At 49.9% G+C, this 138,210-nt stretch overlaps 8 protein-coding genes, 1 long non-coding RNA gene, 1 other non-coding gene and 1 pseudogene across 17 annotated transcripts in view; 4 read left to right on the top strand and 7 right to left on the bottom strand.

Moving 5' to 3' along the window:
* Positions 1-1,693, bottom strand: part of LOC122493772 (sialic acid-binding Ig-like lectin 10) — an 8,542-nt gene extending 6,849 nt beyond the window's left edge. For 5 of the 7 annotated variants that reach the window (XR_006300039.1, XR_006300038.1, XM_043598362.1 and 2 more), the window contains exons 1-5: positions 1,566-1,693; positions 1,105-1,485; positions 665-949; positions 331-378; positions 1-200 (exon numbers count right to left, since the gene is read on the bottom strand). The exon at positions 1-200 is cut by the window's left edge and continues 64 nt beyond it. Coding sequence is in view for 5 of the 7 variants with exons in the window: in XM_043598362.1 (XP_043454297.1) it covers positions 1-200; positions 331-378; positions 665-949; positions 1,105-1,485; positions 1,566-1,602 (951 nt within the window). In the remaining 2 variants the exon portion in view is untranslated. The remainder of the gene's footprint in view (positions 201-330; positions 379-664; positions 950-1,104; positions 1,486-1,565) is intronic. The other 2 variants (XM_043598364.1, XM_043598367.1) reach the window with 1 other exon arrangement.
* Positions 1,694-17,122: 15,429 nt separating this feature from the next.
* LOC122493771 (sialic acid-binding Ig-like lectin 14) lies at positions 17,123-21,307 on the bottom strand. Its single transcript, XM_043598361.1, has 7 exons — positions 20,433-21,307; positions 19,984-20,367; positions 19,532-19,810; positions 19,287-19,334; positions 17,888-18,145; positions 17,657-17,792; positions 17,123-17,528 (listed from the first exon to the last, which is right to left on the bottom strand). The coding sequence occupies exons 1-7, from the start codon at positions 20,467-20,469 to the stop codon at positions 17,486-17,488; spliced, it is 1,185 nt and encodes a 394-aa protein (XP_043454296.1). The 5' UTR covers positions 20,470-21,307; the 3' UTR covers positions 17,123-17,485.
* Positions 21,308-24,201: 2,894 nt separating this feature from the next.
* Positions 24,202-28,775, bottom strand: LOC122495267 (sialic acid-binding Ig-like lectin 12). The gene is given in 4 exon segments (XM_043601004.1): positions 24,202-24,335; positions 26,763-26,867; positions 27,093-27,956; positions 27,959-28,775. Coding segments are annotated over 4 exon segments (1,140 nt in total). The 5' UTR covers positions 27,996-28,775.
* A 2,308-nt stretch (positions 28,776-31,083) lies between these two features.
* On the bottom strand, positions 31,084-39,411 carry LOC122493770 (sialic acid-binding Ig-like lectin 5). Its single transcript, XM_043598360.1, has 9 exons — positions 38,406-39,411; positions 37,966-38,325; positions 37,519-37,797; positions 37,274-37,321; positions 36,603-36,860; positions 36,220-36,510; positions 35,364-35,460; positions 34,947-35,025; positions 31,084-31,364 (listed from the first exon to the last, which is right to left on the bottom strand). The coding sequence occupies exons 1-9, from the start codon at positions 38,434-38,436 to the stop codon at positions 31,185-31,187; spliced, it is 1,623 nt and encodes a 540-aa protein (XP_043454295.1). The 5' UTR covers positions 38,437-39,411; the 3' UTR covers positions 31,084-31,184.
* Positions 39,412-49,760: 10,349 nt separating this feature from the next.
* Positions 49,761-84,360, top strand: ZNF175 (zinc finger protein 175). The gene is made up of 5 exons (XM_043600190.1): positions 49,761-49,916; positions 53,312-53,572; positions 75,360-75,486; positions 75,767-75,862; positions 81,707-84,360. The coding sequence occupies exons 2-5, from the start codon at positions 53,423-53,425 to the stop codon at positions 83,554-83,556; spliced, it is 2,223 nt and encodes a 740-aa protein (XP_043456125.1). The 5' UTR covers positions 49,761-49,916; positions 53,312-53,422; the 3' UTR covers positions 83,557-84,360.
* LOC122495292 lies at positions 64,053-64,178 on the top strand. The gene has a single exon (XR_006300370.1). It is a non-coding gene; the product is annotated as a small nucleolar RNA SNORA28 (small nucleolar RNA).
* A 12,693-nt stretch (positions 84,361-97,053) lies between the features above and the next one.
* On the top strand, positions 97,054-101,235 carry LOC122494787 (cytoplasmic tRNA 2-thiolation protein 1). Of its 2 annotated transcripts, none has more exons than XM_043600236.1 (3): positions 97,054-97,161; positions 98,520-99,064; positions 100,645-101,235. In XM_043600236.1, the coding sequence occupies exons 2-3, from the start codon at positions 98,557-98,559 to the stop codon at positions 101,217-101,219; spliced, it is 1,083 nt and encodes a 360-aa protein (XP_043456171.1). In that variant the 5' UTR covers positions 97,054-97,161; positions 98,520-98,556; the 3' UTR covers positions 101,220-101,235. The 2 variants fall into 2 exon arrangements, with proteins under 2 accessions (XP_043456171.1, XP_043456170.1); XM_043600235.1 differs by having other exon boundaries at positions 97,131-97,255.
* On the bottom strand, positions 100,032-100,733 carry LOC122494810. The gene is made up of 2 exons (XR_006300277.1): positions 100,621-100,733; positions 100,032-100,224 (listed from the first exon to the last, which is right to left on the bottom strand). It is a non-coding gene; the product is annotated as an uncharacterized LOC122494810 (long non-coding RNA).
* Positions 101,236-107,767: 6,532 nt separating the features above from the next.
* Positions 107,768-118,895, bottom strand: LOC122494807 (sialic acid-binding Ig-like lectin 5). The gene is made up of 9 exons (XM_043600254.1): positions 118,507-118,895; positions 118,054-118,428; positions 117,552-117,830; positions 117,168-117,212; positions 116,376-116,633; positions 115,999-116,289; positions 115,659-115,758; positions 114,972-115,053; positions 107,768-109,048 (listed from the first exon to the last, which is right to left on the bottom strand). The coding sequence occupies exons 1-9, from the start codon at positions 118,541-118,543 to the stop codon at positions 108,857-108,859; spliced, it is 1,659 nt and encodes a 552-aa protein (XP_043456189.1). The 5' UTR covers positions 118,544-118,895; the 3' UTR covers positions 107,768-108,856.
* On the top strand, positions 118,542-120,348 carry LOC122495266 (annotated as a pseudogene).
* Positions 120,349-129,593: 9,245 nt separating this feature from the next.
* On the bottom strand, positions 129,594-135,600 carry LOC122494785 (sialic acid-binding Ig-like lectin 14). The gene is made up of 7 exons (XM_043600233.1): positions 135,456-135,600; positions 135,004-135,378; positions 134,502-134,780; positions 134,108-134,152; positions 131,243-131,500; positions 130,998-131,133; positions 129,594-130,853 (listed from the first exon to the last, which is right to left on the bottom strand). The coding sequence occupies exons 1-7, from the start codon at positions 135,490-135,492 to the stop codon at positions 130,784-130,786; spliced, it is 1,200 nt and encodes a 399-aa protein (XP_043456168.1). The 5' UTR covers positions 135,493-135,600; the 3' UTR covers positions 129,594-130,783.
* Positions 135,601-138,210: the final 2,610 nt, after the last annotated feature.

Genomic DNA, 138,210 nt, shown 5'->3' with positions numbered 1-138,210 from the left:
GCAGCCTGAATCCCCAGGCATCACCCGGGTCAGCACCAGAGCCAGGGGGCCGGGGGTCCAGGGGTGAGACCAAGAGAGGATTCTGTCCTCCAGGGCCCAGCTCAGGGTGGCAGGGGACTGGCTCTCGGAAGCACAGACCAGCTGCAGGAACTGGCCTTTCTGGACTTCCAGATGTGGGCTGTCTCCCTGGGGCTCCGGGGCTGCAGAGACAGAAGCCGGGAGAGAGAGAGAGAAGCTGAAGGAGGAACAGAGTCTCCCTCGCCCTCTGTCTCCCTCACCTCCACCCTCCGCAGAGGACCAGCCCCACCCTCCCAGGCCCTCAATACGTACCTGATGCCTTGGCTCTGGAAACGCTGATAACTAGGTCTTTGGGGACATCTGCAACAAGATTGAGACCTGGCTTGAGGGAGGACCGTGGGGCTCCTGGCAGTAAGAGGGAACCCCCTCGGGGGAAAAGGGGGAAAAGAAAGCGTGATATCCTCCGGGAGGCGAGTGACAAACTGGTGTCAAAGATGCTTGTGGCTGGGGAGCGGATGGCGTCCCCAAGCCCCTCCCAGGGCCGAGGCAGCATGATGCGACTCCCCACCGACCTGTCTGGATCCCCCGCCGGCCACATCCCGCCGTGCCTGTCTGCACACCCTGATGCCCTGGCCACCAGACTCACGGGTGACGTTAAGTTGAACGGTTGTCTCTGTGCTCACGCCCTTTCTGGAGAAGTCTACCCGGCACGTGAGGTGGGTGCCGTGGTCCTGGGGTCTCGGTGTGAGAGAAAGCACTGAGAAGTAGGAGGATTTGCGTCCGGGCCCTGGGGTGGTGACGGCGGCCCCCATCCAGGAGAAAGTAGGGGCTGGACATTCCTCAAAGGCCCAGTTAAACACACAGATGAGTGTCGCCCGGCGCCCTGCTTCCAGGGTCTCTGGGACGTAGACATCGGGCTTCTGTGTCAGGGCTGGGGCAAAGAGAGGGCACAATCCTAGCCCTGGGAGGGGGTGCTACAGGGGTGACCCCTGATCTGCTCCCCACAGTGTGTGTGTGGGGGGGAGGTGGGGAACGGCAGGGAGGAGGAGAGTTTCCCGCCCAGTCCTGCTGGAGCCCGGTCCATACCTGTCACTTCCAGATAGAGCGGGCTTTCCACGAAATTATACCGCACGTAACTGCCTCTCTCCACCCGAAAGAAGTACTGTGCCGAGTCCTCCGCCTGGGCGTCTCTGATCAGCAAGGAGCAGCTGCGGTTCCGGGGATCCCCAGTGAGCTGGAACCGGCCCCCGGAGCCACCTTGCTCTTGATCCTGCTTGTTTGTGGCCACCGGTCTTCCCTTGTTCGTGTCTGTCCCCACCACGAACCAGGAGCCGAGGGCGGGGGTGTCCTCCGTCCAGCCTATCCGGGGGTAGGAGAGGGTGCAGGGCACGTGCACACACAGGCCCTCCTGCACCATCACCACGCTCTGCACTTGCAGGGAGAATCCTGGGGCCTGAGCCTGAGACCCTGAAGGAGACAGAGGGCTCAAGCTGCAAGCCCAGCCCGCGCCCCCACCCAGGCCCCTTCTGGCCCCGTGGCCCACTCACCGCCCCACAGCAGGGCCAACAGCAGTGACAGGGCCATCTCTGCACGAGGGTGCACTTGGACCTGCCCTCACACAGGCTCGTCCCCCGGACGCCTCCACTGACGAAGGGGAACCGCCAGTTGCGAAAGCTGTACCCGGGGCCAGGTGACCGGTCCTGAGCCCCACCCCCACTCGCTCCCGCCCCCCTCCCCCCCTCCCCCCCCCCCCCGCCCCATCTTGTCACTCTCCAGCCCCACCTCACCCGCTAGGACTCTGAATCTTTTCTGGGGGGTGGGGCGGGGCGGGGGGGAGGCTGCCTGGTGCTCCGGATGGCAGAGCTGGTCCTGGTCCTTCTGGGGGTCCCCTGGGGTGGGGGAGGGAGTGGAAGGTGGGTGAGGCCATGGGGGCTGGGTGGGTGAGGGTCGGGGCTCTCCCGCTGGGTCTTAGGTGGCTGAGGAAGCAGAAGTGAAAGTGTACAATGAGCCTTTCTTCAGACGGGGGGCCCCTGGGGAAGGAGGGCAGTGGGGAACAGCAAGAGTGGATGCAGGAAGGGGGTTGTGGGGGGTGGGGGGCTGACGGGTCTTGCCAGTTAAAATTCAGAATCTCCAGTTAAAGTTGACTTTAGAGAGCAGGGGAGGGCCAGAGAGAGAGGGGGACAAAGGATCTGGAGCGGGCTCTGTGCTGACAGCAGAAAGCCCCATCAGGGGCTCCAACTCACGAACCGTGCGATCATGACCCTAGTTGAAGCCAGACACTTAACCGACTGGGCCACCCAGGTGCCCCAGTTAAAGCTGACTTTCAGTTAAACGATGAATGATTTTTTTTTTTAGAAGTATGTCTCGCAACAGGACATTGTTATACTAAAATTATTCGGCGTTCGTATCCGAAATGCAAATTTAACTGGGCGCCTTTGTGTTTTTATTTGCCAAATCTGGTACCCCTAGGCTGGTGTCAGTCCCACCCCTTCCTCCTCACTGGGAGGGCTCGCTGATTTCCGCCCCCAGGTCCACCTGAAGCACCCATGCCAAGACCTCAGTCCACCTCTCAAGCTCCCCTTCTTCTTCTGCCCTAAGGTTGGATGCACCTGCTGGTAATACCTGTTGTGATGGGAGCACCTGCCCCCACAGTCAACCTCCGTGCCTGGGACCTGGTGTGTGCAGGTGCCACGCGGCCTCCTGAGGACACAGGCAAATCAGTCACGGTGTCTGCCCTCAAGGGGACCCAGTTTGGTAAATGAAGCTTCTGAGAAATGGAAAAGCATTGAAATGCTCGTAACTGCTCCCCCTCGCTGCCACCCCCAGCCGATGCTGGGACAGATGTTCACGACAAAGGCGTGGTCACTTCTTCCTGGGGAACCAGAAGAGGCCTCCTGGAGGAGGTGACCTGTGGCCACCTCTGTCCTTGCTCTCGTGTCACGTGCTTGGGCTGCCGTAACAAAGCACCACCGACAGAACAGCTCAAATGACAGAAAACATCTTGCCCGCAGTTCGGAGGCTGGAGTCCAAGATGAAGGTGTCAGTAAGGCTGGAAGAACAGGTTGGTTGCTTCCCAGGCCTCTCTCCCCGGGGTGTAGACATCATCTTCCCACTGAGCTCTCACATGGCCATCTCTCTTTGTGTGCCTGTGTCCTGATCTCTTCGTAGAAGGACACCAGTCCTGGGGCGCCTGGGTGGCTCAGTCGGCCAACTCTTGATCTCAGCTCAGGTCATGATTTCACAGTTTGTGAGATGGAGCCCCAAGTCAGGCTCTGGGCTGGCAGCACGGAGCCTGCTTGGGATGCTTTCTCTCTCCCTCTCTCTCTGCCTCCTCCCTGCTTGCACTCTCTCTCAAAATAGATAAACATAAAAAAAAAAAAAAAAAGGACACCAGCCTACTGGATTTGAGCTTGCTCTATGACCTTGCTTTAACTGAATTACCCATTTAAAGGCCCTATCTCCACATACAGTCACATTCGCAGGTACTGGAGTTAAGGCTTCAACATATGAACGGGACAAAGGGGGCACAACCCAGCCCTAATACCCACCTCCTTCTGCACTCTGATCCGGGTCCCCACTGCCCAACCTGGGCTCTATCGGGGGAGAGCCAGGGTCCCTTTTCCCAGGGGAGGCTCTTGTCTAGAGATATCACAGCATGAAGCTCACAGAGGAGGGGCCTCCCAGAGAGGAGGGAGGCCTGGGTCTTGACATGGGCTTGCCCTGATTGTGTGCAGACAATTCTTTGATTTTCAGATTGTACTTAGTTGTGGAAGATGATAACACGGAGGAGGGGGGAGATTTGAGTCCACGGGATGTCCCTGTACGTTTCTTTGCAACTCCCGTGAGTCTAAAGTTTCTTCAAAATGAAGTTAAACGCCTGGGTGGCTCAGCCAGTTGAGTGTCTGACTCTTTTTTTAAAATGATTATTATTTTAATGTTTTTGTTTATTTTTGAGACAGCGAGAAAGCATGAGCTGGGGGGACGGGTGCAGAGAGAGAGGGAGACAGGAACCAAAGCGGGCTCCATGCTGACCGTAGAGAGCCTGATGCGGGCTCAAACTCAAGAGTGGTGAGATCATGACCTGGGCCGAAGTCAGATGCTTAGCCGACTGAGCCACCCAGGTGCCCCTTTTTTAAATTATTTTTGAGAGAAAGAGACACAGAGAGCATAAGCAGAGAGAGAGGGAGACACAAAATCGGAAGCAGACTCCAGACGCCGAGCTGTCAGCACAGAGCCTGATGCTGGGCTCAAACCCACGAACCATGAAATCATGACCTGAGCTAAAGTCAGACACTTAAATGACTGAGCCACCCAGGCACCCAGGTCTGACTCTTGATTTCAGCTCAGGTCATGATCTCACGATCATGGGATTGAGCTCTGTGTTGGGCTCCATGCTGAGCATGGAAACTGCCTGGGATTCTCTCTCTCTCCTTCCCTCTGTTCCTCTCCCCAGCTCACTCTCTTTATCTCTCTCTTTCAAAAATAAAAATAAAAAGCAAGCCAAAATAGATAACCACAAAACACAACAACAATAAAAGAGCTGATAAATGTAAATTGTATCTCAGCCCTGACCCTTTCCTGTCTATTAGACACCTACTCAGGAATCTGCAGTGTGCATTTCAAGCTTAGCATGCATCATGCAGCACTATTTCTCACCACAAGCCTGCTTTTCATCTCTCTAAATATCATGCGGCACCAAGCCCTGCCCACACCTGAGCATTGGCCTGACGGCGTCCTTTACTTTCTTTACTCCCATGTACAATTACCCACAAGACCCATCAGCTCAACTTCTTAGGTATTAAAAAAATTCCATCCACTTATCCCCACCCCACTACCATTCATTACTCTCATCCAAGATGTCTCAATCTTAGCACCATTGACACTTTTTTTTTTTTTTTCCAATTTGGGGCAGTTGCCTGGGTGGCTCAGTTGGCTAAGCATCTGACACTTCATTTGGGCTCAGGTCATGATTTCACAATTTGTGGGATGAGCCCTGTGTTGGACTCCACACTGACAGCACGGGAGCCTGCTTAGGATCCTCTCTCTCCCTCTGTCTCTGCCCCTCCCTTGCTTCTCTCTCTCTCTCTCTCAAAAATTAAAAAAAAATTTTTTTTTAGAGAGAGAGCGAGCACAGGGGAAAGGCAAAGGGAAACGGAGAGAGAATCTCAAGCAGCCCCCACTTGGAGCTCAATCTCATGACTATGAGATCATGACCTGAGCCGAAATCAAGAGTTGGATGCTCAACAGACTGAGCCACCCAGGCTGACCAGCACTACTGACATTTTGAGTCAAATATTTCCTGAGGGGTGGGGTCCCTGGCAGGATGTTCATCAGTAGCCCTGGCCTCCAGCCTTCAGATGCCAGTAGCACCCCGTCCACCCTAGCTGTGACAACTAAAAACACTCCAGACATTGCCACCTGTCCCCTGGATGGCAGAATCACCCTCAATGGAGAGTCACTTCCTGGGTCCAAGCCATCACCCTCGCTCATCTGTAGGACAGCAGTGACTGATTGATTATTCCTGCTTCTAGTTTGCTCTCTCCATGGTGCCTTGTCAACACAGCAGCCAGAGTTACTTTTCAATTAGGGACACCTGGGTGACTCAGTCAGTTACCCATCTGACTTCAACTCAGGTCATGATCTCGTGGTTCGTGAGTTCGAGCCCTGAATTAAGCTCTGTGCTGACAGCTCGAAGCCTGGAGCCTGCTTCCAATTCTGTGTCTCCCTCTCTCTCTCTCTGCCCCTCCCCTGCTGCCGTGCTCTCTCTTTCTCTCTCTCAGAAATAAATAAATATTAAAAAATGTTTTCAAATATAAATCAGACCGAATCCCTCTCTTACTTAAAAGTTGCAGTGGTGTCCTGTTATATTTAGGAGAAAATCCAAACTGCTCACCCTGTCTCCCGATGACCTCCCCAAACTCACTTTGAACCCTCTTTTGCTTTGCTTTTGCATTCCACCAGTGATCCCAGCTCTGTTTCTCACATTTACTAAGTTTGTTCCCACTTGGGGGGCAGTGATGTGTGACACTTGGGGTTGTCACTTCCAGGAATGCTCTTCCCATGGCTGCCCCTCCCACTGTTCTCAGTTCAGAGTTGTTCCCAACATTTCCCCACCCCCACACCCTTCTGAATTTCCTGTGGCTTCTTGGGCCCCCCTCAGAATTCTCCACCCTTCCTCAGTGTGACCAGATCACCTCTGCCCATCCCCCAGCCTTGGCCAGACAAGGGCCAAGCAGCTAGCTGAGGCCACGAGAATCTTTTTTGGGCCAAAGAATGTTCAGATTTTTTCTGAAAGTATTCCTTTATTTAAAAAAAAAATGTTTAGGGGCGCCTGGGTGGCGCAGTCGGTTAAGCGTCCGACTTCAGCCAGGTCACGATCTCGCGGTCGTGAGTTCGAGCCCCGCGTCAGGCTCTGGGCTGATGGCTCGGAGCCTGGAGCCTGTTTCCGATTCTGTGTCTCCCTCTCTCTCTGCCCCTCCCCCGTTCATGCTCTGTCTCTCTCTGTCCCAAAAATAAATAAACGTTGAAAAAAAAATTAAAAAAAAAATGTTTAGGGGTGCCTGGGTGGCTCAGTCAGTTGAGCTTCCGACTTCCGCTCAGGGCCTGATGATCTCACAGTCTGTGAGTTCGAGCCCCCCATCGGGCTCTGTGCTGACAGCTCAGAGCCTGGAGCCTGCTTCAGATTCTGTGTCTCCCTCTCTCTCTGACCCTCCCCCATTCATGCTCTGTCTCTCTCTGTCTCAGAAATAAATAAACATTAAAAAAATTAAAAAAAAATAAATTAAAAAAATGTTTGTTTATTTTAGGGGCACCTGGGTGGCTCCTTCTGTTGAGCATCTGACTTCAGCTGAGGTCACAATCTCCCAGTTTGTGAGTTTGACCTGGCACCAAGCTCTGTGCTGACAGCTTGGAGCTTGGACCCTGCGTCGGATTCTGGGTCTCCCTCCTTCTCTCTCTGCCCCATCCCTTCTTGTACTCTGTCTATCTCTCTCTCTCAAAAATAAATAAACGTTAAAAAAAGAAAATGTTTATTTTTGGGAGAAGGAGAGCCAGTGAGGGGCAGAGAGGGAGGGAGAGAGAGAATCCCAAGCAGGCTCCGGGCTGTCAGCACAGAGCCTCACCTAGGTCTTGAACTCATCTTGACCACAGCAGAAATCAACTGACTGAGCCCCCCAAGGCACCCCTGAACGGATTCCTTTAGAACAAACACCCAGCCCTGCAAGCCTCCCCTCTCGTTTCATTAATAGATGTTGAGCATGGGCTCAAGCTCCCTCCGCCCCTGAACTCACAATGGGGTCAAAGGTAGATAGGTGGATGGGTGGGGGTGGGGGGTAGGTAAAGGGGCGGGAGAGGTTGGGGAGGGGAGAGAGAGAGAGGTAATTAGTTCAGGATTCTGCCCCAGGAGGGTGCAGGGATGTGGACCTGAGGACCAGAGCCATGCGGGGCGGGGTCCCAGTGCAGGATGAAGAGTCCGGGTCTGGCTGTAGTGGAGGCCCTGAGGGTGGTGAGGAGCCTTTATCTGGGGAAGGGGGCATCTTAGACAAACCCACCCCCAACACGCACACACACCAGCCTCTTCCTGCCGCTTGTCCCGCACGCGGCTTCAGTTGCCTCTACTGCAGCTCCGCACGTAGCCCCCAGGAGGCGCTCTGTCCCCGCAGCTCCGACCGACCCGTCTGGAGCCCCAGGCACCAGGGTCTGTGCGGTCTTGGCCTGGAGAACTCGGGGAATATTTCTCCGGTGCCGCACACATTTGCAAACGGGGCTCTTCCCAAAAGGCTGCATTCGTTCTCACTGCACCTAGAAATTATGACTGCTCCTTTCACTGCACCTCAATAAACAGTCTCTGCCAGGGAGAGCCTACTAAAGCAGTCACGGGAACCACTCTTCTTCCTTCCCCTGCCACAAAATAATTTTATTTTATTTTTTTAATTTAACGTTTATTTATTTTTGACAGAGAAAGGGAGAGCGGGGGAGGGGCGGAGAGAAAGAGAGAGAGAGAGAGAGAGAGAGGAAGAAAGCTTCCTGCCTGTCAGCCCAAAGCCCAACATGGGCCTCAAACCCGTGAACCATGAGATCACGACTTGAGCTGAAGCCAGACACTCAGCTGACTGAGCCACACAGGTGCCCCTAACCCCTCCAATTTTTTTTTTAAGTTTATTTTTATTTATTTTCAGAGGGAGAGATAGAGAGCAAGTGGAGGAGGGGCAGAGACAGAGGCAGGGAGAGAGAATCCCAACCAGGCTCTACGTTGTCAACGCAGAGCCCGACTCAGGGCTCGAACTCACGAGCCAAACTCACCTGAGCCAAAGTCAGGAGTCAGAGGCCCAACCAACTGAGCGGCCCAGGGGCCCCTACCCTCCCCCAAATTTAAAACACTTCAGTACTGCCCCTGCTCACACAGTGTTCTCAAATGGAGTCCCACCCAGGCACACTCACCATGTGATGGCCGCATAAGAAAACACATTCCTGTGTTATCTTCATCCATCCAGCCGCTATAACAGAATTACCACAGACGGGGTGGTTTAAGGAAGGAACACTCACTTCTCTCAGTCCTGGAGTCTGGAAATCCAAAATCTAGGCGCTGGCAGATTCCATGTCTGGTGAGAGCCCACTTTCTAGTTCACAGATGACCATTTTCTAAAACGCCACACCCTCATGTGGTGGAAAGGGCAAGGGAGTCTCTGGGGCCTCTTTTACACAAGGGCGCTAATCCCATTCATGAGGGCGCCACCCTCATGACCTAATCACATCCTAAAGGTACCACCTCTTACTATCATCACATTGGTGGGTAGGTTTGAACATACAGCTTTTGGGGGGACCCAGTCTATAGCATGTGGTCTTACTCAGGTCCCACTGTCTAGGTTGGGGTCGTGTAATATCACACACAGGCAGCCTCAGCTGGGCCTTCCCTTTTCTCTTCAAGTCAAGATGGCATATTAAAAAGCAAGATGCTGAGAGAAATACTGATCTAGGATACATTTGGATTCGCTAATTTCTAGTAAAGGGAAAATTCTGCAGGTTCAGTATTTTATTATCAGATGTGATTGCTACTCACTGGTGTGTGTTTTGACACTCAGTGTGAAGTATCCATTTTCCAAAGTGAAATGCCAGCTCTTTACATGAAGAACCAAGACTATCGGTGATGTGATCCCCATTTACTTCTCAACTTCCTATCTTTTTACTCTATTATTTTCATTTTTTCCCCTTTAATAAAGAGTAAAGCAGACCCTGCTGGCATTCACAGCCATGCCCCGGTGTTCTCCTATTAAATATAAATGATCATCAGTAAAACTAAAAAGCAACCGACAGAATAGGAGAAGATATTTGCAAATGACGTATCAGATAAAGGGTCAGTATTCAAAGTCTATAAAGAACTTATCAAACTCGACACCCAAAAAACAAATAATCCAGTGAAGCAATGGGCAAAAGACATGAATAGACACTTCTCCAAGAAAGACATCCTGATGGTCAACCGACACATGAAAGAATGCTCAACATCACTCATCATCAGGGAAATACAAGTTAAAACCACAATGAGATACCACCTCACATCAGTCAGAATGGCTAACATTAACAACTCAGGCAACAACAGATGTTGGCGAGGATGCGGAGAAAGAGGATCTCTTTTGCACTGCTGGTGGGAATGCAAACTGGTGCAGCCACTCTGGAAAACAGTATGGAGGTTACTCAAAAGACTAAAAATAGACGACCCTATGACCCAGCAATTGCAGTACTAGGTGTTTATCCAAAGGATACTGGTATGCTGTTTCGAAGGGACACATGCACCCCCATGTTTATAGCAGCACTATCAACAATAGCCAAAGTATGGAAAGAGCCCAAAAGCCCATCAATGGATGAATGGATAAAGAGGATGTGGTATATACATACAATGAGGTATTACTCGGCAATCAAAAAGAATGAAATCTTGCCATTTGCAACTACGTGGATGGAACTGGAGGGTATTATGCTAAGCAAAATTAGTGAAAGACATATATTGGGGCGCCTGGGTGGCGCAGTCGGTTAAGCGTCCGACTTCAGCCAGGTCACGATCTCGCGGTCCGTGGGTTCGAGCCCCGCGTCAGGCTCTGGGCTGATGGCTCAGAGCCTGGAGCCTGTTTCCGATTCTGTGTCTCCCTCTCTCTCTGCCCCTCCCCCCTTCATGCTCTGTTTCTCTCTGTCCCCAAAATAAATAAACGTTGAAAAAAAAATTAAAAAAAAAAAAGACATATCATATGACTTCACTCATATGAGGAATTTAAGACACAGAACAGATGAACACAAGGGAAAGGAAGCAAAAATAATATAAAAACAGGGAGGGGGACAAAACATAAGAGACTCTTAATTATGGAGAACAAACAGAGGGTTACTGGAGGGGTTGTGGGAGAAGGGGATGGGCTAAATAGGTAAGGGGCATTAAGGAATCTACTCCTGAAATCATTGTTGCACTGTATGCTAACTAATTTGGATATAAATTTAAAAACATAATAAAATAAAATAAAATAAAATAAAATAAAATAAAATAAAATAAATATAAATGATCATGGGACACTTGGGTGGCTCAGTGGGTTAAGCATCCGACCTTGGCTCAGGTCATGATCTCGAGGTTCACGAGTTCAAGCCACACATCGGGCTCTGTGCTGACAGCTCAGAGCCTGGAGCCTGCTTCAGATTCTATGTCTCCCCCTCTCTCTGCCCCTCCCCGCTCGTGCTCTGTCTCTTTCTCTCTCTCTCAAAAATAAAAAACCTAAAAAAAAAATTTTTTTTTTAATGATCTCACAGGATATCACACCAGACGAGTCCACTCTGTGACTGAGATGGAACAAGCTAAGGATGAGAATTCTCCATAGTCCTGTCTTAACACAGACATAAACAAGAACACTGTCTAAGCTACAAAATGACCACACAGCAGCCCCCCCCCCCCGCCCCTAATCCAGAGTAACATGAATGCGCGAATATTTACCAAATGTGGCTTTAGCCTTTGCTATGGACTGAATGCTGTATCTTCCCCCCAACATTCGAGTGCTGAGGCCCGAATCCCCGGTGCCGTGGTATTTGGAGGTGCGGCCTTTAGGAGGTGATTAGGTTAGGAGGGTAGAGTTTCCTGAATGAGATTTGTGTGCCCTTATAAAAGAGACCCTAGACAGCACCCTTACCCCTCCTGCCACATGAGGACAAGTGAAAAGCCCTCCGTGAGCCAGGACGTGTGTTCTCACAAGACACCGGATATGTTGGTGTTTTGGTCTTGAACTTCTCAGCCTTCAGAACTGTGAGAAATAAATTTCTGTTGTCCATAAGCTACCCAGTGTGTGGTGCTTTGTTATAGCGGCCTGAACTGACTAAAACAGATACCCCTGGGAGCTCAGAGACATCACTTGGTGAGCTGGCATTTATTCATGTAACTAAAACCCTTGTCAAGCTATTAAACATTTCTGTCATTCTAGAAAATACTATCCATCATGCTCTTCCCTACCAGTACCAGTATTCAGAGTTAGAGCCTCTGCCCTGTGGATATGGGGCAGCTTGAAGAACAGAGCCTCTAACTTCTCAGCTGTGTTCATCTGGAATTTAGGGTCTTCAACACGTAGCTGGCAGGGGATGAGAAGTGGGGTAGCCGCCTGCCCTTTCATAGGAGGGTGCCGTGGCCCTCAACTTCAGACTTGGAGGAGAGGGTGCCTGTATTCTTGCTTCATCCCACTGGAATGGAGTTTCTATAATCCTGAACCAGAATAGGAATGGGAGTGGAATCAGCAACATTATTCTTAAAAGCCAAAACTGGGAATGATTGAAATGTCCCTCGGCTGGTGAATGCATAAATGAAATGTGGTGTATATTCATAGAATGTGATAACATTGAGAATAAAATGCCACTAACTAATGGCATGTGCTCTAACATGTTTGGACCTCAAAAACCTAATGTCTGGTGAAAGATATCAGGCACAACAGACTTTATATTATGTGATTCGATGTATATGAAATATTCATAAAATAGTTCATTAGAGACTGAAAGCAGATCAATGAGTTCCTGGAGCTGTGAAAGGACTGGTATTGATTACAAATGGGCACAAGGGTCCTCTTTAGGCTAATAAAAATGTGTGACAATGACTACACAACTCTATAAATTTACTAAAAAAGCCATTGAACTGTACACTTACAATGAATTAATTTTGTGTTGTATAATTTGTATCTTAATAAAACAGTTATTAAAACTTCAAGGGGGTGGGGAGCACCTGGCTGGCTCAGTCAGTAGATTCTGTAGCTCTTAATCTTGGGGTTGAGAGTTGGGTGTAGAGATTACTTACAAAAATTAAAATCTTTAAAATAAATAAATAAAAAACATAAAAGACCTAGGAATAAACTTAACCAAAGGGGTGAAAAGTCTATACACTGAAAACTATAGAAAGCTTATGAAAGAAATTGAAGAAGACACACCAAAAAATGGAAAAATATTCCAAGCTCTTGGATTGGAAGAACAAATATTGTTAAACTGTCAATACTACCCAAAGCAGTCTACATATTCAATGCAATCCCTATCAAAATAACACCAGCATTCTTCACAGAGCTAGAAAAAACACTCCTAAAATTTGTATGGAACCAGAAAAGACCCCAAATAGCCAAAGCAATCCCGAAAAAGAAAACCAAAGCTGGAGGCATCACAATCCTGGATGTCAAGCTGTATTACAAAGCTATAAGTATCAAGACAGTATGGTACTGGCACAAAAACAGACACTCAGGATCAATGGAACAGAAGAGAGAACTCAGAAATGGACCCACAAACACATAGCCAACTAATCTTTGACAAAGCAGGAAAGAATACCCAATGGAATAAAGACAGTCTCTTCAGCAAGTGGTGCTGGGAAAACTGGACAGCGGCATGCAGAAGAATGAACCTGGACCACTTTCTTACACCAGACACAAAAAGAAACTCGAAATGGATGAAAGACCTAAACAGAAGACAGGAAGCCTTCAAAATCCTAGAGGAGAAAGCTGGCAAAAACCTGTTTGATCATGGCCGCAGCAACTTCTTACTCAACACATCTCCAGAGGCAAGGGAAACAAAAGCAAAAATGAACTATTGGGACCTCATCAAAACAAAAAGATTCTGCACAGAGAAGGAAACAGTCAGTAAAACTAAAAGGCAACCAACGGAATGGGAGAAGATATTTGCAAGTGACATATCAGATAAAGGGTTAGTATCCAAAATCTATAAAGAACTTATCAAACTCGACATCCAAAAGACAAATAATCCAGTGAAGCAATGGGCAAAAAGACATGAATAGACACTTCTCCAAAGACGTCCAGATGGCCAACCGACACATGAAAAAATGCTCAACATCACTCATCATCAGGGAAATACAAGTTAAAACCACAATGAGATACCCCCTCACATCAGTCAGAATGGCTAACATTAACAACTCAGGCAACAACAGATGTTGGCAAGGATGTGGAGAAAGAGGAACCCTTTTGCACTGCTGGTGGGAATGCAAACTGGTGCAGCCACTCTGGAAAACAGTATGGAGGTTACTCAAAAAATTAAAAATATAGATCTACCCTACGACCCAGCAATTGAACTAGTAGGTCTCTATCCAAAGGATACAGGTGTAGTGTTTGAAAGAGACACACACACCCCAATGTTAATAGCAGCACTATCAACAATAGCCAGAGTATGGAAAGAACCCAAGTGTCCATCAATGGGTGGATGGATAAAGAGGATGTGGTATACACATACAATGGAGTATTACTCGGCAATCAAAAAGAATGAAATCTTGCCATTTGCAACTATGTGGATGAAACTAGGGGTATTATGTTAAGCAAAATTAGTCAGAAAAAGACAAATATCATATGACTTCACTCATATGAGGAATTTAAGACACAGAACAGACGATCACAGGGAAAGGAAGCAAAAATAATATAAAAACAGGGAGGGGGACAAAACATAAGAGACTCTTAATTATGAAGAACAAACAGAGGTTTACTGGAGAGGTTGTGGGAGGGAGGATGGCTAAATGTATAAGGGGCATTAAGGAAGACACTTGTTGGGATGAACACTGGATGTTATACATAGGGGATGAATCACTGGAATCTACTCCTGAAATCATTGTTGCACTATATGCTAACTAACATGGATGTAAATTTAAAAATTGATTGATTAATTAATTTAAAAAAGAAATAAAGATATTTTTAAAATTAAATAAATAAATAAACAAACAAACAGTCTGCTGGAGACTTCTGCTTCTGAGCATGAGAGAGTCATAGGGTCCAGAATTATCCTCCTGTAAACAACTAGAATATCAAACAAAATACAAGAAACTTCTCTTTTCATACATGGAAGAATGGTGATCCTTGAGAGAAGGACAAAAATGAGGTGAACCATATAATCACTGAGGTTTTCTGTGAGGAGTTTGTTTGTAGATAGCAGAGTAAGAAAAAGGGTAAGGGCACCATAAAAGGGACTGAAATTTCACTGAGTTGAGCAGCCAGACTTTGAAGGTTAGGAAGCTGATGTGGCTAAAATATGTAGGTCAGAGTTTCAGACAGGAGTATTGTGGAGAAAGGGTTCAGAGTCTCCATGAAAGGTCCTGGAGTCGTTGGATCTGCACAAGCATAGGGTGAAACCCCATGAACCCAAATGAGAACAATTTCTAAGGAGAGAGCAATTACCAGAGAGTTATTAGTTGGAAGATTCCCAGAGCTCACAAAGGGCTTGCACATGTGTATATTCCCTCCAGCCAGAGTAAAGATACCTTCTTGAATCTATGGAGTATTCAGTGAAAGCTCCAAAAGGGTGATGGCATTCAAGTGAAAGAAAATTAGCCCAACACTAGACCTATCTTAGGAGGGGCTAAAATTAAAAAGTCTTAAAAATATTGGCCCAACATGCTAGTAACCTAACTGCCTTTAAAAAAAAAAAAGACCAATGTTTTTAAAGAAATACAACAAAAGCATGCAGTCAGCCACATAAAACTGACAGTGTCCAGCACTCAGTGAAAACTTACCAGACATACAAAGATTTATGAACATGTGACACTCAACAGAAAAATTCATCCAATGGGATCAGGGTCAGACATGACACAGGAGGCAGATCTAGGAGACAAAGACATTAAAAAACTTATTATAAGTATGTGCCATATATACTCAAGGATGTAAAGGAAAACGTCACCATTATATGGAGAAGGAGTGTAAGATTAAAAAGAAAGGAAATGTAACTTAAAAACATTTTTTTAAGTTCATTTACTTATTTTGAGAGAGTGAGAGAGAACAAATGGGGAGGGGCAGACTGAAGGAGAGACAGAATCCCAAGCAGGGTCTGCACCACGAGTGCAGAGCCCAATGCAGGGCTTGAATTCACGAACCGTGAGATCAAGACCTGAGCTGAGACCAAGAGTCAGATGCCTAACCGACTGAGTCACCCAGGCGCCCCAAAGGAAATGCAACTTTTAAAGAAGAAAATAAAAAAAGAAAGAAAGAAAGAAGAAAATCTATTATCTGAGATGAGAGTTCCACTGAATAAGATCAACAGCAGATTCAACATTGTAGAATGATCGGTGAACTTGGAGATGTATCGGTAGATCCTGTTCAAACAGCAGAATATAGAGGGGAAAAAGGCTGGAAAATGGCAAACAGATGTTCAGGGCCCTAAGAGATATTATCAGGCCACATAACCATATGTAAAAGGACAGACCCAGAGAATATGAGAGAATAAGAATAGAAAAAAAGAATTGAAATAAATATTGGCTTCAATTTTTACAAGTTTGATCAGTGTTATAAATCCACAGATCCAAGGTACTCAACAAATTCCAAACAGGATAATATTTTCTCTCTTTTTGTTTTCCCCTCTACCACTCCCCCCATCTTCCTGTCTCTTCCTTCACATACACACACACCCCCCCGAAGGCATATATTAACCAAATGATTTAAACCCAGGGAAAAAGAGAAAATATTAAAACCAGCCAGAGAAAAAGACAAACTACAAACAAAGAAAGATAAGAATTACAGAATGCTCACAAGAAACTATGAAAACCAAAAGAATTTGAAGAACTGAAAGGGAAGACAATGTTATCCTAAAATTCTTTACCCAATAAAAAATATCTTTCCAAGCTAATGTAAACAGAAGCTTTTAGACAAAAAAGAGCTGAGAGAATTCATCACCAGCATACCTATGCCACAAGAAATATAAGAAAATATTTCAGGCACAAGGAAAGTGATGCTGTGGAGAAATCTTAATGTATACAAAGAAATTAAGAGCAATCGAGTGGTTAACATGTGGATAAACATGAAATGGTTTCTTTTTCTAATAAAAGAGATCTCTTTAAAACAACTCAGGAAACAACAGATGTTGGTGAGGATGTGGAGAAAGAAGAACCCTCTTGCACTGCTGTGGAGAATGCAAACTGGTGCAGCTGCTCTGGAAAACAGTATGGAGGTTTCTCAAAAAATTAAAAATATAGAACTACCCTATGACCCAGCAATTGCACTACTAGGTATTTATCCAAAGGATACAGGTGTGCTGTTTCGAAGGGGCACGTACACCCCAGTGTTAATAGCAGCACTATCAACAATAGCCGAAGTATGGAAAGAGCCCAAATGTCCATCAATGGATGAACGGATAAAGAAGATGTGGTATATATATACAACGGAGTATTACTCGGCAATCAAAAGGAATGAAATCTTGCCATTTGTAACTACGTGGATGGAACTGGAGGATATTATGCTAAGCAAAATTAGTCAGTCATAGAAAGACAAATATCCTATGACTTCACTCATAGGAGGACTTTAAGAGACAAAACAGATGAACATAAGGGAAGGGAAGCAAAAATAAGACAAAAGCAGAAAGGGAGACAAATCTTAGGAGACTCTTAAATACAGAGAACAATCTGAGGGTTGCTGGTGAGGGATTGGGTGGGGGTGGGGGTTAAATGGGCAAGGGACATTAAGGAGGGCACCTGTTGGGATGAGCACTGAGTGTTCTATGTAGGCGATGAATCGCTAAATTCTATTCCTGAAATTATTATTATGCTATATGTTAACTAATTTGGATTCAAAAAGAAGGAAGAAAAAAAAAGAAAGGAAACATCAAAAAAGAGAGAAAAAAGATCTCTTTAACATTCGCTGTTTTAAAAATAATAATATTATGAGATTTATAACAATATAGTATGGGGTTGAATTATGGGCTTATCCCAACCACATTAAGGTAGAAGCAAAATGTTACAAAGGGGCTACATAATTCAAATTAATAATAACAAAGATTTATCCATCCCCTCACTTGCCCTCTCCCGCCATTGGTACAGAACCACCAGGAAGCTTCTCGGGCAGCGGAGGTGAAGAGACTTTAGTTCTGGAGAAGAGGCAGGGCCACGCCATCCAGCACCGCCTTGCTCCACAAGAGCTGTGCCAGGGTGAGTCTCAGGATGTGACAGTTGGATGGATCTTCAGCCGTCAGGCATCGGCATCATGGCGAGGAAGGGGGCTCACTTACAACCTGCAGCCTTATCCTCTTTGGAGCCTCTGAACCTGGTGGAAAACACAGTTCCGAAATGAGAGACCAGTTCCGTGGAGGGTTTGCTCTGGAGAGGACAAGGAATGTGACGTCACCCAAGGGGTCGCCCAAATCTGGGACGTCTTGAGAAAGGGCTTCTCACCTGGTGTAGTAGATGCAGGTGAGGCCATAGGTGAGAAGGAAGCCAGCCCCCATGAGGGCCCCTCTGAGCAGGGTGAGGACAAGAGGCCAGGTGTTCCACGGCTCCCCAGATATCGGGGGGCAGGAACAGGAGATTCCTGGGGCAAGAGGCTGGGAGTGAGTTTCCTTAAGTCCACACCTTGGTCCTGTCCACAGCCCCAACTCGGAATGCAGGTGTCCTGCGTGCACTCACCCTGCACAATTAGGTTCAGGAAGACGTGGTTGGAGCCCCATGGGTGCTGAGCTCGGCAGGTGAATTCTCCTCCATCCCCCAAGACCAGCCGGGGCAGCACTAGGACCCCGGGATCTGAAGGCTGGGAGGGGCTCAGGGTCAGGCTTCCCCGGGACCAGCTCAGCCTGGCGGGGAAGTGGCTGTCAGTGTCACAGACCAGGCGTAGGGACTGGCCCTCCTCAACTCGCAGAGAGGTGGCATTGCCCAGGGCCTCTGGGACTAGGGGACAGAGAGAGTCAGAAGGGCAGGACTGGGAGCCCCTTCTCTCCCTCTGTCCTTCCACAGACACGGGGGGTGGAATATAGTGTCTCGCAGACAAGTGTCCCAAGCTAAGGCAAGTAAGAGTGAAGACCTATCAGGGGAAGTGAGGACAGGTACCCAGTGATCCCAGGACAGGCAGATGGACCTCTGAGCAAGAGTTGGCCATGTCTAGACCTGGCAGAGAACATCCCAGGACGTGGACTTTGGTGCGTGATGCCGAGGAGGGGTGTGGACACAGGTAGGTCTGACCACTTGCAGGGAAGATTCGGAGGCTCACACACAGGTGATGCTCTCAGCCTTTCCTCTGAGGGCCATGGGGAGCCATGGGAGGGTTTTGAGCAGGGGAAGAACAGGGTCCGATCTAGGGCATGTAGAGACGCATTTGGGCCCAACTGCAGCAGGCAGGACGGGGAGGGGACAGAGACTGAACAGAGAAGGCTGGACCAGGGTGCAGGTGGTCTCACTGTGTCCAGGTAAGAGACACAGAGGCCCGAGGCGGGGCTGCTGCTGTGGGGGTGGAGGAAGAGAGCCACTGTGACATTTTTAGGAAGTCCAGTTTGCAAAACTCACTGAGTCATGGGGAGTGTTGGGCGAGGCACAGAAATGTCTAAAGTGACTTCCAGGATATTGACTCAGGTTGTTCAGGAGGAAGGCCCTCCCACCAGTGGCAGGGGAGTGCACTCGGGACGATCGGGACGGGACAGAGATCTGTGAGGGTCTTCAGGGCAGATGTAGGACTGGAAGCACCAGGGGACGGGCTTACCCACGGGGTCACGCAGGAAGCAGCCAGAGGCCCGGAGCCTGGCAACAGGAAGCTGTCTTTAAGATGCCTTGTGGGACAGTGCAATGTCATGGTCACAGGAGAAGCGGAGAATCAGGAAAAGGGAATGATGGCAAGGAGGGGAGAGAGGTCAGGGGAGAGGAGGCAGCCGTGGTGACAGCAAATGGTGGAATAGGCCTCACAGTGATTCTAGAGAGTCGGGCCAGGGGGCGGGACCAGGGAGGGGATAAGGAGCCATGGGGTTTCATTCCATCAGACCCTTACAACATTCCCTTATCTGACCTCTGAGACATCAGTTGTGCCCCAGGTCTCTCCCACCTGTGCTATTTCCCCTGAAGATGCGGATGATCAGGTTCTGCGGGGCATCTGGAACAGGAACAAATAATTGGTCACCTGCAGTATTGTGAGGTGGTCACAAGTCGGGGTGGGGGGAGCCCAGGTATTCTCTCCATTTGAACCTGTGCTTCCAAGAATACTCCCCAAGTATCCCACCCAAGCCCTGCCTCCCCCACCCCCAGCACCTACTGTCCTCAGGGACCCTGGTGCCCTGGCCTGGCACTCACAGGACACGTTGAGCTGGATGGTCCTCTCTGTGCTAACGTTAGCTCCGGGGAATCTCACTCGACAGGTGAGGTCGGTGCCGTGGTCCTGGGGCCACGGGGTGAGGGTGAGCACCGAGGAGAAGTGTGTCCTGTGGCCCAGGGAGGTGAGGGCATCCCCGATCCAGGAGAAGGTCGGCGGCGTCCCCCTCTTACAGGCCCAGGGCACGCTACAGGTAATCTTCTTGGGCTGGCCAGATTCTAGGGGCCCCTGGATGTGGATGTCAGGTGTCCGTGTGAGAGCTGAGGGAGAAAGAGAGACAGAGACCCAGGCCCTGCGTGTGCCCCCAGAAGCAGCCTCTACACCAGGCCAGCCGTTTCCTCCCAGCCAGGATTGAAATCAGGGGGTCCCCTCCCGGGCCTGCCCTGGGGCCCTCAGGACCCATGCATGTCCTCTCCTTGACCCCACTCCTTACCTGTCACACGCACAGAGAGCCGGTTCTGTAGGAAATTATATCTCACAGAAGGCCCTCTCTCCACCCTAAAGAAGTATGTCCCCGAGTCCCTTCTCCGTGCGTCTCTGATGTCCAGGGAGCAGTCGTAGTCCCGGGGGTTTCCAAGGAGGCGGAATCGACCCTGGGTCTCCTTCTGCACTTTTCGACCTGGGTTGTTTGTGGCCACTGGAGCATCCTGTGCTACATTGGCCCCTTCCCGGAACCAGTAGCCATGCACAGGGTAAGAGTCATTCCAACTATTCAGGGGATAGAGGAAATTGCAGGGCACGGAGACGCACAGACCCTCCTGCACCACCAGTGACTCCAGAACCTGCAGCCAGTATCTCCTCTCCTGAGCCTGGGACCCTGCAGGGAATCGAGGGTCAGTAGCGGCCCCCGCCCGCCTGGCCCTCTCCCCTCCGCCCACTCACCTGCCCACAACAGGGGCAGCAGCAGAGGCAACAACATCTTAGAGACAGATGTCTGGGCTTCCTGTGGGTGAAGAAGGGAAGGCAGAGGGAGGCTGAGGGGGGCCCACGGGAAGCTGGGGAGGAGCACGAGGCCTCACGATTTCGCAAAAGGGGAACTGCCGCTGCGGAGCTCACCTCCCATCTGCAAGGTGCTGGTGACCCCCCGCACTCTCTCCTGGAGACCCCCACAGGAGAGACCAGGAGCAGAACGCTGTGCCCTGCCCCCCATCTCCACTCTTCCCTCCACCAACGGGGCCTGGACCAGGACCTCTGAGAGCATGTGAGGCATGGGACACGGTGAGTCTCCTAAGATCTTCCCATCTGAGGTGCTTGTCTGAGCAGTGTTGTCTACACCAGGGAGCTAGTCAACTGCTGTCTACACCTGGAGGGTCAGAGCCTCATCCAGACCCTCGAGTGGTCGGTCCTGCAAGGTGGAGGACTCTTGAGGTCTGTGAACATCCGGGGCAGAAGGAAAGAAGGGATGCTGGGTGAAGTGAAGGCAGGAACCATTCATTCATTCATCCATTCCCCAAATGCTTAGTGAACATCTGTGTTGGGGGAGCTGGAAACACGACAGATGAGTCTGACCAGGTCAATCCGGTGACAGGGTCCCCACCCATGGTACCACTTCCTCCCTAGACGACGGTGCTGTCCCCGTGGGGTGCAGAGCTGCAGGCATCTGTGACTTTGCTATGTGTCCTGGTGGCCTACTGGTTATTTTCTAAAAATCCAAGTGCAGGATTATTTTGGACTTGCGGTAAACAGGAACAACTCTTTTCAAGTTGCAGAACTTAAAGCGGTTCCCGTTAAGGAACCACCCCCCATTTCCCCCTCCCCCCAGCCCCGGAAACCACTGTTGTAATTCCTGTCTCCAGGAATTTGACTACTTTAGAGACCTCACATAAGTGGAATCATTTCAATCGGCCATAACGTCCTCAGGGTTCATCCGTGTGGCGGCATGTGTCAGAATTTCTGCCCTTTTTAAGGCTGAATAATATTCCATGATGGGTTAGAACACATTTCGTTTATCTGTTCAGCTGTTGAGGGACACTTGGGCTGCTTTTTACCTGGCTATCGTGAATAATACTGCTACGAACATGGGTGTGTAAATATCTCTTGGCCCCTGCTCTCGATCCTGCATATGCACCCAGAGGCGGGGCCACTGGACCATATGGTAATTCTAATACTAATTACACACACACACGCACACACACACAACGCACACAGGGGAGGGGGAGGGGCAGATAGAGAAGGAGAGAGAGAGAGAGAGAGAGAATCCCAGGCAGACTCTGCATTGTCAGCGTGGAGTCTGATGCAGAGCTCGATCCCACAAGGGCGAGATCATGACCTGAGCCAAAATCAAGAGTCAGACACTCGACTGACTGAATGAGCCCACCCCGATGCCCCCGTGTTTAACTCTTGAAGGAAAGTCCAAAGAGTTTTCCACAAGGCTGCACCATTTTTCATTCCTGCAAGCCATGTGCATGGGTTCCGATGTGTCCACATCTTTGCCAACACTGGTTTCCTTCTTTCTTCTTCTTTTAAGTAGAACATCTGTCCTAACAGATGTGGTTTAGACTTGCATCTCGCTAGTGACTAATGATGTTGATTATTTTTTTCATGTGCTCCTTGGGGGTTTGTGTATCTTCTTTACCGAAGTATCTATTCAAGTCCTTTGAAAAATTTTTTAATGTGTATTTATTTTTGAGAGACAGAGACAGAGTGTGAGTGGATGAGGGGCAGAGAAAGAGGGGGAGACACAAAATCAGAAACAGGCTCCAGGCTCTGAGCTGTCAGCACAGAGCCCGAGGTGGGGCTTGAACTGGGGATGAGCAAGAGCATGACCTGAGCTGGAGTCAGATGCTCAACCGACTGAGCCCCCCAGGCGCCCCGACTCAAGTCCTTGGGATGACAGAGATTTCGAAGTTGTGTTCATGGTTGTACCCTGGCACCCATGAAAATGCTGGCACGTAGCAGGTGTTCAACGATACTTCCGGACGAGTCTATGAGTGGGGCTCCTTGGTTAAGCCTCCAACTCTTGATCTTGGCTCGGGTCGTGATCTCACAGTTGGTGAGTTCGAGCCCTGCATCGGGTTCTGCGCTGATGGCGTGGAGCCTGCTTGGGATTCTGTCTTTCCTTCTCTCTGCCCTCCCCTGCTTGTGCTCTCTCCCTCTGTCTCTCAAAATAAATAAGTAAATAAACTTTAAAAGAAAAGAAACAAATATTTTTAAAAAATAAGTCTATGAGTAAATGACTGGCTATCACTCTTCCACTCAAAACCATACAACCACACATATGCACACAGGTGCGCACATATGCACACACACACACACACACACACAGGTGAGTGGCATTTAAGACTGATCCTGAAGGTAATTAGGACTTGGAGAGGCAGGAATGGGGAGGGAATGGCATTTCAGGAGAAGTAACAGCATAGGCAAAGTCTCAGAGTCAGGAAAACCCTAACCCGGCTGGGTGTGGAGACGTTGTAAGATGCAGGGAGAGGTAGGGACCTGGGTGGAGAGTTCAGTGGGAAAGAGACCACATCAGGTCTTCAAATCTAGCCTGTTTGCCCCTCAGTTTGGACTGTGGAGAGGAATCCTAGGTCTTCATACTGTGGAGAAAGTGGATGATAATGGTGTCCCGAGACTCAGTGTTGAGGACGGAGGGGGAGGCAAGAGACAGGTGTGTTAGAGGCCCGGGGAAAAGAGGAGGCCACAGGAACAAGCAGGGTCAGGATGGGGAGGAGACGGGAGCTAGGATGAGCTTAGAGGAAGGATGGACAAGACCAGGTGATGTAGTGGACCAGGCAGAACAGAGGGAGGTCACGGTGGAGAACCACACCCCCGGTTCTGGCCTTAGAGATGAGACCATGCCAGCCATGTGAGGGAATCCCAGCAGAGAAGAAGGTTCAAGAGGAACGTGGCAGCTCAACCTCGGCCGTGCTGAGTGAAGCAATCCTGGGGCCATCCTGGAGGAGGTGATGGTGGGATGTTGGGTGGTGAGCTGCCCACGTCACTCACCTGAGGGATTAACTGGGGGTGGTGTTGGCCTCCTCCACGCCCCCTGCAGGCCTGGCTTCTCCTTCCTGAAGAATCTCAGTCTGAGAGAAGACACCGGGACCTTTCAGTCTGGTCCTGGGAATGCAGGGCCAACTGATTCACTCCAGTTCCCAGTTAAGGGGCTGGAGGACTGGAGGTGGGAGAGTGCAGGTCTGGCCCTGTAGACGGCTATGAGCACAGCAGGCGCAGCCCGTCCTGTCCTGGACACTGTGGAATCCTCACACCTGGTCAGCCTCCCCTCTGCCCTGCCCTCTGACCTGTTCAGTCCCTCCTGTGCTGGTTCTGGGACTCGGCCGCAACCCCCACCCTCCTCAGGCCTCCCCTCCCCCTGGGGCAGTGCTCACACGATGATGATGAGGCGAAGGACGATGGATTTGTGGATTCATGAGCTTGACTGCTACACCGTGTCCTCTGCTCCTGGCTGGTCTCTGGACATCGGTCCCCCAGGCCCCCCTGCGTCACCGCTGTAGCACCCCACGTTCCTGAGCCGCACGCTACCCCGTGCCCTGGCCTTCCGGCAGCTGGACAGCGGGCTCTGGGGCTGCCTGCTCGGGGACCAGTGAGCCAAATGGCATTGAGGGATTAGGGTCCACTGTGCAGCCCCTGGACACTCACCCTGCAGAGAGAGGCTCAGGGAGGCGTGCTGGGAGCCCACCGCACTCCGAGCTCAGCAGGTGTATTCCTCTTCATCTCTCTCCTGTGCCCGAGGCAGCTCCAGCACCCCAGGGTTCCAGGGCTTTGAGGAGCACAGGGTCAGCTCCCCGGGGCCCAGCTCAGCCTGACTGGGGCGGGGGGGGTTTGCTGTTGACACAGACCAGGTGCAGGGACTGGTCCTCCAGGACTGAAAGAGATGAGCCATTCTCCAAGGGCTCTGGTGGTGGAGGAAAAGAGACTGAGGTTCAGAATTACAAAGAAATTGATACAGGTGGACACCAGCAGAGAGGGGCAGACTCAGACACACAGACATGGACTGAGATCGAGACTCTGGGCGCCTCCCTTTGGGAGAGGGATCCAGGGAGAGGCACTGAGCATAAGCCCAGAGGCTGCTCAGGCCCCTTCTTTCTCTGCACTTTACCTCTGACATAGCTTTATCTCTGCCTGGATGGACTCTGTCTGGCCGGATTCAGGCCCCAGGAAGCACAGACAGAGGGTCCTGGGCCTTCAGGACACCCGTGCTGTGGTCATTCCTGCCCTAAATGCCGCGTCCTTCCATCAGGACCCACACTGACCCAGCAAACTCTGTCCTTTCTTCGGATTTCCACTTGATACCTGTTTACTGACTTAACAAGTCATCTCCAAGGGGACTTAGTCTTACTTTTTTTTTTTTACATTTATTTAGTTTTGAGAGACAGAGAGAGACAGAGCACGAGGCGGGGGGAGGGGCAGTGAGAGAGAGGGAGACACAGAATCTGAAGCGGGCTCCAGGCTCTGAGCTGTCAGCACCGAGCCCGACGCGAGGCTTGAACTCACGAACCGTACCCCAAGGGGTACCCCAAGGGGTCTTACTCGTAGAAACTCATGGTCTGGTGGGGAACAAGGACCCAGGAACAGGAGCTCCCAACACCACCTGACTCATGTTGAGGTGGTGGGGACACTGGGCTGGGCAGCCTTGGAGCTGGCAATGTAAATGAGACTGGCAGATCCAGGAGGGCCTCCTGGAGGAGGCAGCTTCTGAAGTCAAGTGTGAGAGGCAAGCAGGGGCGGCAAAATGATGACAGGGCTGGGAAGGGCACGGCAAGAAGGAGGAACAGAGAGTGCAAAGACAACCAAGGACAGAACACGTCCAAAGAACATCTAAGAGGACCTACCGAATCGGCGCTAAGGAGTGTGGGATAGAGGAGGGCCTCCAGAGAGGACACCACAGGAGGAAAGGCAGACAGTTTATTTTTACAAACTCAAAGTGGTGTGTGTGGGGGGGTGGCACCTGGGTGGCTCAGTTGGTTAAGCCACTGACTTGGGTTCAGGTCATGATCTCGAAGTTTGTGCGTTCGAGCCCCACATCTGGCTCTGAGCTGACAGCTTGGAGCCTGCTTGGGATTCTCTCCCTCTCCCTCTCTGTCTGCCCCCCCCCCCAGTAAATAAATAAACATTTTAAAAAGGTACAAACTGGGGTGCCTGGGTGGCTCAGTCGGTTAAGCGTCCGACTTCGGCTCGGGTCATGATCTCACAGCTTGTGAGTTCGAGCCCGGCATCAGGCTCTGTGCCGACAGCTCACAGCCCGGAGCCTGCTTCGGATTCCGTGTCTCCCTCTCTCTCGGCCCCTCCACTACGTGCATTCTGTCTCTCTTTTTCTGTCAAAAATAAATAACTATTAAACGTTTTTTAAAAAATAACATAAAATAAACGTTAAAGGTTTTTTATAAAGGTAAAAACTTCCAGTTATAAAATAAGCAAGTCCTGGGGATGTAATGTACAACAAGATGATTATAGTTAACAATACCGCGTCGTGCATATTAGAAAGTTGCCGAGAGAATAGATCTTGAAGCCCTCAAAACTAGAAAAAAAAAATTGTAACTACGTACGACGATGTTCCCAGTTTTACCGAGGCGATCATTTTGCAACATATATAAATAGCCAATGGTGACCTTACACACCTGAAACTAATAAGTTGTTATATGTCAAGTTGTTATGCCTCGGTAAGAAAAAAATTGAACACGTGACCCAGCTACTTAACTTTCAGGAATTTATCCCAAAGGCACAGACACACCCCTGAGAAAGTGGGTACAAGCACAAGATTACCGATTGCAGCGTTTCGGTCAATAGAATGAAAGGAACGCCGTGATGTTCCGTGAGTGGAAGGCGCACGCAGAAGCAGAACCCGCCCACGTGAGGGAACACTGCGCAGTCACCGAGCAGGAGGAGGACAGTCTGTGCTACTGACGGCGAAGGGCCCCTTAGATCCTTAGCAAACACACTGAGGCTCAGAGCAGCCTCTGGACACGAGACACTTTCCGGGAGGGAACTGGACATCTGAGGCCGACTTTGCTGGGCGTTATGAATACGTGTCCGTGTGAATAGATTAGCTGTTCAAAAGCACTCAGATAAACGGTTGGCAGGAAGATAAAAGGTGAGGGCGTCCGGAGGTGCATGGTAAGGGGCAGTGTCGCCCTGTGCTTGCTCTCCTGATAACAGGGGGGAGGGCAGAAGTGGGGGAGGGAGGGGCCGAAGGGGACAGCTGCTCACAGGGCCATGGGGGCCGGGGAGGGGGAGGGCCCCTGGGGGACCCACAAGAGGGACCTGGCCCTGCCCTTGCTCCCTGCACCCTAGCAGGAGCCCCTATCCTACCTGTGCCGTTTTCTTGGAAGACAGTGACGGTCAAGTTCCACGGAGAATCTGGGACAGAAAGACATGGCAGATCGGCGTCAACGGAGAGGGCTGGTGGACATTGGCCCTCAGTCCCCACGGGAGCTGCAGAAATGGGAAGAGGGTGGAGATCCTCCTGACCCCCTCCCAGCCCACATGCCAGGACCCGACACCCAAGGTCCCAGGCCCTGACCCCCCAGCCAACTGCCCTCAGGACCCCATCAGGGATCTGGGTGGCCCTGGCCCGGTTCTCACAGGACACGTTGAGGTGAATGGTCCTCATTGTGGTCACTCCGGTCCCAGGCAAGGTCACCTGACAGGTGAGGTCGGTGCCGTGGTCTTGCAGCCGTGGGGTGAGGGTGAGCACAGAGGAGAGGTGGGTCTTGGGGCCCAGGGAGGCGAGGGCCGCTGATGTCCAGGAGAAGATGGGGGGCGTGCCCCACGCACAGGCCCAGGGCACAGAGCAGGTCAGATTACTGGGGTGTCCAGACTCCAGGGTCCCCGAGATAAGGATGTCAGGTGTCTGGGTCAGGGCTAGGGGGAGATGGGGAGACACGGGGATCAGGAGGAGGGTCCGAGGTGCAGCCTTGAGAGAAGCCTCAAGCTTTGGTCCAGCCCCTGCCTCTGAGCCCCAACATGCATTACCCCCAGCCCCTCCCGGGTTGTCCTGGGACCCCCAACCTTCCCCTGTGGCCTCTCCCACAATCTGCTCCTTACCTGTCACACGCACGGAGAGCTGGTCCCGTGTGTAAGTATATCTCACAGAAGGCCCTCTCTCCACCCTAAAGACATATGTCCCCGAGTCCCCTCTCCGTACATCTCTGATGTCCAGGGAGCAGTCGTAGTCCTGGGGGTTTCCGAGGAGGCGGAATCGGCCCTGGGACTCCTGCCGCACTTTTCCATCTGGCTTGTTTGTGGCCACTAGAACATCCTGTTGTACACCGGCCCCTTTCCGGAACCAGTAGCCGAGAGCTGGGGTAGACTCAGACCAGCCTTCCCGGGGATAGAAGCATCTGCAGGACACTCGCACACACAGGCCCTCCTGCCCCTTTTCGTCCTGCACTTGCAGCCAATAATCCCCCTGTGGCCCCCTCCCGGCCCCCCTCTGGCCCTCGGCCCCTCCCTTCCCCAGAGCAGGGCCAACAGCAGCAGAAGCATGTCTGGGCTTGGAGGCGCCAGGTCCCCGGGAGCCTGTTTCTCCGGGTTTGTCTCTCAGAAGCTAAGAGCTGCAAGACTGAAAGGAGGCCCCGACAGGAAGGTGACAGTGATGTCAGAACAGTGGCCCTCCTCAGAGAAGGAACCTCGCACGCAGACGCTGTCAGGGCCGGGACAGCCCTTGGGAATCAGCCATCCACCACCACATCTCCACTGCTGGGGACCCTGGGCCTAGAGGCCAGAGAGGGTGAGAGCCTCGCCCAAATTCACACCCTTTGCAGGGCTCGAGCCCCATCTCCTGCCTTCCTGCCAATGCCCCTCCCTTCTGGGGTCATTTTTTTGCAAAGTGAAAAAGGGTTCCTTCCTTTGGGCCAGACCACCTGAATCACAGGCCGTACATGTCTGTGGAAGTCAGTGCTGCCGGTGGGGCAGGTGGGGGGGCATCAGGACCTGGGAGATGGGGGAGGCTAGAAGGGGGTGTGAGGAGGCCCACTGTCCTCCCTCCCTCGGAATCCACGTGGCGGCCATCCCTTCCCTGCTCACGAGGTCACACACTAGCCCTGGGCACAGCCTCAAGAGTCACTGTAAAACAGTAAGAGTCCAGCACCTGTGACAAGTAACTGTAATTCTGTGATTATATGTGCTTTGTGTGTTTCAAAATTCCATTTGTAGATGCCTACATATTACACTTGTATATTTGGGGTGTGTGTGAATTAAGCCTTTGATCTTTATGAAGTGCCCATTGTTTTTAATGTTATTTATTTATTTATTTATTTATTTAATGTTTATTTTTTTTTTATTTTTTTATTTTTAAATTTTTTTTTTCAACGTTTTTTATTTATTTTTGGGACAGAGAGAGACAGAGCATGAACGGGGGAGGGGCAGAGAGAGAGGGAGACACAGAATCAGAAACAGGCTCCAGGCTCTGAGCCATCAGCCCAGAGCCTGACGCGGGGCTCGAACTCACGGACCGCGAGATCGTGACCTGGCTGAAGTCGGACGCTTAACCGACTGCGCCACCCAGGCGCCCCTAATGTTTATTTTTGAGACAGAGAGAGACAGAGCATGAACAGGGGAGGGCCAGAGAGAGAGGGAGACACAGAATCTGAAGCAGGCTCCAGGCTCTGAGCTGTCAGCACAGAGCCCGACGCGGGGCTCGAACTCACGGACCGCGAGATCATGACCTGAGCTGAAGTCGGACGCTCAACCAACTGAGCCACCCAGGTGCCCCGAATGTTTATTTATTTTTGAGAGAGAGGGTGCCCACACGAGAGGGGGAGGGGCAGAGGGGGGGGGCAGAGGATCTGAAGCAGGCTGGAACTCACGAACCTTGAGATCATGACCTGAGCACAAGTAAGACGCTAAACTGACTGAGCCACGCAGGCGCCCTACAAAATGCCCATTCTTAATGGCTTTTGCCTCAAAGACTCATTCATCTGAATTTAGGACACCAACACCAGCTTTCTTTTGTTTAGTGCTTGCATGGTGCATGGTATCTCTTTCGACATCTTGTCATTTCAACCTTTCTGAATCTTTCCATTTTATTTTTTTAAGCTTATATATTTGAGAGGAAGAGAGAGAGAGAGAGAGATACCATGCAGGGCGGGGCAGGGAGAGAGGGAGAGAGAATCCCAAGCAGGCTCTGCTCTGTCAGCACAGAGCCTGATACGGGGCTTGAATTCATGAACCGTGAGATCACAACCTAAGTCGATTTTGGAAGCTTAACCAACTGGGCCATCTAGGTACCCCTACATTTTATTTTATTTTATTTTATTTTATTTTATTTTAATTTTATTTATTTTTATAATTTTTTTAACATTTATTCATTTTTGAGAGACAGAGAGAGATAGACCATGAGCAGGGGAGGGGCAGAGAGAGAGGGAGACACAGAATCCAAAGCAGGCTCCAGGCTCCGAGCTGTCAGCACAGAACCTGATGTGGGACTTGAACTCACAGACTGCGAGATCATGACCTGAGCTGAAGTCAGATGCCCAACTGACTGAGCCACCCAGGCGCCCCTACATTTTTTTTTTAATTAATTTTTATTTTATTTCAGAGAGAGGGGATGCACAAGCAGGGGAGAGGGGCAGAGAGAGACAGAGAGAGAGAGAGAGAAAATCCCAAGCAGACTCCAGTGCAGAGCCTGACATGGGGCTCGAACTGATGAAACTGTGAGATCATGACCTGAACTGAAATAAGAGTTGGACACTCAACTGACCGAGCCACTCAGGCGCCCCTGAATCCTTACATTTTAGTTGTGTTTCTCTAAACATGGGGAGGCAGTCTTTCATTAACTTATGTTGCCTTGCATTCTCCAAACACATAGGGAGAAGTCCATTCTCTTCTGAGAGGAGATGGGGGGGGGGCGGGATTTGACCGGCCAGGACACACCACTTACTGTCCAGTGGGAAGCTGGACAAGACACCAGGACACTAGGAAACTAGAAGGAATTGGCAGAAGGGATACGACCAGGACTCTCAAGGTGACTACAGGAGTAGGGTCTTTAAAGGGACAATTTCAGATACAATGAGGTCGCTAGGGTGGGCCCTAATCCAGTGTATCTGGCATCCTTGTAAGAAGAAGAAATTGGGGCGCCTGGGTGGCTCAGTCGGTTAAGCGTCCGAGTTCGGCTCAGGTCATGATCTCGTGGCTTGTGAGTTCGAGCCCCGCGTCAGTCTCTGTGCTGATGGCTCGGAGCCTGGAGCCTGTTTCGGATTCTGCGTCTCCCTCTCTCTGCCCCTCCCCTGTTCACACTCTGTCTCTGTCTCTCCCCAAAATAAATAAACATTAAAAAAATTTTTTTTTAAGAAGAAGAAATTGAGGGGCACCTGGGTGGCTCAGTTGGTTGAGCCTCCGACTTCAGCTCCGGTCATGATCTCATGGTTCATGAGTTGGAGCCCTGCACTGGCCTCTGTGCTATCAGCAGAACCTGCTTCGAATCCTCTGTCCTTCTCTCTCTCTCTCTCTGCCTCTCCCCTGCTTGCACTCTCTCTCTCAAAAAAAAAAAAAAACCACATTAAAAAATGTTTAAAAAAATAAAAAGAAGAAGAAGAAATTGAGACACGGACACACAGAGGGAAGACCAGGTAAGTTCACAGGGAGAAGACGGCCATCTACAAGCCAAGGAGAGAGACCTCTGCTGACACGTGATCTCAGACTTCCAGGCTCCAGAACTAGGAGACAAACAATTCCTCACTTGTATGTCTTGATCTCTGAGTACTCGGTGTTGACGCCTTCCTGTTCCCGAGGCTTCAGCTTGGGAAATCGGAGGAAAGCATAGTGGAGTTCCTGTTCTTCTCCTGAAACGGGGCTAGTCCCAGCAGGAGCTGGGGGGTCTGCAGGGATGTCTGTCAAGACCCGGTGCTGATGCGCCTGAGTGGAAGGAAGAGGAGGAATTTGGAGCCAGTCAGCAGGGTCTGGGAGAAAGCAGCCAAGGGCCAGAAGGGGATGGGCCCTGATGGAATTTTTATCATTCACCCATTCATTTATTTTTGAATGTTTAATAATTAAGGTTGGCCAGCCCTTAGTCAGTGTTTATCTTAACTGCATTACGTTAAAAAAAATTTTTTTTAATGTATTTATTTTTGAGGGAATGAGAGCAGGGGAGGGGCAGAGACAGAAGGGAACAGTGGGCTCCACACCGACAGCAGAGAGCCCAGTGAGGGGCTTGAACCCATGACCTGTGAGACCACAACCTGAACCAAAGTCAAAGTCAGGTGCTTAACCAACTGGGCCACCCAGGTGCCCCTACTTTTTTTTTTTTAAAGGCTGGGAGAAGATATTATTATCACATTCATCACACAAATAGTAAAACCAAGGCTAAGAGAGATTATATACATACATTGTCCTAAAGACACCTATCTATATAAATGCACCACTGGGGCTCCTGGGTGGCTCAGTCAGTTAAGCATCGGATCTTGATTTGGGCTCAGGTCATGATCTCAGGGTTGTGAGATGGAACCCAGTGTCAGCAGGCTTTGTGCTCAGCACAGAGCCTGCTTAAGATTCTTTCCCTCCCTCTCTCTCTCTGCTCTTCCCCTGATCACTCTCTCAAAACAAAGTAAAATTAAATTAAATTAAATTAAATTAAATTAAATTAAAATTAAATTAAATTAAATTAAATTAAATTAAAATTAAATAAAAATAAAATAAAATAAAATAAAATAAAAATAAAATAAAATAAAATAAAATTAAATTAAAATAAAATAAAATAAAATAAAATAAAGGCACCACTGAGCCAGGACTCAAAACCAATTCTTTCCAATGATAGTACTGTCCTTTTTCCAGCCAGTGTGTGAGGTGCAGTGCGTGGGGTGACAAAGAAAGCAGATAACAGTTCCTGGTACCACACAGCTTATGGTTTCCTAGGAGAGGCAATTACTAAACAAATAGAAAACAAATACGTTCCAAGTTCTACATCTGGGTTAGGAGACATTTAGAAATATGAAGCAAGGCAGGGATGACATATCCCGTTTCTGGACAAGCTCTAGAAAATGGAGCAGAGGTCAGTTCCCGCAGTCAAGATGGCAACCAGACACCCTCGCCCACACCTGCTCCCTGCCCGTGACACCCCCAGGCGACAGCAGCAAGAAACAAGTTCTCACAGGGGCGTCTGGGTTATTCAGTCGGTTGGGCGTCCAGCTCTTGGTTTCGGCTCAGGTCATGATCTCGAAGTTCTTGAGTTCGAGCCTTGCATCTGGCTCCTCGCTGACAGTGCAGAGGCTGCTTGGGATTCACTCTCTCCCTCCCTCTATGCTCTTCCCCCACTTGCAAGCTCTAGCTCTCTTTCTCTCTCAAAAATAAATAAATAAGCTTAAGAAAAAAGAAACAAGCCCTCACACAGGCGCTGAGAGAGGCAAAACGAGAAGTAATTCTCGGATTAAGAGGAAACTGTTGGGCATTTCTCTGGTCTCTGGGGACACAAGCGGGAATAAAACAATAGCTACAAAACAAACCGCTCTTAGGACTTACTCGCTAGAGGAGGTAACGACTCTGACTGTAGTAATGAACGCTGTGCTTACCCCGTGCCAGCTAGTGTTCTAGACACTTCTTGTAACTACCCTCTATACTCTTAACATTCCCATGTCACCAAAAATAAACGGAGGTGTGTGCCACTTGCCCAAGGTCACCCAGTTTGTCCGTAGGGAAAGATGGGATTTGAATGCAGGAGTCCAGCTCCAGAGTCCATGCTTTGAACCACTATACTGTACTGACTACAAGAGACGTTCGCTTAAAGGAAAAAAATTGAGAATTTGAAGGTAAAGAAATGGAAGATATATGTCGCGATTCACGACAAGATGGGGATTTAGCTCATGTTAAGGGTTCCGCTCCCCAAGATCCACCAAGGAGAAACAAGACGGGGAATTACGTAAATTAAACTTTTAAAATGATATGGGGGGGAGGCGCACCTGGGTGGCTCAGTCAGTTAAGCGTCCAACTCTTGGTTTCGGCTCAGGTCAGGATCTCACAGTTCATGGGATCGAGCCCCATGTTGGGCTCTGTGCTGACAGCATGGAGCTTGCTTGGGATTCTCTCTCTCCCTCTCTCTCTCTCTGCTTGTGCTCTCCCTCCCTTTTGAAGTAAATAAATAAACTTAAAAAAACGATTTTGTGTGTATGTGTTCTACCAGTTACGGAGAGAAGAGTTTGAAAAACTCAGCTACGATTGCCAGTATGTCTATTTCTCCTTGCTGTTCTGTCAGTTTTCAAGTATACTTATTTTGATGAATGGTGCTCTGTTATGGAAGGAATACATGTTTAGGATTTTTGTGTCTTTTCATGAAGTGATAGAAACCAGATAAATTAGTAAATATTGCATGATTCCTTTTTTTGTTTTTAGTTTTTTTTTTTAATGTTTATTCACTATTGAGAGACAGAGAGGGAGCATGAGCAGGGGAGGGGCAGAGAGAGGAAGACACAGAATCTGAAGCAGGCTCCAGGTTCCAAGCTGTTAGCACAGAGCCTGACACGAGGCTAGAACTCACAAACTGCAAGATCATGACCTGAGCCGAAGTCGGACACATAACTGACTGAGCCACCCAGGTGCCCCTGCATGATTCCTTTTATATAAAGTCCCAGAAGGGACAAAAGTAATCCACAGTGATAAAAATCAGTGATTTCTGGAAAGGTTGAACTGACTGGGCAGGGGAACAAAGGAATTTAGGGACATGATGAAAATGTTCTACATCTTTTTTTTTTAATGGTTTATTTCTTTTAAGTTTATTTATTTATTTAGAGAGAGAGCTAGAGAGAGAGCAGGGGAGGGGCAGAAAAAGAGAGAGACAGAGAATCCCAAGCAGCTGATAGCACGGGGCTCGGACCCATGGGGCTTGAACCCATAACTGTGAGATCATGCCCTGAGCCAACCCAAGAGTCAGACGCTTAACCACCTGAGCCTCCCAGGTGCCCTGGAAATGTTCCACATCTTGATCGAGAACATGGTTACATATGCTCTTAACATTCACATTTGTCAAAATTCACATTCAAATGGGTGCGTTTTATTATACGTAAAGTGCATATAATAAATGAGGTTGATATTTATCTACCACTGACAGTGGTAGATTTGAAGGATGCAAAATGGGAGTGATGCGCAAAATGTGACTTCGGGGTGCCCCAGTCTCTACCCTAGGGCTCAAGTCACCACTTCCCTACTCAGTGGGTCTGACCCACACTAAGCTAGGGCCCTTACGCTTCTGGGTAACCAACGCCACAAGAAAAAGGCTAATATTCCAGGGGAATACGATACTCTGATATAGGAGGCATAAATACCCACCAACGAGCAACCGGATTATATCCACACTCCATCAGAAGCAGAAGGATTAGAGCAGTTGAATCAATAATTTAAAACTGGAACTGGAGCAAGTGTTAGATGTTAAAAAGGGAAATGCTCGACTATTCGCTGAGGGCGGCTTCCAAAGGGCATAGGCTGGATAGGAGCTCGTGGTCTGTCACTCACCCCAGAGCCTGAGTCACCGGCTGGGTTCAAATCCATGATTTGCACTGGCTGGGCTGCTCTCTTCCTGAGGGTCTTCACTCTAAGGGAACAGCCCCGGGACTTTCAGCCTGGTTATTTGGGGCATGCAGCGGGTAGACCATCCCCTGCATCCCACAAAGAGCATAGAAGGAGGCAGGTGGGTGTGGGTCCTGTCTCCAAGTGCTTCCCCTAATCCAAGAGCTGGACCAGGGGCTGGGAAGAGAACCCAGGCTTGACCCGATTGGCTACGGGATGCTTCACTCCACCACGCAGCCTCCTTCCCTGGATCTTGGAGTTCCCAGCAGCCCGAGTTCCTCTAGCTCGGGCCCTCTAAGATTCCATGACCTCATGCCCTTTCCACTCCAGGCCTCTCCCTCCATCCCTGGAGCCCACTCTCACCTGAAGATGAGACAAAGGCAGAGAGAAAGTAGCAGGGTCATGATGCCCGCTCCCCCGACGGCTCCCAGGACGCCACTGGCCCTGGGTTCTGGCTTATCTGCAGAAAATTTGAGTTCTGTGTAAGCTCCAGTTCCAATACATGACATCCTCCAACCCTCCACTTCTCTCCCTCTGTGTCCCTTTAGTATAACCCGCCACCCATCACATGGCATTCCATTGCCCTGTGGACACTGGACTGGCCCCTTCCCCTGGCCTCAGGACTAAAGATCTTAAGCCTACAGCTGCTCCATTTGGGGCCTTAGGTGCCTCCCCACCCCATTCCCATCTCTCTGAGGCTCTTGGGGGCTGAATTGTGTCCCCTGCCAAATTCCTATGCTGAAGTCCCAGCCCTCTGGTACACCCCTCCACCCTCACAATGTGACTTTCCTTGCAACAGGGTCTTTACAAAGGTAATCAAGTTAAAATGGGATCGCTAGGGTGGGTCCTAACCCAATATGACGAGTGTCCTCATAAAATGGGGATATTTGGACACAGACGCACACCCAAGAGGGTGCCAGGAAAACATGAAGGCAGAGAAGGGGTGATGCTTGCACAAGCTGAGGAGCATCAAAGATTGCCAGCAAACACTAGAATCCAGGGGGAGGCTGGAACAGGTTCTCACAGTCTCAGAAGGAACTGATTTGTGGACACCTTGATTCTATCCAGAACTGGGAGAGAGTAAATCTCCATTGTTTGAACTGCCCAGTGTGAGGGACTTTGTCACAGCTTCCCTAGCAAGGGATGTAGTGCAAGGACCAAGCTCCTAGTCCTCCAGGTAACACCCCCCACCCACCCCACCTCCCCACAGCCCCCAGACCTGGCAGCAACACCAGGACGGCGGCGGTGCTCTGGGCCCCGTGCTCATTCTGGGCCTCGCAGCCGAGTCTGAGGTCGGAGAGCAGCGGCCCCCTGAGGCTCAGGGAGCTGTTGGCCCAGGGCCCCTCGGAGCTGGAGGTGACGGTCAAGGAGGCGTCGCTGTGGTTCCCCTCCAGCAGCCCCTCCCCCAGCCGCCAGCGCAGGGTGGGGGCCGGCCGGGCTCTGGCGGAGCAGGTGCAGCCCAGAGCCTCGCCCTCCCAGGAGCAGGAGGGGCCGAGCAGCCGCGGGGGGCCTGCGGGGGGGTGGGGGGGCAGGGTCAGCGACGCCTCTGCTCCCCAGGCCCCGGGCGTCCCGCCCCCCCCCCCCGGGGGTCCCCACACTCACAGACCACAGAGAGACGCAGGGAGACGTGCTGGGAGCCCAGCGAGTTCTGAGCTCGGCAAGTGAGCGTTCCTTCCTCCGCAGCCCCGACTTGAGGCAGCTCCAGGATGTGGGTCGTGCACATGGGGGTGGCATTCAGGGCAGGGGACCCCCAGAACCAGCTCAGCTCGGCGGGGGGGTTGCCGGCAGCAGCACAGAGCAGCCGCAGGTCCTGGCCCTCCCGGATGAGAAGGGACGAGGTGTTTTGCAGAGTCTCTAGGGCTTTGGGGGAGAGAGATGCAGAGAGGGAGAGAGGAGTTAGGTGAGGCTGGTGACTCTCTCCTCTTGTGATGTCCACACTCGCTCTGAGGAGGGGACTGGCAGAGTCCAGGCAGCAGGCCTACAGTCGAGGCTGGGATGATTTGCCCGGGAGCTGCCCCCACCGTCCAGCAGATGGAGGCCCGAGGGCTGAGACAGGGGATACATATGGTGCACAAACATTAACTTCAGGGAGTCCAAGTTTGTGCAGGCCTCTGGCCAGCCCACTGCTCCCTTTGTCTGAACTCAGTGTCCGGCTTCTTGTATGTGTGTCTCAGGCCTGTTCCTGGCCAGCAGAAGCTTGAGAGCCAAGTAGGGCTGTCCTGGCAGAGCCCGGGTTTCCACCCCAGCCCCGGAGAAAAGAGGTTCTTTCCTACCTATTCTGTTTCCTTGGAAGATCCTGATGGCTGTGTTCTGTGGAGCATCTGGACAGAAGGATGAGGCTGCCTTGGCATTCATGGCAACGGAGGAGTGGGTGGTGGGCCATTCCCCCAGGACCCGGGGCCACAGATAAGGGGATCCCCTTCCCGCTTAGCTACCAAGACCCCATTGTTAAACCACAGCCTAGCTCTGCCCTGGCCCCACCCCTCAGGCACCTGGGTGCTCCTGGCCCTCCACTCACAGGTGACATTGAGCTGGATGGTCCTTTCCACCATCACACCAATTGCAGGGAATTGCACTTGACAGGTGAGGTTGGTGCCGTGGTCCTGGGGCCGTGGGGTGAGGGTGAGCACTGAGGAGAGGCGCGTCCTGGGACCCAGGGAGGTGAAGGCGGCTGACGTCCAGGAGAAGATGGGGGGCATTCCCCGCTCGCAGGCCCAGGGCACAGAGCAGTTCAGGTCCCCGGGGCGGCCGGACTCCAGGGTCCCCGGGGTAAGGATGTGAGGTGTGTGGGTCAGAGCTGGTGAGGACAGACACAATGTTGGGGCCCCTCGGTGTTTTGTCAGCCCACCCCAGTGTCTTGTCATGGCTGTCTCCACTCCACACCACCCCCAAAAGGCACAGAACCTTCATTTTTCCATCTGTGATGCCCCACACCCTGGGGTCTTTCCCTGGGCCCCTCCCATACCTGTCACATTCAGAGAAAGCATATTATATAGATATGAGTGTGTATCGACATGTAAGAAGTAAGTCCCACTGTCCCCCATGTTGACATCTGTGATGTACAGGGAGCAGTCCTCAGTCTGGGGGTCCCCAAGGAGGAAGAACCGGCCCTGGGTCCTCTCATGCAACTTCCTGTCTGGTTTGTTTGTGGCCACTGGAGGATCGTAGTAAACATCTGCCCCTTTCTGGAACCAAGATATGGAGATGAATCCAAAGCTAAACCAGGGCAAAAAAAATTTGCAGCGCACGTGGACACACAAGCCCTCCTGGACAGTCACGGACTCCTGTAGCTCCAGCTGGTAGCCCAGAACCCGAAGCAGGGGCCCTGGAGAGAGAGGGAAAGACTCAGCTCGGAGCTTCGATGCCTCCCCCAAATGGGGTTCCCTCTCCCCTCAGTTCACTCACCTCCACACAGCAGCAGCAGCCACAGCGGCATCCCTCTGTCATGCCCTGGGACAGTTTGCCTTCAGTGGCCCCTCTGACAGAGAAAGGAATCCGTGGGCTGTGGGAGGACAGAGGAAGTTCAGACAGGAAGCCTGTGGTAGGTACAAGAGGCCACAAACCTAGAAAAGAGAACTTCAGACTCACAGTCAGCTGTGATTAATCTTTGAGATAATCTGGTCCCCTTTCTGCGTGGGGCAGGCGGGTCCTGAGACTCAGAGGAGGCAAGGGTCTTGCTCAAGTAAGGCAGTAAGGAAGGACAGGAGCCCCCAAGCCCTGCCTCCTGGGCTCATGACCAGTTGTCTGTAGCTGAGAGCTGTTAACTGGACAGAAAGCTGGTCCTGAAGTCAGGTGCGGCCGCTCACCGCTTGGAAATAAATAATAGTCATGTCAACCAGTATAACTGAAACTAATATAATACTGCGTGTTAACTATACTGGAATTAAAAGAAAAGAAAAAAAAAATCAATACTCGAGAGACGAGTCGATGGTGCTTTATTCAGGAAGCTGGCAACCTGGGAAGACGGCACAGGAAAAGGGAGGGGAGCTGAGTGCAGGAGAAGCAGGTGCCCAAGTGGTTGGCCATGGACCTGAGACATGACCCTGAACAGACTGGCTGGCATCCACGGCAGCTGTCTTCGAATGGAGTCCCGCCTCTCTTCTGGGAAAGTCTGGTCCTTCACTCCTCAAGGTCAGTGAGCTGCAAACCTCAAAGAAAGCAAGCTAGTTCTGGTACAGATAAAGGGTCTGAAGTCAGCAAGCAAGGAGTGCATGAGCTTGAAGCAAGTCCACCCTTCCAGCAGGTCGGAGTGTTGTTACAATCCCACCTGGCCAGCCCCTCCGGAGAGTCAGAGCCTCGGGACCCTCGTGGAGGTGCCCTCCTCGGGATGGGTCTCAGGCTAGCCTACATAGTGTCAGAGGTATGAAAGAGTCCTCATCTGGACAAGTAACACACACCCTCACTTATATCGTTCATTCATTAATTCACTCACAAACTATCATAGAAAAAAAAAAAGGACAGATTTGAATCAGTCCTGACCCTCAACTAGTTCAAGCAGTGGGGGAAGACAGACAAGCTGGAGCTTTATCTGAAGGCAATGGGGAGCCATGGAAGGTTCTTGAGCAGGAAAGGGGCAGGATCATATAGCAATCAACATGATCCCTCTGAGGCCAGTGTAGGGAAGAGCCGGAAGGGAGAGGCTGGAGGCCAAAAGGTCGGAGAGGAAACTGTTGTGACTTTGGGGAAAAGGAAAACCCAAGCCCACGTGGAGACAGCAGCCTTGGTAATGGAAGCAAGAGTGATTTAAGACACTTTCAGGAACTGAAAATGAAAGACAGGTGCGGTGGGTGGGGGAGGGACTACTGGAGTGACTCCCGGAGCCCCACCCCAACTTCACCCTGACTTGGAGGTCTGAGACCCCACCTCTGCCCTGAGCAGCAGAAACTCCACTTGCATCACTGCCCCAGAGCAGAGTCTTTCTTCCCTACCTGCGCCATTTCCTACCAGGGTCCAACAGCGAGATTCTTATCGATATTTGGACCAGAGAATGACAACATGTTCTAATTCAATGGTGGGAAGGGGCTGGTTTTAATCCTTTGTTTGGATCCACAGAGGGGTGGTGAGGGGAGGCTGTCCGTGGGATTTTTTCTCCTTCCTCAAGCCAGGTCTCTGGCCAGGCATCAAGTCACATAGGCCCTCAGGGACCCAGGTGTCCTGACCAGCAACAGTAGTAGGTGCTGAGCCAGGTGGTGGCTGGAGCTTAGCTAAGCGAGATACCTAAGTAGGCAATTGAAGCAACAATGAGTCAAAATGAAAGGTAACAACAAGGCCTTTAATCACACACTGCGATGGTATGTTGTACAAGCAAGAAGCTAAATCAGAGAAAGCACCCCCCCTTTCTGTTTCCTCCCCCCCAGAGAAAGGTGGTTGGGTGCTAAAGGGAAAAAAAATATGATTGTCAAGGACAAAATTATTTGTGACACTTATTAAGGAAAGGTAAAGACTGTATTTGGGGCCACAGGAACCACCACAATGGGGTGTGGCAGGAGGGGAGAGAGGCCAGTACTCCACTCTGAATACAGTAAGGAAAAGTGGGAATTTATCACCAAGGAGTAGGGGGTGGGTCAGTGGGAGGAGAATCACTGAGAGGAAATGACTGCAAGGGATGGGGGTGGGGAGCTAGGGGTGGAAAGTGCAGAGTCTGGGCGGGGAAAGTGTCTTCAAGTTTTCCTCCTCCTTCCCCCATCAGGAGGCCTCAGTAGAGGCACCTGAAGAACCCAGAGAGGTAGGAATGAAGACAGCTGGCCTAGGGTGCAAAGCATATGACCAGCCAGAGATGTCTGAGTCCTTGACGGGAGGAACTCCCTTCTGGGATTTTGATGCACTGGCTGTCACCAAGTCTGGAGTGGGGAGGGCAGCTTCCCAGCCCCCCACCCCCACCTGCAGGGGTCTGCCCTCCAGGGGAAAGCCTTCATATTTGCCTATGATCAGGCCTGGAAAATCACATACATGTTTTAACCATGGGCTGACCTTCTCAGATGGTTATGTCCATCACAGACCTGGGGAGGTCACCTGATGTGTAGTGCTGGGGTTGTGATCTTGGGATCTGAAGACATGAATGAGTACTCAGGGGTGGGGGTCTTGGGGTCTGGGGAGGAGAGAATCATCCTCTTACGCAAGCTCCTGCAAAGTGCTAATTATATTCTAAATTGACTCTGCACTACATGTTAGAAGGGTGTAGACTTGGGGTATCTGGTACAAGCTGGAGAAGAGGAAAAGACTCAGACCCTGGAGTGTGATCCTGGGTACAACCTCTACAGTGTCCTCTCCTTCTATGAGCCTCAGGGCTCTGTACATCTTCTCCACCCTCTAGATAAGGAGATGAGTTCCCATCTCTGGGGTTCTTTCCTGGGGAGTTTTGGCTGTTTGTCATGTTCAGAGACAGTCTCATATATTGAAAGCCATATTTCTCTATCCTTTCCTTTCCTTTCCTTTTTTTTTTTTTTTTTTTTTTTTTTTTTTTTTTTAGTAATCTCTACACAGGGGTGGCTGGGTGGCTCAGTCAGTTAAGCATCTGACTCTTAATTTCCGCTCAGGTCATGATCTCACAGTTCATGAGTTCCAACCCCCTCATTGGGCTCCTCACTAAGAGTGCGGATTAAAGAAGTAATCTCTACACCCAACTTAGGGCTCAAACCCACAATCCCGAGATCAAGAGTTGTATGCTCCACTAACTGAGCCAGCCAGGCACCCCCATATTTCTGTATCGTAAACTATTTCCACTCGTCTGAATTTGGGGAAATCTGATGCTCAGAGACCAACTGGGGGCCCCTCCCAGAGGAGGTTCTCACTTTTTGGTTTTGATAGGGTCTGTGGCCAGAGAAGGATTATGATGTTTTTCGGATCTGAAGGTGGGTGTGGATGGGTCAAAGTCGGTCCAGAATGGGATAGGAGGCACAGGCCTCCTTCACTGTCACTGATGGAAGGATACAAATCATACTTACACCATCCTCCGGGGACCATGGTAGCAAGCAGAGTGTCTGACCACAGCCCCACTCAGACCTCTTCCTCAGACCTCTCTTGCCCTCACAGTTGTGACCACCACAGCAGCATTGGCATCTCTGGGATGCAGAGAATAGTCTAGATAGATTCCCTTAACATTTTATGATTATCCTCTCCCAGCTTGGAGGGGGAGGCATCTGAGGGATGGTAGAAGGGGGGATGCTTTCTGGATTCAGTGGATGGTTTCTGTCCCCAGCTTCTCCCTTCAACAGGGAGACCTCTCTCTCCCTCAGGCCACTGCAGAGGAAGTGGAAGTGGAGCCCTTAACTCTCTGAACCACATTGTGTGTGGGGGAGGGGGCAGGGGGTTTCCTTCCTTCTGTGCCCCAGAACCCTGCCTCTCAACTTCTGAAGACCAGTCCACTTCCTTCAAGAGAGATGTGGAGTTTAAATGTCTGGGAGACCCTCTTTTTTTTTTTTTTAATGTTTAGTTTTGAAAGAGAGAGAGCTTGAACAGGATAGAGAGAGGGAGACAGAGGATCTGAAGCAGGCTCTATGCTGCCAGCAGAGAGCCTGATGTGGGGTTCAAACCCACAGATAATGAGATCATGACCTGAGCTGAAGTCAGATGCTTAACCGACTGAGCCTTCCAGGCGCCCCTCTTGGAGACCCTCTTATGAAGATGGAGGAACAGAACACCAAGATACTCCTGAGAACAAATCCTCTCCATGTCAGACCCACCCTGGAGACCTCAGGAAGTACTGGCTGAACTGTTGAATTCGTCTGCAGGGATAGAGGTTGGGACTGAGCCTGGAGCCCTGACTCCAGCTCCAGACTTGAATCTGTAGCCTGGGTTCAGGGTGAGGTAGAACTTGTGACTGGGTCTTTACCTCTTCTCACATTTCCCTTGAGCTCTGCACATACAGAATCTCTCTCCCCTTTTCCCCCACACTCTTCCAGGTGCCACAATTCCTCTCCTCCATGGAGGCTCACTTAGCCTCCCAGTCTCCCATGGACAGTGCTCCATCTCTGAGGTCACAGAACTCTTCCCAATCTAAGCAAGGTCCCACATGTGCCTAAACACTTTGAATGTCTTCCTTGGCTCCCAAAGACAATGCCTCAGTCAGCTCCTGATATTCCATTCCTTCATTTATCTGACAGACACAGAGGCATATTTTTAAACCATCTTTCAGGATTTGAGACACAGCTAGAATCAGGAAAGGGTGGTGAGTCTTGTTCTCAGTCCTCCAGAGCTCCATTTGGGTATTGGCCAGAGACTGAGTGAGAGAGAGAGAGAGAGAGAGAAGAAGAAGAAGAAGAAGGAGGAGGAGGAGGAGGAGGAGGAAAGGGGGAGGAGGAGGAGGAGGAGGAGGAGGAGGAAAGAGGGACATGTGGAGAGGAAGAGGGAGAGAGATACAGCAGGAGGGGAGGGAAAGAGAAGGGGGAGGGGAAGGGGGAGGAAGAGATCAGCTTATTGGGGAGAGAATCCCTTCCTGCCTGTAAGAGGTGAGGAAGAGAATAAAGGTTTATCCCAGACAAGGAGGGATCTCAGAAGAGATTGGGGGTGGAGTTGGCCCTGAGAGGCAAGAAACCAAGGGCATGTGAGCAGTCCCACACGAAGGGTATGACTGACCCTAAGGCCCTAATTTTCCGGCGGTGTCAAGGAGTCTAGGAAGGGCAAAGCTAGACTGGAGCGGGGGTGGTGGGCACCTATCCCGTTCAAATCCGTCAGCAAGCCTCTCAATTCTCCCAGCACCTGCCCACCGGGGAGCGCGTTCTCCCACCCAGACAAAGCTGGGTGTGGCGCTGTCCGTGGTGCTGAAGCAGGATTCGGTCCCGAGTTCAGGAATATCTGGGCGGTGTGGAAGGGTCTCAGTCCAGGAAAGCTGCTGAGTCAGGACTGGGCCCACCTAGGAGTGAGAAAACCAGGGAGGAGCCGGCCCCTCTCCCTCCTCCTTATTTGCCCCGGAGAATGTCTAGTGGGCTCTGCCAAGCCGCTGAAATCGAAGCTCCTAGCAGCCCATCTCTAGACATCGTGTTCTGTGAGAAAAATAAAGGCCCCTTGGGGCGCCTGGGTGGCTCAGTCGGTTAAGTGGCCAACTTTGGCTCAGGGCATGATCTCAGGATTCATGGGTCCGAGCCCCGCGTCTGGCTCTGTGCTGATAGCTCAGAGCCTGCTTCAGATTCTGTGTCTTTCTCTCTCTCTTCCCCTCCCCTGTTCATCTCCCCCCCCCCCGCCCCCTCAAAAATAAATAAACATAAAAAAAGAAAGAAAGAAAGAAAAATAAAACCTTATTTATTAAGGTTCCTGAAAGTCTGCCTCGTAATTTAGAGCAAAATGCATTCCTCATTGATACATTATGTGGAAAGTGGAGATGATTCTTCCAATTCTATTTGAAGCCAACATAACATGTTCCAATGCATTTAAATCTGCAGACAACCCATAGGAGTGCCTGGTATGATGGACTTTCTTTCACTTTTGCTAATTCAAGGTTAGAAAAGTAGTTTTATATTTATATTTTCTTTATTTTGCATTGGTGTGATTATAACAACTTTTCCCATCCGTTTCTTTTTTTAATTTTTTTATGTTTATTTATTTTTGAGAGAGACAGAGAGAGACAGAGCATGAGCAGAAGAGGGCAGGGAGAGGGAGACACAGCATCTGAAACAGGCTCTGGGCTCTGAGCTGTCAGCACAGAGCCTGACGCAGGGCTCAAACTCACAAACTATGAGACCTGAGCTGAAGTTGGACACTTAACCGACTGAGCCACCCAGGCGCACTGCCCCCCCCCCCCCCAATAGACTATTTTTTAGAACAGTTTTCATTTTACAGAAAATTGAGCAGATGGTACAGAGAGTTCCCATATATACCCACTTCTCATCACGGTCTCCCCTATTATTAACATCTTGCATTAACATAATACATTTATTACAATTAAGGACTCAATATTGATACATCATTATCAACTAAAGTCCATAGTTCAAACTAAGGTTCTGTTAGTGTATTGTACAGTCTAATGGGTTTGGAAAAAAGCATAATATCATGTATCCACCATTACCCGATCTTACATACATGTTATCATATATGCATGACATATACTCATCATATATAACATGCAAATATATTTGTGTATAATAAATACATTTTGTATAGTGTATTTATATATAGTACCCAGGTTTTAATGAGTTTCGATAAATGTATTCACCACCCCCCCCAATCAAGATGTAGAATATTTTCATCTCTACACACATTTCCATCATACTGCTCCCTCCCTGAGGCAGCCTTTACTGATTTCTATTGCCATAGCTTAGTTTGGGTCACACTAGGACTTTATAAGATGGAATCATATTGTAGACTCTTTTACATCTAGCTTCTTGTGATGCCTGCATGCTATCATATACATCAGTGGGTCACTTGTTTTATTGCTGAGTAGTATCTCAGGAGCAGGGAACCCAGAATCTGCTGCTTCCTATGTCTGCCCTCAAGTTTTAGAGAACTGTTCCTGGAGCTTCTGCATACCTTGTACAGTCCATCCTGCTCCTCTGGGGCCTCAGCAGGCATGTCCTTTGGGCTTTATCTCTCAGTCTCTCTTGCTGACAACTCCACTTCCCCCAGGCCGGGTGAGCATCTGATGGCTCCCATCAGAGCTGCTGGGAAGAGTCTGGCTGGGGTGTGAAGAGACCTGCAGCCTCGGTGATGTGGTCTGACCTGGGGGTTCTGCAGAGACACCAAAAAGTCCTGGAGAGGCAACACCCACATGGTCTCCATGTAAAATTTCCGGGCACCCTCAGGTAAAGGTCATTGTGCTAGACAGTGAGAGTAGTCAAGGCTCAAACTCAGAAAAATCAAACTCTACTACTAAGAAAAAGAAAGAAAAAAGAAAGAAAATACCAGGAGATTTGGACTAAGCTTAATGAAATTTATGATGACGACGAGTGTTGTGATGTAGTAACTCAGGCTAAGGAGGCAGCTCAATGAGACAACAATCAAGAGGGGCTTCCTGGAGGAAGAGGGACTTAAGCAGAGTAAGATGGACAAGTAGAAGTGTACATCTGATGATTTTGGAGTAGAAAAGCATGCCAGGAAGAAGGAAGAGCAGAGCAAAGACAGCTGTGGATTGAAATGGCCTTGGATTTTCAGGTTGTGGAAATGAATCCTGTAAGGCAAGAGGGAAGGAGTGTGTGTGGAAATGTGGAGGGCAGAGGTGAAAAGAGGACAACTTGGCAGGATATAAATATAAGCATAAATATAAATATGTGAAATATGTGTGTTTATACACACATACATTGTGTATTATATGTATGTTATATATAATCTCAGAGTTGGGAATGACAGCATTAGAAGTTGACTTATAAACTAAACTACAGGGGTACCTGGGGGGCTCAGTCAGTTAAGCATTCAATTCTTGATTTCAGCTCAGGTCACGATCTCACAGTTAGTGGGTTTGAGCCCCACCTCGGGCTCTGTGCTGACAGCTCAGAGCATGGAACCTGCTTCGGATTCTGTGTCTCCCTCTCTCTCTGCCCCTCGCCTGCTCCCACTCTGTCTCAATCTCTCAAAAATAAATATACATTAAAAAAAATTCAACAAGTCTTTCTTGGAGGCCTCCTGGCTTGCTCAGTTGGTGGAGCGTGCAACTCTTGATCTTGGGGTTGTGAGGTCTAGCACCATGTTGGGTGTAGAGATTACTTAAAAATAAAATCCTTAACTTTTTTTTCCTTGGGCACATCATAGGAACCTAATATTTGTTGAATGAATGAATTAGAATATTTTTCTCCAGTGACAGCTCATTCTTATTATGTAAAATCACTGTTTCAAACATTTTGAATATGATCATTGTAGAGGCTGCTTTTAGGCAACAGCAATGGAATAGAGAAAGGGCCCGCAGAGACCAACAGAGCATCAACTGAAAACAACCAGGCCCATCAGGCTGATGGGGTTTGGCAGTGATGGTGGGGGTCCGGAGCTGATGGCCAAGAAAGAATTCTTGAGATGTCCTTGGTGCAAAAAGGTGACTTATTAAAGGACAGGACCCTTGGGCAGAAAGAGCCACACTGGGATTGTGAAGAGTGACTGATTATATACTATGGAATTGGGGGAGGGAAGACAAAAGGGAGGACTCCAGGACTTTCATGTGCTAAAGAGGACTCCTAAGATAAGGGAGGCCTTGCTATTGTTAAGCTAAGGTTGTTTTCCCTCCTGTAGGACATTAACTTTTGGACAGTAGGGGGTTCCTGGAGAAATGTTCTACTCTGTATTTGCCTCAAGTATTTGTCAATGGGCTGTAGGTTATGAGGAAATCTAATTTTACCTCCCATCTCCTTCTTGCCTTTGTTCCCCACATCACTATGGAGAGGAGGGTGATGTTAGGGCTCCAGGGAACTGAGTCTATGGGTTTCTGGAAGATTGCCTTTTTCTTGTAATTTGCTAAGACATAGGTAAACTGATGGAGACTCCTGTCCTGCATGACTGTGCTCTCTGTCAGTTAACCATTCATTTCCCCCTTTCCTTTATTCTTGGGCAGCCGGGAGTCCCTGAGGGATATCACACATATCCCACCTGGCAGGGTGTTTGTGGGGTGAAGGCTTGCCTTCTGCTCCCACATCAAGGTGACCCACCTCAAAATATCCATAGGCCCTAACTAATCAATGGGTTACTTACAACCAGGCACAGTTACCAAATACCAAAAGGGGTTTCCCCCTTAAAATTCGTTTTTAATGTTTATTATTTTTGAGAGAGAGAGAGAGAGAGACAGAGAGCAAGCAGGGGAGGGGCAGAGAGAGAGAGGGAGACACAGAATCGGAAGCAGGCTCCAGGCTCTGAGCTGCCAGCACAGAGTCCGACGCGGGGCTCGAACTCCCTGACCACGAGATCGTGACCCGGCTGAAGTCGGACGCTTAACCGACTGCGCCACCCAGGCGCCCCTAATGTTTATTATTTTTGAGAGAGAGAGAGACAGAGAGCAAGCAGGGGAGGGGCAGAGAGAGAGAGGGAGACATAGAATTGGAAGCAGGCTCCAGGCTCTGAGCTGCCAGCACAGAGCCTGACGCAGGGCTCCAACTCACAGACTGCTAGATCATGACCTGAGCCTCTCAATCGACTGAGCCACCCAGACGCCCCAAGGGTCTTACACCTTTAAATACAGCCCCCACCCACTACCTCCCTGCAGACAGTGTCTCCCTCACTGTCTTTCCCCAGTCCCCTTCTGGTGTATTCATTAAACTTCTATTTCCTTGTTCTGCCTTGGGTGGATTCTTTCACTACCCATGCCGCCACCGGCTCTCACACAAATCGGGTTAGGTACCCCGCCAAAAGCACAACTTTATGAAACAAGAAACTGAAGAACAGAGGGGTTAACTAACTTGCCCAAATCTGAACAGCTGGCTTCAAACCCAGGGAGTCCAGCTCCAGAACCTTTGTACTGAATTATTATACATACTGCAGTAAATGATGTGGAAATGTTGGAGTTTGGAGCTGATCACCAAGAATTCTTGAGATGTCTTTGGGGCACAAAAGGGTTTTTATATTAAAGCACGGGGACAGGACCCAAGGGCAGAAAGAGCTGCGTTGGGGTTGTGAGGAGTGACTGATTACATACTTGGGAATTGGGAGAAGTAAAGATTGGGGGAAGTTTCCAAAAGGATTTTCATATGCTAAAGAAGATGTGAGGGATCCCGGAAGTCTTAGCTACCCGCAAGCTAAGATTGTTTTTCCCTCTAGCAAAGCAGTAACATTAAAACAGTCGGGAGTTCCTAGAGGAACATCCTACTCACCTGTCTCAAGTATCTGTCAATGGGCTGCAGGTTATAAGGAAATTTAATTTTATCTACTTTTCCTCCTGCCTTTGTTCCCCACAACAGCAAATGCCTACAGAACTTTGTAAATAAATAGACAATGGGGACTGAGAAACAGAAAGAGGAATTACTTCTGAACACTAGGTCTGGCTTTGTCTCTCTTTCTGTCTCTACCATTTTCTTACCACAGCTGCAGCGCACTGGGGAATGGCTCCTCTCTATCAGTCCTGAAGGGCCAGTCCCTGTGTTTGGTCTCTGTGATTGTCAGCAACTCCTGCCAGACTAAGCTGGACCCTTGAGAAGCAAGCCCCCAGCCTACCCAGTCCTCAGAGCCTGGGGTCCCAGCTGCCTCCAGGGGAATCTGGTGATGGATGGAGAGTTTGAGTGCCAGACTCAACACCCTCTGGGATCCCATTTGCCTTTCACCATTAGCATCTGTGTTGCAGGGTGAGTTGTGGTAGGGAAGAGGGAGCAGAACACCTGGATTTTGAGCAGTTATTTATTTTTCATTTTTTAAAGCTTTCTTTAAAATTGTTTATTTCTTAAGATTTTATTTTTAAGTAAAACTCTACACCCATTGTGGGACTCCAACTCACAACCCAGAGATCAAGAGTCGCATGCTCCACCAACTGAGCCAGCCAGGCACCTCCTGAGTGTGGAGTTTTAAATCAGTGTGAAAATACAAAGAAAAAGTATTTTTCGGGATATACAATGCCAGTTTCTCCTAGAAATACATATACAAACAAGTAAGTAATACATCTGCCAAGGTGGGATGGATCCTAAGACTTGGTGAGGTTGCAAACGCCCTCCCTGGCTGTACGGAATGGAAGTCTTTGGAAAATGGCGGCCTCCGGTATCATAATCCTCATGGACGCGGCCATGTCCTTCCCTTGACAACCGCTGTAAGAAGATGGCCCGCCGAATAGACTGTAGTACGCCATGATAACTACTGGCAGGGCGTGGCCTCACGGCTTCTACTAAGCCTGCGCACCATTCAATCGCCGGCGCGCCAAGAAACGCCCACGGGAATCGAACCCAGGCCGGAAGTGGGCCAGCGCGGCCATTTCGCTAAGGTTGTTAACTGGGTCTAACCTGTCCGTCGCCTGCGTGGGACGCTGCGGTGATTTAGGATGTCAGCAGTGGACGTCCTGTGGGGCCAATGAGGGGAACTCGGCTTGCGGTGAGTGTGACGGGCTCGGGGGACGAGTGGCGAGGGTCTGCGAGTGATGGGGTCTTTAGTGACGGGAGCTGTGGGGTAGGCGGCGGCTGCTAATCTGAGTTGGGTGATTGGCTCGGTCATTGTCAGTCTTTGCGTGTTTTCCGTGTGTGTAAGTATTTGGAGGGAACTTAAATTCCAAGTGTGTTTTAATACCAACTTTTATACTGTTGCTCCTTGACAGTCGTTCATTTGAGGACGGCGAACTGGCTTCTTGGACGGGCCTCAGGTGGCACTGGGGACGCTGGGGGAGTGACACCCTGGAGGCAGTGATTGATGCAGGGGCAAGCGGCTTCAGGGGTTGGGGGACTTGGAGGGTCCCATTGTAACATCGGGGACCAGTGTACTTGGGGACCTATAGAAATCAGTAGAGTGGGGCGCTGAGGGTAGCTTATGGGAGCCCATCGACTGGAGGCCTAGGGAATCTGTTATGGGGGGTTCCACGGTCTCTCCTTAGGTCCTTGTGGACGTGATAAGGGTCAGAAATTGGCAGTGGAACAGATGGATGAGGATCTCCTATTGGGATGCATTAATTGGAAGCCGGTGTTGGGGATTATTCCGGGTTCTGTGCAACTCAGTGCCTGGGAGAGAGACCTTTCTTGGCAGCCTGTGGAGCCTGGCTGTGACCGTGTTGTGTCGGGGGAGGCATTAGGCGACCTTCTGGCCATCCTGTGGTTCACTCTTCGGGGATTTCTGGAGGTCCTTGCTGTCATGACTGCATTTGGGTGCAGCGTTGGAAGGCAATTTATTATGTATTGTCAAGACATGGTAGGTGATCGGGGTCCTGATGCATGTCTGCAGGTTTTGGGGTGAAGGTAGGGGTTAAGTGCAGTAAACTTACTTTATTTTGGGAGGGAGAGGTAGAGAGCAAGCAGGGGAGGGGCGGAGAGAGAATCCCAAGCAGGCTCTGCTCGGTCAGTGTGTAGCCGGATGCTGGGCTCGAACGCAAAAACATTGAGATCATGACCTGAACTGAAACCCAAGAGTCAGGCGCTTAACCGCCTGAGCCACGCAGGCGCCCCATAAGTACAGTAAATTTAAGTTTTATCTTTGTTAGAAAAGTCCGGGCTGTCTAGGGTGTTATGGATGGGCACGGAAATGTCCAGAAGCTTAGACACACCAGCGTGGCCGGCTCAAAGCCTCAGCTCTCTGAAGGCAACGGGAGATAGAGATGGATGGTGTTTATGGAAGCTGACCGGGTAGGGGACCACGTGGGATAGAGGCAGCTGTGTGCAATTTGGGAGACACAAGAGAGGGGCACCTGGGGCGCTCAGTCGGTTAAGCATCTGACTTCGGCTCGGGTCATTATCTCACGGTTGGTGAGTTTGGGCCCCGAGTCGGCCTCTGTGCTGACAGCTCGGAGCCTGGAGCCTGCTTCGGATTCTGTGTCTTCCTCTCTCTCTCTCTGCCCCCCTCCCCGCCCACTCTCTGCCTCCCTCTCTCTCTCTCAAATATAAATAAACATTGAAAAATATACGTTAAAAAAAAAAAAAGGAGGCGGAGGAAAGTCTGGTTCTCTTTCCTTCCTTCTGCGGACTGAGTGACCGCAAGGCAAATTGTGTAACGGCACTCAGCTTCAGTTTCCTCATCCACAAAATGGGTATAATCGTGATGGTAATGTTTAGTTGACAGGGTTACGTGCAAATAGAACCAGGTACCTGATAACCTTACTTAACTTGCTGATTTTTATCCAGCGTTCACCGCATGCCGCGCAGGTGCTGGAGGCGTCGTAAGCCTCATCAGCATGTACCAGTTTCCCGTCGCCTGTGATAAAAACTTGCATTTCCATTTTGGAAGCTGCAGTTAAAGTAACATCTTCATATTCTCACAGCTAAAAGGTGGCAGAGCTACAATTCATCCGTCCTCTAGAGCAAACTCTTACTGTGATTAGGATCTTGGGGCGCCTGGGTGGCTCAGTCGGTTAAGCGTCCGACTTCGGCTCAGGTCATGATCTCGCGGTCCGTGAGTTCGAGCCCCGCGTCGGGCTCTGTGCTGACAGCTCAGAGCCTGGAGCCTGCTTCAGATTCTGTGTCTCCCTCTCTCTCTGACCCTCCCCCCATTCATGCTCTGTCTCTCTCTCTCTCAAAAATAAACATTAAAAAAATAACTGGGATCTTCTGAGCTTTTATTCCATAGCAGTGTGGTTTTGGAGTGGTGGTGGGGGTTCAGAGCTGACGGCCAAGAAATCTTCAGGGGTGCCTGTGTGGCTCATTTGGTTGAGCGTCTGACTTCGGCTCGGGTCATGGTCTCGCGGTTTCTGGATTCGAACCCCGCGTCGGGCTCAGTGCTGACAGCTCAGAGCCTGCAGCCTGCTGCGGATTCTGTGTCTCCCTCTTTCTCTGTCTCTGCCCCTCCCCCGCTGGTGCACGCACGCACGTGTTCTCTCTCTCTCTCTTTCTCTCTCAAAAATAAACATTAAAAAAAAAATCTTGAGACAGATGTCTTTGATACACAATAGTGATTTTATTAAAGCATGGGAACAGGACCCGTGGGCAGAAAGAGCCGCACTGGGGCTGTGACAGGTGACTGGTTATATACTATGGAGTTGGGGGATGGAAAGGCAAAAGGGAGGTTTCCAAAAACGATTTTCATGTGCTAAAGAAAAGAAGACTCATAAGATACTAGAAGCCTAGCTGTTTGTTGTTAAGCTAAAGTTGTTTTTTCTCTAGCAAAGCATTAACATTAAGACTGTAGGGAGTTCTGGGAGGAATGTTTCCCTCTGGCCTCCATGCACTGCAGGTTATAAGGAAATTTAATCTTATTTACCGTTTCCTTCTTGCCTTTGTTCCCCACATCTTTATGCAGGGGAGGGTGATGTTAAGGCTCCAGGAGACTGAGTCTGGGTTTCTGGAGGTTAGGCTATTGATAAGATTGTCTTTTTCTTGTAATTTACCAAGACTTATGTAAACCCACGGGATTCCTGTCCTGCTTGACTGTGACCTCGGTCAGTTAACCAGGTCAGTTAACCATTCGTTTTCCCTTTTCCTTTGTTCTTGGGCAGCCATGAGTGCCTGAGGGATATCACATGTATCCCACCTGGTGGGGGTGGGGGTTGCGGATGTCGGCTTGCCTTATGATCCCACATCAATAGTATCTAGCATAGGGGCACCTGGGTGGCTCAGTCAGTTAAGCGTGGCTCAGGTCATGATCCCAGGGTCGTGGGATCGAGCCCCGCATCAGGCTCTGTGCTGACAGCTTGGAGCCTGCTTGGGATTCTGTTTCCCTCTCTTTCTCAAAAGAAATAAATAAACATTAAAAAAAATATATGTCTAGCACAGTGGCCTTCCCCGAAGGACTCTCGAAAATACTTGCATGGAGCAAATGTTCGATGAATGACTGTGTGGGTGTTCCCTTTCCAGGACTTCGCGGTGGCTCTGCAGAGCCCCCGGATCAGACCACACCAATGACGCTGCCGGTCTCCTTAGAAGCCCAGCCAGACTCTCCCCCGCAGCTCTGACTGAAGCCTCCAGATGCCCACCCAGCTTTGGGCTCCCGGGAAGAAAGGACTTGCCCACAAGAGAGACCGAGAAGTGAAGCCAAGAGGAGACATGACTGCTGGTGAGAATTTGCCCCAGAGGTCCCAGGCCCTGGGTTCAGAGGAGCAGGATGGACCATGCGAGGTAAGCAGGAGCCACTCCAGGGACAGTTTCCAGAAATTGAGGGCAGATACAGAAAGCAGCAGATTCTGGACTTTGTGTCGCTCAGACCATGTGCATCCGCCTGCTGAGAGCGGGCCGCGGGGGCTGGTGTCTCCTCGTTCACAGGCCATCTGTATTGTAGAGGAAACCAAACCGGGCCGATGGAGGGGAGGCTTGGCCCTGGGGCAGAGGAAGAGGAAAAGGTAGCTCCTGATGCAGGTGAGAAGCCCCAGCCACTGGCAGGGAAATGCGAAACTTCATCCACCACTGGGTGTGTCCGCATGTTCTCAGCTGCTTGCCCCCTACCTGACTTCTCTTTCTTTACCTGCTGGCAGGGGTTTGCTTGGTTTCCCGTCTCCGCATGGGTTACAGGAACATAGGATACTAGAGCGAGAACTGCCTCTTAAGGACACGTGTGGGTTTTCCTGTTTTCAAGATGAATAAAAATGCCAGAGAATAGTGTTTCTAAGTTGCCCCAGATATTAATATTTAATATATGGAAATAAGAAAGAAAGATTCTTGGGTATACTCAAGACTTCCTAAATTACAAGTTAGTCTGTGTATTTAAAGACATTGTGTGTGTGTGTGTGTTTTTTTTAATTTTTTTTTTTTAACGTTTATTTATTTTTGAGACAGACAGAGCATGAACGGGGGAGGGTCAGAGAGAGGGAGACACAGAATCCGAAACAGGCTCCAGGCTCTGAGCTGTCAGCACAGAGCCCGACGTGGGGCTCGAACTCACGGGCTGTGAGATCATGACCTGAGCCGAAGTCGGCTGCTTAACCGACTGAGCCACCCAGGCGCCCCAATGTTTATTTATTTTTGAGAGAGAGATAGTGTGAGCAGGGGAGGAGCAGAGAGAGAGGGAGACACAGAATCCGAAACAGGCTCTAGGCTCTGAGCTGTCAGCACAGAGCCCGACGCAGGGCTCGAACTCACGGACCGCGAGATCATGACCTGAGCCAAAGTCAGCCGCTTAACCGACTGAGCCACCCAGGCGCCCCAAGACATTGTGTGTTTTAAAACAGTAATGGGTGGCCATAATAATAAACCGTGTGTCACTGCCTTGTGATGGGTTTATAATCAGTTACAGAGAGATGTCCTGTTTTTTTTTTTTTTTTTTTAAATTTTTTTTTTTCCACGTTTTTTTACTTTTGAGACAGAGAGAGACAGAGCATGAACAGGGGAGGGGCAGAGAGAGAGGGAGACACAGAATCGGAAGCAGGCTCCAGGCTCTGAGCCATCAGCCCAGAGCCCGACGCGGGGCTCGAACTCATGGACTGAGAGATCGTGACCTGAGCTGAAATCGGACGCTTAACCGACTACGCCACCCAGGCGCCCCGAGATGTCCTGTTTTTTAAGTATAGTAAATGCATGGGTTATTACCACTGTGAACCAACATACTGTGAGAAGATTATATATTTCAATTATGTTTAAAATCCACTCCACCTGACAGAAACATTTGATAATAGAAAACATCGAAGAACATTAAAACTATTAAAAATAAATGCCGAGTAAAAATCATTTAAAAATTAAAAGATATTGCCGCAGATATTTAAAAGTCATTCTTTTTTTTAAAAATGTTTATTTTTTGGGGTGCCTGGGTGGCTCTGTTGGTTAAATGTCTGACTTCGACTGAGGTCATGATATCGGGGTTCGAGGGTTTGAGCCCCTCATCGGGCTCTGTGCTGACAGCTCAGAGCCTGGAGCCTGCTTCTGATTCTTTGGCTCTCTCTCTGCTCTCTCCCTGCCCCTCCTGTTTGCACTGTCTCTCTCTCAAATACATAAATAAAAACTTAAAACGTTTATTTCTTTTTGAGAGTGAGAGCGTGAGCAGGGAAGGGGCAGAGAGAGGAAGACAGAGAATCCCAAGCAGGCTCTGCACTGTCCACACAGAGCCTGATGTGGGGCTTGAACTCCCAAACCGTGAAGTCATGACCTGAAATCAGGAGTCAGACGCTTAACCTACTGAGCCACCCAGGTGCCCCCTAAAAGGCATGCCAAAAATGAAAAGGTAAAACACCCAAATTTCACCCAGAACTGTCCAAGATCTTTGTTGTGTGACTGTTAGTTTGCTCGGGCTGCCGTCACGAAGTGCTACAGCCTGGGTGGCATGAACAACAGAAATGTATTTTCTCATGATTCCAGGGGCTGGAAATGCAAAGTCAAGACGTCAGCAGGGTTCTTCTTCTGAGGCCTCTCTCCCTGGCTTGTAGATGGATGGCTTCTGACTGTCCTCGTGTGATCTGCCCTCTGTGGGGGTCTGTGTCTCATTTCCTTTCCTTTTTTTTTTTTCTTTTTTTCTTTTTTTCCCTTAATGTTTACTTATTTATTTTGAGAGAGGGAGAGAGGATCCAAAGCAGGCTCCTCACTGGGGAGCAGCTCGATTTCATGAACTGAGATCGAGACCTGAGCTGAAATCAAGTCAGCTGCTAAACTAGCGGCTTAACCAGCTGAGCCACCCAGGTGCCCCTTAATCTTTTATCAGGACCCCCAGTCATACAGGATCAGAGCCCACTCTACTGACCTCATTTTAACTTGGTTACCTCTTTTATTTATTTTTTTTGAATGTTTCTTTATTTTTGAGAGAGAGGTAGAGACAATGCGAGTGGAGGAGGGTGGGGCAGAGAGAGAGAGAGACACACACACACATACACAGAATCCGTAGCAGGTTCCAAGCTCTGAACCCACAAACCACGAGATCATGACCTGAGCCAAAGTCAGACAGACAGACAACCAACTGAGACACCCACGCTTTTATTATTTTTTTATTTTTTACCTTTTTTATTTATTTTTGAGACAGAGAGAGACAGAGCATGAACGGGGGAGGGGCAGAGAGAGAGGGAGACACAGAATCTGAAACAGGCTCCAGGCTCTGAGCCATCAGCCCAGAGCCAGACGCGGGGCTCGAACCCACGGACCGTGAGATCGTGACCTGAGCTGAAGTCGGACGCTTAACCGACTGAGCCACCCAGGCGCCCCTTGAGACACCCAGGCTTTTAAAAGACCATGTCTCCATGGTACTGGGGGTTAGGACTTGGCCATAAGAATTTTCTTGGGTGCGGGGAGCTTGGAGGGGAGACACAGTTAAGCCCATAAACGGTGACAAACAGTACATCGTAGGTAAATGCCTTTCCTTTTGCCTTGATATGTGTTGAACTGTTAAGAGCAGGATTGAAAGCGTGTTCAAGTGGGTGTTATGACACATGTTACTTCATATCGGCTCATTTCCTTTTAGATGATGAAAATAATTTTGCCGGCTTGCCCTGGTTTTCGTTTTGCCGTTTCAGTAGATCCTCCCGTTGCTAATTCAGATTTTCACTCAGCTTCTCTGTTCGTCTTAGGCTATTTGCCACCAACATTTCACCTAGTCTGTTCATCGTGGTCTTCCCTCGGCTTCTGCCAATATTGTGTTGTTATTCTCTACTTTTTAAGCCTGTTAATCTGATCAAAAATAAATAGATGCCACGGCTGCTTTAATTTGTATTTTTTACGTTGTCGTTGCTTTATTGGTCTTTTTAAATTGGAGTGTAGTGACACAATGTTACGTTGGTAACAAGCGTACAACATATTAAATTGACAAGTGCTATCATCTGTCACCACAAGTGTTCGCTACGCTGTATCTTTTATCCTTGAGACTCACTGGTTCCATAGCTGGAAGCCTGTACTCCCCACTCCCCACCTTTGCCAATCTCCCCATCCTCCTCCCCTTCGGCAACCACTGGTTCTCTGTGTTTATGGGTCTGTTTCTGCTTTGCTTGTTCAACCGTTTTGTTTTTTAGATTCCACATACAGGTAAAATCATACGGTATTCGTCTCTGACTTATTTCACTTAGCACAAGACCCTCCTGGTCTATTCACGGTAAATACACACACGTATGTCTAACGTTTATACGCACCCCACATCTTCTTTATCCGTTCACCTGTTGATAGATACTTAGGTTGCTTCCATATCTTGGCTGGTGTAAATAATGCTGCAATAAACATAGCTTACCTCTTAAAAGACTGTGTCTCCAAATACAGGCACACTCTGAGGTACTGGGGGTTAGGACTTCGACAAGTCCTAACCTTTTCAAGGCAGTGTTTCCATTTTCTTTGGGTAAATATCCAGTAGCGGAAATACTGGATTGTGTGGTATTTCTATTTTTAATTTTTAGGGGACCTTCATGCTGTTTTCCACAGTGGCTGCACCCATTTACATTTCCACCCACAGTGCGTGAAGGTCCTTTGGTCTCCACATCACTGCCAACACTGTTACTGTCTTTTTGTTTTTTTGTTTTGTTTGTCTTTTTATATGAAAGATATTGTCAAATTGGTTTCTATACAACACCCAGTGCTCATCCCAACAGGTGCCCTCCTCAATGCCCATCGCCCACCCTCCCTCCCCCCCCGCCCCATCAACCCTCAGTTTATTCTCAGTTTTTAAGAGTCTCTTATGGTTTGGCTCCCTCCCTCCCTAACTTTTTTTTTCTTCCCTTTCCCTCCCCCATGGGTTTCTGTTAAGTTTCTCAGGATCCGCATAAGAGTGAAACCATATGGTATCTGTCTTTCTCTGTATGGCTTATTTCACTTAGCATCACACTCTCCAGTTCCATCCATGTTGCTACAAAGGGCCATATTTCGTTCTTTCTCATTGCCACGTAGTACTCCATTGTGTATATAAACCACAATTTCTTTATTTATTCATCAGTTGATGGACATTTAGGCTCTTTCCATGATTTGGCTATTGTTGAGAGTGCTGCTATAAACATTGGGGTACAAGTGCCCCTATGCATCAGCACTCCTGTATCCCTTGGGTAAATTCCTAGCAGTGCTATTGCTGGGTCATAGGGTAGGTCTATTTTTAATTTTCTGAGGAACCTCCACACTGTTTTCCAGAGCGGCTGCACCAGTTTGCATTCCTACCGACAGTGCAAGAGGGTTCCCGTTTCTCCACATCCTCACCACCATCTATAGTCTCCTGATTTGTTCATTTTAGCCACTCTGACTGGCATGAGGTGGTATCTCAGTGTAGTTTTGATTTGTATTTCCCTGATGAGGAGCAACGTTGAGCATCTTTTCATGTGCCTGTTGGTCATCTGGATGTCTTCTTTAGAGAGGTGTCTATTCATGTTTTCTGCCCATTTCTTCACTGGATTATTTGTTTTTTGGGTGTGGAGTTTGGTGAGTTCTTTATAAGTTTTGGATACTAGCCCTTTGTCTGATATGTCATTTGCAAATATCTTTTCCCATTCCGTTGGTTGCCTTTCAGTTTTGTTGATTGTTTCCTTTGCTGTGCAGAAGCTTTTTATCTTCATGAGGTCCCAGTAGTTCATTTTTACTTTTAATTCGCTTGCCTTTGGGGATGTGTCAAGTAAGAAATTGCTGTGGCTGAGGTCAGAGAGGTCTCTTCCTGCTTTCTCCTCTAGGATTTTGATGGTTTCCTGGCTCACATTCAGGTCCTTTATCCATTTGAGTTTATTTTTGTGAATGGTGTAAGAAAGTGGTCTAGTTTCATCCTTCTGCATGTTGCTGTCCAGTTCTCCCAGCACCATTTGTTAAAGAGACTGTCTTTTTTCCATTGGATGTTCTTTGCTGCTTTGTCAAAGATTAGTTGGCCATACGTTTGTGGGTCTAGTTCTGGGGTTTCTATTCTATTCCATTGGTCTATATGTCTGTTTTTGTGCCAATACCATGCTGTCTTGATGATTACAGCTTTGTAGTAGAGGCTGAAGTCTGGGATTGTGATGCCTCCCACTTCGGTCTTCTTCTTCAAAATTACTTTGGCTATTTGGGGCCTTTTGTGGTTCCATACAAATGTTAGGATTGCTTGTTCTAGCTTCGAGAAGAATGCTGGTGCAGTTTTATTGGGATTGTATTGAATGTGTAGATAGCTTTGGCTAGTATTGACATTTTGACAATATTTATTCTTCCAACCCATGAGCACGGAATGCTTTTCCATTTTTTTGTATCTTCTTCAGTTTCTTTCATAAGTTTTCTATAGTTTTCAGCATACAGATCTTTTACATCTTAGGTTAATTCCTAGGTATTTTGTGATTCTTGGTGCAATTGTAGATGGGATCAGTTTCTTTGTCTTTCTGTTGCTTCATTATTAGTGTATAAGAATGTAACTGATTTCTGTACATTGATTTTGTATCCTGCGACTTTGCTGAATTCATGTATCAGTTCTAGCAGACTTATGGTGGAGTCTGTCGGGTTTTCCATGTATAATATCATGTCATCTGCAAAAAGTGAAAGCTTAACTTCATCTTTCCCGATTTTGATGCCTTTGATTTCCTTTTGTTGTCTGATTGCTGATGCCAGAACTTCCAGCACTATGTTAAACAACAGTGGTGAGAGTGGACATCCCTGTCGTGTTCCTGATCTCAGGGAGAAAGCTCTGAGTTTTTCTCCATTGAGGATGGTATTAGCTGAGGGCTTTTCATAAATGACTTTTATGATGTTTAAGTATGTTCCTTTTATCCCGACTTTCTCGAGGGTTTTTATTAAGAAAGGATGCTGAATTTTGTCAAATGCTTTTTCTGCATCGATTGATGGGATCATATGGTTCTTATCTTTTCTTTTATTAATGTAATGTATCACATTGATTTGTGAATGTTGAACCAGCCTTGTAGCCCAGGAATGAATCCCACTTGATCATGGTGAATAATTCTTTTTATATGCTGTTGAACTCAATTTGCTAGTATCTTGTTGAGAATTTTTGCATCCATATTCATCAGGGATATTGGCCTGTAGTTCTCTTTTTTTGCTGGGTCTCCGGTTTGGGAATCAAAGTAATGCTGGTTTCATGGAATGAGTCTGGAAGTTTTCCTTCCCTTTCTATTTTTTGGAACAGCTTGAGAAGGATAGGTATTATCTCTGCTTTAAATGTCTGGTAGAATTCCCCAGGGAAACCATCTGGTGACAACCATCTCTTATTTGTGGGAGATTTTTGTTAACTGATTCAATTTCTTCGCTGGTTATGGGTCTGTTCAAGCTTTCTATTTCCTCCTGATTGAGTTTTGGAAGAGTGTGGGTGCTTAGGAATTTGTCCATTTCTTCCAGGTTGTCCAGTTTGTTGGCATATAGTTTTTCATAGTATTCCCTGATAATTCCTTGTATCTCTGAGGGATTGGTTGTAATACTTCCATTTTCATTCATGATTTTATCTATTTGGGTCCTCTCCCTTTTCTTTTTGAGAAGCCTGGCTAGAGGTTTATCAATTTTGTTTATTTTTTCAAAAAGCCAACTCTTGGTTTCATTGATCTGCTCTACACTTTTTTTAGATTCTATATTGTTTATTTTTGCTCTGATCTTTATTATTTCTCTTCTTCTGCTGGGTTTATGGTGTCTTTGCTGTTCTGCTTCTATTTCCCTTAGGTGTGCTGTTAGATTTTGTATTTGGGATTTTTCTTGTTGCTTGAGATAGGCCTGGATTGCAATGTATTTTCCTCTCAGGACTGCCTTTGCTGCATTCCAAAGCGTTTGGATTGTTGTATTTTCATTTTCGTTTGTTTCCATATATATTTTTAATTTCTTCTCTAATTGCCTGGTTGGCCCACTCATTCTTTAGTAGGGTGTTCTTTAACCTCCATGCTTTTGGAGGTTTTCCAGACATTTTCCTGAAGTTGATTTGAAGTTTCATAGCATTGTGGTCTGAAAGTATGCATGGTACGATCTCAATTCTTTTATACTTATGAAGGGCTGTTTTGTGACCCAGTGTGTGATCTTGGAGAATGTCCCATGTGCACTCGAGAAGAAAGTATATTCTGTTGCTTTGGGATACAGAGTTCTAAATGTATCTGTCAAGTCCATCTGCTCCAATGTATCATTCAGGGCCCTTGTTTCTGTATTGATCCTGTGTCTAGATGATCTATCCATTGTTGTTAGTGGGGTATTAAAGTCCCCTGCAATTACTACATTCTTATCAATAAGATTGCATATGTTTGTGATTAATTGTTTTATATATTTGAAGGCTCCCGTATTCAGTGCATAGACCTTTGTTAGCTCTTCCTGATGGATAGACCCTGTAATTATTATATAATGCCCTTCTTCATCTCTTGTTACAGCCTTTCATTTAAAGTCTAGTTTGTCTGATATAAGTATGGGTACTCCGGCTTTCTTTTGACTTCCAGTAGCATGATAGATAGTTCTCCATCCTCTCACTTTCAATCTGAAGGTGTCCTCAGGTCTAAAATGAGTCTCTTGTAAACAGCAATTAGATGGGTCTTATTTTTTTTATCCATTCTGATACCCTGTGTCTTTTGGTTGGAGCATTTAGTCCATTTACAATTCAGTGTTATTATTGAAAGATAGGGGGTTAGAGTCATTGTGATGTCTGTAGGTTTCATGCTTGTAGTGATGTCTCTGGTCCTTTGTGGTCCTTGCAACATTTCACTCACAGAGTCCCCCTTAGGATCTCTTGTAGGGCTGGTTTAGTGGTGATGAATTCCTTCAGTTTTTGTTTGGGAAAACCTTTATTTTTCCTTGTATTCTGAATGACAGACTTGTTGGGTAAAGGATTCTCGGCTGCAGATTTTTCGTGTTCATCACATTGAAGATTTCCTGCCATTCCTTTCTGGCCTGCCAAGTTTCAGTAGATAGGTCTGCCACTAGTCTTATGGGTCTCCCTTTATATGTTAGAGTACGTTTATCCCTAGCTGCTTTCAGAATTTTCTCTTTATCCTTGTATTTTTCCAGTTTCACTATATGTCGTGCAGAAGATCGATTGAAATCACGTCTGAAGGGAGTTCTCTGCGCCTCTTGGATTTCAATGCCTTTTTCCTTCCCCAGATCAGGGAAGTTCTCAGCTATGATTTGTTCAAGTACACCTTCAGCCCCTTCTCTCTCTTCTTCTTCTGGAATTCCTATGATATGGATATTGTTCCATTTGATTGCATCACTTAGTTCTCTATTTCTCCCCTCATACTCCTGGATTTTTTAAATCTTTTTCTCAGCTTCCTCTTTTTCCATAATTTTGTCTTCTGATTCACCTATTCTCTCCTCTGCCTCTTCAATCCGTGCTATGGCCGCCTCCATTTTATTTTTCACCTCATTTATAGCATTGTTTAGCTCCTTGTGACTATTTCTTAGTCCCTTGATCTCTGTAGCAATAGATTCTCTGCTGTCCTCTATGCTTTTTTCAAGCCCAGTGACTAATTTTATGACTGTTATTCTAAATTCTTGTTCCGTCGTATTGCTTAAATCGTTTTTGATCAATTCGTTAGCTGCTGCTACTTCCTGGAGTTTCTTTTGAGGAATTCTTCTGTTTCGTCATTTTGGGTAGTCCCTGTGGTGGTTCCAAACTGCAGGGCACTTCCCCTGTGCTGTGTGGAGTAACATGTGTTGGTGGTCGTGGCTGCAGTGAGACCCGATGTCTGTCCCCAGCCCACCGCTGGGGCCACAGTCAGACTGGTGTGTACCTTATCTTCCCCTCTCCCAGGGGCAGGACTCACTGTGGAGTGGTGTGGCCCCTGTCTGGGCTACTTGCACACTGCCAGGCTTGTGGTGCTGCTTCGATGGGATCTGGTGGATCCGCAAGGTGCACAGGGGTGGGAGGGGCAGGCTCAGCTCGCTTTGCCTTCGGTGGCCTGCTTCGGGAGGGAGGCAGACCTGTCGGAGGGATGGATCCCCAGAAGCACAGTGTTGGGTGTTTGCGTGGTGCAAGCAAGTTCGGTGAGGGGAACTGGTTCCCTGTGGGATTTCGGCCCTTTGGGAGAGGGAGATGGCGCTTGCCAGCACCTTTGTTCCCCGCCATGCGGGACTCTGTCCTCCGGGGCTCAACAACTCTCCCTCCCAGTGTCCTCTTGCCCTCCCCGCTCTCCCCGCTCTCCCCGCTCTCCCCGCTCTCCCCGCTCTCTGAGAGCAGAGCTGTTGACTTTTAACATTCCAGATGTTAAGTCCCGCTGGCTGTCAGAACACACTCGGTCCGGCCCCTCCACTTTTGCAAGCCAGACTCAGGGGCTCTGCCTTGCCGGGCAGGCTGCCCCTCCACTGCCCCGGCTCCCTCCCGCCAGTCCGGGTAGCGCACTGCCTCTCCGCCCTTCCTACCCTCTTCCGTGGGCCTCTCCTCTACGCTTGGCTCCAGAGAGTCCATTCTGCTCGTCTTCTGGCGGTTTTGTGGGTTATTTAAGCAGATGTGGGTGGAATCTACGCGATCGGCAGGACGAGGTGAGCCCAGCGTCCTCCTACGCCGCCATCTTCCTGTTACTGTCTTCTTGATACTAGCCATCCTGACAGGTGTCAGGCATATTTTTTGGGTGTGAATTAACTTTTTTCTTGCCCTTTCATTTATAATTTATGTTTATATTGTATATTTTTGTTTGCCTTAGCCTCTGGTTTTCAAATATATTTTCTAATACTCATCACCCATATACGTACATTTCTGAGACATTTGGCACTTTTTCCTTTGCTGGTGGTTTTGGTTTTATTTGTACATAGAAAAGATTGTTTTGCTAGGCATGTAAATAACAGCTGTCTTTGCAAGCACCGCTGTGTGGCAGATGATGGAAATTGTGTGACACAGTCTAAGCTTCCTCTCGCTGGAAGGTCTGTCCTGTTCCACTTACCTCTCCTCCCAAAGACCAGCTGTTACATAGACTTACACAGTGTTCCAGCTTAAAAAAGCAAACAAACAGCTGTCAGCATTGTCTCTTCTCCTTAGAGGCAATGAACTTTTACCCTATTAACTATTTTGGTATTTACTTCCTGATCTTTTAATGACACTCTTACAAAGCTGTGTGATACTGAGATTTAGGAGAAACGAGGATATTTGGTCTTCATCCATGGTTCCTGGCTCACAGCCCCCCAGATCCTTGGAATTTTCCTGAGCCCTAAGCAGCAGGGGCATCTTCTGTCATAATATTTGGTCTTGTCTTCAGTTCCTGGCAAAAAAACCAAACCCTTTAGAGCCATGACCCTGGTGTGTGTCAGCCCCTGTCCACCACTATTGGGTTTATACAAGTAAGGGGAATTTTGGAAATCCCCTAAGGATGGTGGTTGCCAAGGGAACCAGCCCTGTGATTGGAGGGTCGGGGCTTCCAGCCCCACCTCTTCACCTCCAGAGATGGGGGAGGGGCTGCAGGTGGAATCAGTGACTCAAGGCCAGTGATACACTCCAAGTCAATCACAGCTATGTAATAAAGCTTCCAGAAACACCCAAGAGGGTGGGGTTTGGGAGCTGCCAGGTGGGGTGGAGGTGCCCCGAGAGTGGCTCACTGGAGGGGAGCATGGGAGCCCTGGCCTCCTTCCCCCACACCCCCTGTCCAGGGCATGTCTTCACCTGGCTGTTAATTCATATCTTTTACTATCTTTATAGTGAGTGATCCAATGGAGTAAATGGGTTTCCTTAATTCTTCGAGCTGCTCTAGCATGGTTTTTTGTTTTGCTTTTTTTTAATGTTTGCTTATTTTTGAGAGAGAGAGAAACAGCATGAAAAGGGGAGGGGTAGAGAGAGAGGGAGACACAGAATCCGAAGCAGCTTCCAGGCTCCAGGCTCCAAGCTGTCAGCACAGAGCCCGACGTGGGGCTTGAACTCACAAACCATGAGCTCATGACCTGAGCCAAAGTCGGACGCTTAACCCACTGAGCCACCCAGGCGCCCCTTCTCTAGCATGTTAATTGAACCCAAGAAGGGGATCATGGGAACCTCTAATTCCAGCCCCCCACCCGCTTGCTGATCAGAAGCATGGGTGATAGCCGGGGCTTCCAGGAGAGTGCCCTCACCTGTGGGATCTGACGCCACCTCCAGGTAGATGGTGTCAGAATTAAGTTGAGCTGTAGGCCACCCCACTGTAGGGATCCCGCCTGGTGGTGTGAGGGGATCCCCCTTCCTCCACCCATACAGTGGAACTTGGTCCAGAAAAAGAAAAAAAAAAGCACTACCTCAGAGTCTGCTCAGGTTGCCATTGAGCATCTTTATTTTATTTTTTTGATTAAAAAAAAGTTTAATGTTTATTTTTGAGAGAGAGTGGGGGTGGGGCGTGCGCGCACGCACACACACACACAAACACACACACACACACACACACACTATCCAAAGCAGGCCCTAGGCTCCAGGCTGGGTGCCATCAGCACAAAGCCCAATGTGGGGCTCGAACCCATGAACCTGAGATCATGACCTGAGCTGAAGTCAGAGGCTTAACTGCCTGAGCCACCCAGGCGCCTGGCATCTTTTGTGTTCTTCCACCCTCAGCACTCACGTGCATGCCTTCATGCCTACTCTTCCTAGAGGTCAGCTTCTGCTCAGAGTAGTATGACCTGTTTCGTTTTGTTTGAAAGTTTGTTTATTTTTGAGAGAGACTCCCAGGCAGGCTCTGCACTGGCAGCTCGGAACCTGATGCAGGGCTCAAACTCATGAACTGTGACGCTCAACTGACTGAGCCACCCAGGTGCCCTCACAGTCCCCGTTGTAAAGGGAAATCGCTTCTCCTGTGTGGCTCCTTTACCCACACAGAACACGGCGCCTCTGACTCTCCTGGGCACCAAATGTGTGGAGATTTTTCCCCACAGCCACTCATTTCCCTGTGACACCAGCTGGGTGTCCTGCAGTTTGTCAGCAGAAACTCCTGGGATGCCACGATTTGGTCACAGGCAAGGGGAAGCTTTGCTGCCACGATTTGCAGACTGGGGAGACCACAGCCTTCGGCTGTGAACGGAAAGCCCACTCCAGAGGGGAAGGTTTAGGCTTAAATAGGCAAAACCCGCAAGTTTGTCCCCTTGTCGAGGGTGGTCAGACCCCAGACTTCAACCTCAGGAGCAGACGACAAGCAGGACCCAGCCCTCCGTTTCCGGCAGTGGCTCCAGGGTGTGGTGGCTGAGGAGGAGCACGATACCGTGTGTCTTCCCGTGAATTTTGCTGAATTTTGTGCGGGCCCATTGCCACAGGCCGTGCTTTTATTCTTCAGGGTCATCTGGCCTGGTGAAAATTTCTGTTTTCTCTCCCTTGCCATGAGGGAACCCATCTTGTCCGTTAGCTGTTGCTGTCTGATTATTGGGGTCTTTTGTTCTCAACGTTAAAAAAATTTTTTTTCTTGGGGCGCCTGGGTGGCTCAGTCGGTTGAGTGTCTGACTTCGGCTCAGGTCATGATCTCGCAGTTAATGAGTTCAAGCCCCAGGTCGGGCTCCGTACTGACAGCTCAGAGCCTGGAGCTTGCTTCAGATTCTGTGTCTCCCTCTCTCTCTGCCTCTTCCCCACTCATGCTCTGTCTCTGTCTCTCAAAAATGAATAAACATTTAAAAAATTTCTTTTTTTCTTTAAGTGTATTTATTTTGAGAGAGAGAGCAAGCATGAGTAAGAGGGGGGGCGGAGAGAGGCAGAGAGAGAATCCTAAGCAGGCTCTGTGCTGTGAGCACAGAGCCTGGCGTGGGGCTCAAACTCATGAATTGTGAGATCGTGACCTGAGTAGAAATCAAGAGTCAGACGCTTAATCAACTGAGCCACCCAGGTGCCCCTTTTGTTATCAAATTGAACTCCATTCTGGCACTGTCTAACCATAGATAGGGTCAGATCCCACAGGGTAGGGGCTCACCCTACAAGGCAGCCCCTCTCCCCCAACTTCAAATGCCAACCAAAACTCCAGTGGCCTTCGGAGGTTCCTAGGATCCCCGCCTTGGGTTTAGTTAATTTTCAGGAGTAGCCCCCAGAATTCAGGAAACCATTACTACAATACCCGTTTGCTGCAAAGGATATTAACTAATAAGAATCAACAGCCAGATGAAGAGATCCATCAGGTGAGATTCCAAAGGAGCTTCTATCCCCAGTCAGAGGCCCCGAAGGGTGCCCTGGGGACTGGATCTGGTTCCACAGTCGGGAAGCTGTCCAGACCCCGCCCTTGTGGGTGTTTATGGAGGCTTCATGACACAGGCAGGGTGCACGAAATCATCGGTGATTGGCCATTGTCCACCTCCAGCCCTTCTCCCCTCCCTGGAGGTTGGGGGTCAGTTCTAACCCTCCAGTCACTGCTCTGGTTCCCCTGGCAACCAGCCCCCCATTCCTAAAACTCACCTCATCAACATAGTAAGAGACACCTTTATCACTCTTCCTCACTTAAGAAATTTCAAGGGTTTGGGGCACATGGGTGGCTCAGTCACTTGAGTATCAAATTTTTGCTCAGGTCATGATCTCACAGGTCATGGGTTCGAGCCCCACATCGGGCTTTGTGCTGACAGCTCAGACCCTGGAGCCTCCTTCAGATTCTGTGTCTCCCTGTCTCCTTGCCCCACCCCTGCTTGCACTCTCTCTTTCTATCAAAAATAAAATCAACATTAAAAAAAGTTAAAAAGTTTTCAAGGTTCTTTTGTTTGTTTTAATTTACATCCAAATTAGTTAGCATATAGTGCAACAATGATTTCAGGAGTAGATTCCTTAATGCCCCTTACCCATTTAGCCTCCCACAACCCCTCCCGTAACCCTTAGTTTGTTCTCCATATTTATGAGTCTCTTCTGTTTTGTCCCCCTCCCTGTTTTTATATTTTTGCTTCCCTTCCCTTCATCTGTTCTGTCTTAAATTCCCCATATGAGTGAAGTCATATTTGTCTTTCTCTAATTTCGCTTAGCATAATACCCTCCAGTTCCATCCATGTAGTTGCAAATGGCAAGATTTCATTCTTTTTGATTGCCGAGTAATGCTCCATTGTATATATAGACCACATCTTCTTTATCCGTTCATCCATCGATGGACATTTGGGCTCTTTCCATACTTTGGCTATTGTTGATAGTGCTGCTATAAACATGGGGTGCATGTGTCCCTTCGAAACAGCACACCTGTATCCCATGGATAAATGCCTAGTAGTGCAATTGCTGGGTCGTAGGGTAGTTCTATTTTTAATTTTTTGAGGAACCTCCATACTGTTTTCCACAGTGGCTGCACTAGTTTGCATTCTCACCAGCAGTGCAAAAGAGGTCCTCTTTCTCCCCGTCCTTGCCAACATCTGTTGTTGCCTGAGTTGTTAATGTTAGCCATTCTGACAGGTGTGAGGTGGTATCTTTTTTTTTTTTTACAATTTTTTTTAAATATATGAAATTTATTGTCAAATTGGTTTTCATACAACACCCAGTGCTCATCCCAAAAGATGCCCTCCTCAATACCCATCACCCACTCGCCCCTCCCTCCCACCCCCATCAGCCCTCAGTTTGTTCTCACTTTTTAAGAGTCTCTTATGCTTTGGCTCTCTCCCACTCTAACCTCTCTTTTGTTTTTTTTTCTTCCCCTCCCCCATGGGTTCCTGTTAAGTTTCTCAGGATCCACATAAGAGTGAAAACATATGGTATCTGTCTTTCTCTGTATGGCTTATTTCACTTAGCATCACACTCTCCAGTTCCATCCACGTTGCTACAAAGGGCCATATTTCGTCCTTTCTCATTGCCACATAGTACTCCATTGTGTATATAAACCACAATTTCTTTATCCATTCATCAGTTGATGGACATTTAGGCTCTTTCCATAATTTGGCTATTGTTGAGAGTGCTGCTATAAACATTGGGGTACAAGTGCCCCTATGCATCAGCACTCCTGTATCCCTTGGGTAAATTCCTAGCAGTGCTACAGCTGGGTCATAGCGTAGGTCTATTTCTAATTTTTTGAGGAACCTCAACACTGTTTTCCAGAGTGGCTGCACCAGTTTGCATTCCCACCAACAGTGCAAGAGGGTTCCCGTTTCTCCACATCCTCTCCAGCATCTATAGTCTCCTGATTTGTTCATTTTGGCCACTCTGACTGGCGTGAGGTGATATCCGAGTGTGGTTTTGATTTGTATTTCCCTGATGAGTAGCGACGTTGAGCACCTTTTCATGTGCCTGTTGGCCATCTGGATGTCTTCTTTAGAGAGGTGTCTATTCATGTTTTCTGCCCATTTCTTCACTGGGTTATTTGTTTTTCGGGTGTGGAGTTTGGTGAGCTCTTTATAGATTTTGGATACTAGCCCTTTGTCTGATATGTCATTTGCAAATATCTTTTCCCATTCCGTTGGTTGCCTTTTAGTTTTGTTAATTGTTTCCTTTGCTGTGCAGAAACTTTTTATCTTCATGAGGTCCCAATAGTTCATTTTTGCTTTTAATTCCCTGGCCTTTCGGGATGTGTCAAGTAAGAAATTGCTACGGCTGAGGTCAGAGAGGTCTCTTCCTGTTTTCTCCTCTAGGGTTTTGATCGTTTCCTGTCTTCACATTCAGGTCCTTTATCCATTTTGAGTTTATTTTGTGAATGGTGTGAGAAAGTGGTCTAGTTTCAACCTTCTGCACGTTGCTGTCCAGTTCTCCCAGCACCATTTGTTAAAGAGACTGTCTTTTTTCCATTGGATATTCTTTGCTGCTTTGTCAAAGATTAGTTGGCCCTACTTTTGTGGGTCTAGTTCTGGGGTTTCTATTCTATTCCATTGGTCTATGTGTCTGTTTTTGTGCCAATACCATGCTGTCTTGATGATTACAGCTTTGTAGTAGAGGCTGAAGTCTGGGATTGTGATGCCTCCTGCTTTGTTCTTCTTCAAAATTACTTTGGCTATTTGGGGCCTTTTGTGGTTCCATATGAATTTTAGGATTGCTTGTTCTAGCTTCGAGAAGAATGCTGGTGCAATTTTGATTGGGATTGCATTGAATGTGTAGATAGCTTTGGGTAGTACTGACATTTTGACAATATTTATTCTTCCAACCCATGAGCACGGAATGTTTTTCCATTTCTTTATATCTTCAGTTTCCTTCATAAGCTTTCTATAGTTTTCAGCATACAGATCTTGTACACCTTTGGTTAGATTTATTCCTAAGTATTTTATGCTTCTTGGTGCAATTGTGAATGGGATCAGTTTCTTTATTTGTCTTTCTGTTGCTTCATTATTAGTGTGTAAGAATGCAGCTGATTTCTGTACATTGATTTTTTATCCTGCAACTTTGCTGAATTCATGTATCAGTTTTAGCAGACTTATGGTGGAGTCTATTGGATTTTCCATGTATGCTATCATGTCATCTGCAAAAAGTGAAAGCTTAACTTCATCTTTACCAATTTTGATGGCTTTGATTTCCTTTTGTTGTCTGATTGCTGATGCCAGAACTTCCAACACTATGTTAAACAACAGCAGTGAGAGTGGCCATCCCTGTCGTGTTCCTGATCTCAGGGAAAAAGCTCTCAGTTTTTCCCCATTGAGGATGATGTTAGCTGTGGGCTTTTCATAAATGGCTTTTATGATGTTTAAGTATGTTCCTTCTATCCTGACTTTCTCGAGGGTTTTTATTAAGAAAGGATGCTGCATTTTGTCAAATGCTTTTTCTGCATCGATTGACAGGATCATATGGTTCTTTTCTTTTATTAATGTGATGTATCATGTTGATTGATTTGTGAATGTTGAACCAGCCCTGCAGCCCAGGAATGAATTCCGCTTGACCATGGTGAATAATTCTTTTTATATGCTGTTGAATTCGATTTGCTAGTATCGTATTGAGAATTTTTGCATCCATATTCATCAGGGATATTGGCCTATAGTTCTCTTTTTTTACTGGGTCTGTCTGGTTTAGGAATCAAAGTAATACTGGCTTCATAGAATGAGTCTGGAAGTTTTCCTTCCCTTTCTATTTTTTGGAATAGCTTGAGAAGGATAGGTATTATCTCTGCTTTAAATGTCTGGTAGAAATCCCCTGGGAAGCCATCTGGTCCTGGACTCTTATTTGTTGGGAGATTTTTGATAACTGATTCAATTTCTTCGCTGGTTATGGGTCTGTTCAAGCTTTCTATTTCCTCCTGATTGAGTTTTGGAAGTGTGTGGGTGCTTAGGAATTTGTCCATTTCTTCCAGGTTGTCCAGTTTGTTGGCATATAGTTTTTCATAGTATTCCCTGATAATTGCTTGTATCTCTGAGGGATTGGTTGTAATACTTCCATTTTCATTCATGATTTTATCTATTTGGGCCATCTCCCTTTTCTTTTTGAGAAGCCTGGCTAGAGGTTTATCAATTTTGTTTATTTTTTCAAAAAGCCAACTCTTGGTTTCATTGATCTGCTCTACACTTTTTTTAGATTCTATATTGTTTATTTTTGCTCTGATCTTTATTATTTCTCTTCTTCTGCTGGGTTTATGGTGTCTTTGCTGTTCTGCTTCTATTTCTTTTAGGTATTCTGTTAGATTTTGTATTTGGGATTTTTCTTGTTGCTTGAGATAGGCCTGGATTGCAATGTATTTTCCTCTCAGGACTGCCTTCGCTGCATTCCAAAGCGTTTGGATTGTTGTATTTTCATTTTCGTTTGTTTCCATATATATTTTTAATTTCTTCTCTAATTGCCTGGTTGACCCGTTCATTCTTTAGTAGGGTGTTCTTTAACCTCCATATTTTTGGAGGTTTTCCAGACTTTTTCCTGTGGTTGATTTCAAGCTTCATAGCATTGTGGTCTGAAAGTATGCATGGTATGATCTCAATTCTTGTATACTTATGAAGGGTTGTTTTGTGATCCAGTATGTGATCTATCTTGGAGAATGTTCCGTGTGCACTTGAGAAGAAAGTATATTCTGTTGCTTTGGGATGCAGAGTTCTAAATATATCTGTCAAGTCCATCTGATCCAATGTATCATTCAGGGCCCTTGTTTCTTTATTGATTGTGTGTCTAGATGATCTATCCATTTCTTTAAGTGGGGTGTTAAAGTCCCCTGCAATTACCACATTCTTATCAATAAGGTTGTTTATGTTTGTGAGTAATTGTTACATATTTGGGGCTCCCGTATTCGGTGCATAGACATTTATAATTGTTAGCTCTTCCTGATGGATAGACCCTGTAATTATTATATAATGCCCTTCATCTCTTGTTACAGCCTTTAATTTAAAGTCTAGTTTGTCTGATATAAGTATAGCTACTCCAACTTTCTTTTGACTTCCATTTGCATGATAGATAGTTCTCCATCCCCTCACTTTCAATCTGAAGGTGTCCTCAGGTCTAAAATGAGTCTCTTGTAGACAGCAAATAGATGGGTCTTGTTTTTTTATCCATTCTGATACCCTGTGTCTTTTGGTTGGAGCATTTAGTCCATTTACAATTCAGTGTTATTACTCAAAGATAGGGGTTTAGAGTCATTGTGATGTCTGTAGGTTTCATGCTTGTAGTGGTATCTCTGGTACTTTGTCTCACAGGATCCCCCTTAGGATCTCTTGTAAGGCTGGTTTAGTGGTGATGAATTCCTTCAGTTTTTGTTTGTTTGGGAAGACCTTTATCTCTCCTATTCTAAATGACAGGTTTGCTGGATAAAGGATTCTTGGGTGCAATTTTTTCTGTTCATCACATTGAAGATTTCCTGCCATTCCTTTCTGGCCTGCCAAGTTTCAGTAGAGAGATCTGTCACGAGTCTTATCGGTCTCCCTGTATATGTTAGAGCACGTTTATCCCTAGCTGCTTTCAGAATTTTCTTTATCCTTGTATTTTGCCAATTTCACTATGATATGTCGTGCAGAAGATCAATTCAAGTTACGTCTGAATGGAATTCTCTGTGCCTCTTGGATTTCAATGCCTTTTTCCTTCCCCAGATCAGGGAAGTTCTCAGCTATTATTTCTTCAAGTACACCTTCAGCACCTTTCCCTCTCTCTTCCTCCTCTGGAATACCAATTATGCATAGATTATTTCTCTTTAGTGCATCACTTAGTTCTCTAATTTTCCACTCATACTCCTGGATTTTTTTCTCTTTTTCTCAGCTTCCTCTTTTTCCATAATTTTATCTTCTAGTTCACCTATTCTCTGCCTCTTCAATCCGAGCTGTGGTTGTCTCCATTTTATTTTGCAGCTGTTTATAGCATTTTTAAAAGCTCCTCCTGGCTTTTCCTTATTCCCTTGATCTCTGTAGCAATAGATTCTCTGCTGTCCTCTATACTGTTTTCAAACCCAGCGATTAATTTTATGACTATTATTCTAAATTCACTTTCTGTTATATTGTTTAAATCCTTTTTGATCAGTTCGTTAGCTGTCGTTATTTCCTGGAGATTCTTTTGAGGGGAATTCATCCGTTTCATCATTTAGGATAGTTCCTGGAGTGGTGCGGGACTGCGGGGCACTTCCCCTGTGCTGTCTTGAATAACTTGCGTTGGTGGGTGGGGCCGCAGTCTGACCTGATGTCTGCCCCCAGCCCACCGCTGGGGCCACAGTCAGACTGGTGTGTGCCTTCTCTTCCCCTCTCCTAGGGGCGGGATTCACTGTGGGGTGGCGTGGCCCATCTGGGCTACTTGCACACTGCCAGGCTTGTGGTGCTGGGGATCTGGCTTATTAGCTGGGGTGGATCCGCAAGGTGCATGGGGGCAGGAGGGGCAGGCTCAGCTCGCTTTTCCTTTGGTGATCCGCTTCAGGAGGGGCCCTGCAGCACCGGGAGGGAATCAGACCCGCCACCGGAGGGATGGATCCGCAGAAGCACAGCGTTGGATGTTTGAGTGGTGCAAGCAAGTTCCCTGGCAGGAACTGGTTCCCTTTGGGATTTTGGCTGGGGGATGGGTGAGGGAGATGGCACTGGCGAGCTCCTTTGTTCCCTGCCAAACTGAGCTCTGTCGTCTGGGGCTCAACAACTCTCCCTCCCATTGTCCTTCTCCAAGCAGAGCTGTTAGCTTATAACCTTCCAGATGTTAAGTCCCGCTTGCTGTCCGAACACACTCCATCCAGCCCCTCCGTGTTTGCAAGCCAGACTCAGGGTCTCTGCTTGGCCGGTGGGCTGCCCCTCTGCCCTGGCTCCCTCCCCCGAGTCCGTGTAGTGCACACCGCCTCTCCGCCCTTCCTACCCTCTTCCGTGGGCCTCTTGTCTACACTTGGCTCTGGAGAATCCGTTCTGCTAGTGTTCTGGTGGTTTTCTGGGTTATTTAGGCAGGTGTGGGTGGAATCTAAGTGTTCAGCAGGTCGTGGTGATCCCAGCATCCTCCTATGCCACCATCTTCTTCCTCAAGCCTTTATCGTGAAGTGGTACCTCATTGTGGTTTTGATCTGTATTTCCCTGATGATGAGTGATGTGGAGCATTTTTTCATGTGTTGGTTGGCCATCTGGATGTCGTCTTTGGAGAAGTGTCTATTCATGTCTTTTGCCCATTACTTCACTGGATTATGTTTTCGGTGTTGTTTGATAAGTTCTTTATAGATTTTGGATACTAACCCTTTATCTGATATGTTGTTTGCAAATCTCTTCTCCCATTCTGTTGGTTGATTGTTTCCTTTGCTGTGCAGAAGCTTTTTGTTTTGACGAGGTCCCAGTAGTTCATTTTTGCTTTCGTTTCCCTTGCCTCCGGAGACGTGTTGAGTAAGAGGTTGCTGTGGCCAAGATCAAAGAGGTTTTTGCCTGCTTTGTCCTCGAGAATTTTGATGGCTTCCTGTTTTACATTTAAGTCTTTCCTCCATCTTGAGTTTGTTTTTGTGTATGGTGTAAGTAAGTGGTCCAGGTTCGTTCTTCTGCATGTCACTGTCCAGTTTTCCCAGCACCACTTGCTGAGGAGACTGTATTCCATTGGATATTCTTTCCGGCTTTGTCAAAGATGAGTTGGCCATATGTTTGTGGGTCCATTTCTGGGTTCTCTATTCTGTTGCATTGATCTGAGTGTCTGTTTTTGTGCCAAAAATTTTTTCAAGTGTTTTAAGAGCTCTATGCCAGACAGCTGGAACTAACCACAATATCACGAGTATGTAGTAAGATTGCAGGGTATTTCTAAAAAGTTTTAATCCCCCCAAATACAACATGAAGTGGGTGGTTAGTGGAGAGCCATGTACATCATGGGGAAAAAATCATTAAGAACAGGTCTGCAGGTGACCTCTTTCCAATAAGGAGTAATTTCGCATTGACCCAGGGTTCGATGTTACAGGTATCAGTGTCATTTGAGGATGTGACCATGGACTTCAGCAGGGAGGAGTGGGAGCAGCTGGGCCCCGCCCAGAGATGCCTGTACTGGGACGTGATGCTGGAGATCTGCAGCCACCTCCTCTCCCTGGGTGAGCACCCCTCTCCCTCCCCCCCCACCCCCGCCGGAATCTCGGACAGACCTCGTCGAGATTTCCCTCCTTGTTGTGGGACGCAGCAGGGCAAATGAAGTATGTAATCTGTTTGCCTTTGATTTGTCCCCATCTGGTCGTTCCTTTAGGGCCCTTTCGAATAGTACTTCGTTCCTAAGTAAAAGATGTTGACTTTTCCGAGGAGCCGATGCAAAGCTTCACTGAATGGCCTGTAAAGCCCAAGACCACATCCAAATCCGATATTCTTTCTCACCAACAGGGTACCCCATTCCCAGGCCAGAGATGATTTTCAGGATGGAAAAGGAAGAGGAGCCATGGATAAGGGAGGCTCAGCTCCCACATCAGTGGCATCCAGGTGAGTGACTGTTTGTTACCTGGCAGACGCGTGGACATCTCTGGGTGGGGGGGCGGGGGCATTATTCAGCTGCCACCCTACCCATCCCCAGGTGGGTGGACCGCATGCCCCGTCCTTCCCGGTTTCTACAACTAACGCTGTGATGGCCATGGGGGCAGGCGTAAGAATTTCTCAGAGGTGACTACACAGGAGTGGGCTTCCCTGATCCCTGGACACAAGCGTACTTAGTGTGACTAAGTAAACCATAGACTCTTCTGATGGGCTACAGAATCCGTGCTCTGGCGTGAGAAGGCTCAAGGACCCACCCTTGTACGCCTTGATCAGGTTTCTCCTGGCCCATATGATAGGCCATCGGGCTGTTTCTTGTTTTAACGTCATTTAGCTGATACCGAGTTAGAGTATCTCCTCATATCCATCGTGATCGGGCTTTCCGTCTGTACGTTGCTTCTACATCTTGTTCGGTCCTTTTGTGTCCATGGAGTTTTCGTAAGGCCCTTTTTCTTTTTTATTTGCCCCCTGAATTCACTGGTTTGTCTTTTCTATGGTGGATATTGTTCCTTCTTTTCCCCTAGTTGTGGCTCCTCCCCCTCAGAGCCCCAGGCTTACCCTCTGGTCATCCCTTCATATGGTGGTAATTCCCTTGAAGGGCCCTTCTCTTCACAACACCAAGCCTCAGGGGTTTTTTTCTGGTGATCTCTAGATCAGCCCCTCCAGTTCCTGTGCCTAAACCCTTCTCTTACCTTATTCAGCGGTGTGGTGGACAATTCATGCAGGATGGCTCACTTCCCTTATTTGCTGGAGATCAGAAATTGGAATCCTTACCAAATCAAACATTTTTCTCAGCCTTTTACATTTTGTCAGATTCTTTTTTTTGTTTTGTTTTAAGTTTATTAGAGCAGGGCACGTGGGTGGCTCAGTCAGTTAAGCGTCTGACTTCAGCTCAGGTCGTGATCTCAGCCTCATGAGTTCGAGCCCCACATCGGGCTCTGTGCTGACAGCTCAGAGACTGGAGCCTGCTTCGGATTCTTTGTCTCCTCTCTCTCTGCCCTTCCCCTGCTCATGCTCTGTCTCTCTTTCTGTCTCTCAAAAATAAATAAAAAACATTAAAGTTTATTAGAGCCAGTGAGTGGGGAAGAGCAGAGAAAGAATCCCACGCAGGCTCCGCACTGTCAGCTCAGAGCCTGGAACCTGCTTCGATTCTGTGTCTCCCTCTCTCTGCTCCTCCCCCGCTCACACTCTGTCTCTCTCTCTCAAAAATAAATAAAAGCATTAAAAAAAATAATAAAGTCAGACACTCGATGGAGCCAGCCACCCAGGCGCTTCACGTATTTCTACATTCAAATGTGTCCAGAGAGTTTCATTGCTTGTGCTGTACCCAGTGTTCCTATTTTCTTCCGTGTCTACTACAGAGATGGATATACATCAGTATAGACAGTATATACTGTCTGTAGGATGATCCTGTCTGCGTGGTCTGATCTCTACTTTCCCTACTTAATCTTTGTTATGTCAGTATCGAGCATGAGGAAACCATTCAGGGTATAAAAATTATTGAATTTCTGAAGATGGGCAAAAAATAATACTTTTTTCTATTTTGGAAGGAAACAAAATACCTGCTGAGGTAAATTCAAAGACACCAAGATTGGGGCACCTGTGTGGCTCAGTCGGTGAAACGTCTGACTTCGACTCCCTCTCCTTTGCCCCTTCCCTGTTTGTTCTCTCTCTCTCTCCTATGTCTCAAAAACAAAGACACCGAGATCATCATTAGAGTGGGTAACAACATGAGATGTTAAAACCATCAGCCTTTTGGCATTAATGTTGTCTGTTTAATGGAGGCCAACTCAAAAAGTACATATCAGGATGAAGGGTGTAGGGAGTGACTGCTTATGAAGGTCCAAGGCGATGGCATCAGCCCAGAGGAGTGGCATTGGGGGCAACGTGAAGGACACGGTACTTGTAACTGCTCTGCATGGCAGCTGTGAGCTCTAAAGCTAAATTGGGGTAGAAGAGGTGAGAGTATTTTTTTAATATTTGAGGGAGAAAGAGAGAGATAGAATCCAACTGGTAGAGGGTTAGAGAGAGAGGGAGACACAGGATCTGAAGCAGGCTTCAGGTTCTGAGCTGTCAGCACAGAGCCCAACGTGGGGCTCAAACCCACAAACCATGAGATCATGAGATCATGACTTGAGCCAAAGTCGGACGGTTAACCGACTGAGCCACCCAAGTGTTCCTATTTGTTTTTCAAATGTTTATTTGTTTTTGAGAGAGAGTGACCAGGAGAGGGGCAGAGTGGGGGGACAGAGGACCCGAAGTGGGCTCTGTGCAGAGAGCCTGACACAGAGCTCTAATTCACAAACTCTGATTCTGTCACTTGAGCCGAAGTTGGGTGCTTAACCGACTGAGCCACCCAGGCGCCCCGGAACAGCATTATTAACGTTAAGCTGTCTTGGAGAATTATGGACAAGCTTTTCAGCATAGTGCTGATATTTTACATTGAGCATCTTCAGTAGTGATGTACATTTCATTGGGTTCTCCAAGAGTTTTATGATCTGAATGAACCGTTCAAAATGGTCAAATCACTGTCTGGGAACTCAAAGTAGAATGTCTTCAGAAAACGTGAAAGCCAGTGTTTAGGTAAAATTGCTATGTAAGAACGCAGAATGGAAGAAAAAAACAAATAGCCTGATATAAAAAGTCAGGGACTCGAGTAGACGTTTCTCCAGAGGTGACATATGAGTGGCCAACAAGTATATGAAAAGATGCTCAGTATTAGGGTGACGCAAAGCAAAACCACAGTGGTAACCAACTCACCCGCTAGACTGGCTACTGTTAAAAAATCAAAATAGTAAGTGTTGGCAAGGATGTGACCCTCACACTGTTGTTGAGAATGTAAAATGATGCAGCCACTATGGAAGACGGTACGGTGATTCCTCAGAAAACTAAGCCTGGGGGCGCCTGGGTGGCTCAGTGGGTTAAGTGTCCGACTTCGGCTCAGGTCATGATCTCATGGTTCATGGGTTCGAGCCCCACGTCAGGCTCTGTGCTGACGGCTCAGCGCCTGGAGCCTGCTTCAGATCCTGTGTCCCCTTCTCTCTCTGCCCCTCCCCTACTCGCAGTCTGTCTCAAAAATAAATACACATTAAAAAATTAAGCATAGAATGACCATATGATGCAGCCAGCAATTAATTCCACTTCTGTATATATATCTGGGAGAATTGAAAGGATCTTGAAGAGAGATTTGCACACCTATGTTCACAGTAGCTGAGAAGTGGGTGCAACCCAGTTGTCCATTGATGGGTGAACGGATTAAGAAAATGTGTGTACACACCATGTGATGTGATTCAGCCTTGAAAGGTAAATCTGACCCATGATATGATATGGATGATTCTTGAGGATATTATAAGTGACAAACAGACAAATACTATCTGATTCCAGTCACAATAGGAGGTTAGGAGGTGTCTAGAGAGAGTCCTGTTCACAGAGACAGAAGGCAGGATGGTGGTTTCCAGAGGGGGGAGGGGGAGCTGCCACTTCAGTGGCATCGTGTCTGTCGCAAAATAAAAGTTGTGGAGGGGCGCCTGGGTGGCTCAGTCAGTTAAGCATCCGACTTCAGCTCAGGTCTTGATCTCTCGGTCCATAGTTCATAGTTGGAGCCCTGCATCGTGCTCCGTGCTGACAGCTCAGAGCCTGGAGCCTGCTTTGGATTCTGTGACTCCTTCTCTCTCTGCCCCTCCACCTCTCATGCTCTGTCTCTGTCTCTTTCTCAAAAATAAATAAACATTAAAAAAAAAAACATTTAAATAAAAGTTGTGGAGAGATGGGTTACACAACAGTGTGAACATGCCTGACACTGTTGCACTTAGAAAGGCTGAAGGGGTAAATTTTACACTATGCATTTTTTTAACCAGTTTTTTTTAACAGTTAACGCTAAAGACAAAAAGCATTCTCATTTTTTAAAAAAGTGAATGATGAGTGAGGTTTGGGGACAGGACAAAGGTCTGAGATACAGTTTCTCCAGGGGACTGATAGAAGAAATAAGATACGATGTTCTCTTCACAGTCAGTATTTAAATCTCAGGGCAGATGAAGGAATAATAAAATGCCGTCACTCTTTGTATTTCTTTTTTTTTTTTTTTTTTAATTTTTTGATGTTTATTTTTGAGAGAGACAGAGAGCATGAGTAGGGAAGGGGCAGAGAGAGAGAGGGAGACACAGAATCCGAAGCAGGCTCCAGGCTCTGAGCTATCAGCACCGAGCCCGACGCGGGGCTTGAACTCACAAACCATGAGATCATGACTGAGCCGAAGTTGGACATGTAAGTGACTGAGCCACCCAGGCACTCCTTCCTTTTCTGTTCAGCATCTCTTGCATCTTGTGTTCTATACTAGTCAACTGGATGAGCGATGACTCCTGTTCTTGGTGGATAAAAAACGGTACATTAGGTTAGCATAAGGCTGAAAGTTCTACAGAGAGAGCAAGGTTCAGTATAGAATACTTTTCTCTCCTGTAAAAAGTTCAAAAGGCAGATGAGCAGGAAGCCTCACTTCTTGTATTCTCTGGGTGTCTAAGGTTTTCCCTAGCTGTTGCGCTGTGCTTTAGGACACTGTCCATGTGCGTGACTGGTGGAGTCTTTTGGGTTTTCCACGTAGAGTGTCCTGTCATCCGTGAAGAGTGCAAGTTTGACTTCTTTGCCAAGTCGGATGCCTAATATTTCGTCTTGTTGTCTGATTGCTGAGGCTCGGACTTCCAACACTATGTTAAACAGCAGCAGTGAGAGTGGACATCCCTGTCACGTCCCAGATCTCGGGGGAAAGCTCTCAGTTTTTCTGTCGATGTGCGCGACTGAATGTGCACTGCATCCCAAGGCAGGTTCTGTGAGGCAGAAGTGGGGTGCGGGGTATCGAGAAGCTGTGGTCTTTCCCCCTGGGGCCGGAATTGGTGCATCACGTCGTATGCGTATTCCATCAGCCAAAACCATCTGCCGGTCACATCTCATCACAAAGGACGTTGAGAACTGTTACGTAGCTTGGCAGGCACGTACCTGGTCACGGTTACTTCTATGAAAGACGGTGACACAGATTTCGGGGGACAGCTTGCTTGTCCACTCTTCCAGTGTTCCTTTCCTGGGTTGTAAATTCATTTCTAGGTTCAAGCAAACAGATTTCAGCTTCCTGGAGAGTTGCCTTTGGGCAGCGGTACCCTCTTGCTGCTTGGCCATGTCAGGGCTGGTGCCGTCTCCGTTTTCCAGACGACACGCAGGGTGGGTGGACTCACCAAATCCACCTTGCTTCTGACAAGCGGGGGGAGACAGGGGATGAGTCACGACTTAGATCCGAAAGCTAACGAAGAGCTGGCCGCCGAGCCCCTCCGCCCCGCTCCGGCCGTTCTCGGCCGTTGCCCCGTGCTGCCCGTGTCTGTGTTTCCTGGAGTCGTCCATAGGTGTGTGTATCTGTGGGTCTCTGGACCATCTGCCTGCGGAAGTGGAGCCAGGCTGCCCTTGTTCGAATCTGACTCCCGCCAGAGCTCAGTGAAGTGACTGTGGTCAGTTCCTTATGCTGCACCTCCTCCTCCATGAGACAGGGGTAGTAAGTGCCATTACGCATGGAGGGGTGTGAGGGTTGAAGGAGTTTCTGTGGCACGATGTCGCACGGTCTGGCACGCGGTCGTGCCGTCCGCAGACAGGCTGACACGCAGTAAAGTCTGTGGCCGTTTCCTCGTCATCACCAGCCTCGCCCCCGTCATTATCCTGCGACTTGCAATGTCTGTGTTCGGTCTCCATCCGCTCCTCTGACGTGTCCTCCTTCCTCTGTTAACTTGTGCCTACCTCTTCATCTTTTTCTCCTTCTAGAAGGGGAGTTTGGACTGAAAACCTCACGACAGAAAATTTTTGAAAAAGCTTCGTTTCGTGACGGTAAGGAACTTGCGGCCCCGGGAGGCGGGTCACGGTGCTCCGTCTTGGGAGATGTGAACCCCACAACGAGGGGTCTGCAGAAGCAAGGGAAACCTTCGCGGCACGGGGCTCTCCTCAGTAGGGAAACACCGGATACAGAGAGAGACCGCGGGTGTAAAGTCCCGGGAAAAATCGCTCCTGTGAAGCCCCATCTTGTTTCTCCACAAAAAAGACCTCCTAAACGTGGCTCATTTGCGAAAAGTTTGAAGCCCAACCTAGAAGGAAGTCCTCAAAAGCAAAGCGACGACACAGAACACCTCGATGGGACTGTCAGCTCTGGCCGGCTACTCCCCCATAGCCCTTCCGGTCCTGGCTACAAGAACGTTCGTCCAGGAGAGAACCTGTGTGAAGGGAATCCACATACGAAAGTCGGCAGCCGTAAACCGCCACACGCACAACATCGAGTTCATACCTGGGAGAAACCCGATAAATGTGCCGAATGTGGCAGGGGCTTCGGCCAGAAGCCACCCCTCGAGCAGCAGAGATTCCACGGCGTGGAAAACCTCCAGGAGAGCGGGAAATGCACGACGAGCCTTGCCCCGCGGCCAGACCTCAGCGCGTATCTGCCCGCTCACGCAGGACACGTTCCGTACATATGTAAGGAGTGCGGGAAAGTCTTCGCTCAGAGGTCGGAACTGACGACACACCAGAAAAGCCACGCTAGACAGAAGCCCCACAAATGCCAGGAATGTGGAAAAGCCTTTTTCCAGGCGTTATCTCTCTTCAGACACCAGAGAACCCACACTCGAGGGAAGCTCTACGAGTGCGGCGAGTGTGGGAAAGGCTTCTCCCAGAAGTCCACCCTCGCCATCCATCAGAAAATCCACGCCGGCGAGCGGCAGTATGCGTGCGGCGAGTGTGGGAAGGCCTTCACCCAGAAGTCCGCGCTCAGCCTGCACCGGAGGATCCACTCGGGGGAGAAGGCCTACGCGTGCCTCGCGTGCGGCCAGGCCTTCGTGCAGAAGGCCCACCTGACCGTGCATCAGAGAAGCCACACCGGAGAGAAGCCCTACAAGTGCAGCGACTGCGGGAGAGCCTTCATTTGCAAGTCGCAGCTCGACATACATCGCCGCATCCACACCGGGGAGAAGCCGTACGAGTGCCGTGACTGTGCAAAAGCCTTCACGCAGAAGTCACACCTCAACATGCACCGGAAGATCCACACGGGAGAGAGACAGCACGTGTGCCGTGACTGCGGCAAGGCCTTCACCCAGAAGTCCATCCTCAACATGCACCAGCGCACCCACACCGGAGAGAAGCCCTACAAGTGCAGCGACTGCGGCAGAGCCTTCACCTCCAAGTCACAGTTCAGAGAGCACCAGCGGGTCCACACGGGCGAGAAACCCTACGTGTGCGCCGAGTGTGGGAAGGCTTTCAACGGCAGGTCCAATTTCCACAAACATCAGATGACTCACACGAGAGGGAAGACCTTTGCCTGCCACACATGCGGGACCGCCTTTGGCCAGAAATCAGAGCTGATGGCACATCGGAGAACTCACGTCGGACAGAGGCCTCACGAATGCGGGGACTGCGGGAAATCCTTCAGTAAGAAACCACAGCTCCAAGTGCACCGGCGAATTCACACGGGAGAGACGCCCTATGCATGTCCTCAGTGTGGGAAGGCCTTCAACAACAGATCCAATTTTAATAAACACCAAATAACTCATACCAGAAACAGACCTTATGAGAGCAGTTATTGCATGAAAGGCATTACCCAGACATCCGTTCCCAGTATGCATCAGCAATAACAAAGTGAAACAAAGTCTAAATTTCTCGAAGGAAAAAAAAATCTCCGTAGAGTCTGATTCAGTTGTGTGTTACAGAATCCACGATTCAGAAGAACCCCCGGAATGCGCTGCATTGTTGCAAAGGTACACCTTGTTTTATATGAAGGAAATCACTTAGACAAGAACATTTAAGAATGAGGGGAAGTGTCCATATTCGTACTAACCTCGTTAAGGATTATAAAACTCTTTTGGGAAGAAACCCGGACTAACCTTGAGAAAAGTGTCTCTGTAGAAAGTAGTACAAGAGGGGCCCCTGGGGGCTCAGTCGGTCAAGCATCCGACTTCGGCTCAGGTCACGATCTCGTGGTCCGTGAGTTCGAGCCCCACATCGGGCTCTGGGCTGACAGCTCAGAGCCTGGAGCCTGTTTCGGATTCTGTATCTCCCTCTCTCTCTGACCCTCCCCCGTTCATGCTCTGTCTCTGTCTCAAAAATAAATAAACGTTAAAAAAAAAAAGAAAAGTAGTACAAGATAAAATTTTGCCAGATTTTTTGATAAATGCATAAATGTGATTTTGTGATGTATACTGGTCTTCACGGGGCACCTCTTCTCTTACACGACTAGCCCAGCTCTCCCCTCCCCACTTCTTTCCACTCCCACCACTTCTGGCGAGCATCTCCGTAAATAACCAGCGTCAACCTTTCGGTGTAAACTTTTTCCCATTTTTATACAGCCTCCTGGTCACTTCCCCAGGGTCAGCAAACTGGCCATCGGCCAAAGCGGGTTACCCACCCGGGTTTTTTGAATAAAAATTTTACCAGACACAGCCACGTTCATCTGTTTGTGTGTGGCGGGCGCGAGTAACCCGTGGCGGAGCCCACATGGCCCGCAAAGCCGAGAATATTTACCCTCCGGCCCTTACAGGAGATTGCCAGCACCTGGTGTCCGCACACACTCATCCCTATGCTCATAATCCTACACCTGTGTCGGAGCTCTGTCCTTGGTTCTGTCAGTATCGGATCCTGTCACAGGCGTGTGTGCCTCGTTCTTCTCGAGCTGCAACACATCCGTTCGGTGGCTGCACCATATGCTGTAGGGTGAACACGCTCTAACATATTCAACCAGCCTCACAGGTTTTACTCTTCCCCACTTTTTTTTTTTTTTTTTTTTTTTTTTGCTACAAGAAAGAATAGCATAGTGTTGTCGGACACAGGCCCAGGAGCCAGGCACCTGTATCTGATCCTGCGTCAGTTGGGCAAGTGTTTAATTCCTGGGTTTCAGAAGGACGATGCCAACCGTCCTTTTGTGAGAAGTAAACGGGAAGGTCCGTGTTAAGCACTTGGAACCAACAGATGCTTGGAAGTGAAAGGCGGGGGATTAAGGCTGGTGGGGAGAAGTGAGTAAAATCAGCTCTCCTTAGTAAGAAACCAGGTGGGAGCTCTGGTCCCGGGGATTCTGTTCCAGCCTCCAGCAAACCCTCGGCTTGGCACTGGGGCTCCTAGGGCTGTGAAGTTGATGTCCATGGGGAGGCTGGTGTGGACGGGCTGTAGCTCCTTGGAGAGCAGCCTGGAGCCCTAGGAGTTCATGCCATCTGCAGCTGACTGGGGCCAAAAAGCCAGGATGGGGAGAGGGGCAGCCACATGAGCCCAGGACTTAAGGACCGCCCAAGACAGAACATTCTACCTCCAACCCCAGTTTACCTCTGGCGGCTCTGCTCCTGGCAGGAGTCCCGGCCCTCCAGCAAACGGTGGTGGCCGGAGAACAGACTGGGTGGTAAGAGGAGTGTCTTTGCAGCCTTACAGGGGGGAGGGCAGGGAGGCCAGGTGGCCTGCGCCCCCCCCACGCCGTGGAGGGACCTGCGGCTCCCTGTGGGCTCCTCAAGCAGCACCCCCCTCCCTGGCAGCCATGTCCTCATCCTCATGATCCCAGCCCCGGTGGGAGTTGGGGAAGCCGTTTATCCTCAGGTAGCGAATGGGGCACGGGGCAAACATGCCTCCAAGGAAGCCACAGTAGGGGAGCCTGGAGAGGCAGAGAGAGCTGGGAGCCAGGAGTTTCAGGCAACAGGGCCCTGGCCCTGGCTCTCTATCCCGAAGCTTTATTTCTGCGTTCCCCCTTCTCCACTCACCCCGCTGATAACCTCTCCCCTGACCCTTCGGGTGTCCCCTTCCCTGATCTTGCGGTCGCCCTTCCTCTGCCTCTTCAGACGGGTCCTCGGCCCCTGGGATATCCCCTCCTCTAAATCCTCTGACAGGCCCACCTGATAACCACTTGATGGCCCTTTCTCCCCAGATCCCTAAGAATACCCTTTCCTGCCCCCTGGCCAGCCCCTCCTTTCATACATTCCTCTTCTCTGGCTTTTGTCATGACCCCCTCTGTCTACCACTGGACCCCTGTGACACCTGCATCCAAAAGGAAGGTTCTTCCCTGTCTACCAGAATTTTCCCCGCCCCATCGTCCCAGAGTCGGCCCCAGGGATCAGGGCCTGGACCTTACAGATGGGCAGGGCAGCATCCAGGGAAGCGCAGGGTCTGGCCAACCGTCCCCCACAGGCGGCCCCCTCCCTCCATCCACTCATAGCTGGACTTGTCTATACCAACAGACACAAGGCGGGGGGGGAAGATGTCACAGATGTAGAGGTCGCTGTCATCCTCTGGGAGGAGGTCCACATGGTGGAAGGAGGCAGTCTTATTCCTCTGTGCGGCCTCCCAGAAGCCCACACTGTGCAGCCTGCCCAGCGCTGAAGGCGGTATTGCGTACCTGGGATGGACGGAGATGCTCAGTGCTCCCTCACCAACAGGCAGGAGCATGCCCCCACCTGCCAGGCCCCTCTTCTCCCCTTTCCAAGTACCATTCTCTTGCCTGGACTCTCTTCCCACCAGAGCTGGCAAACCCAGACCCGTCCACAAGGGCACAGTTCAAAGGTTCCCTCCCATGGAAAACTTTCCTTGGATTCCCACCCCCATCCTGGGCAGGGTCACTATCTTTAGCCTCCCAGCTCTGCCTCCTTGGCCATGTTCAGGGTTCTCAAGGATGATCCCCTGCAAGAGATCATCTGAAGGAGGCAGAGATTAGGGTGAGCAGGGACCACCTACATTTAAGTTTATTTTGAGAGAGAGAGAGAACGCACAAGTGGGACAGGGGCAGAGAGAAAATCCCAAGCAGGCCCCACGCTGTCAGCATAGAACCTGACTTGGGGCTCAATCCCACAAACCGTGACATCATGACCTGAGCCGAAATCAAGATTCAGACGCTTAACCAACTGAGCCACCAGGCGCCCCCATCATGACCACCTTAATCATTACCATCACCGTCATGTTCATCATCAGCGCTAATTAGCACTGTCAGCACTATCTTCATCATCTCCAACACCATCGACACAGTCCCCTCCCTCCATCACCATTACCATCGCCATCCTCACCGCTGACAGCAGCAGCATCTCAATCATCACCACCAACGGAATCACCATGATCATTAGCACTATCGTTACTGAGCACCTACCATGGGCCAGGCCTTGGCCTCGCAGCTTTATAATGTCATTAACTCAACGAATCCCTCCTGCAGCCCAGTGATGGAGGTGTTATTATCATCCTTGTCTCATGAATGAGAAAACCGTGGTGCAGAGAAGTTCCCCAAGTTCATACATGATTATACTAAGTGACAATGTGATGGGTGGATGATGGATGGGTGGACAGACGGATGGATGGACGGATGGACAAACGGATGGACGGACAGATGACTGGTCCCACACTCTGACCACACAAGTAGTAATGGGCAAGGCTGGGATTCAAACAAACATCTAAGGGACTCCAAACCCAGTGCTTTAAGTGACTGCTTGGCTTCACTGCCCAACCTAGCCAGCCCTGGTCTCAGGGAGACTCAGACTTGGCAGGACTGAGCCTTTCAGAGAGTCATTTAAGCCGATCCCGCACTCAGCCAGTCTATAGCTCAGGCTCTGACTTCCCCCAGTTCAAGTTCTTGGCTCACAAATCCAGCCCCACAGGCACTCTCTGGCCCAGACGCTGTCAGCCCAGAGACTGAAGACTTCAGTGTTGACTCCACAGCCATGTTCAGACCCATCTTCTCGCCTCCGACCCTCCCCTTTCCGACTGCACCTGATTCACCATGTGTATGGCACTCTGTGGGAAGGGGTGCGGGTGGGAGGGCAGGTGCTGCTGGTGCCGGACTTGCCCGTAGTAGGGCACCGCAACTGTGTGCAGCCACATCCAGCAACCAAGTGGCCAGTACTGGCCTCCCAGCTCCACCAGCAGGTTCTTTCCCACCACCTCCATCGTCACCTCCACCATCAGGTTCTCTGGGATCGTCCCCTTCAAGGAGCCATCTGAGAGAGGTCAGAGTCCTGTCCCACAACCCCCACAACCTAGCTGGTTCAATCATGTCCCCCCAAAACCATGTCCACCAGAGCTTCGGAATGTGACCTTATTTGGAAACCGGGTCTACACAGATGTAGACATTAAAATGCGGAAGTATCGGATTGGGGTGGACCCTAAATGCAACGACTAGTGTCCTCATAAGAAGGCCATGTGAAGACCTGGAGAGAAGACGGCCATGGAGGCAGAAATTAAAGTGATGAGCCTACAAGTCAAGGAAAGCCAACAGCCATCAGAAGCTAGGGGAGGGACATAGGATGGTTTCTCTCTGAGCATCCAGAAGGAACACCCTGCTGACATCTTGACCTTGGACTTCTGGCCTCCAGAACTGTGGGAGAGTAACTTTTTTTTTAAGGTTTATTTATGATAGAGCAAGTGTAAATGGGGGAGGGGCACAGAGAGGGGGACAGAGGATCTGAAGGGGGCTCTGCACCGATAGCAGCGAGCTCGATGCGGGGCTTGAACTCACGAATTGTGAGATCATGACCCAAGCCGAAGTCAGACGCTTAATCAACTGAGCCACCCAGGCACCCCAACTTTCTATTAAGGGTGCCTCCCCTGGGATGGTTCTCAGACCACCCACTCTCCCTACACTTAGACTGCCCTCCTTGGTTTTTCTTTCACTGAGGGGGTTCGAGGGGTGACCAGCCCCCCCCCCACTGTGGCTCCTCCCCCTCTCTCTAGCAGCCGGTATTTTTGCCAAAGACGCCACACCAGTATCTCCTAGCCAAAATGCCCTTCTTACAGCTGGACCCTTCCCGAAACTCCCGACCCAGATACAAGTTGAGAACTGATGACTGTTTAAAGACCCTAAGTTCTGGGGCGCCTGGGTGGCTCAGCCAGTTGTGCATCCAACTTCGGCTCAGGTCATGATCTCATGGTTCGCGAGTTCGAACCCCACACTGGGTTATGCGCTGACAGCGCAGAGCCTGCTTTGGATCCTCTGTCCCCCTTTCTCTCTGCCCCTCCCCGACTCTCCCTCTCTCAAAAATAATACAATTTTTTAAAAATAAATTTAAATTTTGTTTTTAATTACAAAAAAAACAAAGACACTAAGTTCTGGGGTGGGTGGTTCTGATGCAGCAACACATGATCAGCAAAAACTCTCCATCACCTCTGGGGCCACCAGCCCTGTAACTTCTGCTTCCAGGTCCTGCCCTGCTCCCCAGGGAGTCCTACTGGCCAGAGGCAGGGCTGGGGAGTGTGGGACGCCCCAACAAGCTTACTGATGTAGGGTGGGATGAGGGGGCAGCTGGGCAGGTCCTCCTTACTGGTGTCCACGGGGGGGATCTGGCTGTGGATCCTCTCTCCTGCTCGCTCTCTCTCTCTCTGCACCCCACTTCAAAATAAACTTAAAAAAAAGGGGGTGGAGGAGGAAACAGATCAAGAGTAAAGAAACAGAGACTAACTCTGGGCAGTAACACTTAAATGGAGCCCTGGAGGACGAGGAGGAGGTGGAAAGGTCCAGAGGTGGGCAGGGGGAGGGTCCAGGGGCATTGAATGGTTACACACAGGCCGGTGTCCTTGTCAGTCAGTCCACAAGCACGCTTTTAGATGAAGCAAAACATTATCTCATTGGATCTCAAATGTGGGGCAAGACACGAATGTCATCAGGGACAGAAAATCCTTAAAATTTTGGAGCCCTGAAACGAGAGTCCAATTTCAGCTGCAAACTCTCTGTTGTGGGACAGGCAGAAAGAGCTACCCACTGGCAGAATTTCTCTTCAGCTTTCCAGCTGGAAAGACAGCTTACAAAGGAGCGTTGTTGATAGAAAACCACTCCTGAATTCGGACACCCCTCCTTTAAGCAAAGCGAGAAGAAACAAAACCCCCAAACATGGCGGAAAAGCATCCCATTCACACATAGAAGACAACGGATCGTCAAGTGCCTCTCAGGAACCTCAGCTGGATTTGGTGCTGCCCTTTGGGACCAAAACCAGTGTCTGAAGCATCCTGGTAGACTTGCCCCAGCAGCCATTTATGAATGTATTTGCTGGGCTCAAAACAGCAGGGCTCACCTAATGCCCGTTTCCCAGCTGTGAATGCTGCGGGTGTGGACGGTGCCGTAGTCCTGCCATGCTGGCTGGTGTCCAGCTGCTATGTAAACCGAGCAGGTGCCGACAGAGACTTGGAGGTGACTGTTTCCCCTTTCTAGGCAGGGGGTCAGTGAACTTGTAGGAACGAGGAGTTTTCCACGGTATATGTGCTCTTGGGAGCATGATTATTATTTTTTTTTTTTTAATGTTTCTTTATTTTTGAGAGAGAGACAAAGAGCAAAAGTAGGGGAGGGGCGGAGAGAGAGGGAGATACAGAATCCAAAGCAGGTTCCAGGCTCTGAGCTGTCAGCAACAGAGCCCGACGCAAGGCTCGAACTCACAAACCGCGAGATCATGACCTGAGCCATAGCCAGACGCTTAACCGACTGAGCCACCCAGGCACCCCTATTATTATTTTTTTTAATGCTTGTTTATTTTTGAGAGAGAGAGAGCACAAGTGGGGGAAGAGCAGAGAGAGAGAGTGGGGGTGGACACAGGATCCGAAGCAGGCTTTGTGCTGACAGCGAGCTTGATGCAGGGCTTGAACTCACCAACCGTGAGATCACGACCTGAGCCTAAGCTGGATGCTCAACCGACTGAGCCACCCAGGCGCCCCAGACATGATTCTTCACACAGGATTCAGCTGCATCTGGTGGTTTCTGTGGAGCCCGCAACTAAGCAAGCGTGGATACGTACCATCTGATGTCAGAACACCCAGACCCCCTCAGACCCACATTTCCACACTCCCTCCTCCTCCTGCGGGACAGGAAAGGCTGCTATCGGAAGTGTGGTTTGTCTCCTGGAGTGCCCAGTAAACATAACCCCTCCCTCGCCACAGGCACTGTAGAGCCTGCGAGTTTTGTAGACTATGAGCCATCATTTTCTCATTCCTCGTTTTATCACAAATCCCTGTTGCAAGTACAGAGGTTATGACTTAAGACAGGGTGTTACTGTTATTTGGGCTCTTGGTGGCAAAAATTTAACTGTGAACAATGATTTCCTTTATTTTTATTTTGAGAGAAAGAGAGAGACACAGAGAGGGAGGAAGAGAGAGAATCCCAAGCAGGCTTCATGCTCAGCAGAGTCCGACTCGGGGCTCGATCTCACGACTGTGAGATCATGACCTGAGCAAAAATCAAGAGTCAGACGGGTAAACAACTGAGCCACCCAGGCGCCCCAACTATGAGCAATTATTTTTTTTAATGTTTATTTTTGAGAGAGAGAGACAGAGACAGTGTCAGCTGGGGAAGGGCAGAGAGACAGGGAGACACAGAATCCAAAAGAAGGCTCCAGGCTCTGAGCTGTCAGCACAGAGCACGACTCGGGGCTTGAACTCAGGAACCGTTGAGATCATGACCTGAGCCGAAGTCAGATGCTTAACCAAGTGAGCCACCTAGGTGCCCCTGAACAATTTTTTTTTTTTTAAAAAGAACTTGGCAGCATAACTGTGTGACTATAGGTGTGAAAGCCTAAGAGTGTGTTCCTGTTACTTCTTCAAAAAACAGAAAAGGGGGGCGCCTGGGTGGCGCAGTCGGTTAAGCGTCCGACTTCAGCCAGGTCACGATCTCGCGGTCCGTGAGTTCGAGCCCCGCATCGGGCTCTGGGCTGATGGCTCAGAGCCTGGAGCCTGTTTCCGATTCTGTGTCTCCCTCTCTCTCTGCCCCTCCCTCGTTCATGCTCTGTCTCTCTCTGTCCCAAAAATAAAATTTAAAAAAAGTTGAAAAAAAAATTAAAAAAAAAAAAAACAGAAAAGGATCCATTCCACTAGTGTTGAAAGGTGAACCAGCTAGGATAAAATCAATTGCATATGGTTTCCCAAAGTTATGTAAGATTTCAAGAAAAAAAGTCTAACGTCTTAAACAGCAACCTTCACACATGTTATGTGACTCAAATTAGCACACCCACATTTTCCAAGTGACAGGTTTCCAAGTTTCATTTAATAAGGTGTATGTGCGTTTGGAGAAAGCAGGCTCTGTCTGGCTGCCATGTTGTGTCTGTACATCCCTTAAGAGCCTATTATGACCCAGGAGACCCAGAGTCTCCCCCAAGGAGTCTAGACTCTCTGGTTCCGCCCAGGAAGTAGTCCCTTCCTCCTGGAGGGTTCCTAACATACTCCCCGCCCCCAGCTCTGTTTTTGGAGTCAGGCTGAGGGGGGCTGTGGTTTGAGGATGCCAATGCCTAGCGTTCTCTCTGCCCCAACCCACGTTCATCAGGTCCCTCTTTCACGAAAAGGGAGAGGGCCTCTGGCTGACCTGTCACACACACTACCGACCCTCCCAGGCCCACACTCTCCAGAAAACACATGGCCAACCAGAGGGAGGATGCTGAAACCAAGCCATCCGGAAGCCCCTCATTCCCAAGAAACTCTAACATTAGAAATGTGGTTCTTCTGTAAGAATGAAACCTATTTTCTTCTTCACGGGGAAGTTCTCTTTCGGGCTGGATCTGATAGGCTCAGACATACATGCCCCAGACCAGACTGTGTGTTCGCTTTAAAGCAACCCCTGAGCTTCTTGATGTACGTTCAAGAAGGTGGGAAACGTATCTGTATATATAGAACCTGTTTTATCTAAAAGAGGTCTTCAGAATGGGGTGTATACACAACTCCCCACACAGGAGTGTACGTCTACTCTACCCCTCGAAGGTGACTCTTGGTCCATGTCGGGACATCCTGTATTCAGAACAACCAAAGCATTACAGCTTAGAGGAGCTAATTAAAAAAAATAATAATAATTGGAATGTTTTCAGGGACAAAGTTCTCAAGTGACACCAAATAAAATATTCAGGTAAAAAATTAATGATCCCCATTAGACATGGTGTGCATTTTTCTCTTAGGTACCTAAAGCTTATGTGAATCATGTCATAAAATAGTCATTCTATTAACAAACAATCCCCATCTCCTGTCACCTCATACAATGTATAATGACTTCTGGCTCTGAGTGACAAGAAAAAAATTTAATGTTGAAAAATGTCAGATATCAATTTAAATTTTTAAAAATATTTATCTATTCATTTATTTTATTCTATTTTTTTAAATACATTTATTTATTTTTGAGACAGAGACGGAGCATGAACGGGGAAGGGTCAGAGAAAGAGGGAGACACAGAATCTGAAACAGGCTCCAGGCTCTGAGTTGTCAGCACAGAGCCTGATGCAGGGCTCGAACTCACGGACCGCGAGATCATGACCTGAGCTGAAGTCATCTGCTTAACGGACTAAGCCACCCAGGTGCCCCTCTATTCATTTATTTTAAAAGAGAGAGAGAAAGAGTGCATGCATGTGCAGGGAAGGGGCAGAGAGAATTCCAAGCAGGCTCTGTGCTGTCAGCGCAGAGCCAGATGCGGGGCTCGATCCCACAACCCTGGGATCACGACTTAAGCCGAAATCAAGAGTCGGACATTCAACTGCCTGAGCCACCCAGGCACCCCAACAATTTCCCCTAATCTAAACCAACACTAAGCTTTTAGGGTTTATAAACTAATGTAATCCACAAAGGGAGTCCTCGAACACTAACCCAGTGTGGATCCATTTCATCTTCAAAGCCACCCTTTGATTTCACAGATAAGGTCACTGAGGTCTAAAGTCACTCAGATGTAAGAAAAGAGCATGAATCTGAATCTAGGCCTCTGTGTGATTCCAGAGTTCTTTCCACTGCCTGGTTGAGGGGGTCTTGGGGGCTGAAGGTGACAGAGGTCAGGAAAGGATTCCCCAAAGAGGTAGCATTCTGGGTAGTTCCAGAAGGGTAAGTAGGCATTCAACACCAATGCCAAGTGATGGAAAGACACTCTAGGCAGAGGGAGAAGGAGTCACCAGAGAGCTTGGCACGCGTAAGTAGTGGAGGTGATGGCAGCCAGATCTAAGGAGCACTTACTGTGGCCCAAGAGCTGTTACAAGTATTCATCAAGTGTGCCCTCTTCTCAACCTCAGGACTACTGACATTTTGGGCATGTTAGTTCTTTGCCATTGGGGCTGTCCTGTGTGTTTGAGATTTGTAACACTGCTGGATGCCAGTATGCCTCAACCCCAGGTGTGACAACCAAAACTGTCCCTGCCAAATGTCCTCTGGGGGCGAAAATCATTTCAGATTGAGAACCACTGCTCTCATCATGTGAAGGCTGTACCATTATTATTTCTACCTTACAGGTGAGAATATGTAAGCTGTCCACAGTTACACAACCAGGTTGGTAATCCCACGATCAGAACCAAGCTGTTCTGTCTTTAACCACAATACCACGTGGCAAGTTTCCTGCCTGGGCTTCATGCTCACTGGGCTACAGATCACAGTAGGGGACAAGAAAGGAGAGGTAAGCCAGCAACATCTCAGCAAGGGCCTTGAGTACTTTGCCTGTTCTGTACGAGGCCTTGTGCCTAGACGCTGGGACCCAGATGCAAATCCAACCAAAGCCCTCTTTCAAGGAGCTCCCAACCCAAAGAGACACTGAAACAGTCACAGTCACAGCCCAAGGTGACGGGGCCTCTGACAAAGTGAGCCTAGAGGTGGCTTGTTAACGCAGCGCAAGGTAGGATGGGTCCCGCAGTCTACCTGGAAAAAGTACATCCACATGGCTACTCGGATGACGAACAGGAATCAGTGTGGTGGGGAGGAGGGGTGAGGGAGGGAGGGTCTTCAGGAAGAGAGGACAAAACGTGCAAACACCTGGCAGAAAAGTTACTTCACTGGCGATTGTGGGGGACCTGCCAGAATCTCAGGGATGGGAGAGGCTAAAATGTCATCAAGGGCATGGTTGCAAACACCAGGCTGAGGGATTCAACCTTACCCTGCAGGTGATGAGAGCTAGTCATCTGCCCTCTCCAGAAACCCCCAACACCAACTTACAGTCTTTTCCACTGGAATATTAATTAACATGTTGCAGCAAACAAAACATAAAAATGTTTGCAAAACATCCGTGAGGAACCTCTGCCCAAACTGTGCCAGCTTGCTGGTGAATGTGGCCACTAAAGACTACAGTGACTGGTCCCATTCTCAACACTCCCAACCACTGCCACCCCAGGGAAGTGACATAAGGGACCAGCACACTCCCACCCCAAACACTTATTAAGCACCAAGCACTGACCTTCATGCTTTATATGATGTTTTTAAATATACTTTTTAATGTTTATTTACTTTTGAGAGAGAGAAAAGGAGAAACAGACCACAAGTGGGGCAGGGGCAGAGAGAGAGAGGGAGACACAGAATCTGAAGCAGGCTTCAGGCTCTGAGCTGTCAGCACAGAGCCTGACGCGGAGCTTGCACTCACGAATCGCAAGATCATGACCTGAGCCGAAATCAGTCGCTTCACCGACTGAGCCACCCAGGCACTCCCAAGCTTTACATGTTAACTCATTTACCTCTTTATCCCAACAACTGCTTTATCACCCCCACAGAGGACACTGAGGCACAGAAAGGTTCAAGGTCGCATGACTAAGCAAGTGGCGCAGGCTGGCTTTCATATCCTCTTGTTGCCAATGACGTCTAGTCTTGAGGGTAATCCTTGTTATTAACTTCTCACTCAAAAGTATACAGGTGGTGTTGAGATCTACTCAAACATTTAATTAGAGAAACTTGCAAAGTAGGAGACTAAAACCAACACAGAAACACCTCAATTTGTATACTAGTTTTGGGGCAGAAAAATGAATGTACATCACAGAAGAACACCACTCAGGCCAGCGTTCCTCGGCTTTGGCACTATCGTTTCAAACTGGATAATTCTTTGCAGTAAGAGGCCAGCCTGTGCACACTGTATTCAGCACCACACTTGGCCTCTACCTACCAAACACCAGTCCCACCCCTGCCCTGGTCCGTGGTTGTGACAACCAAACACGTCTCCAGATAGTGCCAAATGTTCCCTGGGGCACAAAACCACCCCAAACTGAGGACTGGCTTAAAAACTGTCAGTTTTGAAACTTCATCTCCTTTCTTGAAGAGAACTATTAGGCTTGGTCCCCAAAGAGAAGCCGACCTTGATTAGGAGAATTAAATGGGAGGAGAATAATGAAAGTTTACTGTTTGGCGCATACACACGTGCCATATTAACTCATTTATGTTCACAAACAGCCTGTGGGGCAGCCTCTGTTGTTAGGCGCACTTTACAGAGGAGGAATGTGAGACGGTACGTGCCGAGCACCTGCTAATTGCTCAGCGAGCGCAGTTCTTTCCCCCATGTCCTGGCTAGCGGCACTTGTAACCTCTGGGTTCCCGCAGCCCCTGACATCTGGTCCCTCCACATCAAGCTTCATCACCCTCAACTCCCCACCCAGGCATGACACTCCTGTGTCCCCCAGGGCAGGACCCGGCACACAGGAAGCCTCAGGAAATCACTAACGTAGGAGCCCGATAACCAGGGTTCAACCCTCGCGACAGCTTCAGATACTCAAATGTGCCCCAGCACCCGGGAGAGTGCTCGGTTTTTTGCTTTCGGAGGCTTGTGTCCTCGGAAACCCTCCGTGTCTTGGGGCTCACCTGTCCTCCATCTCGAGCTCTGCCTTCAACTCCACAAGGCTGGAGGTGCGCGCACTCGTCCGTGCGCTACACCTGAGCGTAGCTGCCCACTGGGTTCCGCCCCCAGCCCGGTACCCGCGTGGGGAACCGCAAACCGCCCGTTGTCGGCTCAGCGGACGCAAGGCGCCCCCAGCCCGCACCGCCGCGGCTCTGGGAACCCGCGCGCACCCACTCCCACGCCTGCGGGCGGAGCGCATAAAAGCCCACTTCGTGCACCCTGCGCCGGGCGCCGCAGCCCAAGCCTTGCAATGTGCGGTTGCACGCGCGGCCTCTCCCTTGCGTGCCCTTATCCCTCTCTTCCCCCCACCCCGACAACTCTCCAGTCGCACCATAAATTCTATCATACTTCCATAAGACCAGAAAATCTGGAAAGCATTCATTCCTTCTCTAGAATAAAGTGCACAGTGTACGGCGGCACACAGAAATCAGACGGCCCACCTGTTTTTGCGCAGGCGCAGACGGGAGACGTGCCGGCCGGGCCGGGAGCACTCTGGGAGACTTGGGCGGAGAGCGTGACGTCACGGCGAGGTTGGCAGCGTGTGCACCCAGCTGGTCTCGCAGCTGAAGGCGATGCGGGCCAAGCCGCCGCGCCGGCACCTGGGAGTCGTAGGCGGGTAAACCCAAAGCCTTCTGGGAATCGTAGTCCCTCCACAGGCTTCCGCGTTTTCTCGGAGCCTGGACTTCCCAGCGCGGGTTCTACTCACGTGAGTTTCCCCTCCTCAGCGGGCCGATCTCCGCTCTTTGTCGTGCTGCGGTGTAGGAGTTGAGGGTCTCCATCTTACCTTCCCACGCATTCCGGTAGGCATCCCTGGAGAGATGGCACCGCTCTCCGCGATCCCCCAACGCCTGTGTCCGGTGCCCCTGCTGACCCGCTTTGGAGCCTGTCTAGGTTCTGATTCCTAGCTTCCACCCTCAACCTGAGGGCGGTTCGAACGCAGCCTCCTCTGCCCTGGTTACAATCTAGAGTGATCAGGGCTGGCCTAGGGGGTGTCAGGCGGCCATGAGAGCCCAGAGGAGGCGCCAGACCCAGCTCAGGTTTCAGGAAAGACTTCAGAGCAAACAAAGGACCTCCAAATTACCATGCCCAAACAAAGTTAGATTCTCTGGACTAAACCTACGCCTCTCGCAGTATTTCCCTATTCTTCCCTCTTTCCCACGTCCTCCCCATGAAATGGTCCCACTATCCTTGCAAGTGCTGAAGGCAGAACTTTGAAGTCGTCAGTCCCCTGTTTCTCTCATTTATTGCCTCTTTCAACCAAGTCTCGTGTGAGTCCAACCTACTCTATTTCCAGAAGAGATCCAGAATATGACCACTCCTCTCCACTTCCACTGCCTCTACTCAGCCCTTAGCCACATTACGGCTCATCTGGACCATTGTAGGAGCCTCCTCACTCTCTCCACTCTCTGTTCCCACGCAGCAGCCTGAGGCATCCTGTCAAAATATAAATCACATCCTGTCACTCCACAGCTTTCAACCATCTAACGGTTCTCAGCTCATTCAGAATAAAATCCAACCTTTTCACCCTGCCAACCTCCAAGCCCCCGATCTTCTCTTGTCCTCACCCATAACTCACTTTCCAAACAACTGAATATAGGCCCTTCCCTTCAGGTCCTTTGCCTTTGCTGTTAACTATCTGGAACATTCTTCCCACCCTGATCTAATTGCCTGACTCCTTCTCATCCTTCTGGCCCCAGTTCAGAGGATAATTCCCTCATATTACTCCTTATATTTGTCAAGTGTCTTGGTTATTTACTTATCATGGGTTGGCTCCTCCCCTAGAACGTCGTGCCTGCAACCTTTCCTATTTTGTTCACTGCTGTTCCAGTATCCAACGCATTTTGGGTAGATGGGAGGCAATGAATGGATACCTGTTGAACGAAGGAATGAATGATGAAAAGCTTACGCTGAGACTTGAAGGTGCCAATCCTGCACATGTGCTGGGAGAGGGTTCCAGGCAATGGGTATATGCACTCTGGGCGCTAACCAGGCAGGCTCCCCGGAGGCATCGACCCCGCCATCCGGAATCCGCACGTAACCTGCCTCCCCTCTCTCCCTGTCCAGGGGCAGCCAACTCCTCCCCGCCCGCCCGGAACCCGCGATGCCCGCTCCGCAGTGCGCCTCCTGCCACGCGGCGCGCGCCGCCCTCCGCCGCCCGCGCTCCGGCCAAGCGCTGTGCGGCGCCTGCTTCTGCACCGCCTTCGAGGCCGAGGTGCTGCACACGGTGCTGGCGGGCCGCCTGCTGCCGCCCGGCGCCGTGGTGGCCGTGGGCGCCTCCGGCGGCAAGGACTCCACGGTGCTGGCGCACGTGCTGCGCGAGCTGGCGCCGCGCCTGGGCGTCTCGCTGCGCCTGGTGGCCGTGGACGAGGGCATCGGCGGCTACCGGGACGCGGCGCTGGCGGCCGTGCGGCGCCAGGCGGCGCGCTGGGACCTCCCGCTCACCGTCGTGGCCTACGCCGACCTCTTCGGGGGCTGGACGATGGACGCCGTGGCCCGCAGCACGGCCGGCTCCGGCCGCAGCCGCGCCTGCTGCACCTTCTGCGGGGTCCTGCGGCGCCGCGCGCTGGAGGAAGGGGCGCGCCTCGTGGGAGCCACGCACATCGTGACGGGTGAGCGCGGGCGCCGCAGCCGAGGGGCGCGGGGCGGGCGCTGCAAGGGGGCTGGGCGCGTGCCCAGCAAGGGGGTGAAGGAGACGCCGGGGGTGCCCGAAGTGGGGGATCTCCACGAGAAGGGGGTGCGCACGCCCGCTGAGGGTGCGTGGGCAGAGTGTGTGCGCGCCGGGGCTGGGCGCGGCAAGCCTTGAGTCACTGCCTTCGCTTTGGCGGTGGAGGCATGCAGGGGTGCTCTCCGGGGGCTGGGGCTGTGTTCCCTGCAGTTTTCAAAATGACATTCTCTGTGTCCCTTCACAAAAGGAGGCGAGTGAAGTGACACCACCCATCAGAAGCCATCTGTAGTCTGAAACGCAACTCTTTAGACCCCCCTTCTCTGTCGGCCTCTTCTCTCTGAGAACTTGAGAACTTACTCTCTCCCAACCGTTGCTTCAACACGTGACTGTTGACCATCTCCTCTGTACCAGAGGCTTTGTAGCCTCGAGCAATACCTAACCTCGGTTACCTCATCTGTAAAACGGGGTTATTAATAATATCGAGGTCCCAGGGTCGTTGGGAATAAAGTGAGTTCTGTGTGAGGCACTTAGACCAGAGACTGGCAAACAGCAGACCTTACAGAGATGTTTGCGTCCTGATGCTGCCCAAGACAGCCTCTGCCCCTGCCCTCCCATCATGTCCATAATTATAACCCGGTAAGTGCTGCTAAGGAAAAATCACACAGACTTTGCCAGTTTACAACAGGAGGACCCAGTGAAGGGGGAAGCCTGGAGTTAGGAAGTGTTTCCTGAGTGAGCCTGACCTGAAGGCCGTCTGAGTAACCAGTGAAGGGCAGACCCAGTTGTTGGGGTCTGAGCAGAGGAGGTGGCTGGTGCAAAGGCCCTGAGGAGGGGAAGTGTGGCCAACTGGAGAAGCCCCAAGAAGACCAGTGTCTGTCGGACCAGACAGACTCAAGCATAAGACGACAAGATGCAGACTAGGTAGACGTTTAGGTGACGTTTATGGTGACTGTTGGGTAAATACTGAAGCTCTCGCTGGCCTTCCCGCACGCGGTGATCCGCATTCCCCGGCACTGGGACAGCAGCCTACTTGACAACCTCCGCTGACCGTTAGAGGCCGCTTTGACTTCTCCGGTGCCGTGTGACGTACACCTTCAACTGAGACTGAAAAGATATTTGTGGCATAAAGCACTTCTACTACCCTCCTGAAAAAGCAGCCGGCACAGGGCCTGGTTGGCGATACGTGGGTGGCAAATGAGGGCACCCCGGGTTGCCTCCTGGAGGCCTGTGTGTCCCCTCTCGTTTCTCACTGTGCCCACCGCCCACCTCCACCAGGCTGTCCCGTGGTGCCCAGGGGTCTCCATGGCCCTGTCCGGCCCTCCCTGCTGTTCTCCACGCACCGCCCCCCCCCCCCCCATCTCTCTCCTGGTCCTGGCATCCTGCAGTGTCTGGGGGTGGGGTGGGGGTCTCCAGCCCGGGTCGCCCACTCTGTGCCGCTCTCCAGGGCCCCTCCCCGTCGGTCTGGGTCCCTGCTGCCCCACGGCGGCGCCCCCATCTCACCGGCTCCCCGTCTCTCTCCCCCAGGCCACAACGCCGACGACATGGCGGAGACCGTGCTCATGAACTTCCTGCGGGGCGACGCGGGGCGGCTGGCCCGGGGCGGGGGCCTGGGCTCGCGGGGCGAGGGGGGCGCGCTGCCGCGCTGCCGCCCCCTGCAGCTGGCCTCGCAGAAGGAGGTGGTGCTGTACGCGCACTTCCGCCGCCTGGACTACTTCTCGGAGGAGTGCGTCTACGCGCCCGAGGCCTTCCGCGGCCACGCGCGCCACCTGCTCAAGCTCCTGGAGGCGGCGCGGCCGTCGGCGGCGCTGGACCTGGTGCACTCGGCCGAGCGCCTGGCCTTGGCCCCGGCCGCGCGGCCCCCGCCCCCCGGCGCCTGCTCCCGCTGCGGGGCGCTGGCCAGCCGCGCGCTCTGCCAGGCCTGCGCCCTCCTGGACGGGCTGCAGCGCGGCCGGCCCCGCCTGGCCATCGGCAAGGGCCGCGGGGGGCGCGACGAGGAGGGGTCGTCGGGGCCGCCACCCCCGCCTCCCAGCGACCCCGGCTCTGCGCCGGGCCCCGCCGCCGGGGGATGCGGGGCTGCCTGTAAAGAGCGCTGCGAATAAACCCAAGGGACCTCCGCCCGGGCTTCGGTGCGAGGCTGGGAGGGGGACGGACGGGACCGGTCGCCGCCGACCCCGCAGAAGCTGGAGGCCGGGACTCCTGGGTCTGAGGGAGGAGGGGCTGGGGGCCGGGACTTCCGGGTCTGAGGGAGGAGGGGCTGGGGGCCTGAACTGGGTCTGAGGGAGGAGGGGTTGGGGGCCGGGACCCCTGGGTCTGAAGGAGGAGGGGCTGGGGATCAGGACTCCTGGGTCTGAGGGAGGAGGGGCTGAGGGAGGAGGGGCTGGGGGCCTGGCAAAGGGGCTGGAGGGGCCAGTACTCCTGTGTCTCAGAGCCGGTAGGAATTAGGGGGCTGCTTGCCTCATACTCTGCCAGGTTCTGGGCATGCTCAGGAGAGTCTAACGCTTCTGTAGGACCTACTATGTGTCATGTCTGCCTGTTGCACCATAAGCAAAACCGCTTCACTTGAGGGACTCTCATTTCCATTAACCTTGATGTTTACCTTTGAGCAAAGGGGCGGGGGCGGGTGGGCAAAAAACCCTCATTCCCCGCACCTGGTTGGCTCAGTCAGAAGAGCATTCCACTCTTGATCTCGGGGTCGTGAGTTCGACCTCACGTTGGGTGCAGAGATTACTGGAAGGAAAAAAAAAAAGAAAAGAAAACTTTAAAAAGAACTCTCCAAGGTGCCTGAGTGGCTCAGTTGAGCAACAGACTCTTGATTTCGGCTCAGGTCATGATCCACGAGCAAGGAGCCTGCTTGGGATTCTCTCTCCCCCTGTGCCCTTCTCCTCTGCTTTCGTGCACGCGCGCTCTCTCTCTCTCTCTCTCTCAAATAAAAAACAAAAAAAACCCACCAACTATCAGCCGTGGAACTTCTAGTATTTGGGAGAGAGGCATAGACAAATCAGTATGAAATCTGACCTCTGATGATGTGAGCTATGTATGAATAACAAAGAGCTTAACGCAAAAGTGTGAAGGGGGTGCTGTTTCAGTTTGGGAGGTCAGGGCCTTTTTGAGAAAGTGACTCGGGAGAAGACCAAAATAAAGCAAGGGAGGTTTCCAGCCACGACAGAGTATATCATGCCAGAACTTTTCCACTGAGGCCAACTGGAAAAGCAGCCAGGATCCCACAGAAAAGAGGCTCATTCTGCTGGAGGGGCCAGAAGCGGAAGCAGGCAGAAAACAGGGTAAAGAGGCTGGGGATCTGAGCAGAACTTTCAACGGTGTCATGGGACCGGACACAGAATTGGAGTGCAGAGCTACCTGGGCAGGGACTGGAAGGGCCAGAATCTGGGGGGAGGGAACAGTGTTGAGTCAGCCCGACACCTGCTCTTGTCCCCTGGGCAGCCTCATGAAACAGGATAAACACAGTCTGAAGTTCAGGGTCTCCTAAAAAGTAGAGGCCCAGTAAGCACCCGTTAGGACCCAAGTAGGGTTACAAATTTGAAGTAAGGGTCACCAGGAAGTAGGCCCATCCACAAAAACACCAGAACCCAGCTTCAAACACAATTCCAGAGCGGATTAAGAAGACTCCTGACTCCGAGAGCGCTTGGGTGACTCAGTCAGTTAAGTGGCCGACTCTTGATTTCAACTCAGGTCATGATCTCACTGTGAGTTCAAGCCCCACATCAGGCTCTGTGCTGACAGTTCAGGGCCTGCTTGGGATTCTCTCTCTCCCTCCTTTTCTCTGCCCCTCCCTCCCTTCTCAAAAATAAATAAACTTTTAAAAGTGCAACAGCAAATATCAGCCCGCTGGAAAGTGAGGAGAGGGAGGGTTTTCTGGACAGGGTGAGGGCAGGGTCAGCCCTGAGGGGCAAGGCATCCAGTGTTCTGTGAGAAATGCACTGTGTCTCTGAAACTGAGTCCCCAGGATGAGTGGATTTTCAGAGGGTGACTAAGGAGAAGCTTGGACGTGCTCTGGCCAGCATCTCTGTCCCCTAGGACAGAATATCACGCCAGTCAATCCCCTGACTTCTGATCTCTGCATCTGAGGCAAGTCAGGGAACTACCTCCAGGGGGCGCTCCGCCCATCCTGCCAGACCTGGGGACCTCCCAGCCCAAGGGTTGGTGCTGTCCATGGTTCTGGAGCAAAGCTGGGTGAGTTCAGGAAACCCCAACTCTGCCAAGGACCCCAATCCATAGGTGCAAGGTCCCGAGCTCTAGGCTAGCAGGGCACCTAGGTCGCAGCAATTTCTGAAAGTCCGGGGCCTTCTTAGGAAGGAGAAGCCAGAAGAAGGGGTGGAGTGGACTGGGCTCATCTCTGTGCTTTTCCCCTCAACCCTCTTGTTGCCTTAACATGCTTTTCACCTTGTGGTGTCTGCTGGCGGAGGGACAGGGAGGGACAAGGTCTTCTCTGGGGTTCCAGGTTATGTCATGCTGCTGGCCCTTGGACCACACTTTAAGAAGCAACCCTGTGCCCGGATCTCCCTCCGAGCAGAGGATTAGGAAAGAGATGGAGATTCACTGGAGGTCCTCATGTGCTGACTCAGGGTTGTACCTTTCTACATATTGCCCCGTTGAACCCTCACAACCAATCCTAGAGAAGACTGGCTAACAATTCTCCTCATCCAGTGGGAAACTGAGACTTGATGTGATAAGCCACCTTCACAGGGTCTCACATCATTGTGAGATCACTGTACGTTTGGGGGCTGGGGTTGTGATCCACACAAACCTGACACCATAGATAGTGACTCCTGAACCCACCCTACCCTGGTCCCCGGAAACCAGATGATGCACACTGGGAAGGTGTTTTATTTATAAGGGATGGAGACCATCAGAAAATAGTCCGGGACTGATGGTGACAGCAGACAGCAGAAGGAGAGACCACCATGGGGTGGGGGGAATCTAAAGGTATCAAGATCGTGTCTCCAAGGACCAGTCCCCATGTCATCTTCTAACAATTTCGGGAGACTCTGCCCTAGTGGACATGCAACATGCTCGCTATTAGTGACAGAGTGGATTTCACTTAGCATTTGCCAGTGGAATGTCCCTAGAAGAGGAAGTTCTCCTGTGAACTTCATATTTTAGAGAAGCTACCAAGCTTGTTAGGCCTCCCCTAAGAATTAAGATCTCGGTGTGATCTATAGAGAGGGTAGTTTTTGAGAATGTTAAGTCAGCTATAACGGAGCAGGGAACTGGGGAAGAAGCCGGGCATAATGGGGAAGAATGTGCAGAGATTTAAAACAAAACAAAAACCAGGCACCTGACTGGCTCAGTTGGTGGAGCATGAGGTTCTTGATCTTGGGGTTGTGAGTTCAAGCTTCATGTTGGGTGTAGAGATTACTTTAAAATCTTTTTTAAAAACCCACACACATCATCGTACACCTGTCAGAATGGCTAAAATCAAAAGCAAGAGGGGTGCCTGGTTGGCTCAGTCATAAGAGCATGTGACTCTAGATCCCAGTGTCTTGAATTTGAGCCCCACGTTGGGTGTAGGGATTATCTAAAACAAGATAAACGTCAGGGAAAAAAACAGGGGTGCCTGGGTAGCTCAGTTACTTAAGTGTCCAACTCTTGATTTCGGCTCAGGTCATGATCTCATTGTCATGAGATCGAGCCCCATGTCGGGTTCAACACTAGGCATGCAGCCTGCTTGGGATTCTCTCTTTCCCTCTCTCTCTGCCCATCCCCCACTTGCATTGTCATTCTCTCTCTCTCTCAAAAAAAAAAAAAAACCAAAAAACAAAAACACAAGAAACAACAAATGTTGGTGAGGCTGTGGAGAAAAAGGAACCCTCATGAGCTGTTGGTGGGAATGCAAACTGGCACAGCCACGGTGAGAAGACAGTATGTAGGTTCCTTAAAAAGATTAAAAATAGAACTACCATTCTAAAAAAATTACTACCAGTAATTCTACTGAGTATTTACCCAAAGAATACAAAAACCACTAATTCCAAAAGATATACACACCTCGATGTTTATTGCAACATTATTTACAATAGGCAAATTATGGAAGAGAGAAGTGTTCATCCAGAGATGCGTGGGTAAGAAAGACGTGGTATGCATGCACAATGGAATATTGCTCAGCCATAAACAAGGATGAAATCTTGTCATTTACAACAACATGGATGGATCTAGACGGAATAAAGCTAAGCGAAGTAAGTCAGCCAGAGAAAGACAAATACCATATGATTTCACTCGTGTGGAATTTAAGAAACAAAACAAATGAACAAAGAAGAAAAGAGACAAATTGAAAAACAGACTCTTAACTCTAGAGAACAAACAGATGGTTACCAGAGGGGAGGTGGGGGAGATGGGGGAAATAGGTGATGGGGATTAAGAGTACACTTATCCTCATGATGAGCACTAAGATATAGAACTGTTGAGTCACCACATTGTACCGGCTGAAATTAATATAACATTGTATGTTAACTATACTGGAATTAAACTAAACACTAAAGTAAAATAAAATATAAAGGAAAGGAAAAGAAAAGACAAAATAGAAAAGAAAACCCACAGGCCCAAAATGGCGTCACTTAAGTTAACACATACCTAACTTCAGTTTCAACCTCATATAACCAAGGCACAGAGTCACAAGTGCACCTGCTCCGAGGATCCCAAACAGACTGGGTTGGCCACATGCTGCCGACAAAATCTGAAGGCAGAGACATAAGCGGAGGTGGAACAAGAAAGGGATTTACTCCAGTGAGGCCAACCCCGGGGAAGACGCAGGACTAACGTCTCACTCTGTCTCCTGAGTGCTGAAAATATTCATAGGTTTATATAAGGAAAATGTGGGATGAAGGGCAGTGGGGACATGTGGCTGGGCAGTAAAGGTCAGGTTGATCACGGTCTTGGGATTAGTCATGCTGGGTCTTGCTGGCCCAGGGCAGTCTTTTTTATTGCTTGAGGGAGTAGTTTCAGTTCCCAACGAGGGATGCTTTGCCTGCAAGGTCTTTTGCCTGAGTGAAGAAATACGCTGGAAAGAAGAACTTAATTAGAAAGTACAGACCAAGGTCAAAGTGGAGATGATTAAAGTCCTTGTTCTCTCCCAGAAATACAGTCTTAACCTCATTTGTTCAGACAGCTCTTCCTTCTACCTTCCCCCTTATGGGGCCAAACCGCCCCGCAGATTCTTCTGGGGCTTCGCTGTAAATGTTCACGTCTTTTCACTGACACCTGCCCCTTCAGGGGGTTAGTGGTCTGGATCCTAAGCATTGCCTTCAGTCTCTCAGTAGATGCAGCAACGTATGAAACGCAATTACGTGCTTGTCGATCTTATGTTCTTCCAGCTTGCTAAGCTCTCTTGTTCGTTCTCATCATTTGTATGTAGACATTGAACTGTTTTATAGTCAGGAATTTTTTTAATCATTTATTTTTTTAAATTTACATCCAAGTTAGTTAGCATATAGTGCACTTATAATATCAGGAGTAGAATGCAGTGGTTCATCCCCTGCATATAACACCCAGTGCTCATCCCAACAAGTGTCTTCCTTAATGCCCCCTTGCCAATTTAGCCCATCTGCCCTCCCACAACCCCTCCAGCAACCCTCAGTTTGTTCTCTGTATTTAAGAGTCTCTTATGTTTTGTCGCCCTTCCCATTTTTGTATTATTTTTGTTTCCCTTCCCTTATGTTCATCTGTTTTATATCTTTTCCTTATGTGAGTGAAGTCATATGGTATTTGTCTTTTTTTGACTAATTTCACTTAGCATAATACCCTCTAGTTCCATCCACATTGTTGCAAATGGCAAGATTTCATTCCTTTTGATTGCCAAGTAATACTCCATTGTGTGTGTGTGTGTGTGTATACACACACACGCAATATATATATATATATATTCTATATATATATTCTATATATATATACATTCTCTATATATATTCTATATATATATTCTATATATATATTCTTTATCCATTTATCCATCAATGGACATTTGGGCTCTTTCTATGCTTTGGCTATTGACAATCAGTGCCAATGAGTTGGCCACAAGGACCTCTCCATCCCCTAAAGGAAGACGAGGTCATCTGCACAAGAAGACCCCTTATCTTTACCCCACACACAGGAGGAGAGCAGTCTTGCCTGAAACAATCCTTTCCTGTAGCTGATAACTTTCTTGCTCACCTCCTTCTAGAAAAACTTTTCTTTTGTACGGCAATCAAAAGCATAGTGTCAGGCAGTTGGGATCAGAAAAGCTTGTTGAAGGCACCTGGGTGGTTCAGTTGGTTAAGCATCCAACTCTTGACTTCAGCTCAGGTCATGATCTCACAGGTCGAGCCCCGCATCTGGCTCTCAGTGTAGAGCCCGCTTTGAATCCTCTGCCCCTCCCTCACTCGCACACTCTCTCAAAAATAAACATTTTTGAAAAAGAATAAAAACTCAACCGAGGGGGCGCCTGGGTGGCTCAGTCGGTTAAGCGGCCGACTTCAGCTCAGGTCATGATCTCGGTTTGTGAGTAAGTCCCGCGTTGGGTTCTGTGCTGACAGCTCGGAGCCTGGAGCCTGCTTCGGATTCTGTGTCTCCCTCTCTCTGACCCTCCCCCATTCATGCTCTGTCTCTCTCTGTCTCAAAAATCAATAAATGTTAAAAAAAAAAAAAAAACTCAACCGAGGAAATCTGGGCATGTAATTGGCTCTATTCAAAGGCTCGTGAGTTTGGCAGTGTCCCTTCCGGTAAGGAGATGGGTGCCCTGAGGAGTTGTAAGTAGCAGAAGGTGTTTAAAGGCAGGAGGGTGGCATGAGGAAGTATTCTCAAAACAAAGGAAGGATTTTTCCCCCCAGATCGGGCCATCTTTTTGGGGGAAGATCTTACCCTGCAGGTGACCTCACCAGTGCTGATCAGGAAATTTCAGACCGACTGTTTAAAGGCCACATTTCTGGGAGAGGCTGAAACCACAGTGAGTCTTGGGTTTGCTGTTGTGGGGGCAAGTGCCTCCACTCAGGGCCCATTGTTTCTTTTCCAACAGGAGATAGCAGGGGTTGGGGGGGTGGTTGGTGGACTTCAAATGCCAGGGGTGGGGGCAGATGTTTGTGATGTATTGTCTAAGCCTAGGGAGCCTTGAATAGGTTTGTGGAGGAGACTCAGGGTCAGCTCTCTGGCTGTTGGACGGATCCCTGTGGGGGCCCATAAATGAGACAGGGAAGGGACTGGAGGTCAGGAGGTGATGGAATGTGCTGGAAGAATGGACAGCTACAAGTGGGACGCAGAGAAGACCCCACAGAGATGATAAGATGCTGTATCGTGAAACCAAAATCCAGGCTGAGGGGCTGGTCTTTCACTGGGGAGGCTTTGAAGGAGAATGACACCAGCCAGTTGCTACTGTGTGCCGGGGCGGTCACCCTCAGCCCCAGGGTAACTTTCCAGCAGGACCTTTCTGTCCAAAGAAGACAGATCAGTAGGCACTGAGCCCCATGGTGCGATAGGACCTCTGTTGGCTGATTTCTCTGTGTTAATTTCTTTACTGTTCACAACCACCTTTGAGGCAGAAGGCATGATCTCTGATTTACGGAACGGGAAACTGAAGCACGCAGAGATGAAGCGACTTGCTTGACAGGCTACGTTTGAGCCCAAATCTGCTCTACCCGGGGACAGCCGGACAGTCCTGCTCCTTTATATCGTCACAGGCTCCACGCACTTCATCAGTTGGCGCCTGACTTCTCCTCTCCCCGCAGGGGCTGGGATTCCTGGCTCCAGGCGGCCCTCACTTGCTCCTCCTGATCTCCGAGTACTCACTGGTGCTGGTGGCCTCCTGGTCCTGAGGTTCCCTCATCTTTATCCCGTGAAAGCTGAAGGAGGCGTAATGGAGCTCCTGCTGCTCCCCCGAGGGAGGGGCATCCCCGGCAGGGGTCGTTTGATCTGGAGGGCTGTCTGGCCAGGGCTTCTTCCTGGAACCCTGAGCGAAAGAGAAACGAGAGAGTCGGAGAAGGAATGAGGCAGACGTGGTCCCCCTCAAGGGAGGTTGGGCTAATGGGACATTTGTTCATTCATCCTCCTATTCACACACATTTCCTACAAACCCAATGATTCACTCATCCATTTATTTTTTTAAGTTTACTTATTTATTTTGAGAGAGAGAGAGAGAGAGAGAGAGCAGGGGAGGGCCAGAGGGAGTGAGAGAGAGAACCCCAAGCTGATAGTGTGGAGCCCGATGCTGGGCTCAAACTCACGAACCGTGAGATCATGACCTGACCTGACCTGACCTGAAGTCAAGAGACACCTACCCCACTGAGCTACCCAGGTGCCCTTCATGCATCCATTTAAAATTCTGTAACGCTATGACTGATTAGGCCATACTGAAGGCTTACTAATTACATTTAATTCACACACACACACACACACACACACAGTATGAATGATACTTATTCCCATTTTACAGACATGGTAGACTGAGGCGGGAGGCCCAAGATTACTCATCTAGTAACAGACAGGGCCAGGAACCAAACTCAGGTCTGTTGTGTTATTGGAAATAAAAAGAGGAGAAAACATGTGAACAAAAATAGTGGAGATAAAATTGAATTGAAGAGAGGTAAACCATTCCAGCTGAAAGGGCCCACAAGCGCAAGAAAAAAGACCAGGGAAACCTCACACACCAATACAGTATAGTAAATTTTAAGAATATCAAAACCAGGGTGCCTGGGTGACTCAGTCAGTTAAGTGTCCGACTCTTGGTTTTGGCTCAGGTCACGATCTCATGGTTCGTGAGTTTGATCCCCACATCAGGCTCAGCACTGCTGGACGGAGAGCCTGCTTGGGATTCTCTCTCTGCCCCTCTCCTGCTCTCCCTCAAAATAAATAAATAAACTTAAAAAAAAAAAAAAGCTTTAAGAAGAAAAAAGAGAATATCAGAACCAAAGGGAAAGTGTAATGTGTTTTCAGTTTGGGTTTTCTTGTATTAAGACTTCTGAGGACTTGTGGGTTTGAGAACATTCATTTAATGCTCTGATCAACCGAGCTCCACCAACCGAGCCAGCCAGGCACCCCAACCTAGGATCCTTTACAAATTTTTTTAATTTTAACTTATTTTATTTTTTATTTTTTAAAATTTACATCCAAATTAGTTAGCATATAGTGCAACAATGATTTCAGGAGTAAGTTCCTTAGTGCCCCTTCCCCATTTAGCCCATCCCCCCTCCCACAACCCCCCTTTTTAATTTTTTAAGTAGGTTCCACACCCAACGTGGGGGCTGGAACTCACCACCCCAAGATCAAGAGTCACATGCTCGTCCAACTGAACCAGCCAGGCACCCCTGTGATATTTGTTAAATCAAAAAAAAAAAAAAAAAACCCTGTTAAAAATAGTTCAATGTCTACATACAAATGATGAGAACGAACAAGAGAGCTTAGCAAGCTGGAAGAACATAAGATCGACAAGCACGTAATTGCGTTTCATACGTTGCTGCATCTACTGAGAGACTGAAGGCAATGCTTAGGATCCAGACCACTAACCCCCTGAAGGGGCGGGTGTCACTGAAAAGACGTGACCATTTACAGCGAAGCCCCAGAAGAATCTGCGGGGTGGTTTAGCCCCATAAGGGGGAAAGTAGAAGGAAGAGCTGTCTGAACAAATGAAGGAACTGGCTGGTGTTCAGTCTTTAGTCACTTACTGCCCACAATCCGTGCTCCACAGACCTCTGTTTACCAGAGGCCAGAGTCTGAGCGTGCTTACTTTCCCCATCACTGATTCAGGGGAGTGAGTCATGTGTTGAAATATGGGATCTTGGGGCGCTGGGGTGGCTCAGTCGGTTAAGCGTCCAACTCTTGATTTCAGCTCAGGTCGTGATCTCACGGTTCACGGGATGGAGCCCCGCATCGGGTTCTGCACTGACAGTGCGGAGCCTGCTTGGGATTCTCTCTCTCTCTCTTTCTCTCTCTCTGACCCTCCCCCACTCATGCTGTTGCGTGTTCTCTCTCAAAATAAATAAACATGAAGAAAGAAAGATTCTCTCTCTCCCCCTCTCCCTCACTTCTCTCTCTCCCTCACTTGTGCGTGTGCACTCTCTCTCTCTCTCAAGTTAAAAAAAAAGAAATCTCTTAGAAGAAAAATACATCCGCAGAGAATGCATGAGATCAGGTGTTTCTTCTTCTGTATGTAAAGTCTAAAAGGATGAGTTGATTTTTGAAGGAAATGACACTATATTTGCATCAAATCAGCTGCTTTGATTCAGCAGCCATGGCAATGCTTTTAATTTTTAATTTTTTTAATATTTTACTTATTTTTGACAGAGAGAAAGACAGACTACGGGCAGGGGACGGGCAGAGAGGGAGCCACAGAATCCCAAGCAGGTTCCAGGCTCTGAGCTGTCAGCACAGAGCCTGACGCAGGGTTCGAACTCATGAACTGCAAGATCAGCCGAAGTGGACGCTTAACCGACTGAGCCACCAGGCGCCCCAAAGCCATGACAATTTAAAACAAGAATATCACAAACTTTTCAGACAGTATCCATATCTCTGTAAAAGAATGGTTCAGCAGGCTTATGAATCATATCTAAGAATGCTCCAGCTACCAAACCAGCAAGACTCTAAATGACATCTAAGACCAATCTGTAATTTTTTTTTAATGTTTTCATTCCACATATCAGCGATAAGTGATCAGAAAATGCACTTTTAAAAAGATGGCATTTATAACAGTAACAAAACTAGTATTAAGGAAGAAAACTGACAAAAGGTTGGCAAGATGTGTTGAAGGATTTCTACATCTTTCTTGGGAAAAAAAAAAACTTAAACTAATAGATAACCTGTTTTTGCGGACAAGGAGACTTGAGTTTATAAATAAGTATATTCTTCCCAAGTTGATCTACAGATGCAATGTCATTCCAGCCAAAACACTAACAGGAGTGTTTTTTGGAACTTGATAAACCGATTCTAATACTTAATAGAACAGCAAAAGTCCAGGTATAGCCAAGACACTATTTAAAAGAAGATTAAGGAGAGGATCCTGCTCTATCAGACAGTAGGACTTAGTTTTGGGTCTGTAGATTCTATTGCCTCTATAGACAGTTCTGACTCAGGGACAGTAAAATCAACCACTGGAACAGAATAGAAGGCCACAGACAGAGGCCACGCATGTATAGACTTCTGATGTCTGACAGAGTAGAGGGCAGATCAGCAAAGAGGAGAGAGAGACATTATTCCACACGTCGAGGAGGAACATACATAGATCAAAACTGCACACCACACACAAATCAACTCCGGGTAGATTAAGGCTTCACATGTCCAAAGGAATACGTAAAACTTTTAGTAGAAACTATACTTGAATATCATTCTAATCTTAGGAGAAGAAAGACTTTTTTAGGGGCACTCGGGTGGCTCAGTCGGTTAAACGTCCGACTCTTGATTTCTGCTCAGGTCATGATCTCGAGGTTCCTGAGTTGGAGCAACGCGTTGAGCTCCGCGTTGAGCTCCACGCCACGCTGACAGTGCGGCCCCTCCCCTGCTCATACTCGTGTGCCCTCTCTCTCTCTCTCTCTCTCAAAATAAATAAATAAACTTTAACAAATAGTTAAAAAAAATTAAAATTAAAAAAGAAAGATTGTCTTAAATGAAACCCAAAAGGCATTCAACAGAAAAGAGAAGATCAGGGGCACCCAGGTGGCTCAGTTGGTTAAGCCACCAACTCTTGATTTCGGCTCAGGTTGTGATCTCATGGTTTGTGAGTTTGAGGCCCACATCGGGCTCTGTGCTGACAGGGAAGAACCTGCTTGGGATTCTCCCTCTCCCTCTCTCTCTGCCCCTCCCCTGCTCTCTCTCTCTCTCTCTATTTCAAAATAAATAAATAAATAAATAATTAAAAAAAAAGAAAGCTATGTCAATCTATCTTTTAAAAAAAAGAACAGAGAAGATTAGTGAATATGGTTATATTGCAATTAAGAACTTATGTTCATCAAAGGTCACCTTTAAAAAGTGAAGACAAATTACTCACTGGAAGATATTTACAGTGCATATAACTGAAAAAAAAGAAACCAGTATGAAAATGTATAAAGCTCTCCAATCAATTCAGTAAGAAAGTCAAACACCCTATGGGCTGCAGGGAAATGGGCTGCAGATGAGACCAGGAATTTTTTTTTTTTAACATTTATTTTATTTTTGAGAGACAAAGAGAGAGAGAGGGCAGGGGAGGGGCTCTGAGAGAAGATCCAAAGTGGGCTCTGTGCCCAACGCGGGGCTCGAACTCTGAATGGTGAGATCATGACCTGAGCCAAAGCCGGACGCTTAACTGACTGAGCCACCCAGGCGCTCCGGGACCAAGCATTTTAGAGAGGAGGTGTTCATATGCCATTGAAGACAGAGATTTTTCATGCTCCTTGACAACTAATGAAACGCAAATCAAAACCATAGCAAGAGAGTGAGATGACCCAAAAAATCGAGAAAACCAAGCACAGAGACTATATAGATCAACAGGATCCAAGAGGCACAGACGGGTGTACACATGGATGCGATTGCTTTGGAAAACCATTTGTCATGATAGGAACATTCACACACCCTCTGACCTAGTAATTAAATTCTTATGTAATGTTGCCAAAAAAACAAAAAAAACGGGGGCGCCTGGGTGGCGCAGTCGGTTGAGCGTCCGACTTCAGCCAGGTCACGATCTCGCGGTCCGTGAGTTTGAGCCCCGCGTCGGGCTCTGGGCTGATGGCTCGGAGCCTGGAGCCTGCTTCCGATTCTGTGTCTCCCTCTCTCTCTGCCCCTCCCCCGTTCATGCTCTCTCTCTCTCTCTGTCCCAAAAATAAATAAAAAGTTGAAAAAAAAATTAAAAAAAAAACAAAAAACAAAAAAAACGAACGCTCGTATGTGAATCCAATGAGATCTGGAGCAACTCAAATGTCCAGCAAGAGGAGCTTAGGCAATAGACATGATCATAAAACGATACACCGTAAACAGGTAACTGCAGCTAACAACAGGGATGAATCTCCAGGACCTAATTTGCAGGGTTGATGAGTCCACAAAGGGAGCCGGAGAAGCGCGCACAGAGGGTGCCACCCTTTGTAGGTTCAGAAATAGTTACACGAAACAGCGCGTATCTCAGGTATACACACATATAAGGGGTAACAGTGGCAACCGGGTTCATCGTTGCTCATCATATTATGGACAAAACGAGTACGTGCAAGCAAACAATGCCCGTTCCAGGGACTGGTCATGAACAACGCATTCCGGATAACTCCATGTAGGGCCCAGAAACGGCCCCAGTTTCATAAAAGGGCAGAAGGGACATGGTGGACAGGGGTGGAGTGAGAGACAACTGCAGCCCCTGCCGGCAAAGACATCCCAAACACGACGAAATGCAGTGGTGTTGTGGGATGTGCCCCTCGAGACGGGGCTAGACACGGAGCTCTGGGGACGTAGAGGAGGAAGGCGTGGGCGTTGGCAGGGAAGGAAATGGCAAAGCTTTCCCAGAGCAGAAGATGTTGATACGTGAAGTGGGGTGACGGAAATGGGGACAGAAGGGCATTTCTGGTGGGAGGAGCTGTACGTGCAAAGGGTCCAAGCGGTAGGGGAGACCGCCAGAAGGCCAGTGTGGCTGCGCCATAGCCGGACCAGGGCTGGAGTGGCCATCAAGGGACACCTCCTGAAGGACTTCAAACATGGGACAAGGAATGTGACTTGATTCTCAAAGCACTGGGAACAAGCATCATTGAAACTCCAGAAGGGCTGGAAGGGAAGTAGGGAAGAGTGGAGTAGGGAAGTCACCTCCCAGGTGACTGCTCAGGTGACCAGGCTGGGGCAGGGGCGGGGAAATGCTGAGGAGCTCCGTGTGGAGTCCCAATGGACAGGTCCAGAGCCCCCCCACTGCACGAGAAGACCCCGGCATCACTCACCCAGTCGACTGTACCCATGACAGGGTCTTCATTAGCCATGCCCTCTTGACTCCTAGACACTTGCTTCCTGCGGGCTTTCACCCTAAAAGGAGAAAGCAGCACACTGCAGCCACGAAGGCTCCCGAAGGCAGGCTGTCTGCTCCCCGGCCAATCCGCTGAGGTATCCGGTCTGGAACCAGACTCAGACCTTCCTGACAGGCCAGGATAGCACTCCATCCCCCTGGGTAACCAGAGGTTTGGCCAGACTGAACTTCCATCACGAAAGATCCGTCTAACACAGAAAAACTTGTACACGCCGGGGCACCTGGGTGGCTCTGTCGGTTAAGCTCAGGTCGTGATCTCGCGGTTGGTGAGTCCGAAGCCTGCATCGGGGCTCTGTGCTGACAACTCAGAGCCCGGAGCCTGCTTCGGAGTCTGTGTCCCCCCCTGTCTCTGCTCTCCCCCTGCTCATGTTCGGTCTCTCTCTGTTTCTCAATAATAAATAAGCGTTAACATTTTTGTTTAAGTCCAGAAGAGGCAAATCTAGAGAGATGGAAAATAGACTGGTGGTCCCCTAGGACTGGGGGAGGATGGGGACAGGATGAAAACGAAGGAGTGCCTTTCTTCTCTCGAGCTGCCCTACTCAGCCCTGTACTTCTGGGATGAGGGACCTCCCCGCACTCCCTGCGCCTCCCCGAACAGACTTACACCCAGAAGACGAGGAGACACAGACACAGGCACAGCAGAGCCATGGCTCCGGCGCCTCCCACAGCTGCAGTCACGGTTTCTGCCAGGGAGAGCGACTTCACTGCGGAGAGAGGGAGACCGAATTGCAGGACTCAGTCTCTTGCCTTCCTAGCTCCTTGCAGAACTCACTGAAGGGCCTGCTGAGGCCCGAGATGGACCACCCTGTCCCACCAATCGCCCCCCCCCCGCCCCACGCCCACCCAGACCATCTTCTCTAGGATGCAGACTCCTTCCCCACCCCTACCCCCACCCCCACCCCCCACCCCCGGCTCTGCCCACCCTTCCCCCACAGCCCCCAGACCTGGCAGCAACACCAGGACGGCGTCGGTGCTCTGGGCCCCGTGCTCATTCCGGGCCTCGCAGCCGAGTCTGAGGTCGGAGCGCAGCGGCCCCCTGAGGCTCAGGGAGCTGTTGGCCCAGGGCCCCTCGGAGCTGGAGGTGACGGTCAAGGAGGCGTCGCTGTGGTTCCCCTTCAGCAGCCCCTCCCCCAGCCGCCAGCGTAGGGTGGGGGCCGGCCGGGCTCGGGCGGAGCAGGTGCAGCGTAGCGCCTCGCCCTCCCAGGAGCAGGAGGGGCCAAGCAGCCGCGGGGGGCCTGCGGGGGGGTGGGGGGGGCAGGGTCAGCGACGCCTCTGCTCCCCAGGCCCCGGGCGTCCCGCCCCCGGGGGTCCCCACACTCACAGACCACAGAGAGACGCAGGGAGACGTGCTGGGAGCCCAGCGAGTTCTGAGCACGGCAGGTGAGCGTTCCTTCCTCCGCAGCCCCGACTTGAGGCAGCTCCAGGATGTGGGTCCTGTACATGGGGGTGGCATTCAGGGGAGGGGACCCCCGGAACCAGCTCAGCTCGGCGGGGGGGTTGCTGGCAGCAGCACAGAGCAGCCGCAAAGCTTGGCCCTCCCAGATGAGAAGGGATGAGGTGTTTTCCAGAATGCGGAGGGCTTTGGGGGAGAGATGTAGAGAGAGGAGAGAGAGGCATTGAGACAGCTGCTGGAGACCGGCAGTCTCCACGTCTCCCTCCGTCCCAGGATCTGGTTGGCATCTCCCTCGCCTTCCCTGGGCCACTGACTTGGGTCCAACAAGGCTCAAAGGCTGGGCTTTACACCCAAAAGAGGTTGACCTCAAGTGTCCGGGCTTCACATCTTCAGAGAAGGCTCGGTGCCCCCACTGGGACACGCCTGGACTGTTTGGTGGCCTCAGTTGGTGAACTCTGAACTCAGCAGGAAACAGGATGGAGGAGGCTGGGGCGGGAGGGGAGGAGGAAAACCACAGCAGCGCCCCGTAGAGGTGAACAGAGTGTGCCTGAGCAGCCACTTTTGCACCCAGGCAAGGTGGAGGAGGGAGGGTGGTGATCTTTATCCGTGCTCTTCCCTTATCTGGTCCCATTCCAGCTACAATCCCCATCCCACATGGTGGAAGCCGCCTCCCCCATCCAAGGCCAGGTCCCAGCCCCCAAGAGGACAGTTCTTTCCTACCTGTGACATTGCTGAAGATGCTGATGGTGAGGTTGTGGGGGGCATCTGGGGTAGAAAGATATGGTCCTGCTTCAGAGGTGAGGATTGGGATGGAAGCTGACCCAGCACCCACGGAGGGGTGGGGAGCACTGGGAAGGGGTGGGGTGCACTGGGAAAGGGTAGGGAGCACTGACAAGGTGGGGAGCACTGACAAGGTGGGGAGCACTTGGAAGGGGTGGGGTGCACTGGGAAGGGGTGGGGAGCACTGGGAAGGGGTGGGGAGCATTGGGAAAGGGTAGGGGAACACTGAGAAGGTGAAGATGGCCGTCCTTGCTCTCTCTCCTTGCCCCACACCAGCTCAAACCCCACTACCCTGGGGGACCCTGCCCTCTCCCCAGCACTCACAGGAGACATTGAGCCAGGTGGTTCTTTCCACGGTGGCCTGAACTTCTGGCAGTTTCACTTGACAGGTGAGCTTGGTGCCATGGTCCTGCGGCCTCGGGGTGAAGGTCACCACCGAGGAGTGCAGGGTCTCGGGGTCCAGCGAGTCCAGAGCAGCCCCCACCCAGGAGAATGTGAGAGGTCTTCCCCCTTCGCAGGACCCCGGCAGGCTGCAGGTCAGCTCTGCGGGCCAGCCAGACTTGAGGGGCTCCGGGAAGTGGATGTCGGGTTCCTGTGTCAGGGCTGAGGAGGAGACAGGGAGGTGCCCGGGCCCCAGGGAGGTGGGGACCCACGGGGTGACCCTGAGAGGGTCCGGGCCTCAGGGCCCAAGCTGACCCCGGGCCCCGTTATCTCTTCCAACTGTCCCAGCCGCAAGACCAGAAGCAGGGAATGTTCCGGCGTCCGGTGCCTGCTCTAAGAGGGGGTGTCCGCATCCCAGAGCCCTCCCCCGGGGCCCCTGCTGTACCTGCCACCCGCAGAGTCATCGTCGTATGTGTGTAAGTATATCTCACGTCTTCTCCTCTCTCCACTCGGAAAAAGTAGACTCCCTCGTCACTCCTCATGGCGTCTCTGATTCTCAGGGAGCAGTTGTTGGCCCAGGGGTCCCCGACGAGGTGGAATCGGCCCCGGGCCTCTGTCCTCACTGTTCTCTGTGGGTTGTTTGTAGCCACCGGATAACGGTTGCTTGAGGTGTCCTTTTCCCGGAACCAGTATATGTAGAGCATCGTCCGGGAATACCACAGGTTCCAGGGGTAGGAGAAGGAACAGGGCACGTGGACACACAGACCCTCCTGCACGGTCACGGATTCCTTCACTCGGAGCTGGTACTCTGGATCCTCCCCTGGGGGGGACACGGAGGCTCAGCCGGGGCTCCAGCCCCTCCCACCTGTGCCCAGCTCTCCTCCCGAGGCCCGCTCACCCCCCAACAGCAGGGGCAGCAGCAGCAGGGGCACCATGTCTGCACCGGCCAGGGCAGGAGCCCGGATCCAGGTCCTTCTGTCAGGGAGGGAAATGCCCCAAATGTGGGGTGAGGCCAAGGAAGCCCCAACAGGAAGCCGTGTGTGACAGAGCTGTGGTCACCACGGAAGGGGAACTTGGGCAGCACAGGCCGTGGGGGGTAGGGGGGTGCGGTGAGTTGGGAACTAAGACATTATCTTGTCTCATCTCCGCATCTGACACAGCCCGTGAAAATACCGAGGGCCCCGGAGGCTGGGGTGCTCATCCAGATGTGAATCTGAGGGTGGTCACCCGGCCAATGCCATTTAAGTCAAGAGTGAGGTGAGCGAAGGGCAAGAGCAGCTGGGAAAGAGAAGCAGGGAGCCTGTGGGCAGCCTCAGCCCCTTCCCCCAGCCCTTTCTCTTCCCAGCTCCCCATCAGCCTGTGCAACCAGGCGGGGGCTGCTTCGAGGAGTTTCGTGCAAGACCAGTGGGTCTTAGGTCCTCCTCATGCCCTACAGTCCCTTTTACCAAACCTGGGGCCCTCCGAGCCCCAGCCCCGGGACTTCAGCAGTCACAGGTGGGCGGGGACGCCCAGCCACTGCTCAAAGAATTTGCTGAGCCTACCAGGAAGTCAGCAGGACTCAAGCAACAGGAGGAAAATTTGCAACAGTTGTAATAGTCCACAAAGCACCTTGCCCAGGAAATAACAATAGTTAGGAACTGGACAGTCCGAAAGAACAAAGGACGCCAACTGAATGACTTCTCTGCAGCCTTAAAGGATTTCCAGGCTGGGTGGAGAGGAGGGTCTGCAAAGGAAAAGGAGAAGATCGCCAGAGCGAGAGCCGCATGTCTCCCTGCAGAGGGGAGGCCACGAAAGAGCAGCGCCTGTCCTTTGATGGCCACGACGAGTGGGACCAGATGCAGAACCAGGGGGATGACGCGGCCACCTCGGAGCAGGAACTGGAACTGATTAAAGAGAGGGAAAGGGCAATTCGGCAGCTGCAGGCTCACACTTTGGACGTCCGTCAGAGGTTTAAAGATTTGCCCGTGATGATCCGTGACCAAGGAGACCCCACTGACAGCACGGAAGCCGACGGAGAAGGCCCAGAGGTGCGTGCAGACAGAGCCACGCCGGTCAGTTTCCGCAAGCAGCTTACGATCAGAAAAGAAAATCTCGCAAGAACGTCTGTATTCTGGTGCTTGTCCTGTTGGTTATTCACTGTTCCCTTGGTACTTAGTATCTGACAGATTTATACATGAAGCGATTGCCTGGGAGCTACCCTCTGCTTAGCTGTAGGGGGTCCTTCTGGAACAGACTGATCCGGGGAAGAGAGCAGAGGCCGGATCGTCATAATTGAGTTAGAAACTGGCTACCCACTAGACAGTGTGTATCAATTTACACACACACTCTATTGATTTCTCAAATTAGGAGTTAATTTACGTGCATTTTGCTTGCTCTTGTATTCTGAGTGCCCTTCATCCCAAGGGCTTACTGGAATTTCCGTTCTAGACATTCTTGTTTTGACAGGTGACACCAGGGTCTTGTAATACCGCCCTTTTAGTGTAAACGAGATTCATCTTTTTACCAGCAACTGGGATAGAATTACTCTCTGGCACCCAGGATCTCGGAGTCTGGCAGAAACTATATAATAAGCCAGCACTTTTCATTATGGAACCTTTTCATTTGAATTTCTTTATCTGCTTTGAAAGATTTTTAGCAATGTGTTTAACTGGAAGGCAGTTTCTTTTCTCTTTTAAGCAACATTTATTTCTTTATTTTGAGAGAGCACGAGTGGGCACACGAGCAGGGGAGGGGCAGAGAGAGAGAGAATCCCAAGCAGGCTGAGCTGAGAGCTGGACACGGGGCTTGATCTCACGAACCTTGAGGTCATGGGCTGAGCCGAGATCAAGAGTTGGTCGCTTAACCAACTGAGTAGCGCAGGCACCCCTGAAGTTTTCTTTTTTTTTAATTTTTGTTTTTAATGTTCATTTATTCTTGAGACAGAGACAGAGCGTGAACAGGGGAAGGGCAGAGAGAGAGGGAGACACAGAATCAGAAGCAGGCTCCAGGCTCTGAGCTGTCAGCACAGAGCCCGATGTGGGGCTCGAACTCACGGACCACAAGATCATGACCTGAGCCGAAGTCGGATGCTCAACCGACTGAGCCACCCAGGCGCCCCTGAAGTTTTCTATATTATCTGCTGGTGTCCATAGCAGCTCACCCATATGCACACTTCACTTTCTGAAGTGGTGAATTTAGTTAACAGTAAATTTCCCTTGGGGGACCACACAGTGTTCCATCTTAAAGTATGGGCACCAGCCGTAGAACAAAGCCCTGCGGGTAGCGTTTGGCTGACAAATCGTACCGCAGAACATCGTCCCTGTTTTCTATAATCAGAGAAAATGGCCAGCACTCACTCCCACGATCCTCTTTTTCCCTAGAAGCTCCTCTCCCATCACCGCTTAGCCTTCTCGATTCTTACCTCGATCTTCTTGTGGTGACCGATTTCTTCTTTCCGTGCAGATCTATAGAGTGTGTTCGGTTAAGTATTCTGATGCGCCCGGGGCTTCCAGAATGGAAGAGACCCACCTCTGCTCTAGAGGAGGGTGGAGTCTAGTTGAAGTAAATACAAGGGAAGCACCCTGAGGGGACAGACGGAGCAGAAGGAGCACCTCCTCCACTGGAGGAGGGAAATAGACGCGGTAGGACCAGAAGGTATTGCAAGTATGGATTTCTGTTATCCCGTGAACATTGGAGCCGATGCCAGTCGCTCTTGGCGTGGAAGATCCAGTGAACAAAAGCGTGCGGCTTCTCTCGCGAAGCTTGCAATTCCGTAACGGGAAAGGACAGGACCCGAGATGATCCGTAGTCGCCTTCGTCTAGAACAGGGGTCCGGAACGGGGGCATGCGGCCAAATCCGGCCAACCACTTTGTGTACGAGTCTGACTTACCCATCCGGTCGTGGCCTACGGCTGCTTCTGTGCTACAGTAAGAGTTGAAAAACCGTATGCGGAGACACGATGGCTGCAAATACTGGCCCTGGCCCTTTAAGGAAAATTTTGCTAAACTCTGATAGAAAATCAGATGAGGAAGTGGTGAGCCCCGGGGGAGAGGGGAGGGCATCTTCTGAGAGAGATCCTTCCGAGGAACCCATGGCGATAAGGCGACATTTGAGCACAGACCTCAAAAAAAAAAAAAAAGGAAACAAAAAAACCCTCCGGGGTTCATCTGCCTCAGTCTGGATAGACAAGGGAGATTTAGACACAGCATGCTTTTGGAAGGCAAACAGGAATGGTGTGGAGGGGTTTCATCTTGTTGCTGCTGCCTGGGGTTCTGTGGTCCCGGTGCACGGTGAATATTGCCATGGCCATGAAAAGGCCGACCTTTCCACCGTAAGGATTGTTGGGCATTTGATGGCAGGGAGATTCGCAAAGCTATGCTGAGGTGGGCTTAAAATTTTGTCCTTGTGGGGCACCTGGGTGGCTTAGTCGATTAAGCGTCCAACTTTGGCTGAGGTCATGATCTCATGGTTCGTGAGTATAAGCCCCAATTCCCAATCTCTCTCTCTCTCTGCATTTCTCGCTTACTCCCCACCCCCACAAAAAAAAAAAAAAAAACTAGTCCTTGTGAACCTGGCAAGAAAGTAAAGAGTCATTTTTATAAATAATACTGGTTTGGAATAGTGATATTAGACTTATGTTCCTAGGAACATATGAAGAGATTACTTTCTCCTCCCATGTTTTAGACTGAAAAAAACAAGAAGAAGTTTCAATAAAACATTGCTGTCTTGGGGCACCTGGGTGGCTCAGTCGGTTAAATGTCCAACCCTTGATTTTGGCTCAGGTCATGATTCCAGGGTGGCGGGATGGAGTCCCATCACACTGAGCCTGGAGCCTGCTTGGTATTTTCTCTCTCTCCCTCTGCGCCTCCCCTCTGATCGTGTTTAGTCTCTTAAAAAAAAAAAAAAAAAAGATTGCTGTCTTGTAATTAATCCTTTCTAAAGAGAGAAAGGGGAAAGTCCTAGAGATTCAGTGTGACTTACCCTCCAGCTGAAAACCACTGCTGGTTCTGGAAAAGGATCATTTACCATTTCCTTAAAACCATTCAAGTGCAGGCCAGGAAGGAAGGCATTTCCGGACCCAAATCCAGGGGAGGGGGGGAAGCAGGGGAAGGGTCAGGGTCAAAGCCCTTCTGCCCTGACGGGTTTTGGGAACACGGCATCCTCAAATGATTGTCTTTGCGGATCTGAGGGTCTTGTGGGACAGTGGTGGCCCAGGCCACGCAAAATGACAGATCAAGGGAGATCGGGACCCCACTGGGCAGGGACACCCCAAATCTGTGACTTTAGCAGAGAAGCAGCATTACCCTGCTGCCATGAAGGTCATGAGGCTCTACCTTTCAGGGACCCTTTCTGAAAGCACTGGGAGGGGCTCAACCTTGATAAAGCGTTCCTCAAATTGCACCATGATCATAAACACTTTAGACATTCCCGTAGCAAACTGTAGGATTGAAAGTCAAGTTCTTGGGGCTCCTGGCTGGCTCAGTAGAAAGAGCGTGCCACTCTTGATCTCAGGGTCATGATTCTGAGCCCCACGTTGGGTGTAGAGGTTACAAAAATCAATACATAGAAACCTAACATACACACACACACACACACACACACACACATATATGCCAGAGAGGTATTGCAAACGACTGATGAAAGGAGTCTAATCCTTGTGAGATATCTTATTTTTTGGATTTTGAGCATTTTTGCTTTTGCAATTTGACATGGTGCATTTTTTTTTTTTTTTTAATTCATATATGGGGGCCCCTGGATGACTCAGTGGGTTGAGCCTCTGGCTTCAGCTCAGGTCATGATCTCATGGTTCATGGGTTTGAGACCTGCATGGTAAATCTGCTGACAGCATGGAGCCTACTTGGGATCCTCTGCCCCCTTCTCTCTCTGCCCCTCCCCAACGCACCCCTCCCCCTGACTTCAGCTCAGGTCTCGATCTCACAGTTCAGCAGTTCGAGCCCCGCATCAGGCTCTGTGCCAACAGCTGTCAGTCTGACAAATCTCAAGCTGCGATGACCAAAAAGACAAGAAAGAAGTGTTGACAAGGATGTGGAAAAGAGAGAACTGTTGTGCACTGTTGGTGGGAAGGAATGTGAATTGGTGCAGCCACTCTGAAACACAGTCCAGAGGTTCCTCAAGAAATTAAAACCAGAACTACCACATGATCCAGCAATGGACTTCTGGCCTGTATCTGAAGGAAATGAAAGCACTTACTCAGAAACATGTGTGCACCTGTGTGTTCATTGCAGCAGCATTTACAATAGCGAAGATCCGGGGGCTCCTGGGTGGCTCGGTCGGTGCAGCGTCCGACTTCGGCTCAGGTCACGATCTCCCAGTTTGGGAGTTCGGACCCCTTCGTTGGGCTCTGAGCTGACAGCCCAGAGCCTGGAGCCTGCTTTGGATTCTGTGTCTCCCTCTCTCTTTCTCTGCTCCTCCCCTGCTCATGCTCTGTCTCTCAGAAAGAAATAAAAGTTAAAAAAAAATTTTTTTTAAGGGTGCCTCGGTGGCTTAGTTGTTAAGCATCTGATTTCGGCTCAGGTCATGATCTCACTCACGGTTTGTGAGTTCAAGTCCCACATCAGATGAACATGAGCCTGCTTCTTTCTCTCTCTCTCTCTCTCTCCACCCACTCTCTCTCTGTCCCTGGTGGGATTCTCTCTCTCTTCTCCTCTCCTCTGTCTCTTCCCCTTGCTTTTGTGCCCTCTCTCAAAAAAATAAAATAAAATAAAAATAATATCTTTAAAAAATATTTTTAAATGTGTAAGTAAATCGAAAAATATGTCATGTTAATGGGTTTAAAATAATACTGTAGGGGCGCCTGGGTGGCGCAGTCGGTTAAGCGTCCGACTTCAGCCAGGTCACGATCTCGCGGTCCGGGAGTTCGAGCCCCGCGTCAGGCTCTGGGCTGACGGCTCAGAGCCTGGAGCCTGTTTCCGATTCTGTGTCTCCCTCTCTCTCTGCCCCTCCCCCGTTCATGCTCTGTCTCTCTCTGTCCCAAAAATAAATAAACGTTGAAAAAAAAATTAAAAAAAATAAATAAATAAAATAAAATAAAATAATACTGTATAAAAGTCAAGTCTACCTAAATTCATATGCAGAATCAGAGCCATATATCAACCAATCCCCCGGAGTGATTTTTGAAGAACTTGATATTTTCATTATAAAATTTATATTGGAGTAGGGATCCGTGGCTGACTGAGTCAGTAGAGCATGGGACTCTTGATCTTGGGGTTGTGAGTCTGAGCCCCACATTGAGTGTAGAGAATACTTAAAAATGAAAATATCTTTAGGGGCACTGGGTGGCTCAGTCACTTAAGCGTTGACTCATGATTTGGCTCAGGTCATGATCTCGCAGTTCCTGGGTTCAAACCCCACATCGGGCTCTGAGTTGACAGTGTGAACACTGCCTGGGATCCTCTCTCTCTCTCTCTCTCTCTGCCCCTCCCCTGGGTGCACTCACTCTCTGTCTCTCAAAATAAATAAACATTTGAAAAAATAAAGTCAAGTCCTGAGACCTAAGTCACAGTTCTTACTAAGACTCATGAAAAAAACATACATCTGCACACACCAGGGGGGGCTAAAGTTGAAAGGCCTGGTTTTATCCAGTGTTGGACAGAATGCAGGGGACCCAGACCTCTTCAGACCCTGCTGGTGAGAATGTCAATGAGCACGGTCACTTTGCAAAACTGCCTGACAGGACGGCGGGTCCCCTTAGTCCACAGTTTCACTTTGTGTGGTTTCAGTTCCCCTGAGGTCAGCTGCGGTCTGGATGCTTTTTCCTTAGGACAACCAGAAGGTCAATGGCAGCCTAGCGCTACATCACAAGCCTACCTCATTCCCCTCGCTTCGTCTCAGAAAGTAGCGCTTTATCATCTGCATCGTCGCATTCAGAAGAAGGGTGAGGACAGCACGAGTGGAAATTCTGAGAGAGAGCCTGAGAGATCACATTCACATACCTTATAGGACAGTATATGGTTACCACAGTTATGCTTTGTTATTACTTCCGCTGGTTCATATCTCACTGTGCTTCGTATGTAACTTTATGATAGGTTTGTAGAGAGAGAAGAAACAATATATATAGGATTGTTGGTTCAGGCATCCCCTGGGGGCCTTGGAACATACGCCTGACACAAAACACCCTTGGGTTGAGTGCTGGGGATGCGGGGAAGAAGCTTTTGTTCTCATGCTGAGGGAAGGGACATCAGCTTGCCTGTGACAATCACACATCACCCTCAGGAAGCCTCCCACGTATCATGCTGGGTTGGCAGCTTTGGGTTCTCTGCAATGAGTAAGTGTGAGAGATCTGGTCACCTTCTGTGGATGTTAAATCTGAGAAGGATGAAGGGCGCCTGGGTGGCTCAGTCAGTTGAGCATCCAACTCCTGATTTTGGCTCAAGTCGCGATCCCAGTGTCTCCGGATTGAGCCCCGCATTGGGCTCCGCGCCGACCGTGGAGCCTGCTTAAGATTCTCTCTGGGCGCCTGGGTGGCTTGGGCACGTAAGCGTCCGACTCTGGCTCAGGTCCTGGTCTCACGGTTTGTAAGTTCGAGCCCCACGTCGGGCTCTCTGTTCTCAGTGCAGAGCCTCCTTCGTGTGCTCTATCTCCGTCTCTCTGCCCCTTCCCTGTGCTCTCTCTCTCTCTCAAAAATAAACATTAAAAAAGAAAAAGATTCTCTGTCTCTCTCTTCTGCCCTCTCCCACCCTCTCTCTAAAATTAGAAAAAAAAATTTTTTTAATGAAAAAAGTCTGAGCACGGTGCGGGATTTGCTGTGCTGGTTTGTACCATAAAACTCAAATCTGCCGCCGTAGCATAAAACTGAAATAAGACAATCAGGTGCAGCACAACTTGCCAACATTTCAGTGAGACAGAGGCACTGGGAACGGAGTGGTAACCCCCGTGCCTGAGCGTATGGTGCCGTGCGGCCGGGCCGAGGTAGGGGGAAGCGATTCTCAAGGGCTCCAACCACGCCAGCTGTGCACCACGGGCAAGAAGAGAGAAAACCCAGGGGGCTGTGCCTGCTTTCTCGTCTGGCTTCCACTGGGCGGCATTATCCGTCTCCTGTTCCCAATCTGTCTTGACTAGGTTTATAGAAGGGTTTCGTTTGGGTACGGAAGACAGAACACAAAAACGACCATTTTGGCCATCTTGACCCTTTTGTTTTATTCTTTTGTAAAGTTATTTATTTTTGAGGTGGGGGAGGGGCAGAGACGGAGAGGGAGAGAGAGAACCCCAAGCAGGGTCCCCAGTCCGCACAGAGCCCAACACGGGACTCAGTCCCACAGCCTCCAGATCATGACCTGAAGCGAAATCAAGAGACGCTTAACCGACGGAACCACCCAGGCGTCCCTGGACCATTTTATTTTATTTAAAAAAAATTTTTTTTAACATTTATTTATTTTGAGACAGAGAGAGACAGAGCATGAACAGGGGAGGGTCAGAGAGAGAGGGAGACACAGAATCTGAAACAGGCTCCAGGCTCCGAGCTGTCAGCACAGAGCCCGACGGGGGGCTTGAACTCACAAACCCTGAGATCATGACCTGAGCCGAAGCCGGCCGCTCAACCGACTGAGCCACCCAGGCGCCCCTACCCCTGGACCATTTTAAAGTATACACTTCAAGTGGCACCAGCGTGGTTCAGCGGGTTAAGGGTCCCACTTCGGCTCAGGTCATGATCTCACGGCTCGTGAGTTCGAGCCCCGCGTCGGGCTCTGTGCCGACAGCTCGGAGCCTGGAGCCTGGAGCCTGCTTCGGATTCTGCGTCTCCCTCTCTCTCTGCACCTCCCCTGCTCGTACTTTCTCAAAAATAAGCAACTGTTTCAAAACACAATAATACATGAAGTATACACTTCAACAGTATTCAGTACACTCAGCCTGTTGTGTAACCATCACCATCGTGCATTTCGAGCACTTCCTCAAGTTCCCAAACTGAAACTCTGTACCCAATAAACACCAGCTCCCCATTTCCCCCTCTCCCAGCCCCTGACAGCCGCCATTCTACTTTGTGTTTCTGTGACTTTGACCACGGTCCATGTACCTCACATTTTCTGTCTGACTTCTCTCCCTTAGCATAACGTCCTCAAATTCACCCACGCCGTGGCATGTGTTCGAAAGTTCCTCCGTTTCACGACTGAATAAGGTCCCATCGTGTGTAGACACCTCATGTGGTTTATCCATGGAGCCATGGATGGACACTGGTCGGCTGCCAGCTATTGAGGAAGAAGGAGCTGTGAACACCGATGCACAAAGATCCGTCAAAGTCCCTGCTTTCCATCCTCTGGGCATCTATCTGCCTAGAAGGGAAATTGCTGGATGGAGCAAGATTAGAACTTTGAAACATGCACACGGGGGGGGGCGCCTGGGTGGCTCTGGTGGTTACGCGTCTGACTTCGGCTCAGGTCATGATCTCACAGTGAGTGAGCTCGAGCCCCACATCAGGTTCTCTGCTGTCGGCAAGAGCCTACTTTGGATCTTCTGTCCCCTTCTCCCCCTGCCCCCTGAGCGTTCCCTCTCTCTCTCTCTCTCTCTCTCTCTCTCTGAAAACAAATACAGAAACTCAATAAAGGCTGGAAAAATTAAAATATTAAAAGAAAACATGAACATGGTGATGGGGATGTGAATTCACGTGACTATTCGGGAGAAGGCTTTCATGATATTCTCTGCAGCTGATTACACGCCTACCTCGTGATGGAGCAGAGTGCGCTTAGCGTTCCTTCTTTTTCAGTGAAACTTTCCTATCGGGGGCGCCTGGCTGGCTCAGTCGGTGGAGACTGCAACCTTAGGGTCATGAGTGCACACCCCACGTTGGGCATGGACCCTACTTAACCAAATTTAAAAATCATATAAATAAATCATCACAAATAAAAGCCAAACCCCGGGAACAAATGCAGTCACTGTATTTTAGAATAAACGGATGGCCGGATGTCTAACCTACGATACTAATTAAAAGCAAAAACTGGGGTGCCGGTGTGGCTCCGTCGGTTAAGTGTCTGACTCTTGATTTCGGCTCAGGTCATGATCTCATGGTTTGTGGGTTAGAGCCCTGCATTGGGTTCTGGGCTGACACTGCGGAGCTTTCTTGGGATTCTCTCTCTCCCCCCTCTCTCTCTCTCTATCCCTCCCCTGCTCTCTCAAAAGAAATAAATAAACATTAAAACAAGCAAAAAGAATACCAAAACCAAAAATGAATTACTGATGCATGGAACAACATGGATACACCTGAAAAACTTAAAGCTGAGAGAAAGAAGTCGGACCCTAAAGCTTGTGTAGTATCTGAGCCCCCATTCGTAGCGCACAAAAAACGGGCGCTGCGGATCTGCAGGGACAGAAGAGAGGGAGGCCATACAGTTGTAAATGTGTGACTTGAAGGGGCCTAAGACAAAGCGCAATGCCTTCAGCTGGGCACTCAAGGCTCCAGCATTTCTCACCCTGCCTTCTCTCTCACGGTGATCCTGTCTCTGGTGCTTCCGGAACTCCTGCCACGTGGCGGGCAAGGGGCCCTCCCCTTCATCTGCCAGGGCCGTCTCAGGTCTTGGCACAGCTCCACCCTGACTGCCCGCCCACCGCTCACCCTCCCCACCTTAGTGGTGGAACCTGACCACCAGGAGGAAGTGGAAAGAATCTGTAGGTTGAGCTTGGTGGGGGAAGCAAGGGTGTTGACACAGGTAAGCACTGATCGAGTTGCACTCTTTAGATTTGCATATTTTACTCTATTTAAGTTAGGCCCCCAAACACAATGAATAAACGAAAAGTCTTGGTTAGAAACTGTTCAACAAAAAAGAAGAGAAGATTAAAACATAATTTTGCTCTAGAAATTTCTATAGACATTAAATGATAAAATCAATTGTTATGTCTCACTTTTAATCAAACTCGTATATACAATTTTTTATTTTTTTAATGTTTATTTTTCAGAGAGAGAGAGAGAGAGAGAGAGAGACAGTGTGAGCAGGAAGGGGCAGAGAGCGAGGGAGACACAGTCAGAAGCAGGCTCCAGGCTCTGAGCTGTCAGCACAGAGATTGACTTGGAACTCGAACCCACAAACTGAGATTATGACCTGAGCCAAGTCAGACGCCCAACGAATGCACTGGGCCACCCAGGCGCCACTGACTTGTATTTATAATTACACGTGATGTTCTGGGGGTGCCTGGGTGGCTCAGTCGGTTAAACGTGCCACTCTTGATTGAGGCTCAGGTCAATGACCTCAAGGTTCATGAGTTCAAGCCCTACATCGGGCTCTGCACTGCCAGTGCAGAGGCTGCTTGGGATTCTCTCTCTCCCTCTCTCTTTCTCAAAATAAATAAATAAACTTTAAAAATCCTGTGATATTCTCTTGCAATTATTATGAGGTAGGCGTCTTTCGGGTGGGAAAGACGCGTTCCTGACTCCACCATGCATTGACGTCTACACTGAGCAGGAAATCTGGGAGACCAGAAAGTCGGGGGTTAGGCAGGTAACTTCTGGGTCATGAAAATAAGCCTGAATGAAGCTCATTCCTTTCGCAGGGGCAGGGCTGGGGATGGAGAGCAGGAGGGTGGGAGGGGTGACACCAGCAAGGAGGAGCCGGCTGAACAGAAGGAGTCACCCACAGGCACAGACGGGGGAGAGGGGGTGCCCGCGGGGTGTGTACTAGTCAGATTGTTCGTTTCCTGTATCTTGTGACTTTTGACGTGTTAAAAATCTTGCCATCCCTGGGGAGACGGCCCCTCCAGGTCGGGCCGGGTCTTAAAGGTAGCAGAGGGCTCAGTCCCTTCAGAGCAAACCAACCAATCCCCAGCGTGTCCCCCAAACACCCCTTTTCTCTCACTCCCACACCAGGCCACCATTTCCCCTACCCTAAGACACCCAGGACAGGAACCAGACACCTAGAGCCCCCCTCTAAGCCAAGGCCCCCCCAGAACGACTCAAACTAGCTGGTCCCGAGCTGCCCTCCCGGCCTGGCGTTTCCCACAGGTCTCTGTCGTCTCTGACGAGGCTTCCCTGCACCTGCCTCTGCCCCTGTGGCCCTGAATGGCGTGGCGTGCCACAGCCCCTGCTGAAACCTAAGTAGTCCCTTCTTCTGATGGCGCGGCCTCCCCACATTGTCACTCGGTCCGCTCTCCAAATTAAACTCCCAGGAACTGAGCAGGCTTGAGTTGAGAGCTTCCAGGAAGAAGCTGACCACGAGGGCCCCATATCTGTCCCTCTGAGCTCCAGGGCCACACCTCAGTCCCGTCTCCAGAGGGAGGGAGGCTCGGTCTGGACTCTCAGCCCTGCTTCCTGGCGGCCTCCACACCTGCAGGGACAACATGGGTCTCAGATCAGAGAGTTGTCCCTTTCATTCTAACTCCAGGAGGGTGGGACAGCTGCGTGCCACCTGGAACTCAGGGACTTCCTGGAGACTGCCCTGGGGTGGGGGGGGGGGGACAGGCCCGCTCACCTGGTGTAGTAGATCCAGGTGAGGCCATAGGTGAGGAGGAAGCCAGCCCCCATGAGGGCCCCTCTGAGCAGGGTGAGGACCAGGGGCCAGGAGCCCTCTTGCTCGTCAGTCACACAGTTGCAGGAAGACGGGCTTCCTGGCGAAGCGGGGGACAGAGGATGAAGTCCTGCCCACAGGCCCCAGGCCCTTCCACATCCCAAACACCCGCCAGGCTGTCCACCCCCACAACCCGTGTTGCGACTCACTCTGCACAGAGAGGCTGAAGGAAATGTGCTGGGAGCCCAGCGGGTGCCGAGCCTGGCAGGTGAATTCCCCTTCATCTCCAGCCCCTACGTGGGGCAACTCCAGGACCCTGGGTGCGGAGGGCTGGGAGGCGCTCAGGGCTTTCCCCTCCCGGGACCAGCTCAGCACGGCAGGGGGATTGCTGTCAGCCACGCAGACCAGCCGCAGGAACTGGCCCTCCAGGACCGGCAGCGACATACCGTTGCACAGCGTCTTGGGGACTGGGTAAGAGATTCACCACAAGGCGGGTGGAGCCGTGACATGAGTCCCTTCCGGATTGTGCCCGCAGAGCCAGCAGTGGAAAGACAGGGCCATGCCACAAGGGCTGATGGCGGGGCTACTCGTGGCTGATTAACGACCCTGGCGGTCAAGTCAGGCCACCAGAAAGAAGGGGGGCTGCGCTGAGGTGGGGAGGGTGAGCCGTGGGCGGGCAGCTCCCGTGGAGATGTGCCAAGACTTGAGGGCCTGGCACGTGAGGGGAGGAACACCTGCGCCTGGGCAGGGAGAACCAGGACAGACACCGTCCCGATGGATCCCGGTGGGAGAGAAGGTGGGGTGAGCCTTGAGGGCCGGACTGAGCGCCTTGAGCTTTGCCCTGAGGTTACTGGGAAGCAGTAGGGGCTGTAAGCAGGGGAAATGCAGAATCAGCACTGGGTCCAGAGAGATCCTGCTGGGGCCAAGTGGGGAGTGCAGGGGAGGGATTAACCAGGAGGCAGGGAGGCTGAGAAGGAGGCTGAGGCGAGGGTTCAGGGTCCAGGAGCAGACTGGAGCTGGGTCTGGGGCCAAGGGCAAGAAGAGGGGAATGATTTGGGAAGTGAGGTCCTCGAGACTCCCTGACTCGTGGGGGGATGCTGGCAAGGAGGGGACTAGAAAGTTGTGAGAGGCACCAGGATAGGGTCAGGATAGGGACGGGGGCACAGGTGGAGACAGGGACAGAATGAGCAAGCCCACGAGAGTGGAGACAGAGAGAAACAGGGGTCCAGGCTGGAGCTGTGGGGAAGGGGAACATGGAAGGGTCCACCAGATCAGAGAGGCAGGAGAGCAGACAGCAACTCCAGCCCAGGGAGCAGAACCTGGAGAGTCAGAAGGTGGAAGGGAGGCTGCCAGGGAGCGGGGGAGGGGAGGGGAGGTGTGGGAGGGGAACCGCGGGGAGTTGGTGCCTGATGGACACAGTTTCGGTTCTGTGAGCTGGAGGGAGCCCTGCAGACCAGTTGCACAACACCACGAATGGACTGGACATTGCTGAGCTCTACCCTTAAACACCCGGAAGGTAGTGTTACCTGTGTCTGTTTCGCTACAAGTAACATAGACTTTGGGGCGCCTGAGTGGCTCTGTCGGTTGAGTGTCTGACTCTCGATTTCAGCTCAGATCTTGATCCCAGGGTGGTGGGATCAAGCCCGGCATAGGGCTCTGGGCTGAGCTTGGAGCCTGCTTGAGATTCTCTCTCTCTCTCCCTCTGCCCCTCTCTCTCTCGCGCGCGCGCTAAAATAAAACTTAAAATGAAGTTAAAAAACCACAGACCTTAAAACTAAGGAAGAATGGAGAAGGTCAAAAGGAACCAACGTCCAGTTATAGAACAAATAAGTCACGGGATGTAACGCGCAGGCACGGAGACCGTAAGTAATAGCGGTACCCCAGACTTGAAAGCTGTTGGGGCGCCTGGGTTGCTCAGTCAGTTAAGCGTCCGAATTTGACTCAGGTCACGATCTCGCGGTCCGTGAGTTCGAGCCCCGCGTTGGGCTCTGGGCTGACGGCTCGGAGCCTGGAGCCTGCTTCCGATTCTGTGTCTCCCTCTCTCTCTGCCCCTCCCCCATTCATGCTCTGTCTCTCTCTGTGTCAAAAATAAATAAACGTTAAAAAAAAATTAAAAAAAGAAAAAGAGGGGCGCCTGGGTGGCGCAGTCGGTTAAGCGTCCGACTTCAGCCAGGTCACGATCTCGCGGTCCATGAGTTTGAGCCCCGCGTCGGGCTCTGGGCTGATGGCTCAGAGCCTGGAGCCTGCTTCCGATTCTGGGTCTCCCTCTCTCTCTGCCCCTCCCCCGCTCATGCTCTGTCTCTCTCTGTCTCAAAAATAAATAAACGTTAAAAAAAAATTAAAAAAAAAAAAAAAGAAAGCGGCTATGAGCGCAGATCTTAGAGGTTCTCACCACAGGAAAAAAGAACAGTAACTACGTGTGGTAAGGGATGTTAACTGAACTTGCTGTGGTGATCATGTCACAATACAAATCATTATGTTGTATAGCTAAAACGAACACAACAATACAACGTTATGTGTCGATTAGTCCTCAGCCAAAGTAAAACATAAACAATACATACAAACCAGAGAAAAGAAGAGGCAGCAGCCAAAAGCAATACAGGGTCCATGATGGGAGACGCTGGTGAGGTGGGGGGGGGGGCAGACCCAGACCACAGGGCTGAGGAGTGGGCGAGGGTCTCAATCCCCAAGCCCTGAACCCTGAGCCCTGAGCACGCAGAGACCCAGTTCCTATCACAGCCCCAGGGAAGAGAGGCTCTTTCCTGCCTGTGTTGTGTCCCTGCAAATTGTGGGTGGTCATCAACTGCGGTGTGGCTGAGAGGGGTGGGCTTCTGCCCTTTGTTCCAGAAGCCCCGTAAGTGAAAACCTTGGACGGGGTGTTCAGACTTCCCCCAATGTCCTCCGGGAAAAGGATCCCAGGCCTGGATCCCTCTTCCCCCCATTGCCCTCTGGGACCCAGCCCTCCCTCCAGCACTCATGGGAGACAGTAAGCCAGATGGTCCCTTGCTGGGAGCTGAACCCCCACCCCCACCCCAGGCCAGGCCCCAGCCCCGAAGAAGACAGTTCTTTCCTACCTGTGACATTGCTGAAGATGCTGATGGTGAGGTTGTGGGGGGCATCTGGGGTAGAAAGATATGGTCCTGCTTCAGAGGTGAGGATTGGGATGGAAGCTGACCCAGCACCCCCAGAGGGGTGGGGAGCACTGTGAGGGGGTGGGGAGCACTGAGAAGGGGTAGGGGCGCATTGGGAAGGGGTAGAGACACTGAGAAGGTAGGGAGCACTTGGAAGTGGTGGGAGCACTAAGAAGGGGTAGGGGAACACAGAAATGGGTAGGGGAGCACTGGAAAGGGGTAGGGAGCACTGAGAAGGTGAAGATGGCCGTCCTTGCCGTCTCCCCTCCCTCTACTCCCAGAACTGCTCAAACCCCACTGTCCTGAGGGACCCAGCCCTCCCCCAACAAGCACTCACAGGAGACATTGAGCCAGATGGTTCTTTCCACGGTGGCCTGAACTTCTGGCAGTTTCACCTGACAGGTGAGCTTGGTGCCATGGTCCTGCGGCCTTGGGGTGAAGGCCAGCACCGAGGAGTGCAGGGTCTCGGGGTCCAGCGAGTCCAGAGCAGCCCCCACCCAGGAGAATGTGAGAGGTCTTCCCCCTTCGCAGGACCCCGGCAGGCTGCAGGTCAGCTCTGCGGGCCAGCCAGACTTGAGGGGCTCCGGGAAGTGGATGTCGGGTTCCTGTGTCAGGGCTGAGGAGGAGACAGGGAGGTGCCCGGGCCCCAGGGAGGTGGGGACCCACGGGGTGACCCTGAGAGGGTCCGGGCCTCAGGGCCCAAGCTGACCCCGGGCCCCGTTATCTCTTCCAACCGTCCCAGCCGCAAGACCCGGAGCAGGGAATGTTCCGGCGTCCGGTGCCTGCTCTAAGAGGGGGTGTCCGCATCCCAGAGCCCTCCCCCGGGGCCCCTGCTGTACCTGCCACCCGCAGAGTCATCGTCGTATGTGTGTAAGTATATCTCACGTCTTCTCCTCTCTCCACTCGGAAAAAGTAGACTCCCTCGTCACTCCTCATGGCGTCTCTGATTCTCAGGGAGCAGTTGTTGGCCCAGGGGTCCCCGACGAGGCGGAATCGGCCCTGGGCCTCTGTCCTCACTGCTCTCTGTGGGTTGTTTGTAGCCACCGGATAACGGTTGCTTGAGGTGTCCCTATCCTGGAACCAGTATATGTAGAGCATCGTCCGGGAATACCACGGGTTCCAGGGGTAGGAGAAGGAACAGGGCACGTGGACACACAGACCCTCCTGCACGGTCACGGATTCCTTCACTCGGAGCTGGTACTCTGGATCCTCCCCTGGGGGGACATGGAGGCTCAGCCGGGGCTCCAGCCCCTCCCACCTGTGCCCAGCCCTCCTCCCGAGGCCCGCTCACCCCCCAACAGCAGGGGCAGCAGCAGCAGGGGCACCATGTCTGCACCGGCCAGGGCAGGAGCCCGGATCCAGGTCCTTCTGTCAGGGAGGGAAATGCCCCAAATGTGGGGTGAGGCCAAGGAAGCCCCAACAGGAAGCCGTGTGTGACAGAGCTGTGGTCACCACGGAAGGGGAACTTGGGCAGCACAGGCCATGGGGTGGGGGGAGTAGAGCGGAGCTGAGAAACCATCTCCTCCTGCCTCCCTGCCTGTTGCAGGGGAGCCCGGGAGTAACTGGAGATGGACCGAGGCCTGTCTAGGCGGATAAGGCCCCAGAACGGTAGTAGCCCTTTCCTCGGGCACCCTGTTTGCACAGGGAAGAGAAGGGAACACCACCTGGCTAGCTCCCTGGGATGGGAGCCCATGGGCGCTGGAAGAGATCAGACAAATGCATTATCACACGACGGGGCTCTAAGGAGAGGCTCCCAGGCTGAGAAGCCAGGCGGCATCAGGGAAGGTAAGTTCTCAGGGACAAATACATCAGGTAGACGTCACTCGGTCCCCAGCAGTCCCTAGAGATGTGGTTGCCACCAGTGACCCTGTGGCCTCCTGACCCCTTGGATATGGGTCCCCCTTCCCACCACTGTCCTCATCCCAGGCCGCCTCAGACTCTGGCCCTGGTGTTGACACAGAGTTGACCCGAGAGCCGGGCATTTGGAGTGTGCGGGTTGAGGGCTGGAGTCACCAGGTTGGAACCCAGACAGCTATCTACCTACCACTTCTCCTGCCACCTGCTCAACTTTGCCAAAATTAGTTAGCCTCGCAGTGCCTCAGTTTGCTCATCCATAAAATGGGGCCACTACTGCACATGCTATGTGACCTTAAATGAGTTCACGTGTATCAGATGCCTAGGGCAGTGGCTGGCACTGGGTATTTGTTCATCCAAATTCTGTTTCCTGGACACCTCCCATGTGCCAAGCCCTGTTTTACAGCTGGAGACGATGCGTTTGGGAGTGGAGGTGGGGGTCCAGAGCCAACAGTCAAGAAAGAATTCTTGAAATGTCTTTGGTGCAAAAAAGTGATTTTATTAAAGCACAGGGATAGAACCTGTGGGCAGAAAGAGATGTGCTGGGGTTGTGAGGAGTGACTGGTTATATACTGTGGCCTTGGGGGAGGGAAAGGCAAAAGGGAAGTTTCCAGAAGGACTTTCATATGCTAAAGAAGACTCACAAGAGGGGCACTCGGGGGTGGCTCAGTTGGTTGAGTGTCTGACCTCAGCTCAGGTCATGATCTCAGGGTTTGTGAGTTTGAGCTCATCATTGAGCTCCACACTGTGCACAGCCTGCTTAGGATTCTCTCTTTTTCCCTCTTCCTCTCTCTCTCTGTCTGCCCCTCCCCCACTCACACTCTCTCAAAACAAATAAACCTGAAAAATGCAAAAACAAAACAAAACAACAACCAAAAAAAGAAGACTCACAAGATACTAGAGGCCTTGCTATTGTCAAGCTAAGGTTGTATTTTCCCTGAGTAAGACATTAACATGAAAACAGTGGGGATTTCTGGAGAAATGTTTTACTCCACTGCCTCAGGTATCTATCTGTCAATGGGCTGCAGGTTATAAAGAAACTTAATTTTACCTCCCATTTCCTTCTGTCTTTGTTTCCCACATCATCCCCCCCTGAACCATTTTGACCCTGAAACCTTTAAGGTTGCTGAGGGTGGAAGGTCTCATCTGTAGTTTCCTCCAGCTGAACAGGGGCTAGAGATGTCCCCACCTATGGGTCAACGTTGGTCAAGTGGGGTATTTATATACACCAAAGGCAGAGGCAGCCATTCTGAGGTGGACAACATATATGAACCTCCTGGAGTAGAAAGGATCATCTGTCAGCTACAAGTTATAGCAGTATAGGAGTTTGGGTACCAGGCAGGGAGACACCAGAAACGACAACAAATTAGGGTTAATATTATTATAAGAACAAGCCTGATAAAAACAGCCTTTGGTAGTTAATCTGAACTTTCCTCAAGGCCTTCATTGTTGTTAGAAGAGAAATTTGAGGTTTTCTACAGGTTCACAGGAATAAGGAGGTGCGTCAGCTGGCATACTAGATTCCTTTGAGGAAGGTACAGGTTTAATTCCTGATATGTCAGTCCATGAGGAATGTCCTTCTAACTTTACTGCCGTGGAAGGGAGTACATAATATGACCCAGTAGGAGTCCTTCCATTTTGGAGTTAAATCCCCCGTTGTATTAGACTTCCAATTGAAACAGGGTGCTGCCGGAAAAAAACCACCAGACGCCGAATAGAAGCGAGGCAAGATTTTATTCACAGGAGGGCCAAACCTGACCTCCTGATCTTAAAGATAAAAGTGCAGAGAATGGCCCCGAACAAAGGCAGCAGTGAGCTTATATGGATTTTAGCAAGTCAGAATACGTCATTATTTAGTTAACCAATTATAATTTACAGCATTTCATGGTAGCCAATTATATTGTGACATACAGACCTTAGTTTTGGTGGGAACCTATCAATTTAAAGTTCTTTGTCCTTAAGAGGATTTAAAATGACCAATCATAGCTAGACACCTGAGATACCGTGGGGCAGTGAGTACGTGACTTTTTACATGTTGGCCTTGCCTAGGCCAGATCTTGGTAGAAGGGGTGGGGGAGCGTTTTGCATCCTGTTATCTATTTAGCAAGCAGGCGAGGTCACAGAAGCGAGATAGGGCGGTTAGTAATTTCCGATAACCCTAATAGGGAACTACATACGCTTTTGTCTCAATT

This window comes from Prionailurus bengalensis, chromosome E2, assembly GCF_016509475.1.
Source record: "Prionailurus bengalensis isolate Pbe53 chromosome E2, Fcat_Pben_1.1_paternal_pri, whole genome shotgun sequence".
Classification (NCBI taxonomy): Eukaryota; Metazoa; Chordata; class Mammalia; order Carnivora; family Felidae; genus Prionailurus; species Prionailurus bengalensis.
Note: the sequence above shows the minus strand (reverse complement) of the source record. Positions and strands in the feature narration are given on the sequence as shown.

What these genes read in the sequence shown, in the direction of transcription:
- LOC122493771 (XM_043598361.1), bottom strand. Translation starts at nt 20,469, where the DNA reads ATGTTGTTGCCTCTGCTGCTGCCCCTGTTGTGGGCAG. An exon ending in GCTCTCTGTGCGTGTGACAG is followed by an intron (nt 19,811 to 19,983) that starts GTAAGGAGTGGG and finishes TTTCTCCCTCAG; the next exon opens with CTCTCACACGGACACCTGAC. An exon ending in CTTCAGGGGAAATAGCACAG is followed by an intron (nt 18,146 to 19,286) that starts GTGGGAGAGACC and finishes TCTGTCCCCTAG; the next exon opens with TCCCAGAGGCCCTGGGCAAT.
- LOC122493770 (XM_043598360.1), bottom strand. Translation starts at nt 38,436, where the DNA reads ATGCCGCTGTGGCTGCTGCTGCTGTGTGGAG. An exon ending in CTTCCAAGGAAACAGAATAG is followed by an intron (nt 36,861 to 37,273) that starts GTAGGAAAGAAC and finishes TCTCCCCCAAAG; the next exon opens with CCCTAGAGACTCTGCAAAAC. An exon ending in CCTGCGTCTCTCTGTGGTCT is followed by an intron (nt 36,511 to 36,602) that starts GTGAGTGTGGGG and finishes ACCCCCCCGCAG; the next exon opens with GCCCCCCGCGGCTGCTCGGC.
- ZNF175 (XM_043600190.1), top strand. Translation starts at nt 53,423, where the DNA reads ATGCCCACCCAGCTTTGGGCTCCCGGGAAGAAAGGACTTGCCCACAAG. An exon ending in CAGCCACCTCCTCTCCCTGG is followed by an intron (nt 75,487 to 75,766) that starts GTGAGCACCCCT and finishes TCTCACCAACAG; the next exon opens with GGTACCCCATTCCCAGGCCA. An exon ending in CCCACATCAGTGGCATCCAG is followed by an intron (nt 75,863 to 81,706) that starts GTGAGTGACTGT and finishes TTCTCCTTCTAG; the next exon opens with AAGGGGAGTTTGGACTGAAA.
- LOC122494787 (XM_043600236.1), top strand. Translation starts at nt 98,557, where the DNA reads ATGCCCGCTCCGCAGTGCGCCTCCTGCCACGCGGCGCGCGCCGCCCTC. An exon ending in AGCCACGCACATCGTGACGG is followed by an intron (nt 99,065 to 100,644) that starts GTGAGCGCGGGC and finishes TCTCTCCCCCAG; the next exon opens with GCCACAACGCCGACGACATG.
- LOC122494807 (XM_043600254.1), bottom strand. Translation starts at nt 118,543, where the DNA reads ATGGTGCCCCTGCTGCTGCTGCCCCTGCTGTTGGGGG. An exon ending in CCTGCGTCTCTCTGTGGTCT is followed by an intron (nt 116,290 to 116,375) that starts GTGAGTGTGGGG and finishes ACCCCCCCGCAG; the next exon opens with GCCCCCCGCGGCTGCTTGGC. An exon ending in CGTCCTGGTGTTGCTGCCAG is followed by an intron (nt 115,759 to 115,998) that starts GTCTGGGGGCTG and finishes CTCTCTCCGCAG; the next exon opens with TGAAGTCGCTCTCCCTGGCA.
- LOC122494785 (XM_043600233.1), bottom strand. Translation starts at nt 135,492, where the DNA reads ATGGTGCCCCTGCTGCTGCTGCCCCTGCTGTTGGGGG. An exon ending in GATGACTCTGCGGGTGGCAG is followed by an intron (nt 134,781 to 135,003) that starts GTACAGCAGGGG and finishes TCTCCTCCTCAG; the next exon opens with CCCTGACACAGGAACCCGAC. An exon ending in CATCTTCAGCAATGTCACAG is followed by an intron (nt 131,501 to 134,107) that starts GTAGGAAAGAAC and finishes TCTCTTACCCAG; the next exon opens with TCCCCAAGACGCTGTGCAAC.